This window comes from Linepithema humile, chromosome 1, assembly GCF_040581485.1.
Source record: "Linepithema humile isolate Giens D197 chromosome 1, Lhum_UNIL_v1.0, whole genome shotgun sequence".
Classification (NCBI taxonomy): Eukaryota; Metazoa; Arthropoda; class Insecta; order Hymenoptera; family Formicidae; genus Linepithema; species Linepithema humile.
The window spans coordinates 14,586,150-14,714,182 of NC_090128.1; the positions used below are offsets into that span (position 1 = coordinate 14,586,150).

At 27.4% G+C, this 128,033-nt stretch overlaps 9 protein-coding genes, 2 long non-coding RNA genes and 2 pseudogenes across 17 annotated transcripts; 6 read left to right on the forward strand and 7 right to left on the reverse strand.

Annotated features, from left to right (window-relative positions):
- The first annotated feature begins 20,717 nt into the window (after positions 1-20,717).
- LOC136997543 (A disintegrin and metalloproteinase with thrombospondin motifs 3-like) lies at positions 20,718-23,397 on the forward strand. 2 transcript variants are annotated; one of them, XM_067348462.1, is made up of 4 exons: positions 20,718-20,934; positions 21,030-21,242; positions 21,367-22,677; positions 22,736-23,397. In XM_067348462.1, exons 3-4 carry the CDS (start codon positions 22,311-22,313, stop codon positions 23,344-23,346), a joined length of 978 nt encoding a protein of 325 aa, XP_067204563.1. In that variant the 5' UTR covers positions 20,718-20,934; positions 21,030-21,242; positions 21,367-22,310; the 3' UTR covers positions 23,347-23,397. The 2 variants fall into 2 exon arrangements, with proteins under 2 accessions (XP_067204563.1, XP_067204564.1); XM_067348463.1 differs by having other exon boundaries at positions 20,718-22,677.
- A 687-nt stretch (positions 23,398-24,084) lies between these two features.
- LOC136997544 (uncharacterized) lies at positions 24,085-26,718 on the forward strand. The gene is made up of 2 exons (XR_010888256.1): positions 24,085-24,791; positions 24,879-26,718. It is a non-coding gene; the product is annotated as an uncharacterized lncRNA (long non-coding RNA).
- A 60-nt stretch (positions 26,719-26,778) lies between these two features.
- Positions 26,779-31,014, forward strand: LOC105679563 (A disintegrin and metalloproteinase with thrombospondin motifs 19-like). 4 transcript variants are annotated; one of them, XM_067348461.1, is made up of 5 exons: positions 26,779-27,613; positions 27,852-28,538; positions 28,781-29,454; positions 29,663-30,036; positions 30,096-31,014. In XM_067348461.1, exons 3-5 carry the CDS (start codon positions 29,183-29,185, stop codon positions 30,686-30,688), a joined length of 1,239 nt encoding a protein of 412 aa, XP_067204562.1. In that variant the 5' UTR covers positions 26,779-27,613; positions 27,852-28,538; positions 28,781-29,182; the 3' UTR covers positions 30,689-31,014. The 4 variants fall into 4 exon arrangements, with proteins under 4 accessions (XP_067204562.1, XP_067204560.1, XP_067204559.1 ...); XM_067348459.1 differs by having other exon boundaries at positions 26,785-27,613; positions 29,621-30,036; XM_067348458.1 differs by having other exon boundaries at positions 26,785-27,613; positions 29,621-31,014.
- Positions 31,015-51,684: 20,670 nt separating this feature from the next.
- On the reverse strand, positions 51,685-53,234 carry LOC136997504 (cytochrome b-like; annotated as a pseudogene).
- A 1,216-nt stretch (positions 53,235-54,450) lies between these two features.
- On the forward strand, positions 54,451-55,680 carry LOC136997505 (NADH-ubiquinone oxidoreductase chain 4-like). Its single transcript, XM_067348409.1, is given in 1 exon segment — positions 54,451-55,680. A coding segment is annotated over 1 exon segment (810 nt). The 5' UTR covers positions 54,451-54,589; the 3' UTR covers positions 55,400-55,680.
- Positions 55,681-56,459: 779 nt separating this feature from the next.
- LOC136997502 (NADH-ubiquinone oxidoreductase chain 5-like) lies at positions 56,460-58,764 on the forward strand (annotated as a pseudogene).
- LOC136997133 (cytochrome c oxidase subunit 3-like) lies at positions 58,265-60,344 on the reverse strand. The gene is given in 2 exon segments (XM_067347489.1): positions 58,265-60,291; positions 60,335-60,344. Coding segments are annotated over 2 exon segments (507 nt in total). The 3' UTR covers positions 58,265-59,794.
- A 169-nt stretch (positions 60,345-60,513) lies between these two features.
- On the reverse strand, positions 60,514-62,442 carry LOC136997136 (ATP synthase subunit a-like). Its single transcript, XM_067347528.1, is given in 2 exon segments — positions 60,514-61,024; positions 62,431-62,442. Coding segments are annotated over 2 exon segments (516 nt in total). The 3' UTR covers positions 60,514-60,520.
- A 9,741-nt stretch (positions 62,443-72,183) lies between these two features.
- LOC136997506 (uncharacterized) lies at positions 72,184-76,147 on the reverse strand. The gene is made up of 5 exons (XM_067348410.1): positions 75,805-76,147; positions 75,520-75,722; positions 75,335-75,433; positions 74,920-75,234; positions 72,184-72,727 (listed from the first exon to the last, which is right to left on the reverse strand). Exons 1-5 carry the CDS (start codon positions 75,912-75,914, stop codon positions 72,720-72,722), a joined length of 735 nt encoding a protein of 244 aa, XP_067204511.1. The 5' UTR covers positions 75,915-76,147; the 3' UTR covers positions 72,184-72,719.
- A 365-nt stretch (positions 76,148-76,512) lies between these two features.
- LOC136997366 (uncharacterized) lies at positions 76,513-80,742 on the reverse strand. Of its 2 annotated transcripts, none has more exons than XM_067348076.1 (4): positions 79,914-80,742; positions 78,989-79,675; positions 78,073-78,746; positions 76,513-77,864 (listed from the first exon to the last, which is right to left on the reverse strand). In XM_067348076.1, the coding sequence occupies exons 1-3, from the start codon at positions 80,585-80,587 to the stop codon at positions 78,341-78,343; spliced, it is 1,767 nt and encodes a 588-aa protein (XP_067204177.1). In that variant the 5' UTR covers positions 80,588-80,742; the 3' UTR covers positions 76,513-77,864; positions 78,073-78,340. The 2 variants fall into 2 exon arrangements, with proteins under 2 accessions (XP_067204177.1, XP_067204176.1); XM_067348075.1 differs by having other exon boundaries at positions 76,513-77,906.
- A 66-nt stretch (positions 80,743-80,808) lies between these two features.
- On the reverse strand, positions 80,809-83,442 carry LOC136997369 (uncharacterized). The gene is made up of 2 exons (XR_010888152.1): positions 82,736-83,442; positions 80,809-82,648 (listed from the first exon to the last, which is right to left on the reverse strand). It is a non-coding gene; the product is annotated as an uncharacterized lncRNA (long non-coding RNA).
- Positions 83,443-83,902: 460 nt separating this feature from the next.
- Positions 83,903-86,810, reverse strand: LOC136997368 (A disintegrin and metalloproteinase with thrombospondin motifs 3-like). Of its 2 annotated transcripts, XM_067348078.1 has the most exons (4): positions 86,594-86,810; positions 86,286-86,498; positions 84,851-86,161; positions 83,903-84,792 (listed from the first exon to the last, which is right to left on the reverse strand). In XM_067348078.1, the coding sequence occupies exons 3-4, from the start codon at positions 85,215-85,217 to the stop codon at positions 84,182-84,184; spliced, it is 978 nt and encodes a 325-aa protein (XP_067204179.1). In that variant the 5' UTR covers positions 85,218-86,161; positions 86,286-86,498; positions 86,594-86,810; the 3' UTR covers positions 83,903-84,181. The 2 variants fall into 2 exon arrangements, with proteins under 2 accessions (XP_067204179.1, XP_067204180.1); XM_067348079.1 differs by having other exon boundaries at positions 84,851-86,810.
- Positions 86,811-105,701: 18,891 nt separating this feature from the next.
- On the forward strand, positions 105,702-111,229 carry LOC136997367 (uncharacterized). The gene is made up of 2 exons (XM_067348077.1): positions 105,702-107,841; positions 109,660-111,229. The coding sequence occupies exons 1-2, from the start codon at positions 107,122-107,124 to the stop codon at positions 110,578-110,580; spliced, it is 1,641 nt and encodes a 546-aa protein (XP_067204178.1). The 5' UTR covers positions 105,702-107,121; the 3' UTR covers positions 110,581-111,229.
- Positions 111,230-128,033: the final 16,804 nt, after the last annotated feature.

Here is a 128,033-nt window from a genome sequence, read left to right on the forward strand (position 1 = left end):
AGTTATTATAGATGTAGTATTTTTTATATTTTACTTTAGTATATCAAGTTGTTGTAGATGTAGTATTTTTATATTGTACTATTAATATTTTTAATAAATGAATTTTAAAAAAATTTGTTTGAATAACGATACAAAAATTATTGTAGATAATTTTAGTCCATATGATATTTTTATAGGAATAACAGATAAAGGATTTGATTATGATTATAAAAACAATACAACAGGACTATCACATTTATTCAAACATTCCATTTTCAGACACAGAGGAGAGAACGATAATATAATATATAACGGTTCAACATGTTTCAACTTTATGACATTCTTTAGTAAGAGAAGAAACAATAGTATTACATATAATGATGTATGTAAGAATCTAATTTATAAATTCTATGACAAATTTAGTAATATCTCTTTTATATACAATTTTGATTTCGATGATAAATTAAGTAAAATAGTAGATGAATTAGAAAATAAATATTATTTTAGAAAAAGTTACGATATTGACGGAATTTCTCTATTTTTTATAAACTATGGAAAGAAATATTTAGGAGGCACGTCTATAGATCTGTCAAACGAAGAAGTTATAAAAAAAAAATTAATAAAATTATGGGAAAATATAGATCCGTCTGATATTTTAATAATATTAAAGTATAATAATGATGAAATAATAGATATTATTAATCATACATTTGGTTCAAAAAAAAAAATAAAAAAAAATCTACGTACAAAAATTCTACAAACGAAATTCAAAAAACGTTAAAGGGATATTCGTGTATACTAACTACGTGTGAAAATAATTTTAATATAAACATTAGGGTGGACAACGATAAAAAATTGTTCAAAGGACTATTCCTGTTAACTACATTTGGTACAAAAGTAAATTGCATAAATGATTATTTTTATATATCAATTAGTTTTGATAGAAATCCATTGAATATAGTTAATTATATTCTAAATGAAAATATAGAGTCAATTGTTAATAATATATTAAGTAACAACGATAGAAGAATATATATAGAGGACGTTTTTCATTTTTACAAATATGTTGATATAACTTCTCTACTAGAAGACTACTTGTACAGTGACGATTATGTAGATAAATATTCTGAATATATTTATCCGGTCATTGAAAATATTAAAGAGAATGTTTTAACATACAGGAATTTAATATAATTAATACTCCTCCTGACAATATATTAGTAAATATGATTGACTTGAATAACGACAAGGTTTTCGTCACAGAAGTTTTATTAGATATAGATTACAAAAAAGAAGAAAAGATTAATATAAAAAGAAAAAAATTTAATAATAAGGAAGAAAGAAAAACAAAAAATTACGTAGAATTTCCACAAATAATTAAAAATGTTGAAAATTACGAATTGGATTTCAACAAGACTTTAAACAACTATTGCTACTTAATATTGTTTTATGTTCACAATTCGGTTTATAATATAAAAATAAGTAATAATGTAAAGATAATAGGAGATAAGTACGAAATAAAATATATACTAAAAAGAATCAAAGGAGAAAATATTAATAACGAATACTTGTATAGAGATTTTTGTCCTTATTTTTACGAAGCTCTGTTTCAATTTTATTTGTTCGACAGGGAATGTCCAGATATCAATAGTATAGTAAAGTTATTCAAAAGAGAAAATGAATTAAGATATATTATAAAGAAAATTCAAAACGAAGAGAGTAAACGTGAGCTTATCTTGAACAGTAAGATATATAGTATAAAAACAGAATATAATTTTCTTATAACATTGACATGGACAGAAAACAAAATATTATATGGATATATGTTGAACTACTTAAAAGATAAAGGATTGATATATTCAATGAACATATACGAATCAGATGATTATGCAATGTTCTTTAATTTAACTACTGATCCAGATAGATGCGTATATGAATTAGACAGATATATATCGTCGTACGGAGATATAGACGTGCTTTATATAGTTTCTTACAAATCTAAAAATTTAGATTTTAGTAGTATTTTTTTTATTTGAGAGATATTAGTGGAAGAAAAATATTCGGAGATATCATATAATAATTTTTATATACGTTTTAGAAGTCATGGTTTGCCCATAAATAATATCACATCCATCTACTAATTGATTTAAAACTTCAACTAATATGCTAATCAATTTATCATTTTTATTTGGTTGTTTAATTTTTTTTAATTTACATACAAAATTAATACTTGTAAGATTTTTATATAATACATTATTACTCATAACATATTCTATTTTTTTTTCATTACTATCTATATTTTCAAAATTTTCTAGCATTTTGTTAATACTATTTTTTAGATAAATAGATATATACTCTATCATATCACAAGGATATGTGTTATATATTCTATATATATGCTTCATAAATTTTCTGTTGTCTACAAATATATCATTTTGCCTTAAATACTCAATAGTCCTTTCGAATCTTGTAGCATCGTCTGGAATTATAAATATATCATCAAATTTTATTTTTTTCCTTTTAAGAAATATTACATACGGATATAAAAATTCATAGTTAATTTTTTTAAAATCTTTTTTTAATTTATTTTTATCATATAATACTATGTAATTACCCGGAAGTTTTCTACCAACTCTACCTTTTCTCTGTTCAGCCATTCCATAAGTGATATTATCAACTTCTCCTCCAAAAAATCTTTTAGAAAAAAATGTTCCTGTATCGTAAACATATTGAGCATTGCACAAAGTAAGCGACGAATCCAATATATTAGTTGATAATGCTATAACGCTTTTATTATGACTTGATTCTATTTTCTTAATTATATCAGATGCAGATGGGTACACTTTACTATGAATAGGTATAAATACCAAATTTTTATCATTTTCAAATACAGATGATAAATGTTTAAACGCACTTGAAATATCAGATATCCTAGAAAAGAAAAATATTTCAGCTTTTCCTTTATCGGGTCTATGTTTAGTTATTACATCCTCGATCACATATCTATCTCCTATTATTATCTCTTTTACAGGATGTAATTTATCTCCTTCTATATGAATAAATTCAATATTTTTATTAAAATATTTATATATTCTGTCTTTATCTTCGTCTATAGTAGCACTCATAAGTATTATATTATTATATCTTTTTCTTTGATTCCTGAGGATTGTTATACATATATCAGAAAAAGTTTCGTGTTCGTGTATCTCGTCAACGAACACTGATGCCAATCTATCGTCATTCAATTTAATTGACGCAGCTATTTTATTGATACAGAAATTTAATTCGACGCTTTGAGGGTTTTTATTATAATATATAGTGTTTGAAACATTCTTAAAGTTCATAGTGACAGGACTATTTTCTATTATTATGTTACTCTCGGTTCTATAACCTAAACTTCTTAAGAAATTTTCTCTATTTGACAAAATTAAAGCCTTTCTGGGAAATATTATCATAGTTTTGTCTTTTTTGTTAAAATTATCAAGATCGACACTTGATAGATTAAAATCGTAACCTCCGAATAAAAAATTGTACCAAAAAATACTTTTGGAACTTGAGACGTTTTTCCAACTCCTGTACTTCCGGTAATTACACAATCTTTTCTATTAACCCATATATCAAAAAATCTAATCTGGTTTATAGGTTCCAAAGATTTAAGACTTATTTTTTGGAAATACTTAATATCGGAATCAAGAGGATTTACTAACTTTTGTCTAAATGTTACATCACCTTTTTTCTCTATTCCAGTTGATAAAAAACCAAATCTTATTGCAGCTTTAACTGTTCCAAAAACTTGATAAAAAGTAAGATCATTGAATACTACTTTTCTTTTTATTGATAAGTAAGAATATGCTTCGTATGAAAATATATATCTATCATCTCCTATTCTAATCGAAAGTTGATTATCTGGAATGTTATGGTATATTATATTGATATCATTCTGAGGAATACTAAAGAACGTTCCTTCTGTTATTTCATAATTTAGATAAATATAATTTCTTTGAGACACTATCACTTTTTTTAAGTAAGAATATTTTCAAAAATGTTTATATACAGGTACTATACATAATTTGAAATACTCTTTATTTCTAAATATAAAATCTTCATCAATATAACCTACTTGATGAATAGTTTCTAAATTTGGAAATAAAAAAAATTGTATACATTTCAAGTTTTCTATAATTTCTCTGTACATAGAATATTCATTTTTATCTACGTTAAATAAGCTAAAGAAATCTGTATCCATTATTTAATAAATTATTTTTTATCAATAATTTAATAATATAAATGGATATATCACCAGTATATTGGGGAAGAGGAGCTTGGGCTATTATATTCACGACAATTTATCATTATTATAAAGATTTTGATCAGTTAATGTATTATTTGGAACATTTCTATATTCCTTGTAGAGTATGTAGGGAAAACTTATCGAAAAAGAAAAATAATATTGGATTCAAATCATTTTCAGGAGCTAATAGTTTAAGAAAATTTTATATAGACATATATAATGATCATCATTCTGATAAGATAAACGAAAAAAATTTATCAAATTTAGAAGTAAAGTATATTAATAAAATATGAAAATGTTTATATTGAATTTTATACAATAATAAATGGAATCTATACAATCAATAGATCCTAAGAAAATTTATATTGAGACTCCAGGTAAATGTATGAAAAGTTTGATACAATTTTGTGTTAAATTTGATAAACAATTGGCAAAAGAAAATGAAAAGGCAGGTAAAAAATTGAAAACTACAAAGGCAAAAACAAAGGAAATAGGTTCAAAGAATTATAGTGAAAAAATTATGTGTTTATCATGTAAGAAAGAAACAATGAACAAACAACCTGTCAAGTATTATCAAAGTTTTACAGATACAGGAGCTTCTAAGTATTCACTTAAAGCAATGTGCGTAGAATGCGGAAAATGTAAGAGTAAATTTATTAAATTATCAGATCTTCCAAAAGATATGAAAAAAACAACAAAAAGTAGTAAATTATAAGAAAATATATATTGAAAAAATACGAATATTACATTAAAAATCAACATGAACGCATCTATTGAAGTATTGTCATTTAAAGAACATATAGAGAGAAATATATCTATGTATGCAGGAGATATAAGTAATAAAACAGAAATATATTACGACTTTAAAGGAGAAAATTTTAAAAGTTTTAATTTCAACGGAGCGTTAGTAAAGATATACTCTGAAATTGTTGATAATTCACTAGATCACGTATTATCATCAAATATAGATTCTAAAAAAATATATGTAAATATAAGTGACGATTTAATAACTGTTGTAAATTTTTCTGTATTAAAAGTATTTGGAGATGTAAAGTGTAAAGGGAAAATAATAGAAAATTGTTGTAGACCAAAATATATTATAGAGAAAACCTTTTCGTCTACTAAATTTAAAATAAACTCAAAAACTATAGGTATTCATGGTTTAGGAATCAAAATACTTCCAGTTTTATGTAAATATCTAGAAATAACAGTGTCAGATGGATTAGATTATTATAAGTATATAAAAGATGACGAAACATGTTTATTACAGGATATTCAATCAGCAGTGTAGAAGGAATTATTAATTATTTTTATAAGTTCGAAAAACTCATAGGATTGGATAAAATAGTTCTCTTCCATGTTAATGATTCTAAATATGAAATTTTTTCAAAGAATATTTCTCACGCCGGTATAGAGTATAATATTTTTAAAGATTTTCAGTTCTTGTATGATAAAAGTCTTACAGAAAACGAGATATTATCGAAGTTAAAATTACAGAAAAAAACAAATCTTAATATTATAAAAGCGATTTCAAACTATATGAATATTCCTATAATAATAGAAGATGGTGTTGTTGTTAAAAATTCAGAAAAGGAAAATTATGTGTTTTCACAATTGTACGTATATAATAGTTTAAATTATAAGTATTACAATTTCGATAAAATAATCAATTATATATATTACAAGATTATATTGAGTGAGTTTAAACGTCTTAAAGATATATATGATACTTTAGGAGACAAGAGAGAAAACAATTGTCAAAATATAATAAATTTATTATATAGTTTTAAAGATTATAATTGGTGTCATGTAAAATATTGTGACGGAAAACTAATAGTAAAAGCTTCAAATGTTATATATGACGATTTGATAAAATTTAAAGGATTTGGTGATAAGACAATTAAGAAGATTATAGAAATAATTGAAAACAAAACTCTTGGTTCTATAAGTAAACTAGAATCATCTGCTGGATATAAAAGTATTTTGAGTTTAAAATCAATACCCATGATAGGATCAGTAACTGCTTAAAAGTTGCTAAGTCTAGGAATTAAAAATTTTGATGATCTAAAAGTGTATATTAAAAGAAATAATAAGGTCTTAAATAATTCTCAGAAAAAAGTAATAGAAATAAGCGATAAAATAGTTAAAAATATTGGTAGAAAAGAAGTAAAAAATATTATAGAAAGAATAGATAACAATATTAAAGATATCGAATATTATTTCTTAGGATCATATGCTAGAAATGATGAATTTATATCGGATATTGATATATTAATAATCTCTGACAATAATGATGATAAAACCTTATTTTTGAAGAGTCTTAGTAGATTATACGACTTAATATATGTTATTGACGGAGCTGTAAAAAGTACTGTATTTATAAAAGTTTTCAAAAATAAGTATTTGCAAATTGATATAATTATAAAGCCTTTCACCTCAAAGTTTGAGAGTATATTATATTTTACAGGACCAAAAGAATTTAACGTGTGGATTAGAAAAATAGCAAAATTGAATGGATTTAAACTTAGTAAGTATGAACTATGTTTCGACAATAAAAAAATTAAATTAAAAAATGAGAAAGATATCTTCAAGCATTTAAAAATAAATTATATGGAACCTAGTCAGAGAAGCTTGTTTAAAATATTATAGTCTAATCGTCTTCATAACTATCTCTTATATCTTGTTGTTTATTTGATAATTTTCCTCTTTTCATTGAAAAATATATGATTATTCCTATTAAAATTATAACAATTGCAATTATAATTATAAATGTCAACATGTTAAATTGAGTTTGATGATCATCGTCGCTTTTAATCTCTTTTCTATATTGTTGTTTGATAGATTCATCATGATTTTGTTTCTTAACTCCACCGTAGAAACCATTTAATATATCTAAATCCATTTATAAGAAAAAATCTTTATTAGTTTAATTGATATTGAAAATAACTTGCAATAAATAGAAATGGGTGCTAGTGCTTCTATTCAGACTATCGTCAATGATATAGTAAATGAGATGAAAATTGAATTAAAGAATACAGCTAAGGCAGATGCAAGCGCAAAATGTTCTATTCAGTTTGGACATGTAAAATTTTCAAAATCAAAGGGATGTACGTTAAGATTACAAAATTTCTGTAGTGCTGAAGCAAAAGCGTCTATTGATTCAGTTGTAGATGCGTCGTTTAAAATTTACAACAATTTAACGAACAAAAAGAAGAAGGAGCTAAATTATTTACAATTAAGACTAACATACAAACTACGGTAAATAAAATAAGAAACGATTTTAAAACATATATAGAAAATACTTGTAGTGCAAGTACCAGAGTAGAGAACGGTATAACAGTTCAGGATTTTATTGTCGACGAATGTGTTGCCCCCGATGGACAAGTTTTGGTGTTCGAATTTTTGAACTCTGGACAGGCTAAAGCATCTTGTGGAATAAAAACTGTAATGGACATAGTAGCAACTGCGTCTACGGAAATTGCTTCGTCTCAGAAATCGTTCAATGTCAATACCATAATTTGGATATGTCTTGGAATAGGAATACCTCTTATAATAGCGTATGTGTTGTATTTATATAAAGGTATGTTCATAGTTAAATCGAAGGATAAGATAGAAATAGAGTTAGCAAAAAAAACTCTACATATATAAATCTACTAGCTTTAGCTAGGGGACTTAATAAAGTCAAGGATTAATATATTATTTAAAATATTTCAAGTTACACTGAGGAATATAATCATAGTCGATTGTTTCTACTTTATTTTTCTTTTTTAATAATTCTTCGAATTTTACATACGATTTGTCTATATATTTATTATTTAAATAGTATTTATCCAGTATATTTGTGTAAAAAATGTCATAATTTATATTGTATATTTCGTTAATTTTGAAATCTTGTTTAGGTAATTTCTTAAAATTTTTGCTTAATTTTATCAAATATGGATATTTCTCTTCGTTATTTAAATCTTTATAATAATATAATTTAATAATATTATTATTATCATCTATGAACATATTATATCTTATGTTAAGATGCAGTATATTGTTTATTATTCTTACTACAATAACATCTTTTATGTCGTTTGAAATTAAATTTAATCCAGTAATTATGGATGTATTAACATTATTTAATTTATCCATTCTTTAATTTATTTATAACGTAATTATAAAATTTCGTAAAGTCTGGATCGAAGTTTTTTACAATGTCACTAATGTTTTCTTTATCAATTAATATATCAATTACATATGATCTTTTTGAAATAGATTTTGAATGTCCTATCGTATCGGCTGTGTTACAAAGTACAACTTGTAACATTTTTTTAATATCTACCTTATTTATATTATTGTCACCAATAGAATTTATGAATTTCCACATCTCTCGTAATAATATAAGATTTGATCCATATGTTCTTATATCTTTTAATGTAATGCCTAAACTTTTTAATACATTGTAAAATTTTGATTCTCCTATAAAAACTCCGTTGATTGAAAATAAATAATCATTATCGTCTTTACAGTTATCGTACAGAACAGTTATAAATTTATATACATATTCATCAAGAATTTTACTAATTACAAATTTATGGATTATTTTTTTTTTTTTCTATAAAGATTATAAATATATTATTCTTGTCTACTGTTATATTTTTTTTTTTTAACGTTAGAATGCCAACAGTATTATTTTCATCACTATTTTTTTCTACCAGTTCTTATATAAAATTTAAATTCTAATATTATTAATAACGACATTAAAGATTCTTTAGTTAATTTATTAGAATCTGACACTTTATTATCATTAATGTACTTATTTATTACATCTTTTTTACTATCTATTCTTAAAAATGATTTAAGTTTATTATTTTTTCTGAAGTTTACATATATATCTCCATAAAAATATTGTGTTTTTCCAGTTTTGTCTTTACCGATAAATAATAAGTTGTAGTCTGCACATTTAAATTTTTGTTTTACTACTTTTACGTCAGTAATATGTTTGGGTATTTTATATTTTTTTATTATTTTATAGCAATCGTCTTTCTCTCCAACAAGTTTATCATTATCGTATAATTTTCCATCTTTGTATAAATAAAAAATTTTGTATTTCATTTCAATACAAAATAAAAATAATTTAATAGATTAACAATAAAATAAAAATTAAATTCATTTATTACTTCTCTGTTTTTCTCTAATTAGTTTCTGTCCAATATCTTGTTTCTGAACTCTTTGTTTTTTAAGTATTCGTAATATAGATGTAAAATTGCATCCTCCTTCTGTGTCGTAATACCATTCGAGGAAGTTGTTGTATGTATATGTAAATATTTCAGATACTTTGAATGTTTTTACTATTCCATTATAAACGTTAATATCAATCATTTCTAATATACTAAGTGCTATAAAGAGTAAATTCCACGCGTGTATAATTTCCTTTTGAACTCTTTTTTCTTCTTTGAACGATTGTAATGTGTAAATTTTAAGGTCTTTATTTTTTGTATATGATTTAGAATTTCCACTTTTGTCAGATGATTTAAGTTTAATATTATTATCAAATAATCTTTTATTGAGAGTTATCATATTATCTATCTTATCTAATATAGATGAAAGATCTTTAGTATTATGGATAAATCCAAAATAAATAAGACCTATGCTATGATTCCATATAATATTGTACATTTTTTTCAACTCTGTTTCTTTATATGTATCTTTTTCTAGAAAAGTTCTAAATTTAATTGCCACTCGTTTTGTAATGAATTCATCGCTTATTTCATCAAATACGTTAGCGTCATATTCTATTTTATTATATAAATTAACTTCTTTTTTATTAACTTTTTCTTTATTATTTATATCTTGCTTATTTATTTTAGTCTTCTTTTTTGCTCCTTTATCAGATATTTTAATGTCTTCGTCGCTTTGATTCTCTTCCACACTTTTAGTTTCTTCGTCACTTTTAATTTCTTCATCACTAGATTCAAGGCTTGATGATTTATCGTATCTTTCAGTTGAAACATCACTATTTTTCTTAGTTTTAGTTTTAATTTTAGTTTTAGTCTCTAACGATTCGATAATTTCATCATCATCAGATGACAAAGAAGAATTATCAGATTTCTGATTCTTTCTAGCTTTGCTCATTTTTGAGTTTTATTTGAATATAATTTTTATAAATACTTTTATTAATTTCTTATAATTTTTCAAAAAATAAATTAGATAAATACTACTATGGAAAATAACATTGGTGGACTTATAGCTAGTATAGAAGAATACATGAAAACTACATTAGAAGATGATAAACATAATTTTGATGATTTTATAAGTAAAAATAGAGGAATATTCAGCATTAATTACAGTGAAGATTTCTTTGTAAACGAGGAAGATGTCAGATTCTTGTATAGTTTAGTTTCAAAGAATATCAACAGAGAATTAATAATAGATTATTTTAATAATTCTAGAATTAAAGTTGAAAAAGAAATTTTATCAAGCACGGATGAAAGCAATTATGTAGATTTTTCCGAATTGAACTTTTTCAACTTAATATTGAAATATGGTAGGATAATTGTAAAGCCGAAAAAGATGGTTTTTTTATGGAATATCGAAAGAGAAAAGGATATAGAATTAAGCAAATTATTTAAGTCAGATGATCCGTTTGTCATAAAATATGTATCGTACTCAGAAATTAATAGATTGTTTAACAAGAATAAGGAATATTTTATTAATACAAATACGTTAGTAAACTTTGGTAACTTAAGTAGAATAGTTGGAACATCACTATCAAGCAAGTTTTTAAAGTTAAATTATATTGTACCATTTGATAAAGAATTAAAGTTTAATATATTTATATATGATAATATTAGTTTTAGTAATTTTACAATAATTATAGATAACGTAGAATTTGAATATAAAGAGATTAATATAGAAACTATTATAAATGACTTTATACATATACTCGTGAGAAAATTAAAAACAGACGAAAATTTAATATCATATTATAGATTATTTTTGATAAATATAAGACTGTCCTATTATCTACTTTATATATTGGTACATTAGGTATGACCTTTATATAGGTACGATTAGGTATAATGAAATTTTCCGAAAGATTTTGGTGTTCAGATATTAATGTCCAATTTATTTTAAACCTATATTCGTTAATAAACTTTTCTGATAGTATTTGATTTTTAGATACAATATACCAATCAATTTTATCTTTAAATTCTTTCATGAAAGTCTCTGATAACCTTTGATACTTAGATATATATTTCCACTCAACGTAATCTTTAAATCTTCTTATGAAATTTTCGGATAATATGCGGTATCTAGATATTATATTCCACGAGAATTTATCAGAAAAGCTTTCAATTATATTTGGAGATAATTTCACATATCTACACATGTATTCCCAATCCATTTTATCGTAAAATTCTAAAATTATTCTATCGGATAAGTTTATATTTCTAATTAGTTGTTTCCATGATATTTTATCATGAACTTTACATATAAAATCTTCTGATATGTTTTTTGTCTGATATTGACATAGATTATCCCAATTTAGTTCATTTCTAAATTCAAAAATAAAGTCGTTTGACAACGTTTGGTATCTAGATACTAAATCCCAACTGATATATTTTTTAAATTCCCTCATAAAGTTCTCTGACATTATCTGATATTTAGATATACATTTCCACAATACACATCCTTTAAATTCGCGTATGAAATCTTCTGATAATTTTTGATATTTAGAAATATTCTTCCAATCTATATTACTTTTAAATTTTTTTATAAAATTTTCTGATAGTTTTTGGAATTTAGATATATCTTTCCAACATATTTCGTTTTTAAATTCTTCCATGAAATTTTCTGACAATGTCTGAGATTCCGATATATACTTCCATTCAATCTTATGTACAAATTCTCTTATTATGTTTTCAGATAAACTCTGACATTTGCATAGACTATACCAATTTAATTTATTTTCGTATTTTCTTATAGTATCGTCATTTAACCTTTGGAATTGAGACACAACAGTCCATATGTGATCTGTAAAATAATGAGAAATTTCGTTTATGATATTGCTAACGTCTTGATACTTTACTGCTAAACATATATTATTTTCGTCTAAAATTAATTTTAGAGTTTTATCATTTATTTTGTTATAAATAATAACTAGTTGTATATTAAGTTCATCGATGAATTCTATAATAAATTCATCCTGTAACATTCCCGTTTGCGTAATACGGTTCCAATTGAAACTGTTTCGTTTTAATCTTATATAGTCTGTAACGCTTAATCTGAAATAATCTATACTATAAAGACTTAATAAATCTGTGTATTTTAACTTATTATATATGTTACAATATATGATATGATTGCTCATTACCTGTTCCATTTTAATATTGTTTGTTGTTATGATATTGTTACATTTGCGCATAAATATTCAAATTTAACATTTATTTATTATTGTAATGTATTTTTTCTAAAAAGATAACCATATTATTAAGGAAATTGAAATATTTTATCATTAAATTCATTAAGGAATTCTTTAGAAAATTTATTGTTAGTATAAGATATAAATGTTTTTAGATTTGCGGAAAAATCTGTAGACGTATTCATTCTCCTGGATTTAAATATACATATCCAATTAATTTTATCCTTAAATTCTCTGATAAAATCCTCTGATAATTCTTGGTATTCAGATATACAGGGTGTCTGGCAATAATCGCCCCACCGGTCATATACAGGTAGAGGAGGTCAAATCGAGTAGAAAAGTCCTTTACCATTTTTTAATTTTCATAATAAGTACTGAGTAATTAACGAAAAAAGATCGGCGAATCCGCGCGAGTAAAGCGCGCGCGGTGAGAAGGACGTCCTACTGCTACGCGATCACTAGGACACAAGGATCTAGCGTTACGCGCCGCTCGTATGTTGCCATTGTCATTTGTAGAGCGCTCCTCCCAACGCTTCATCGCGCGCCTAGTGATCGCATAGCAGTGGGATGTCCTTCTCGCTGCGCGCGCTTTACTTGCACGGATTCACCAATCTTTTTTCGTTAATTACTTAGTACTTATTACAAAAATCAAAAAATGGTAAAGGACTTTTCTACTCGATTTGACCTCCTTTACCTGTATATGGCCGGTGGGGCGATTATTGCCAGACACCCTGTATATATTTTAAAAGAACAGCGAAAGTTATTACGCAATAAAGCCCTTAAAAAACAAATGGGGCTAATTTAAAAATTTACTGGTTAATAAAAATTCTTTAATATATATTTATAAAAATGGAGAACGTGTGGAATATGGAAACGCGCATAAGCATAGCAATACATATGTTACCGTCTGCGACGAAGCAACAAATATAGGCCGTTCGAGAATCGCGCAATCGCAATCGAGACGCATCCTGGCAGATGGATTGGACACTAATAGCGAATTATTATATAACAATTAAAAATGAAATGCAAACAGGCGCACGCTTTCGATTGATTGCGCGATTGTGCGGCCGACAATAACCATAAACGAACAACGGAAACTTCGAGCCGCTTGATATAAAATAATTCAGTGCTTAACAAGCCGAAAAAAAGAAACACTAATTATATCTTCACATAAATATCCTATAATATATTCAAAACCAAAGCATTGTAACCTTCTAGAGGCAAAGAAGAAATAGAAAAGTACCTAATCTTGTATGGTTTAGTTCGACCACTGATTTGTCCGTGTGTGTTCGTTACTAAAATATGTTTCTTTAGTAAAAAAATTTTGAAAAATTTTTACCAACGTGTTTTAGATTTTCCAGTTTAATGTTCTTCAATCCTTTCTTTGTTATGCAAATTTATGTAAAAACAGATGGCAAATTGTTAATAAAGATTGAAGTTTATCTAACAAATAAAACTAAAATTGTAATTAATGAACGACAATTATTGAAATTAAATATTAGCAAAGAAATATAAGATATTTATATGTACCAGTTCTGGCCATTATATTTATAACTATTTAAAAAATTATTTTTTTTATAGTTGGAGATTGAAATATGTCTAGCCATTGAGACATTTATCTTATTACATTTTCTTTTAACAACAATTTAACAAATAAAATTTGAAAAAAATCTTTTAAGATGATGTTCCTTATATGCAAGAAACTTCTTCCACTCTCACAAAAGAGAATCTTGCTGAGAATCTTTACCTACCCACAGTCATTATCTTTGTCAATAAACTGCAATCTAACTGCCAAAGCAGAAGTTCCAAAGTTTATCGACAGCAAAAAATAAAAAAAAAATATAGAAATAATAAAAAGTTTTTAAATTCTTATATGCAAGGAACATCCGCTCTCGCGGAAAAAATCTTGCTGTTTGCCCACTCAAAGTTATGTCATTATCTTTGTTATCAATAAACTGCAAACTAATTGCCAAAGCAGAAGTTCCAAACTTTATCGACAGCAAAGAATTAAAAAAAAGAAGTAATAAAAATTTTTTAAATCCAAACTATCTGAAAATTCTAATGGAAAATCCTACCTAATAGAAATTCTACCTAACACAAAAACTTATCTATACAAAAATTCTATACCTAGGAGTTTGTAAGAAACTATAAACCGACAAAGTTTAATAAAATTGAATTCTTCGCGGAATCGTTTGGGAGTTTATCGCAGAATCATTTAGGAATTTTTCGCAAGATGCTTAGCGCAGAGCTCAGCTCAGTTACCGCTATTTGCATCTAAAATTCGAGAGGGAGTTTTTCGCAGGACGCTAGCGCAGAGCTCAGCTCAGTTTCCGCTAGTTGCGTTCGAAATTTATGTTGATAGTCGACCATTGTTCAATGATCGATCGTATCAACGTTGTTTTGAGATCTGTGCTCGACCATCATCGATGGGACCACGAATTTCGAAAGTCTATGCTCAACTATGGGATCAACAACACTAGAACTACCGACGATTAACATATACCAATTTCTATTTCTTTTTTCTTTTTTTAATAAAAAGTGATAAAGAGAAAAAGTAAATTAATCAATTTGATCATTTAACACAATGCAACAAGTCACAGAAAAAATCTCAGGAAATACAGCATTATAAATTTAAGTAATTGTTCTAAAAAAATAAACCGGTTATTTTAACCGCTTTGATAGTTCTAGTTCTGTTAAGCCATAGGACTACGGATGCATGGGTAGGCTAGGAAAGATTACGAAGAAATTGGCGTATAGCAAGAATACAAGAATAAATATATTTCAAAATTCTTAATAAAAAATGTGCTCCTTTTTTTTAATTGATAAATTGTTTCAAATATACCATAATTTATCAGTATATTTACGTTTGTGTAAAAGAATTCTTTTTTTCATTTTTAATTTATATTTGTGATACGTACATATGTATGTATTTAAAAATTTTCTCATTTTTGCTTTTCAACGCCAATTTATATATTTAACCCTGGAAATATATAAAAAGATAAACCACTTACCGTAAGGAAGGAAGAAAAAAAGTACACATTTACACAGAAAAAAAGAATTTTGCTATTGCAATAAAATAATCGTTGCTATTGCATGTTAAATATGTTAGCAATAAAATTTCGCTATTGTAACTACTTTTACAGATTATTCGATATGCAACAAATCTGTTTCGTTCGAAAAAATCGACAAATTTTAAAATGAGAAACAAGTTAAAATTTGCTGTTACAACAAAATAAGTTATTTTTAATAAATTTATTTTACTGTTGCAATGAAATTGTCGTCACTAATACAAATTTTGACAATAAGATAAAAATAAATTTTTTATTATACATATATTAGCAATATAATTTGCAGATTTAACAAAACTAATTTCGGTAAATAAAATTATTATCTATAACAAATCTCTTTGCTGTTCAAATAATAATTAACTGTAAGAAATTTTGCTACGATAGCTTATATAAAATTTACTGCGGCATCAAATACTTTTTTTCCATGTTTAACAAGTTTTTTTCTTTAATTTTATGTATAATCTTTTTTTTAAATATTTTTTTTTTCTATTTTTTCTCATATAAAAAAAATATAAATAAATATATAAACAAACATAAGTACATTATTCAGAATAAAAATATATTGGGTTATTTAGAAAATTTGATATAATTTTTATAAAAAAATTGAAAACAATTTTTATATGTTTAGAGTCATCTTTGTCTGTAATATATGCACCATTATATTCGACAACTTTTGGCCATCTTAAACAACTCGTGCATACATTATTAAATAAAGATATATAAACATATAAAAATTGTTTTCAATTCTGTCATAAAAAAATTCTACAAACTCTCTGAATAATTCAATATATTATGTTCTGATCTGTCAATCATGAAATACATTTAGGAAATATTCCAGGATTAAATATTCATTAACGCATCTAAGTCCTAGCTTATCCATTTTAAGATAATGAATCGAAGAAATAGTGTACTTTTCATAATTTTATTCAAAGTATTCTGGTGTATGATTATATTTTTAATATTATATGATTAATATTTAATATATATGGATTCAAAGGGTTATTAGGCTGATGAAAGTTGTTTCAACTTCGGGCTTAATCAAAATCAAAATTAGAAACACTTTGTTTCTTTTTAATGTACAACGCATTTTGCAGGTTACATATTTTTTAATAATTTTTATAATTATAATCTAATATAACATGTATCTTTTCTAGATATATATAATAATATTGGTAACACATAATTAAATTTAATATAAATTAACTAAAAAAATAAGTACTTCGTTCTTTTAAAAACAAATGCACGCACAACTCCAAATACTTTTAAAAAATACGAGAGAATAAAATTTTGATATAATTACTATAAGACAATAAAAATTATACGACCTGCAAAGTGTCTCGCGTCTATATATCTTCACACTATTATTCGATCCATTATCTTAATAATAGAAGACAAATTAAATTAACTCACCGATCGATGCGCAGCAGCGGAGTTGTCGTTCTGTTGATCTGCATAGTTGATCTGTAAAACACGAAATAAATCAAAATTATAGCAGCGTTCACAATATAAAATATTTGTAAAATCATAAAAAATATTGAGTACATTGAACTTTTAATTCGTTTTCTAAGCAAATATGTAATAAAAGAATTATTAAAAAAGTTTAATTATTTAAATAAAAAGTAAAAAAATATGCGAATAAATTCTAATAATGATAAAAATTAACTAATGTAAATATTTTGTCTTTCAAATATTTTAATTGTGTACAATATTTTCAACAAATAAATGAATTATTGCTTACCGTAAAGTTGCTCCGCCGGCGCCCGATGCTTCTGCTGAGCCTCCTCCTCCTCTCAGTGGTCCATCGAAGCACTCACATTGAATCTCACGCGTTCGCGGCGCATGCATTGCTCGCATGCGTACCTGAACACGAAAATCGCGCGATACTTAAAACGGCACTCCCGACATCACAGGCGAATCGAACCGAATTGTCCAAGCTGTGACGTTACGCGCGAATTCCGTCCGCGTTTCAGACGACCACATTTACCAATTGGGGCACGATTCTTTCAAAACAGAAGGCAAAGATAAGCTCGAAGAAGATGAGGTGATTAGTCATCCAATCAACCGACTAGATACAAGACATCTGAAAAGCAATCGGTAGCGTTTGACTAACTCCGGTAGCCGTCCTCGACTACCTTCGACAGTCCGGCTATCTGTACAACTAGCGCGCTGCACGTAGAACCGAAGATTGCCCTGCCGTAGTGGAGATTTTATGATTGAAACCGACCTTTCCCTCCCCCGAGCCAAGCCTAAAGTCAAAAAAAATCGTGTCCCAATATTTGTCATACAGCAAAAATGCGTTCATCTATAGATTCGCTATAACTCTCGGTAAAAGTCTATAACTCCTCTTCCTCTCAGTGGTCTATAAAGTATTTACACGCGATCGCGACGCGAATATGAAAAGCGCACGTCACTTTAAACGGCACTCCGCGTTTTATATTACTGCGAAATTACAGCGGAACAATGTTACAATAATCATACGATATTTTAGCCGACACTCCCGACGCGTATTTTGTCATATTAGAATGAAATTTAAACTCGAATATCGCTCATTGCACGGAATACGCGTTCGACACGCTGCCATGTACGCAACAGGTAATGGTAGAAAGGGGGAGGAAGGTGAAAGACTGTGAAAAGTAATAAGAATTGGGGGTAGTTGAGGGGGGGGGGGAATAACGCGCCGATACGCGAACGGTCTGCCTCGCTCAAGTCCCGCCGTGCGAATAGTAACAATTCATAGGCAAGGATTCATTCGTATAAGGTCGTGTCCAGTGATGCCAATTCGAGCTCGCTGGTACCATGGGTACCGTAGTGGAGGGGATACGCACCGTGTGCTCGCCGAGCAACACGGACATGTGACGTCAGCGATTTCGCTTGTGTGGGTATCCCCTCTTCTACGGTACCCATGGTACCAGCGAGCTCGAATTGGCATCACTGGTCGTGTCGAAGGATTTAAGTGTGATTTAGAAGTAGGGGAAAGGAATGTGCGTGCCGATACGCGTGCGAGAGAGAGAAAGCGTGGAAGTGAGGGAGAGAGGACATAGAGCACATAGGCTACAGAGCGTATGTAAACAACCCCACTAAACCTTCCTTTGCCGTGAGTGAAAGAAATTCCTAATATGATATATAATATTTTGCACATTACAAGATATTCTTTTTGCATTCAGAATTTTAATTTCGTTGAATAATTTACTATTTTATTTTTCGCCTTCTATCGTATTTTGTGTCGTATTTTTTAAATTTTGTTTGTAGATTTGTCAGCGTGATCTAATATAAAAATTAATTTTACTTGATAAAAATTCTGTGTTTTAAAGCTTTTTGAGCGCTTTTCAATTCCATATTGTAGTACAAATAAATAAATATACGAGTAAAAATTAAAGATAAATACTCACGTAAAATAAATAAATGTTACAAAATACAAAATATCGTTTTACGTGAACACTGCTGCTCGCGCAATGAATTTCGATCGAAATAAACCTTTCAAAATACGCGATGTAATCGATGTACATTCCCGATGCGTCCCGACTTACATAAGAACAAAGACTATATAGTTTTTGGTATCACACGAATACACTCGGCATTCTGTAGAAAACAACAAAGGGTAGTTGTAAAAAATAATTGTATCTCATCAAGATAGAGGGAGTAATTTCGGAGGTTAACTGTAATGAGAAAGATACAAGGATGACCAGAATTATTACTGTCGTCAGCATTATTGCCCGCCGGAAAACTACTCAATCTAAGAATAATTGTCGAGAGCTTCTTGATATGTGTGGCATAAGATTTAAGAAAAAATGAAATTGCAAACACGCATAAATCAATTTGAAATCATTTACAATTTGTTAAGCGTCAATCCTAGAGCCCGTTGAACAAGCGATGTTACGTTTTATTTTACGTAATAAATTTATTTTTTATTATAAAATACAAATTTATAAAAAAATACGTATCATTATCGACATAAAAAATAAATTCTATCAATTACATTATTATGATGGCAGAAGGAAAACAAATTAATAGTTATAAATTGACATATTTATAAAAAAGAATATAATTTTAAATAAGTGTTCCGAATTAATTTAGCATCTGTATCTATATTCGTCATTAGTACCTGTGTTTTATTCCTCATCAAGTGCGCCGTTACAGCTACGGTTAATGCAACCAAGCGCATTAGAAATTGTGCTACCGAAGTAATAAGTAAGTTCCTCTGTCATAAGAATATCGATTACTTAATGTTCAAACCTCATGAATTTTATAACAAACTATTAAAATATATATATATATATATTACTTATACAAAATATTGGTTTCTCTATATTTATAGATATTGTATTGAATTACGTATCACATGATTGGATATTTCTCAAATAATTTATTGCAAATAAAAATTATTGCTTTTATTGCACTTATGAGTGTGTCACATCGCCTGATTTGCATTACGTTAGAATGATGTTACAAGTGATTGATTTCGATATATTTGGAAACTCAATATTACTACTCAATAAATATTTTTTAACTCTTAATATTTTTTACCAACAAATTTTATTAGACAGAATAAATATATAAAAATATTCATTTTTAATAATCTCTATCGCAATATATATAATTTTATTTAATTGTTTCTTTTCTTCGTTTAATTTCCATTAATCCCAAATTTTAACGTAACTTACAAGACATTACGAATATGCATAAACGGCAATTTTATATACCAACAATAATTATCCACATTTTGAAATTAAATTATTGAAAATTAAACTTTTACGTTTCCGATCAATGTTACATATTATACATATTAGTGATAAATTACATTTTATAAACCTAGATCTTATACCGTTATCGTAAATACTACATCTAAACTTTTAAAACATAAATATGGATTTTAAAACATAAATATTTATACATATACATGTAGCAAAGAGAGAATGTGTTATAAATGTCACATGACACAAAAGATATTCCTCATACGCCAGTTCGTGTTTCATACGCGATCATATCAGATATAACGAACTCGACAGTGCAAATGCGTGTGTGTAAATTATTTAATTAATTGCTTGAAACTGAAAAACTTATAAAATAACATGTTCTTTATATCGAAATTTGTGATAATAATCTTATTAAATAAAACTTACGCACATCTCACGCGAGATATGGAAACAATATTACTGCCAACATTAAGTCCGACAGGAGTAAAGGAGGTACGTACGTTTTGCAGTTATTATTCCATTTATTACTCGATCGTCGTTATTTAAGAATTTTAAAATTTTTTTCTTAATTGTTATCTATTTTACAGATATCTATAACACTAAAAGTTTTTGGACGATTGATTCAACTGAATCTGCATGGAAGTGATAGAGTTGTACCGCCTGCGTTCGAAGGATGGAAATATAATGTTAAAAACGTTACAGAAAAATTGTTGGAATTAAACGTATCAAGTCATTGCTATTATTATCATGAAGATCATATCAGCTCTGCGGCCATCGACTTTTGTCATGAACATGGATTGGTCAGTAATATTACAAAAAAAACAAACTGTTTTAAAATTTTTATGTTTTTACTTGTATACTGCATTACTTTTCGTTTTAAATACAAATATAACATGTAAAAAAAATATATCTTCTTAAAATTAGGAAGGACTTGTTTTTTTATGGAAAACAACACAATAGAGATTCGGCCCTTGCGGAACGAGTTTACGCCTATGTGCTTAATCGACGATTTTAGAGGACAATCAAATCTTTCATTTGGCAAACCTTATGTTATCAAAAGATCACTGCAATATTTTGCTGATTCAAAACTTTACCACCGGGACATGTTTAAACTGAAGCGACGTCACGCACGCAATGCTCGACAAAATTTAACTATAGAACTGGCCGTTTTTTTCGACGAAGCAGCATATCATATGTACATGCCTATTCTGGACAATGATGAGGATAAGTTACGCAATATGATATTAGCATACGTGAACCAAATTCAAGCCTTGTTGCATCATTCAAGTTTCGGTGCTCCTGTTGATATTTCATTGGTAAAGTTGGTAATAATGGATAAACAGCTGTCAAATTTGTCTGCTTTCGACGGTGACCATAAAAAGATGATCAATTTATTTTGCGATTACGTGAATTTTTTGTATTCTGAATACGGGATTGATTCGCTTCAGTGGGACATTGGCCTTTACCTGACCGGAATAAATCTATATGAGTCAGAAAAGGAACAAAAGCATTATGGTGTTGTAGGAAGTTCTTTCTTTAATTCCTCGTGTACACAGAATTCATCGTGCGCCTTAGTAGAAATCGGTTCTACCGGTCCTTACGCAGTCTCGGGTTTTGCGACGTCTCGTATTGCTGCTCATGAGATTGGTCATCTGTAAGTGTATGTATACTTTTTTTATACAATTAGGTATATGATATTTATTAGAAGAATTTTTATATTTGTGCAATTGAAAGATAAAACTGCTCAGAGTTTTTAAAAGATTTAGTTTTTTAAAGTGTAAAACTTTTGAGTAACAACAAAGTATTAAAAATATTGCAGATAAGGCATATTTTCAAACGTAATAATTTAATTGTTCAAAAGATTAGGAATGGAACACGATAATGGCTCTATCGATTCGACGTGTCCGAATGGCAAATACATAATGTCAGATTGGCAATATCTACGGGGACAAGTAACATGGTCCGCATGTAGTCGTAACATTACGAAAAATCTGTGGAAAGAAAAACCGTGTCTTTTTGATCACACGAGACGAGAAGAGACCGATGATCCATATGTACTGGGCCATTCACGTTATCACGATTTACCTGGAAGGGAATGGACTGCCAAAGCACAATGTGAATTATTTTTACGCGACAAAGATGCAAACGTAGTCACGTTGCATGATGTATGTCAAGTCTTACAATGCGAAACGCCTGACAGAAATAGGAATTTCTTCGCGGGACCTGCGTTGGATGGTATGTCTTTTTTGTAATTAGAAACTTTAATTAAAATTTTGAACTAAATTTTTTTCAGGAACTAATTGTGCACTCGGAAAGGAATGTCGCGGCGGAGAATGCATGGCCGTTATCACACCACCATACATTTTTTCGTATTGTGAAGACGATAATTGGAGTGAATGGAAAGAAGACTCTTGTAAAAGCAATTGCTTGACGAAATCCAAAGGCGTGGTAATCAAACGACGTTTTTGCAAACATGGTATTTACAAAACGGCTAGTTGTGATGGGCCATATTACGACGTGGTTCTGTGTAATGACTCCAGCCTTTGCACTGAAGAACGCTTTACGATTGCCGAATATACTGCTCTAAAATGTACTGAACTTAGCCTAAAAATAAAAAGACAGGGCAAAGAATATTTCAAGTACGAACCGTTAAATGAGCCAGGAAAGCAGGCCTCCCATGTCGTCGAGGAACCGTGGAGAGCCTGTACCATACACTGCCTACGTGAAGAAGAAATATCTGCTAATTACAGTCTGTTTTTTTTTTATGCACCACGCCAGGAAATGCTCGACTTAAAAATCGAACCATACTTTCCAGATGGAACGTGGTGTCACGAGAAAGATGGGCAAAATTATTATTGCCGCCAGCATTATTGTCTGCCGGAAAACAATTCAATCGAAGAATAATTACCGAAAGCTTCTCGACATGTGTGGGCAAGGATCTAAGAAAAAATAAAATTGCAAAACAAAAGTAATTCAATTTAGAAATGTTTAGTATTTGTTCAGTATAAAATCTAGGATCCATTAAATTATCGTCGTTACTTTCTATTTTAAGCAATAAATCCATTTTTTGTTAGCATATAGTAAATTTATACGAGAAGAAATACGTCGAATTATCGACATGAAAAATTCCATCCAAAATCCAAATAACTTAATAGTTAGTAATTGCATAAAAAAAAAATAAATATTTGTTAGTTGACAGGGATTTGAAAAAAATATAATGATAAATCAATGCTCAGAATTAATTAAGCATCTGAATCGATTTTCGTCATTGGTACCTGCTTTCCTTCTTCGTCGGACGCGCCGTTACAGCTACAGCCAATGCATTACATGTTGCTATCGAATTAATTAGTAGATTCTTCTTCCATAAGAAGATCGACTACGTAAACTTTAAATCTCTCGTGAAAGTTAGAATATACTACTTAAATATATATGTATATTACTTAAACAAAGTGTTGCTTTCTCTATAGTTATACTTGTATATATATTTATAATTGTATTGTACAACGTATCACATGATTGGATATTTCTCAAATTATTCATTGCCAATAAAGAATCCCTTATTGCACTTATGAGCGTGTCACATTGTTAAATTTACATTACGTTAGAATGATGTTACAAATAATTGATTTCAATATATTTATTAACTGAATATTACTACTCAATATATATTTTTAACTTTTAATATTTTTTACCAACAAATTTTATTCGACAGAATAATTGTATAAAAATATTAATTCTTAACAATGTCTGTTGCAATATGTATATATTTATTTAATTGTTTCTTTTCTTTGATTTCTATTGATCCTGAATTTTAACGTAACTTACAAGATATTACGAATACGCATAAACGACAATTTTATATACCAACAATAATTATCAACATTTTGAAATCAAATTATTAAAAATTAAACTTTTACGTTTCCGATCAATGTTACATATTATACATATTAGTGATAAATTACATTTTATAAACCTACATTTTATACCGTCATCGTAAATACTACATTTAAACGTTTGGATTTAAAAACATAAATATTTATACATATACATGTAGCAAAGAGAGAATATACAATAGGTGTCACACTACACGAAAGATATTCCTCATACGCCAGTTCGGGTTTCATTCGTGATCATATCAGGTATAACGAACGCGACAGTGCTAGTGCGAGTATATAAATTATTTGATTAATAGTTTAATAGTTTGAAATTGAACGAGAACTTAAGAAAATAAAATGTTTTTTTTATTGAAATATATGATAATAATTTTACTAAATGAAACGTACGCGCAAATTACGCATGATATTGAAACAATATTACTGCCGGCATCGAATCCGACAGGCGCAATAAAGGTACGTGCGTTTTACAGTATAATTCTATTTGTTGCTCGTTATTCGAGAATTATCAAATTTCTTTTTTAATTGTCATTCAAATTACAGATACCAATAACACTGAAAGTTTTCGAACGATTGATTCAACTGAATCTGCGTAGAAGTGATCGAATTGTATCGCCTGCGTTCAAAGAACGGAAATATAATGCGAAAGGCGTGACAGAGAAATTGTTTAAATTAAACGTATCAAGTCATTGCTTTTATTATCATGAAGATCATATCAGCTCTGCGGTTATTAACTTTTGTCATGAACATGGATTGGTCCCCATGTGGGAAATGACTACCGGCGAGATAATGGCCCAGTACCGATTTCTGGTACTGAGTATTGGCGCGTTACTAGATGCCAGTACTGATGTGATACTGGAGAAATACTGGGATGATAGAATTGGGCCAAGACTCGAATTACAGTACTACTTTGGTACAGAATTCCAGTATTGCTGCAGTACCGATTTCCATTATTGTTACGGTACCGATTTCCATTATTGTTACGGTATTAAATCAGTACCGATTCTCAACATAACAGTACTAAAAATCAATACCAATCCCCAATACAGTAACAGTATTAAATATCTGTTCTGTTTTCAAATACTATTATAGTATCAAAAATCAATACTGATTCTCAATACTGTAACAATATTTAAGATCAGTATCAATTTCCAATAATTAGTATCAATTTTGTGTGCGATAATTAAATTAAATTACAGTATTATTATTAGAATTATTTATTATACACATATAAAATAAATTAATTACATTATAAAATATATCAATTAATAATTAATATAAAATATTTTATTTATTAAATAAAATATTAAAACAATCTAAAAAAATTAATTACCAAGACCTCAACGTCCATTGAAGCATCCAAAATATTAAAATCATCTAATATAGATATCGGTAATGTAAGTTCAATAATCTGTTTTAAAGCAGAAACTGGATTCATTTCATCTTGATAATAACGATGATGATGATATAGTCTTTAGTTTCTTTAAATCTTGATATTTTTTGGTGTAAAATTACTTCTTTTTCAGCATTTTCTATTCAATGTTTACCACTGGATATAGCTGTAATTATGAGTTATGAAATTGATATAATTGCAATTAAAAAATTATTTTCCATAATACAAAAAAAGAGAGAATTTGACAACTAGTAAAAATGATAAATAACAGAATTATCACTCACAATAACTGTTATTACTCCGTTTCTCGGCCAATTATTCAAGGTTCTCCTTTTTCGTAAAGAAATATAATTCTTTTTTACTAAGTTTATCCGTTTTGTTAATAATGCAATGGACTAGAATATAGTTTCACTTTCTGTCACATTAAAATATACAACGGTTATACTCTTTGACATTGCCTCCTATGATGTATACTAAGTATTCGATGTTCTTCTTTTGCCAATTTTAGTGCTAAAAAATTTACCGGCATTGTACCATTTCGGTACTGGCATTCAACGCTCTTCTTTTGCCAATTCCAGTACGGGCACAGTACCTTGAATTTACCGGCAGTATACCGTTTCGGTACTGTAATTTGACATTTCTTTTACTAATTTTTGTACAGGTATAGTACAAAAAAAACTACCGGCAATGTACCATTTCGGTACTGGCATTCAACGCTCTCCTTTTGCCAATTCCAGTACGGGCACAGTACCTTGAATTTACCGGCAGTATACCGTCTCAGTACTTGACATTTGACATTTTCTTTTACTAATTTTTGTACAGATACAGTACCGTAAATTTACCGGCAGTATACCATTTCAGTACCATTATTCAATACTGATTTAGATAATGGGTTAGTACTAAACCATTGTTATTTTAATACTGGTTTTGTACTATGCCAGTACCGAAACGTAAAACTCGTTTTTCGGTACTGGATCTGTATCTCGCCAGTATCTAATACTAGTCTGATGTATAAAATTCCCACATGGGTCAGTAATATCACATGAAAAACAAACAGTTTTTAAATTTTTATGTGATTACTTGTGACCTTTATTATTTTTCGTTTTATATACAATGACACATAAAGAATAAATATATCTTTTTAAAAGCAGGAAGGATTTGTTTTTGTGGAGAACAACACGTTAGAGATACAGCCTTTGCGGAACGATTTCATGCCTATGTGTTTAATCTACGATTTTAGAGGACAATCTAATCTTTCACTTGGCAAACCTTATGTTATTAAAAAATCAATGGAATATTTTGCTGATTCAAGTCTTTACCACTGGGACATGTTTAAACTAAAGCGACGTCACGTGCGCAATGCGCAACAAAATTTAACTGTGGAACTTGCCGTTTTCTATGACGAAGCAGCATATAATACGTCCATGTCAATTTTGAACAATGATAAGGATAAGTTACACAATATGATATTAGACTATGTAAATCGTATCCAAAATGCTTTCAGTCGTCCGAGTTTGGATGCCTTTTTCAATATTACGTTAATAAGTTTAAAATATCTGAAAGAACAGCAGTTAAATTTGCCAATTTCTGATGGCGACGCTAAAGAATTGCTCAATTCTTTTTGCACATACGTGAATTTTCTTAATCCTTCGGACGATAATGATCCGCGTCACTGGGGCATTGGCCTTTACTTAACCGGAATAAATCTTTATGAATATATTCACGTATTGCAACCGTATTACAGAACCAAAAAGAATTATGATATTAAGGGAAGAACCTACCAAGATGGCGCATGCAATCCGCTTTTATCTTGCGCAATAGTAGAATTCCGTGATTCATCTGAAATCACATCATCTCTTGAAGCTATTTATAAGATCGGAAATCTGTAAGTTTTTGTATATTAGTTTTACGTATAGAGAATAAATTACATTTTATAATAAAATTTATTTAATTGTACAATTGCACAATAAAATCAACAAGTAAACAGTCATTATTAAAAAAATTTATTCTTTAATTGTTTACCATGTTAACTATTACTAAATCATAAGATAAATACGAATATTTCAATCAAATAATGCAAAGTGAAACATATATTTAAAATTAATAATTTATCTGATCAACAGTTTAGGATTAACACAAGAGCAAAGTTCTAGCGATTCGCAAAAGTGCGTAACATGGTCTAAGAATAGTAACAAAATTGAAAAACTCTGGGAAACAAAAACGTGTCTTAGAGATCAAGCAAAAACAATGATTTCCAAACCGGAAAACATCAATAATGACAATGCGGGACAGAACTTAACCATAGAACTTGCCGTTTTTATCGACGAAGCAGCATATAATAAGTCCATGTCTATTTTGGACAATGATGAGGATAAGTTACACAATATTATATTAGCGTACGTGAATCGCATCCAGGCTGCCTTTAATCGTCCGAGTTTGGATGTTTTTATGAATATTACGTTAATACGTTTAATTATGCTGAGAGAACAGCCGTCAAATTTGCCAATTTCTGACGGCAATGCTGGCGAATTGCTCTTTTCGTTCTGCACATACGCGGATTCTCTAAATTTTCCGAACGATAATAATCCGCATCACTGGGATATTGCCCTTTACTTAACCGGAATAAAACTTTATGAAAATGTTATGGTAAAATTTAAAACGCATGACAGAGATGAGAAGAATTTTCAGATTACGGGATATACTTACTTCGATAGCGTATGTAAGCCGCTTCTCTCATGCGCGATAGCAGAATTCCGTGACAAATCTGAAGTCGAATACCCTCTTACTGCTATTAAGATGATCGGAGAGCTGTAAGTTTTTAAGAACTAGTTTTACGTATAAATTGAAAATAAATAACATTATATAATGGAATTTATTTAATTGTAGAAATGTACAATAAAATCAACAAGTAAACAATCATTTCAAAAAAATTTCATTCTTTAATTGTTTGTTATATAAACTATTAATAAACTAAAAGATATTTAAGAATATTTTAATTAAACAATGCAAAGTAATGCATATACTTAAAATTAATAATTTATCTGTTTTACAGTTTAGGATTAATACCAGAGCAAAGTTCTAGCAATTTGGAAAGGAATATAACATGGCCCGAGTATAATTGTAATGAAATGGAAACACTATGGGAAAGAAAAACATGTCTTAGGGATCAAACAAAAAGGATGAACTTTAAAAAGGAAAACATTGATAATACGCAAAAGAAATTGATCATAGAACTTGCCGTTTTTTTCGACGAAGCAGCATATCATATGTACATGCCTATTCTGGACAATGATGAGGATAAGTTACGCGATATGATACTAGCATACGTGAACCAAATTCAAGCTTTGTTGCATCATTCAAGTTTTGGTGTTCTTGTTGATATTTCATTGGTAAAGTTGGTAATAATGGATAAACAGCTATCAAATTCGTCTACTTCGACGGTAACCATACAAAGATGATCAATTCATTCTGCGATTACTTGAATTTTTTGTATCCTAAAGACGGGATTGATTCGCTTCAGTGGGACATTGGCCTTTACCTGACCGGAATAAATCTATATGAGTCAGAAAAGGAACGAAAGCATTATAGTGTTGTAGGAAGTTCTTTCGTCAATTACTCGTGTACCGAGATTTTATCGTGCGCTTTAGTAGAAATCAGTTCTACCGGTCCTAACGCAGTCTCGGGTTTTGCGACGTCTCGTGCTGCTGCTCATGAAATCGGCCATCTGTAAGTTTATGTATACTTTTTTATACAAATTAAGTATATAATATTTATTAGAAAAATTTTCATATTTGTTCAATTGTAAGATAAAACTACTCAGAGTTTTAAAGAGATATAGTTTTTTAAGGTGTAAAACTTCTTAGTAACTACAAAATATTTAAAAATATTGCAGATAAGGCATATTTTCGAAAGTAATAATTTAATTGTTCAAAAGATTAGGAATGAAACACGATAATGACTTCATCAATTCGACGTGTGCGAAAAGCAGATACATAATGACAGATTTTCAATATTTGCGGGGACAAATAACATGGTCCGAGTGTAGTCGTAACATTACAAAAAATCTCAGGAAAAGAAAACCGTGTCTTCTCGATCATACAAGACGAGAAGAGACCGAAAATCCATATGCACTGGGCCATTCGCGTTATCACGATTTGCCAGGAAGAGAATGGACCGCCAAAGAGCAATGTGAATTATTTTTACGCGACAAAGATGCAAACGTAGTCACGTTGCATGATATATGTCAAGTCTTACAATGCGAAACGCCTCGCAAAAATGAGTATTTTTTTGCCGGACCTGCGTTGGATGGTATGTCTTTTTTGTAATTAAGGAGTTCAATCTAAAGTTTTGAACTAAATTTTTTTTAGGAACACGTTGTGCACTCGAGAAAGAATGTCGCGGCGGAGAATGCGTGGCCGTTATCGAACCACCATACATTTTTCCGTATTGTGAAAACAATAATTGGAGTGAATGGAAAGAAGACTCCTGTAAAAGCAGTTGCTTGACGCAATCCAAAGACGTGGTAATCAAACGACGTTTTTGCACACATGGTACTTACAAAACGGCTAGTTGTAATGGGCCATATTACGACGTGGTTCTTTGCAATGACTCAAGACTTTGCACTGGAAAACGCAAAAGAATTACCGAATATGCTACCACCGAATACAATTTAAAGGTGAAAAAGGGAGGCGGAAAATATTTCAACTATGATCCAGAAAATGGGCCGGGATGGAAGGTCATTCATGATAAGACGAAACTGTGGATAGCCTGTACCGTATATTGCCGACGAATTGTATCTGCTGCAAAAAAGCAATATGAATATGTGGCACGCCTGGAAATGCTCGACTTAGATATCGACTCATACTTTCCAGATGGGACACGGTGTCACTACGAAGATGGCCAGAATTATTACTGCCTCCAGCATTACTGTCTACCGGAAAACTACTCAATCCAAGAATAATTGTCGAGAGCTTCTTGATATGTGTAGAGTAGGATTTAAGAAAAAATAAAATTGCAAATACGCATAAATCAATTTGAAATCATTTACAATTTGTTAAGCATCAATTCTAGAGCCCGTTGAACAAGCGATGTTACTTTTTATTTTACGTAAGAAATCTATTTTTTGTTACAAAAATCAAATTTATAAAAAATACGTAACATTATCAACATAAAAAATAAATTCTATCAATTACATTGTTATGATTGCAGAAGGAAAACAAATTAATAGTTATAAATTGACATATTTATGAAAAAAGAATATAATTTTAAATAAGTGTTCCGAATTAATTTAGCATCTGTATCTATATTCGTCATTAGTACCTGTGTTTTATTCCTCATCAAGTGCGCCGTTACAGCTACGGCTAATGCAACCAAGCGCATTAGAAGTAGCGTTATCGAATTATAAGTTGGTTGTTCTTTCATAAAAACATCGATTACTTAATGTTCAAACCTCATGAATTTTATAACGAACTATTAAAATATATACAGGGTGTCTGGCAATAATCGCCCCACCGGTCATATACAGGTAGAGGAGGTCAAATCGAGTAGAAAAGTCCTTTACCATTTTTTAATTTTCATAATAAGTACTGAGTAATTAACGAAAAAAGATCGGCGAATCCGCGCGAGTAAAGCGCGCGCGGTGAGAAGGACGTCCCACTGCTACGCCACAGTATATGTATAACCAGTAGCGTCACTTGATAGAAATAGTGTCGAAGAAATATCACAGCGCATGCGTTGCATTACTACTGACAACATGGCGTAAGTTGAGCAACACAGTAATGTGGTTATGTTTATCAAACATAGACATAAGTATTAATTTCAATTCTATTAATAAAAGACTGATAATTTTCAGTTTTAAAAAGATTTATAAAAATTTTATGTAAAATGAAACGCGTAATTGTTGGTGGTTTTATGTGTGCAATGAATGATTGCAATGAAAACTCGGGTGCAAATCGTCATTTAAGCTTTTTTCGTTTTCCATCTCATCCAGAAAAGTAAATTATTCACGACAATTTTTCATACGTACGTATAAATATTTAATTATTTCTAAAATTACAGTAATATACTATATTTCAGAGCCAAATTGTGGTTAGAAGCATGTGGTATAAAGAAGAATATCTCACCAAAAAAACTATACAATAATTATAGAGTTTGCTCAAAACATTTTGCTTCTCATATGTTTTTAAATGATTTAAAAAATCGACTTCAGCCACATGCAATTCCGAGTGCAGTTATTATTACTAATAAAAAAGATACTACTATACAGAGTGAAACCAATAGTAAATATATTTTCTATTATTAAGTATATTATTACATTTACATTTGTTTGTTGTTTATTTAATGTATTATTATTACTAAATTTTAGAAAATATTTTAATAGAAACTTCAACTAAAAATTCTACAGGAGATATAGAAACAGATATGTTTAGTGCTGTGGCCATGTGTTCAACAACCAATTTGACAGGTAGAATATTACAATCAAAAAAACAATTTAAAAAAATTTGATTAATCTAAATTTTATTAGATTTATTTCGAAGATGTTTTATTTTTATTTGTAATTTTAGATGTTGTTGTGAGCACAAATTCAACTGAAAATGTTAATATGTCAAATAATGATCATCGAACATCTAAAAATGATAAAACTACTCAGACGGAATTAAAATTATCGAACTCTAGCCCAAGGAAGGTAGCTCTTAGAAGAAAATATGATGCTGCAGAAAAAAGAGCAAAACGTGCAAAACTGAAATATAATAAGAAAGAAAAGAATATAGAAGACATTACTTTCAACGATTTCCAAAAACTTCTTTACAAATTTTATCCAGAATCGATAGCTGATTTCATGAAAACTCAAGCAGATATTCTACATAAAAAGAAAAATGGTAATAGATATACAAAAGATTTTAAAATGTTCTGTTTAAATTTATATTTTAAAGGACCCAAAGCGTATAGATTATTAAGCAAAACTTTTATTTTACCGTCAAAAAGAACACTTGAACGCACAATAGAAGGACTTATAATTTCCCCAGGATTACAAGATGTTATATTTGAAAGACTTAGGATTAAAACTGAAAATTTACATTCATTAGATAAGTATTGTTGCATAAGCATTGATACGATGTCATTAAAAGCAAGTTTATTTTATATGATTAATAGAGATATGGTAATTGGATTTCATGATACAGGTTGTACTAAAAGTTTCTTAACAGCATGCAATGCAGCGATAATCATGGTTAGAGGTTTGACAAATAAATTTAAGCAACCACTTGGTTATTTTTTTCTTCATTCAGCTATGAATGCTGATGAATTACGAATTATTATTATAGAATGTGTTACAAAGCTTCAAAACATAAATTTAAGAGTTATTGCGGAAGTCACAGATATGGGAACAGATTATCAAAAGGCAGCTAAAAAATTGGGTGTAACTGAAGAAAGTCCTTACTATATCGTTAATGAGCAACAAATATTTTACTTCTTTGATCCACCACATCTTATTAAAGCAGCTAGAAATAATTTATTAACTAACGTTATTAAATCAGGAGATAAAATTATGTCATGGCAATACATAGAAAAATTATTTGAAATAGATAAAGAAAACATAAACAGGTTAGTACCTAAACTGGCTCAGGACACACACATTTATCCCAATAATTTTCAGCGGATGAAAGTAAAATATGCTGCTCAAACCTTAAGTTTTTCTGTAGCTTCTGCTATTAATTCAATGATTTCACTTGGACATTTACCGGCATCTGCTAAAGATACATCAGAATATGTTGAAAAATTAGATGCTGCTTTTGATATTTTTAATTCATCATGTATTAATGAAAAGAAACCAAGCAGAAACGCGTTTGTAGCTTCAGAAGAACAAGTAGAATTGTTAAAATCATTACAAACATACTTCAGCAGCCTCAAAGTTTTTACAAAAGATGGCAAAGATATTACAAAAAAAGTTAATGTATTTAGATACTGGAATCAAAACATAAATAGCTTAAATAAAATGTGGGAATACTTACAGGAAATTCGTTCAGAATTTAAATTTTTATTAATGAGGCGTATCAACCAAGATATACTCGAACATACATTTGGAGATATTAGGAATTTATCGGGCAATGCATTCAACCCAACTCCAGTGCAATTTTATTACTCTTTTAGAAAATCATTTGCTACCAATCATTGTTCAGTTCAGACAGGAAATTGTACCTTAGATATTGAGGAATTGCAAACAGACATGATGACTAGAATAGCACAATTTGAACACGAATCTTTTGTACAAAATACATCACTGCAAAAGAATACATCTATTCAAATTGATGACCATGATTATCGACAAAAAGACGTTGTAGAAGATAATGCATTTTATTATATTTGTGGTTATCTTATGTCAAAGAGTTTGAAAAAACATTCCTGTGATACATGCGAGACTTTTGCCAAAGACATTGACAATTTTAATAATAATAGATATTATACATTATTTAGAGCATTTAAACCTACTGAAGAAAATATATACGGCGGATTATGCGTTCCAAACCAAATATTTGTGACCTATATAGAAAATTTAGATAACATTTTTTTTAACCATTTACGTGCACTTATTTTAAATAAATCCGTTCTTCAAACAATGATTACTTTTTTAGAAAAAGTTTTCTGTCCTCATCCATGTGCTAATTTTCCAAAAAAATATTTTCTCGCATTGTATGCCAGAGTTCGTCTTTATTTTACATTAAAATTCGCTAACAGACGTTTTAAAACTCAAGAAAGAAACAAAAAAATTATAATTTTGACTCATAAATAACTTACTATGGTTAATGTTTGTTTCTCTAAGAATTTATTTTTAGTTTAAGTTATTTATTTTCAGTTTATTATAACTTTATTAATACAATGCTAATATAATTTTTAATTATCAATTATTAAATCTAAATATCAAATTATTTTTGTTATTTAATATAATATTATTATATGTTAAAGATAAATGAAAATAGTTTAAAAATGTATAATTTTTGTTATTTTGTAAACATTATAATAGTGTTGAAAATATTAATAAAGTGTTTTATCTTTTAATTAATATTATTTTTAGGTGACTGAATTCCTGTTAAAATATTCAACACATGCTTATTAAGAAAATAAGTTATTATAATAACAAGACAGAAATAAATTAATACTTTCCGTGCTAATTAAGTACACTAAATAAATTAACAATACGCATGGCAAAATAAAATAAATTATTGTCTTTCCGTAATAAATTGCTAATTGTAACTTGCAAATGTTAAAAATATTATATATTTCTTTATTATCAATTTTTATATAGATGTATTGTAACATTTGAAAAGTTTTGTTTGTTTTCGAAAAGGATAACAAAAAAATTTGAATCATTGATCAAGAATTTATATTGTAATTTAAATTTTATACACACTTCAATTGTAAATAATCAAAATGTACATCAATTTGCTTATAAATAAAATAAAAATTATAAATTTTACCTGTTTATTATAAATACAAAAATAATTTATTATATAATACAATATATATATATTTTATATTCTTATTTATTAATTTTATTTTTCATATTTTTATATGATTACTTGCGTTACTTTAATATTATATTTGCAAATTTGCAATATTTATTTAAAAAAATATTAATTGCGAATACTTGTATAATATGAAAATAATTTTCTATAGTTGTCTTCCTTTCTCACAATTTTAATATTAGCGCGCTACTACTACCAAGAACATGGCGACGTGACATGTGACCTAGGACGCTAACATCAAAAGAACCGACACGGAGTGCCGCTACTGGTTATACATATACTGTGGCTACGCGATCACTAGGACACAAGGATCTAGCGTTACGCGCCGCTCGTATGTTGCCATTGTCATTTGTAGAGCGCTCCTCCCAACGCTTCATCGCGCGCCTAGTGATCGCATAGCAGTGGGATGTCCTTCTCACCGCGCGCGCTTTACTCGCGCGGATTCGCCGATCTTTTTTCGTTAATTACTCAGTACTTATTATGAAAATTAAACAATGGTAAAGGACTTTTCTACTCGATTTGACCTCCTCTACCTGTATATGACCGGTGGGGCGATTATTGCCAGACACCCTGTATAATCCCAATCCACTCTGTCCTCGAACTCTCGGATGAAATCCTCAGATAGTTTTTGGTATTCTGATATTAATTCCCAATCAACTTCGTCCTCGAATTCTCTGATGAAATCCTCAGATAGTTTTTGGTATACAGATATATAATCAAGATTAATCTTGTTCTTAAAATTTACAACAAAATCTTCTGATAGTTTTTGATATCTAGATATTGATTTCCAGTCAACTTTGTCACAAAATTCTCTAATGAAATTCTCCGATAGTTTTTGATGTCTAGATGTACGTTCCCAATCGACTCTGTCGTTAAATTCTCTAATGAAATTCTTCGATAGTTTTTGATGCATAGATACGAGGTTCCAATCGACTCTGTTCTCGAACTTTCTGATGAAATCCTCCGATAATTCTTGGTATTCTGATATACATTTCCAATCTACAGTATCATTAAATTCTCTGATAAAATTTTCTGATAAATTTTGGTATTTAGATGTTAGTTCCCAATCGACTCTGTCGTTAAATTCTCTGATAAAATCTTCCGATAATTTTTGGCGTTTAGATATAAACGTCCAATATACTTTATGATTAAATATATTTTCGAATTCTCTGATAAAATTTTCTGATAATGTCTGATGTTTTACTATATATGTCCAATTTACTTTATTATTAAATTTTCTAATCATATTTTCTGTAAGATTTTGATATATAGATATAAGATCCCAATCTAACTGATCTTGAAATCCTTTGATAAATTGTTCTTGTAGTTTTATATATTTAGATATATATTTCCAGTCTATTATTGTAGATATAATGTATTTTTCTATATATTTTCTTAAGTAAGGTATATTGTAAAATTCAACTATTTCTTGCATTTTTAGTTTTTCGCACATTACAATAATATGTCAAGTTTACTATCAAAAAAGTTGATTATTAAATTTAATAATTTGATATTAAAGATTATGTTGTTTTATTTTAATATCATTAACATATATTTAAAAGAATTCTCAATATACAATGGAAAATTATAACTCGATATCACTCGATGTATGTAGTTGTCTGAATTTATGATTTTATCTATTTGTTTAATAAACTCGTCGTTTGTGTTTAGAGATCTAAATTTGAAATAAAATACTAACAATCCCAAAGTAAAACATATTAAAACTAAAACAAATAATATAATAGTCATTTAAATGGATAACGTTTATTATTATTTGTCAGGAAGTTTTATAATATATATATTTTATATTATAAATTATAATCATATATTTTTAAACCAAGTTACAAATACTTTATCAGATAATTATTTGAAAATAACATCTATAGACGAGAATGTAGATATATTTAAGAATTTAATTTTTGAAAGTGTTATATATCCTAAAAGATTATATATATAATTGTTTTGATGAAATATTTTATGAAATAAAGTTTAAGTTGGATATATGTAATTATATAATGATACAAAATAACTTACTTTTAAGTTTAAACAATGGTAAGAATATAATTAAGATTATATTAAAATTGAATAATGGAATTGTACAAATACTTGATGAAAAACTTAGTGATATTCCATATCTACTAGATATGGAAAATACTATATTACTATTGTACAATTCTACAAATATTAAAAAGTTGAAACATTTAGACGATATAGATTATGTAGTTAAAGATGATATATTTAAAGAAGATAATATCGTCATTAAAAAATTACTTAAATTCAAGAGTGAAAAATATTCAGGTATTATGTATGTAACTGATTTTAAAAATAAGTACTTGTTTGAAGTTTCTAAAAACGAGATAAAGGATGTATCGTTTGGAAATGTTTACATATTTAATAGCGACATAATTGATTGTTTTAATTTAAATGATACAAGTTTATTAATAATGTTATATAGAAGAAGCAAGAAAGGCTTAAAGTATTATATATTTACAAAACAAGACGGGAGTTACATAAAATTTAAGACTATAAATGATGTTATTTCCTATTTGGATGATTATTACACTATAATAAGGGAGTCTGTATATGTAAAATAGTAAAGTTTTTGAAATTTTATAGATTTATGTATAAAAATGAACTTAATTAAGAGAAATAAGTCTGTTGAAGAATATTGTAAGATAAAATTATTTAATTCTTTAAGAAAAATATCTAATGATTTAGATATAACTAATGATAACCTAACTTCTTTTATAGATAAGTTAAATATAATTAATAATATAACAACAGAAGAATTAGTTGATTATCTATCTGGTTATTTATACGAAAAAGTACTTAATAATTACGATTATGCAGTTTTAGCATCTAGAGTTGTTTTGTTTAATATTAATAAATCTGGTTTTAAAACATTTGATGAATATGTTAACTTTTTTGTTGATATATTTAATAATGATTTTATTGATACATATAATAGATATAAGGACGATATTAACGAAATAATTTTGCATGATAAATATGTTTCTAATTATATAGGACTTAAAACATTGACATCTTATTTGTTGAAGTACAACAATAAGATAGAAAATCCTTGTTATATATGGATGAGAGTATCTATTTCTATAAATAGTAAGTATGACTCAGATATTGAAAGTATAAAGAAGACGTATAAGTCACTATTGAATGGATTTTATATACACGGATCTCCTACATTATTTAATTCTGGACTTAAAAACCAACAGTTATCTAGTTGTTATTTATTACAGATGGATGATAGTATAGATAGTATTTATGATTCTTTGAAGGACATTGCAAAGATATCTCAAGGAGCCGGTGGTGTAGGACTTGGTATAACCGGTATAAGAAACGAAGGTTCTAAGATAAGAAAGGTTGATATATCTAATGGTTGATATATCTAATGGTATAGTAGGAGTTTTAAAAAATATTAATTCAACGGTCAATTATGTAAACCAGTGCTCGGAATTAGTCTGAACATTTCAGCCGATTTCCGTGGTATACGCCTCTTTTCCTCTCCTTACCGCGCGCGCCGCAGCCGCTAGGGCCAGCGCCGCCGAGCGTTAGGAGCGACACTATCTGATTGTGAGTGGGTTCTTCTCCCTATTTATTAAAATTAAAAAAAATGTATTAAAATTTATTAAAAATAAATTTTTTATTTTTAAATTTATTAAGTGTAAATATTTCAATAGATTTTGACGTCACCCATGAGATACTAATGCTGACGCGTTTTTTTTTAAGTGGTTTCCCCCGTAGACCTATTCCACTAAAGATAAAAATAAATTCTTAATTTAAAAAAAAATATATATAAAAGAGATTTTCTTAATTAGATTTTCTTGGCCTTTTATGGGAATGAACAATTGATGCAATAATGTAGATAAAAACCACTTTTTGAAAAACGTGTCAGTATTAGTACCTCATGGGTGACATAGAAATCTATTGAAATATTTCCACTTAATAAATTTAAAAATAAAAAATTTATTTTTAATAAATTTTAATACATTTTTTTAAATTTTAATAAATAGGGAGAAGAACCCACTCATAATCAGATAGTGTCGCTCCTAACGCTCGGCGGCGCTGGCCCTAGCGGCTGCGGCGCGCGCGGTAAGAAGAGGAAAGGAGGCGTATACCACGGAAATCGGCTGAAATGTTCAGACTAATTCCGAGCACTGATGTAAACCAATCTGGTAAAAGACCAGGATCTGCTGCTGTATATTTAGAACCATGGCATCCTGATATATTAAAATTTGTAGGCGCTAAAAGATTTTTACAAAACGAGGAATTTTCAGCAAAAGATTTATTTTATGGATTATGGATTCCTGATATATTTATGAGAAGAGTTAAATCAGGAGGTAAGTGGTCGCTGTTTGATCCTAGCGTATGTAAGAACTTACACAATACACACGGAAAAGAGTTCGAGGAACTGTATGAATATTATGAAAACAAAGGTATGTATACAGATCAGATAGATCCTAGAGATTTGTGGGATAAAATTATAGATACTCAGATAGAAACTGGAGGTCCTTATATTTTATTTAAAGATACGTGTAACATACAATCTAATCAAAATAATCTTGGTACAATTAGATGTAGTAATCTTTGTGCTGAAATAATACAATATTCATCATCCAAAAGTATATCAGTTTGTAATTTAGCATCTATAAATTTGGTAAAGATGTTAAGAAATAATAAATTTGATTTTAACTTACTTAAAGAAACTGTTGAGTTGATAGTAGAAAATCTTAATAAGATTATAGATGTAAATCATTATCCGTCCGATAGTGCATTATTATCAAATCTAGAAAATAGACCTATAGGTATAGGAGTTCAAGGTTTAGCTGACTTATTTCATGAAATGAAATATTCATACGAAGACGAAGAGGCTAAATTGTTAAACAAGAATATATTCGAATCTATATATTATTATGCATTAAATAAAAGTTGTAATTTGGCTAGAAAATATAATAAAACATATAAAAATTATAGTACATCTCTTGTTTCAAAAGGATTACTTTATTTCGATTTCTATGATCTAAACGATTATAAGTTTATTAATGATTTCGATTCTCTTAGATTAAAGATTAGAAAATTTGGACTATATAATAGTTTGTTAATTGCTCAAATGCCAACAGCAACAACATCTCAGATATTAGGGAATTACGATTGTGTTGAACCTTGGATATGTAATATATACTATAAAAAAGTGCTAAATGGGAATTTTAAAATTGTTAATAGAAGAATGTATGATGATATTAAAAAAATTGGATTGTGGGATGATAACATGAAGAATAAAATATTAAATAATAACGAATCTATAAGAAATATTTTATCAATACCTGAAAATATAAGAAGAATATATAAGACAATATATGAATTGGACAGTGATGTATTAATTGATTATTATATAGACAGGGCTCTGTTTATAGATCAAAGCCAATCTATGAATATTTATATAAATAGTAATGAGGAAGATATATATAACAAAATAAATAGGTTGATATATTCAAAGCATGGAAATGTAAGTTAAAGACAGGATTATATTACTTAAGAATAGAGACAAAATATATCAAACCTAAGGAATTATGTGAATCTTGTTCATCTTAAATATAATTTTTTATTTTGTTTATTATATATTTAATATTTAATTATAATTTGAAATTTTATTGCTGTATGTAAAATGGATAAGGCAAATTGTAGACATCTTCTGTTTTACAAGACTTCAGATAATGCCTATGCTCCAGTTAAGGCATCGATGTGTTCTGCTGGATATGACTTAAGAGCGTCCTCAGATCATATTATCTATCCAATTCCAAATAAAAATGATCCTATACCGACTAATTTGAAAGTTATAATACCAAACGGATGTTATGGAAGAATTGCTTCCAGATCTGGACTGGCTTTAAAATTGTTAGATGTAGGAGGAGGCGTTGTAGACAGTGATTATAGAGGAGAGATATTTGTAATAATGTATAACTATGGAGATGCTCCGTTTGTAATAAATAAAGGAGATAAAATTGCTCAAATTATATGTGAGAAGATAGAAAATGTTGAATTATTAGAGATTACAAAAAATGAATTAGATATCAATAATACAGAAAGAGGATCAAAAGGATTTGGATCTAGTGGAATAAAATAGTAAGTTACATTCCTTTTATAAAATTTTTAATCTTAATTTTAGTATTTTTATCTTTAGAACTTAAATGTTTCGATTTTAACGATAGAATTTTTTTTTCTGGATGGTATGCGAATCCGTACATATTATGTTTATAGCTTTTAATTTCGTTTAAGAATGTCATGTTATTGTATCTTTTATATTTTATATATATGTTTTTATCATTAAATTTATATAAATTTTTATGTAATAATGACTTTCTTATACACCATTTATGATTGTGATATTCGTTATCTAACATCGTTCTGTATATATAACATCTTGAAAAAGTAACGTTTGTAAAATATTTTACGACATGTTCCATTCCGAGGCATATACATATTTTTGGTTTATTTGTTTCCATTACTAAATTTGTATATTCCCAATACTTGGATTTGTAATCAGAAAAGTTTGACTTTCCTCCTGGTAGTATATATCCTGTTATGTTGTATATATCGTCATATGATCTGAATGTGTTTTTATCGAAGCTATTATTAAGAGTTATGATTTTATCTATTTCGTTGAAGTAATTATATATATGACTTAAATCAGTATGTTCTGATTCTTTGAATACAATAAGTTCTGATTTACAAGAAAAAATTATAACTAATAAAATTAATAATTTCATTTATTATATTATAATTATAAATAGTTTTAAGATTGGAATAAATTAATATTATTAATGTTTATACAAATATTTAAAGATTAACGACTAGAAAAATGTACAATATTAATTATTTTAGAACACACATGCTCCTCCCGGTCTTCTGTGATCAAATGTTGCAGAAATTTTACCATTATCAATACTTATTCCTGTAACTGCACTATAATCTCCCCTCATATATGGTATTGATTCGTGGTAGTTATATCTTCTGTATAATTCACGATTATTTTTACTAAATTCTCTTTCGGAGAATAATAAATTTGGCTCGAGTTGATGATGAAATCTCGGAGCTTTGATAGCATCAACTATATTCATATCTTTGTTTATAATATTATTTAACACTTGAACTATTGATGATATTATTTTATGACCTCCAGCTGCTCCTAATACGTATTTGGCATTATATTTATTAGTCTTTTTGTCTAACTCACTTAAAATACTAGTTGCAATAGACGAGATAGGATATTTTCCTGGCTCTGGAAAATTATATTTAGCAGGAGGGAGATGACCGGCGTCTATCCTATTTGGAAGTGAAAAATCGCTCATTTGGTTGTTAAATATTATACCAGATTTTGAAATGATCCACGATCCAAATCTTAAATTTATTGTACTCGTTAGGGAAATAATAGCATCATTTGTTTTAATTACAATATTTGCTGTTCCAGAGTCTGGTAATAATGAAAATCTCTGATAGTAATGTTTATCGTCGTTAGATGTTTTATTATTCAATAATATTTTATTTAACGTTATTTCTTGGAATTTTTTATTTTTCATCAATCCGATTAATCCATTCATATTATTGAATCTCGGATCTCCGAAATTTGTCCTAATTGAAAATGAATACTTCAATGCTTCTATTATTACATAGTTCAATCTTTGTTTATCGGAGTTATTATTCTTTTCCATATATGATTCTAGGATACTTAAAACAAAAATAACAGATATACCTCCCCCTGGAAGATTTGTTGTTTCTAACTTGTATCTTTTTCCGTTGAAAGTATAATACTGAACCAAGGGTTTTGTAATTAATGGTTTGACTTTAAGAAAGTCGTTGTTTGTTAATATTCCGTTTTGCGAATTAACTTCATTTAATAGCATCGTTGTGTATGTTTTATTTCTGTAAAATAGTTCTCCTCCATACTTTGAAATATCTTTTAGAGTTTTTGATAAATCTTTTCTTATCCATATATCGTTATTTTGGTATACCACATTCCAGTTTTATTATTTATAAAAACATCTCTATATTTTTCTTCAATATATATATATATATATATATATATATATATATATATATATATATATATACATGTATTGATATTTCTCTAGTATATCTCCTATTACACATTCAAATCCGTTATCTGCAAGTTTTGCTATTGGATTCACTATATTTTCCCACTTTAACTTTCCATAATTATTATGCAAATGGTAATATCCCTTTAAGGCGAAAGGAACTCCAACTACTTTACCAAATATTTTATTAGAAGTTTTAAAATCAAAAGAAGATGTATTTAATTTTATAGGCGCGACTTCTCTGGAATTTATTATAAAAGTTTTATCTGTTTTTAAAAATTTTATTATTCCAAAGAATCCTCCTCCGAGTCCCATATCTTGAGGTTTTCCAACACCTTCACATAACATAGTCGAAATAGCTGCATCAATCGCGTTACCTCCCTTTTCAATTATTTCTTTTGCGTTCTCTACGCATACTCTAAAGTTACTAACTATTGCATTGTTCCCAATCTTATCATATATAGAACTATCATATTTTTTACAGCTACAAACTAATAATTCTACTAAATATAAAAAGTATAACAGTTTCATTTATTTAAAATGAAAATTTAACAAATATTGAAAATATAATGACTAGAAAATATTGCTGGAAGATGAAAACAAAATTTGTTAATTATATATACTCGAATCTACTAAATCTTAATCCATAACCTCCTCTTCTCAAATCAAATACTGGTTCTCTTATAAATTCCAGTAACAGTATTGTATGAGCTATAATCATAAATTACCACGTTATTATTTTTCATTCCATTGACTCTTTCATAATATTTATCACATAATCTATTAGTAAGATAGCATTTTTCGGCTTGTATTTCTTTATATTTATTCGAAAACAATCTAGGATTATCAATTGCGTCTTTAAATGTCATATTATTTCTAAAGATATTATACATAACGTTTAATACTCCACTTGGAATTCTATATCCACCAGTTCCTCCCATCATTAATATAGGTTTTTTGTTCTTTAACATTATTATTACTGATGAATATGATGGGGGCGAAATTCTAGATATTGATTTATTATAATAATCTGGAAAATCTTTTAGTTGATTATTTAAAATAACACCAGTTGAATTAGATATAAAATTAGATCCAAAATATCTATTTATTGTACTCGTGAAACACAAGCAGTTATATTTATCGTCTTGAATACAAATATTTGTAGTTCCATGTTTTTTTTCTTTTTCTGAAACTTTCCATTTTGGTATTTTTTTACTATATTCGTAGTATCTGTACTTTGGAACAGATTTATAAAATTCTCTCTGGATTTCGATTATATCATATTTACTATTAAATATTTTTTTTACATCTTCTAATAGAACCTTTCCGACTTCTGGATAACTAGTACTGTAAAAGTCTATAGAACTGTTCAATCTTTTGTATGAAGGTTTTGTTATTTTAGCTCTGTATCTTACAAAGTCATTTTTTTCTATTTTATTGTTATTGTTATGTAAATCTTTAATAATATCTTCTGATATTGTATTATAAAAATGATTTATTCCTTTGTTCTTAATTTTAGATAATGTATTACACAATTCTATATTTCTCATTTTACCATTTGTTCCTATTAAATGTTTAAAATTTTGGTAGTAATTTATTATTCTCAATAAATTTCTATCTGCAGGAACTCCGTTTTTACACAGTACTTCTAAATATTCTATTATTTTACGTAAGTTCATCTTTCCCCATCTTCTATGTATAGCTTGATATCGTCTTAATGCACCTGGTACACCAATTTCATAAAAGTTATTTTTTATATCAGAAAGTTTAGTTAATTTTTTTGGAGATACTTCTCTTGCGTCTACCATAAAAACTTCTCTATTCATTTTTACAATACCTGTAAATCCACCGCCTATTCCAGAATCTTGTGGGGAAACTAGTCCCTCGCACAACATTACTCCTATAGATGCATCTATGATATTCCCTCCAAGAAGTATCAGATTTCTACCTACTGATGTGCAATAAATACTGTTTGTGACTATTGAATATTGTGGAGTCCACATGTTAAACTCAGTAAGTATAGAAAATTGAAAATAAAAAATTTTCTCATTTATAAATGTATAAATTGTGCATTAAAATGTTAGCTATTTTATTTGTTGCAATAAATGTTTATTGTAATAGTACTATAGACGAATTAGATAAAGAAATGAAGCAATATTTGGAAGAAGCTTATAAACAAATAAAACCTTTAAATTATACTTATTAAGTATAATAATATTATCTTAAAGATTTAAATTATACTTATTAAGTATGATAATATTATCTTAGATTTAAATATGTATATTTTAAAGGATCTCTTTTTTTTTATAGTTTATCTCTCCATATTAGATCTGGAACAGACTTAAACTAATATAATGGTTATAAATTGAGTCCCTCTTATACAATAGATTGATTATAAATATATATCCATATAAAATTATAGTAAACTTATCACAAACATATAAAGTTAACAAAATAGAATAAAATGATTACAAATATAAGAAACCATTAAAATTATAATTAACCGATCACAAACACTGAATAAAATTACAGTGACAAAACACCTTAATTGCACAAAATCACAAAAGTAAAAAAGTAATAACAAATGTAAATTTTATGTCTTTTTAGGTAACTTCTTAATTTATTATATATAATTGTCAATTTCAATAGAGAACTCTAATGAATAACTTTGATGATTCTTTATAATTATCCAATTTACGTAATCTTTAAATTCTCTTATAAAATTCTCGGACAATACCTGATATCTTGAGATAAAGTCCCAATTAACTTTATCTGAAAATTCTCTTATTGTATCTTCTGACATACGTTGATATTTTGACGTAATCTCCCAATTTATAAAATCTTTATACTCTAATAGAAAATTTTTTGATAAATTTTGGTATTTTAGTATAACGTTTAAATTTAAATTTAATAAATGTTTCCTTATAAAATTTTCAGATAATATTTGGTTAATTTGTATACATTGCCAACATATAAGATTCAAGAATTTATCTATTATTTCTTCAGATAAACTTTGGAATTTACAAATAAGATGCCAATCAACTTTATCTTTGTATTCTATTATTATATCGTCTGGAATTTTAAAGTCGGTACACAACTGATCTAAAGATTCCTCGTCACATTTTCCAATTAAATATCTTATATGTTCTTGTTTTAAGTTAGAACTAACATGTATAATGTATTGACAGTTAAATTTACTTACGCAATAAGCAAAAACTTCATTATTTAAATCACCATTCAATGGAAAATCAAAATCAATATAGTCTTCAAACTTTTTTATAAAATCAAGTGACAGATCTTGGTTGGAAGAGATAAATTTCCAAATAACTTTGTCTTTGTACGCGCTTATAAATGATTCTGGTAATCTGTAATAAAGAGAAATATACTTCCAACAATTAGAATCAAATTTGTTTAGTATTTTTCTTATAAAAGAAATATCGTTGTTTAAAACTTGACTCTTAACTATATAAATAATCAAATCTTGAGGAATTTTATCAATTATTTCTTCAACAAAACTTTTTGATAGTTTTTGATTTTCTATTATTGATCTTAAATCTAGTTTTGTAAAATTTTTTTTTTATAAAATGATCTGGTAATGTTTGAGTTGTGGATATAGTTCTACATGGAAAGTTTTCCAAGTCCATAAATTCCATGATATGTTGTATTGGCATTTTATTATTGTTAAAATATACATCCCATTTTATGTAGTTCTTGAATTTTCTTAAGAAATTAATATCTAAATTCCTTTTTGAAATATCTTCCCAAATTACATTAGATATATTGTTTGAAATAAATTCATGATATAGTTTTTGTTTTTGAGATATACACAACCATTGTACATGTCTGATTTTATCTTTTTGTTTGTCGACATAGAAATTTAGAAAATTTTCTGATAGATCATATTTAAGTAAGATTAATCCTCTGTCATTTTCGACAAATATTTTCAAAATATCCTCGTGAATATCATCAATATAATTAAGTACAACTGGCTTATATTCTATATAATGTAGTATTGATTTTGTTATAACACTACATCCTGTTTTATATAAGTTATTAAGATCTTCAAGATTGAGAGAATTAAATATATTGAAATATATTATGTGATTTGAAAAAATTCTAATGGTATCCATTTTTTAGTACGCTTATATATTTTCAGTTATAATATAAAATTTTTTACTTTAGTTACATATTATTTATTAATTAAATAAAAAAATTTTTATTATATGTACTTTATTAAAAAAATTATCTAAAATATATACCCTCCTCATTAACGGGCTTGGGACCATCTTGAATTTTATTTAAGGCTGAGTTACTGTTTTTAGAGTCAATATTGTATTGTTATAAAGTTTATGGTTAGTTATAAAAGATAAATCAAAATATACTATTTATTTTATTATTTTACTATAATATTTATTGTACATAAACATCTCCAATATAACTTATTAGGATATATAGACTAATAACAATTACTATTTGATATAAAATTTCAGTTATAACAAATATAGTTGTAATATATTCAATATTTTACAGTTTTAAAATTTAATTATTTTACAATATATAAAATGTACGTTAACAACAACGTTGTATATATTTCTATATTTTTTATTGTTGTAATAATAACGACACTAATAGTATGGATTTTTGTTATTTACATAAATAATGATAAATTGAATAAGCAGGATGAAATAAAGATAGATAATCCTGCGGAAGGTCCTGATGGAGATAAAGGTCCTGTAGGGGATACAGGTCTTTCGGGAGACAAAGGTCCTAAAGGCGATACCGGTCCTAAAGGTAACACTGGTCCTAAAGGCGATACCGGTCCTAAAGGCGATACGGGTCCTAAAGGCGATACCGGTCCTAAAGGCGATACGGGTCCTAAAGGTGATACCGGTCCTAAAGGCGATACGGGTCCTAAAGGTGATACGGGTCCTAAAGGTGATACGGGTCCTAAAGGGGATAGTCCTAAAGGCGATACTGGTCAGAAAGGTAATTCAGGTCCTAAAGGTGACACAGGTCATGAAGGAGATACAGGACCTAAGGGAGATACTGGTAAGAAAGGCGATACAGGACCAGAAGGAGATATAGGCCCTAAAGGAGATAAAGGTTCTTTGGAACCTTTTTTATCACCTTTGGGTGATACAGGTTCTAAAGGAGATAAAGATTCGGAAGGAGATATAGGTCCCAAGGGGGATATAGGTTCTAAGGGAGATAAAGGTTCAGAAGGAGATATAGGTCCTAAAGGAGATATAGGCCCTAGTAATGAGTAGGCCCACAGTAATTTAGTTAATTATAAATAAAATTAGTGCCAGCAATTGCGGTTAAACTAATTATAAGAATGAACTTTATTTAATTTGATATAAGTTAGTAAGAATATATCAATTATTGTGATTATAGTTGAAATTTTTTAGTGAAATATAAATTGCAATTATAAATTATTATTATTTGATGAATTATATATATAAAAAATATATTAATCTTTGTAATAAATTAGGATTAGATACCCTATTATATTAGAGAATAAAAAATTAATAGATTGAAGTATTAAATGAAAATCATTAAATTTATATAATTTGGCGGTATTTTTTTTATTAGAGGAACTTGTTTATTAAATGATAATCCATGAGTAGATTTACCTAATTTAAATATTTTTATGTATTGTTGTTTAGAATTTATCATTATAGTGAGAATATTTTAAAATTTTAATTAAAGTGTAATTCAAATCAAAATGTAGAATAATTAGGATTAGATGAGTTACAGTTTAATTGTATTATTGGATCTTTTATATTAATATAATAGTGAAATTGGATTTAATAGTAAATTTATTTAAGTAAATAAATTGAAAAGTATATATATATATATATATATATATATATATAAAAAATGTGTACAAATTGCCCGTCATTTTCATTTTGAAATGAAAAAAGTCGTAACATAGTAAATGTACTGGAAAGTGTATTTAGATGGTAAAAAAATTTTAGTTTAATAATATAAAAATAATTCATTTACAATGAGGAGATTATTTAATAAAATAATAAAATTTTTTTTTGTATGTGATAGATAATTAATGTAATTTGAGTATTTAAATTTATAAATAAATAAAGTTATAATAAATTAATAAAGTTTTATAGTTAGTTAAATGAAATTAATTAATTTTATTAATAATAAATACAGTAATGTAGATAAATTTATTTTAAGTATAATAAGATTAATATAAGAAAATTTATTTTATTGTTCCTTTTGTATCAGGATTTATTAAAAATATAGTTATATATTTTATAATTATCTCGAAATTATAAGTTCTAATTTTATATGAGATTTATTGTGGTATAAATATTTTAAATATTAAGTTAGAAAAGATATTTTATTCAATTATAATGATATCTAGTTTTTATATAAATAAATTTAATTTATATAAAATTTAAAAATTTATTGGTTAATTAAAAAAATTATATTTTTAATTTTATAAAATATTTATGGGATAAGCTGTAAATAAAATTAAAATTTTATTTGTTAATTGTTTAAAAAAATATTAATAGTCTTAAAATTTGATTATTTATAATAAAAATTTAATAATTTATATTAAGATATTTTAGAGATTTATTGTTTAGAAATTTATAAAGTATATAAATATTTTTAATAATTTAAAAAAAAAAGAAATAATGATAAAATTAGTATAAATAGAATAATTTATAAAAATATATAATTGTTTAAATAATAAATAGTAATTTGGCAAATTTAATAAATTCAACTGTTTAATAAAAACATAGTTTTTTGAGAATAATATAAGATTAGTTCTGCTCAATGAAAATAATTAAATAGCTGCAGTAAATTGACTGTACAAAGGTAGCATAATAATTTGTCTTTTAATTAAAGACTGGAATGAATGAATAAATAAGATTTATACTTTCTTTTTTATAAAGTTAGAATTAGAATTTTAAGTAAAAATGCTTAAATTTATTTATGGGACGATAAGACCCTATAGAATTTTATATAAATATGATTTTAAATTTTAAGTTGTAAAAGTTATATTTATATTTTGTTGGGAGGACATTTAAATTAGTAAAACTTTAAAAAGTTAAATACATTAATTGGTAAATTTTTGATTATTAATTTTTAATTTAGAATTAATTACCTTAGGGATAACAGCGTAATATTTTTGGTGAGATCTTATTAATAAAAATGTTTGCGACCTCGATGTTGAATTAAGATTTAGTTTAAATGAAGATGTTTAAAATTCTAGTCTGTTCGACTATTAAAATCTTACATGATTTGAGTTTAGACCGACGTGAGTCAGGTCAGTTTCTATCTATAATAAAATATAATTTATGATTGTACGAAAGGACTTTGTAAATAAAATATTTTTAAATAAATTTAATAGATTGTGTAGTATAAAAAATTATTTTGGCAGATAAGTGTGATAAATTTAGAATTTATAAATATATTTTAGGAAAATATAAATAATAATTATTTGTAATTTTGTTCATTATTTAATTTTAAATATTGCTAGTCTTTTAGGATTATTGTTAATATTATTAGTAGGAGTTGCTTTTTTAACTTTGTTAGAGCGTAAATTGTTAGGGTATGTTCAATATCGAAAAGGTCCTAATAAATTAGGATTAATAGGTATTATACAACCTTTTAGTGATGCTATTAAGTTATTTAATAAGGAGTTATTTTATATTTTTAAGTCTAATCAGTATATTTATTACTTGTGTCCTATTGTAAGATTTTTAATGATATTAGTAATATGGATGGTATATCCTTTTATTACTAATATTTATTTTATAAATTATTCAATATTATTTTTAATTTTAGTAATAAAAATTAGTGGATATATTTTATTAATAATAGGGTGATCATCTAATTCTACATATTCTTTGTTGGAGGCTTTGCGATCTGTAGCTCAAACTTTATCTTATGAAGTAAGATTTATTTTTATAGTTTTAGTTTTAATGTTAATAAGAGAAAGATACTCATTATTAGATTTTAATAAGTGGCAGGTTTATATATGATATTTAATATATATATTTCCTGTTTTTGTTATGTTTTTTATTAGGGTTTTAGCTAAGTTGAATCGAAGACCTATGGATTTTATTGAAGGAGAATCTGAATTAGTTTCTGGGTTTAATATTGAATATTTTAGAGGAGGATTTGCTTTAATTTTTATAGGCGAGTATGGTATAATTATTTTTTTTAGAATGTTAATATGTTTTTTGTTTATGAGTATTAGAAGAGTTTTAATAATATTTTTGTATATTAATATATTTTGTATATTGATTATTTTTATGCGTGGTTTATTACCTCGAATGCGATATGATGAGTTGATGTATTTGTGTTGGAAAATTATTTTGCCATTAGTATTAAATTATTTAGTAATAATTTTTTCTTTTAAAATTATATTTACTTTGTTTATTTAGATTTGTAATTATGAAAAAAGTTAATAGAAAATTTTATTTCTTTATTATATTTTTAAAATATATTCTTGTTCAAGATCATTAACTTTTAAGTTAATTGAATTAATTAGTAGAATATATGTTTATCTCAATATTTGTATGATATAAACAATAATATAAAATATAGGAAGTAAGATAAAGATAAAATTTGTCTTAGGTGGACATAAGGGTATTCAATTGGTTGAGCTCCAATTCAAGTTAGTAAAATAAAAATATTAATAAAAGTTCAATATAAAAATTGGCTAAAAGGGTAAAATCCTATAGTATTTATTGAAGTAGATATTAATGGTATGATATATAAGATTATGATTGATGTAAGTAAGGCTAGTACCCCTCCTAATTTACTTGGGATTGAGCGTAGGATTGCGTAAGCAAATAGAAAATATTATTCTGGTTGAATATGAACTGGTGTAACTATTGGATTTGCAGGGATAAAATTATCCGGGTCTCTAAATATATAGGGATATTGTAAAATAATAATAGTAAAGATTAATAAAAAAATTATAAATCCAAATATATCTTTAAGAGTAAAATATGAGTTAAAAGGAATTTTATTGTAGTTTCTGTTTAATCTTAATGGGTTTGATGATCCGGTATTATGAAGAAAAAAAAGATGTAATAATACTATTATTAGGATTATAAAAGGTAAAATAAAATGAATTGAGTAAAAACGATTGAGAGTAGCGTTGTTAATGGAAAATCCTCCCCATAATCATTGAACGATTATAGTTCCAATATATGGGATTGTAGATACTAAGTTTGTAATAACTGTTGCTCCTCAAAAAGATATTTGACCTCAGGGTAATACATATCCTAAAAAAGCTGTAGCTATAGAAATAAAAAAAATAGATACTCCTACTATTCAGGTATTTTTAAGTATAAATGAATTATAGTATAATCCTCGTCCAATGTGAGTGTATATGCAGATAAAAAATATTGAGGCCCCATTAATATGAATGTTATGCATTAATCATCCATAATTTACATTTTGTATAATATGGATAATTCTGTTAAAAGCTATTAGTGTATTTGGGCAATAATGTATTGATAAGATGAATCCTCTAATGATTTGAATTCCTAAAAATATTCCTAAAAGAGACCCAAAATTTCATCAATATGAGATATTTGTTGGAGTAGGTAATTTTAAAAGAGAGTCATTTATTATGGTTATTAAATTAATTTTTTTCATATTTATTAAATAAAAGGTTTAAGATTATTTAGATATTTTTCGTAAAGATTTTGATTTTACTGATGAAATTTTAATGATTGTAAATAGACTAATTAATAAAAATATTATACATATGATTGTTAGGTTGTTATAGGGGTAAGTATAAAGATTTAAAATATTATTAAATATTTTTTCATTGATTTTATTTAATAAGTTAGTTTCTCTTGTTTGATATATTGGGTTAAAATAATAAATTTTTTTATTAATAATATTAAAAGTAAGAAATATAATATTTAATATAATAGTTAATAAAAATAATTTATTATTATTTAAAATAAAATTTATTTGTTTATTAGAAATTAATCTTGAGAAATATAGAAAAATAATTAATAAACCTCTAATTATAATTAAAAAAAGTATAATGGAGTATATGAAGTTTATTTTTCAAAGTGATATATTTAATGTTATTAAAATTCTATAAATAATAATTAGAATTATATTTATAATTGGGTGAGAGTAAATATTATTAGCTATAAATATGAGTATTAAAATTATTATAATTGTAATAAAAAAAGGAATAAAGGTAGTAGTTTTTAGCATAAATATGTTTTTAGAGGGCAGAAAATAGTTTTAAATAAAATATTAATTTTGGGGATTAGAGATATATATAAATTTATATTTTTCTGACTATAAATTTATTTAATTGATTTTTTTTTGTTTGATTTAAGTTTAGTTGTTTGAATTGGATATTATTTTTGTTTTTATAATTATATTGCGGGTATGTTTGTTAAGATGATAAATTTAAGTAGGGTTAAAATAGTTATTTATAATTAAGAAAATAATATGTGGAATGAATATGTGTTTATTATTAATTTTTGGTAATTATAAGGCATATTTTAAATTTTAATATAAATATTAGAGGTTATTTTAGATTTTTTAATTATTTGATAGCTTAAATATTATTATTATATTTTAAATTTACAAAATTTATGTTTTAAGTTAAACTATAAAGCTAAATTCATTATTTTATTTAATTATTTTTAAATAATTATTTTAATTATATTTTTTATGATGTTATAATTTATATTCATATTTTTTTATGACTTTAGTTTTATTAATTTTATTGTTTAAGTATATATTAGTTATTTTAATATTTTTAGAAGTGATGATTATTAATATTTCTATAATTATGTTTATGGTGTTTAGAATATTAAAAATTGAATTTTATTTAATTTATTATTTGGTATTTAGAGTTTGTGAGAGAGTTTTGGGGATTACTTTATTAGTTTTGGTTATTCGATATTCTGGTAATGAATTGTATTACTCTTTTAATATAAGAAAGTTTTAATTAGAATGGTTATTATTAATTTTTTTATTATGTTAAAATTTATTTTTATATTAATTTTTATGAATTTTATAATAGTTATTAATAAAAAAATTTTATTGAGTTTTTATTATAATTTATTATTTTTTATAAGATTTTTATATTTATTTATATATATAGAAATTAGGGGGATTTATATTCATTTATTAATAAATTATTTTGGGGTTGATAATTATTCTTTTTTTATAAATATTTTAAGAATATGAATTTTAAGATTAATATTTATGTGTTTAGATAAAAAGGAGTTATTAAAGATATTTTTATTTATAATTTTATTGAAAGTTTTTATTGGGTTTTTTTGTTCATTAAGATTAATAGTGTTTTATTTTTTTTTTGAGGTGAGATTAATTCCAACATTTTTTTAAATTATTTATTGAGGAATTAACCCAGAACGATTGAGTGCGGGGTTTTATTTAATAATATATACATTATCTATTTCCTTACCTTTATTGATTTATATTTTTTGATTATTTTATAGATTTAAATCTTTTAATATAAATTTAATAATATATATTATGAATAATTATTTAATAAGATTTTTTGATTATTTAATTATTTTTAGAGCTTTTTTTATTAAATTACCTATTTATCTTTTTCATGTATGATTACCTAAAGCCCATGTGGAGGCTCCTGTTTATGGTTCTATAGTATTAGCAGCTATTTTATTAAAATTAGGAACTTATGGTCTTATTCGTTTAATAATAATTTTTGTTTATAGATGTATTAATTTTAATTATTTAATTTTTAGAGTTTCTATTGTAGGGAGGTTGGTAGTGAGGCTATTATGTTTAACACAGATTGATTTAAAAAGTTTGGTGGCTTATTCTTCTGTAGTACATATAAATTTTTTATTAGCTTCTATGATAACTATAATAAAATTAGGAATTTTAAGATCTTATATTATAATAATTGGCCATGGGTTATGTTCGTCAGGTTTATTTTATATAGTTAATATTTATTATATAAAATCTCATAGACGAATTATTTTTTTAAATAAAGGAATGTTAACAATTTTACCAGTTTATTCCATTTGATGATTTTTTTTATGTTCATCTAATTTTTCTTTTCCTTTATCTTTAAATTTTATTAGTGAAGTTTTAATAATTATAACTATTGTTAGATGGAGGTTGAGAATATTTGTTTATTTGATAATTATTTGTTTTTTTAGAAGGGCATATTCTTTATATTTATTTGCGTATATTCAACATGGTAATATATATATTGAAGAAAAAATTAATTTTAGTTTAGTTAAAGGAATAATTGTTTTAATTTTACATTTATATCCTTTAGTTTTTTTATTATTAAATTTAATCATGTTTTATTAGTATTATTAATTTAAGTAGTTTAAAAATTAAAATAATAATTTGTGGGATTATAGTTATATAAAAAATAAAAATATATCTTAAATTATTATTAATATATTAGTTTATTCTTTTTATATATTTATAACGTTTGTTTTATTTTTATTAGTAAAGATATGATTATATGTTTTTGATTATATAATTATAATAGAGTGGTTAATAATTAGATATTATTCTTTGAATTTAGAATTATTTTTATTATTAGATTGGGTATCTTTATTATTTATAGGTTTTGTTTTGTTGATTTCATCAATAATTTTTTTATATATTAGGTGTTGGAATTAATTCGTAGCGTTTTTTTAGAGAGAAACAACGATTTATTCTAAGTTTAAATATAAAAATACATTACTAAAAATATTTTCCATCGCTTGCCACAACTTTTTCCCATCTTTCGGGTAAGAGACGGATACCTCGTCGAAAAAACGCTTCGTCCTTAGAGGCGATCCATGAATCAATCCAAGTTTTGCATTCTTCATAAGAAGTAAATTTCTCCGCGGACAAACCATGGGCCATCGACCGGAACAAGTGATAATCCGAAGGAGCAATATCTGGAGAATACGGCGGGTGGGTTAGGACTTCCCATTTCAGTGTTTGCAGGTACGTTTGCACTGGCTTTGCGACGTGCGGTCTAACATTGTCGTGCAGCAAAATAATTTTGTCGTGCCTTTCGCTCCATTCCGGCCGTTTCTCCTTCAATGCCCGACTCAAGCGCATCAATTGCAGTCAGTAACGATCCCCAGTGATGGTTTCATTCGGATTCAGCAGTTCGTAGTAAACCACACCCCGTTGATCCCACCAAATGCAAAGAAGAAGCTTAGATCCATGAATATTACGTTTTGGTACTGATGATGATGGTTGTCCAGGCTTAACCCATGATTTTCTGCGCTTGGGGTTATCGTAATATATCCATTTTTCATTACCAGTAACAATCCGATGTAAAAAACTTTTTCTTTTGTACCGTTGAAGCAGTAACTCGCAAGTCAAAAAACGCCTTTCAACGTCCCTCGGCTTTAATTCGTATGGAACCCAATGTCCTTCCTTTTGGATCATCCTTAACGCTTTAAGTCGTTTTCCCACTGTTGAAAAGTCAACCCCCAACGATGTGGACAACTCTTCGAGCGTTTGAGTTGAGTTCTCCTCAAGTAATGTCTCCAATTCTTTGTCTTCAAACTTTTTTGGCTGTCCAGGTCGTTCCTTGTCTTCTAAGTCGAAATCACCGCTCTTGAATCGCGCAAACCACTTCCGACACGTTTGTTCAGCTAAAGCTTGCTCACCGTAAACTTCTTCTAAAATCCTATGGCTTTCCGCAGCAGTTTTATTCATATGAAAGTAATGTAATAAAACTCCCCGCAAAAACACTTTATTTGGTATAAATTTAGACATATTTAAATAATTATAACTTGATGTTATTAACAAGTGAAAGTAAGATGGGTCGTAAAAATAACACCTAACCTAACAGCTGATTTAAGATAAATTTGCTTCTGACGATAAAAACAGAAAACTGTAGTATCCCCGCCATCTCTCGTAAAACGCTACGAATTAATTCCAACACCTAATAGAAAAATATATATAGATGGTGATAAAAATATAGATCGTTTTATATTATTAGTTTTTATATTTATTATATCTATGATTATTATGATTTTAAGTTCTAATATTTTTAGTATTTTATTTGGGTGGGATGGGTTAGGTTTAGTTTCTTATTGTTTAGTTATTTATTATCAAAATTATATGTCTTATAATTCAGGGATAGTAACTGTGTTATGTAATCGAATTGGGGATGTAGGATTATTGATATCTATTGGTTTAATAGTTATGTATGGGAGGTGGAATATGTATATATTAGATAGTAGTATTGTAATAATATTTTTGATTTTGGCCGCTATAACTAAGAGAGCTCAGATTCCTTTTTCTTCTTGGTTACCAATAGCTATAGCAGCCCCTACCCCAGTATCTGCTTTAGTTCATTCTTCTACATTAGTTACTGCTGGGGTTTACTTAATAATTCGATTTAATAATTTATTAATAAAAAGGAATTTAAATAAATTTTTATTATTTATTTCCGTTTTAACTATATTTATGGCAGGATTAATGGCTAATATTGAATTTGATTTTAAAAAAATTATTGCTCTTTCTACATTAAGTCAGTTAGGGTTAATAATAATAATTTTAAGAATGGGGTTTAGATTAATTTCATTTTATCATTTATTAACACATGCTATCTTTAAATCTTTATTATTTATGTGTGCTGGAATTATGATTCATTTAATAAATAATAATCAAGACATTTGAAATTATGGGTCATTAAATAAATTAGTTCCTTTTACTATAATAAGATTTTATATTTCTAACTTATCTTTATGTGGCTGTACATTTTTAGCTGGCTTTTATTCTAAGGATTTGATTATAGAATTGGTTTATTTGAATAATATAAATTTGTTTTTGTGTGTGTGTGTGTGTGTGTGTGTGTGTGTGTGTGTGTGTGTGTTATTTATAATTATTTTTTCTTTAACTTTAACAGTATCTTATTCATTTCGATTATTTTATTATTTATTTTTTGGAGAAATAAAATTTTATAGATATTTATTTGTAAAAGAAAATATATTTATAAATTTTTCAATAATAATTTTGATGATTTTAAGAATAATTGTTGGCAGAATAATAAATTGGTTATTTTTGTTTGATTTTTATGTGCCTTTTTTAATATTTTATATTAAAATTTTAACTTTAATTTTATGTGGATTTGGGTTAATTTTTGGAAATTTAATGTATTTAATTAATATAATTAATTTATATATTTATATATATTTTTTTAGGTCTATATAATTTTTAAATTATTTAATAATATATATTTATAAGCCTGTTTTATATATTAGAAAAAATTTTTATTTAATTGATAAAACTTGAATTGAGTATTCAAATCGTTTAATAATAATAAGTTTGATTATAAATTATATGAAATTTGGTTTAAATATTTATAAAATTTATATATTTATAGTTGTAATAGCAATATTTGTATTGTTTATTTATTTTATTTATTTAAATAGCTTAAATTTAAAGTATAATATTGAAGATATTAAGATAATATATGATGTATTTTTAAATATTTATAAATAAGATATTAATATATTATTATTTTTATATTGAAAATATAATGTTTTGATTTAAACTATATAAATAAATATTTAATAAGAGATATATAATGAATTTATTTTTCATTAGTGATTGAATTAGAAGTTCAATTTTAAATATATCTAAAATTTTATAAAATAAAGTGATTTGGTGGTTAATTGATAAAGAGACATTAGTTTAACTAGAATTAATTAAAATTCAATTAAATTATTAACAATAATTTACCTCTTTTTTGGTTTTAGTTAAAACCTTTAGATTATTAATATAATCAAAATTTTAAGTCGAAATTAAATGTAAGGTTTACTTTAAAGGTTAAGTGAAAATTATTTTAGACATATAAATTTTGTTTATAATTTTTAAATGCAATTTAAGAGTTATGGTTTAACTAATGTCCAATGAAATAATTATTTATAATTTTCAGTCTATTGATTCTTCTAAATATTCTAAATATAAACCAATAATTAAGATAATTAAAAATAAAAAAGTGGTAAAAATTACTGTTATATTTATGTAGAAGAATAAATAAATTAGGGGGATTAATAAAGTAATTTCGATATCAAAAATTAAAAAAATTAACCTGATTATAAAAAATTGAATTCTAAAAGGAATGCGAGAATTTGATAATGGGTCAAAACCACATTCAAAAGGAGAGGACTTTTCTCGATCTATAAATCTTTTTTTTGAAATTAAAAAATTAATTGATAATATTATAAGAGAAATTAAAAAAAAGAATAAAAAATATTGAAATTAATGTTAAAATTATTTATATTAATTTAATAGATTAAATTTATTAATTAGAAGTTAATTGTAATATTTATTATACTATATAAATATGTATATTTGTTAATAAAATTATTTAAGAATTATTTTTTTAAATCTTCATCAATAAATTGATACATAAAGAAACAATCAGACAACATCAACAAAGTGTCAATATCATGCTGCTGCCTCAAATCCAAAATAATGTGTAGAAGAAAAGTGAAGTAAACTTATTCGATAGAATGTAAAAAAAAGAAATATAGTTCCAATAATTACATGTAATCTGTGGAAGCCTGTAGCTACAAAAAATCTTGATCCATAAACAGAATCTGAGATTGTGAAAGGTTCTTCAATATATTCAATAAGTTGTAACGCTGAAAAGTAAATTCCTAATAAAATTGTTATTAAAAGTCTGATAATTCTTTCTTTATAATTATTATTTAATATAGCATGGTGAGATCATGTGACGGTTAATCCAGAGGAAACTAAGATGATGGTATTTAATAAAGGGATATCAAAGGGGTTAAAAGGGATGATTCCTAAAGGGGGTCATGACTGTCCGATTTCTATTGCTGGGGATAAAGATGAGTGAAAATAAGCTCAAAAAAAGGAAAAGAAGAATAAAACTTCTGAAACAATAAATAAAATTATTCCCATGCGTATACCATTATAAACTAAGGGGGTATGACACCCTTGAAGGGTTGCCTCTCGAGTCACATCTCGCCATCATTGATATATGCATAATAAAGTTCCTGGGACTGTTAATAATGTAAAATAATTTATTTTATGAAATCAGCTAATTACTATAATTAAATTATTTATTAAACTAAATGAAATAATAATAGATCAGGGTCTGATAGAGACTAGGTGGAATGGGTGATTATGTGTAACTGACATAGAAATTTAAATTTCTGTTCTATATAATGTTGTTAGGATTGAAAATACATAGGATTGAATAATTGATACTGAGATTTCTAAAGTATATAACAATAATTGAGTTAGAATTAATATTATGAGTATAAATGAATTATTGATAGATAATCCTGTGGATCCTAATAAACATAGAAGAAGATGTCCTGCAATTATATTAACAGTTAAACGAATAGCTAAAGTCAAAGGTCGAATTAATAATCTGATTGATTCAATTAAAACTATAAAAGGTATGAGAATAGTAGGGGTACCATGTGGAGTTAAATGAGCTAAAAAATCATTTAAATAGTTTATTAATTTATAAATAATTATAGATAATCATAAAGTTAATGATATTGATATACAAAATCTTATATGTCTTGAAGCTGTAAAAATATATGGAAATAAGCCTATAAAATTATTAATTAAAATAAATATAAATAATCTTATAAAAATAATAATATTTGAAAATGAGTAGGGCCCACAGTAAAACAGGCCCTAAAGGAGATAAAGGAGAGAATGGATCTCAAGGAGAATAGGGTCCTTCGGGGTATAGTAATGGAATAAATAAGACTTCGTCAATTAAATTAGATTAAAAATAATTTAATGATAATGTTTCTAAATAACGGTTATAATTCTTTGAAATAATATGAAATTTTATTATTTCTTTATAAAAGTAAGAAAATGGACTTCAAATCTTTAATTTCTAAGGAGATTAATGATAGATTTTGTTACATCAGGTATGATGAATTTGAATTGATAATGATGAAAGAAAATAATTATATTAATGCGACAAAATTATGTAAGCTAGGTAATAAAGAATTTTATAATTGGAAAAGACTTGATAAATTAAATTTAAATTTCATCTAATAAAATAATTTTTATCTTAAAAATTTATCAAAGTTTATCTGAAGAAATAATAGATAAATTCTCAAATCTTATATGTTGGCAATGTATACAAATTAACCAAATATTATCTGAAAATTTTATAAGGAAACATTTATTGAATTTAAATTTAAACGTTATACTAAAATACCAAAATTTATCAAAAAATTTTCTATTAGAGTATAAAGATTTTATAAATTAGGAGATTACGTCAAAATATCAACGTATGTCAGAAGATACAATAAGAGAATTTTCAGATAAAGTTAATTGGGACTTTATCTCAAGATATCAGGTATTGTCCGAGAATTTTATAAGAGAATTTAAAGATTACGTAAATTGGATAATTATAAAGAATCATCAAAGTTATTCATTAGAGTTCTCTATTGAAATTGACAATTATATATAATAAATTAAGAAGTTACCTAAAAAGACATAAAATTTACATTTGTTATTACTTTTTTACTTTTGTGATTTTGTGCAATTAAGGTGTTTTGTCACTGTAATTTTATTCAGTGTTTGTGATCGGTTAATTATAATTTTAATGGTTTCTTATATTTGTAATCATTTTATTCTATTTTGTTAACTTTATATGTTTGTGATAAGTTTACTATAATTTTATATGGATATATATTTATAATCAATCTATTGTATAAGAGGGACTCAATTTATAACCATTATATTAGTTTAAGTCTGTTCCAGATCTAATATGGAGAGATAAACTATAAAAAAAAAGAGATCCTTTAAAATATACATATTTAAATCTAAGATAATATTATCATACTTAATAAGTATAATTTAAATCTTTAAGATAATATTATTATACTTAATAGAAAGTATAATTTAAAGGTTTTATTTGTTTATAAGCTTCTTCCAAATATTGCTTCATTTCTTTATCTAATTCGTCTATAGTACTATTACAATAAACATTTATTGCAACAAATAAAATAGCTAACATTTTAATGCACAATTTATACATTTATAAATGAGAAAATTTTTTATTTTCAATTTTCTATACTTACTGAGTTTAACATGTGGACTCCACAATATTCAATAGTCACAAACAGTATTTATTGCACATCAGTAGGTAGAAATCTGATACTTCTTGGAGGGAATATCATAGATGCATCTATAGGAGTAATGTTGTGCGAGGGACTAGTTTCCCCACAAGATTCTGGAATAGGCGGTGGATTTACAGGTATTGTAAAAATGAATAGAGAAGTTTTTATGGTAGACGCAAGAGAAGTATCTCCAAAAAAATTAACTAAACTTTCTGATATAAAAAATAACTTTTATGAAATTGGTGTACCAGGTGCATTAAGAGGATATCAAGCTATACATAGAAGATGGGGAAAGATGAACTTACGTAAAATAATAGAATATTTAGAAGTACTGTGTAAAAACGGAGTTCCTGCAGATAGAAATTTATTGAGAATAATAAATTACTACCAAAATTTTAAACATTTAATAGGAACAAATGGTAAAATGAGAAATATAGAATTGTGTAATACATTATCTAAAATTAAGAACAAAGGAATAAATCATTTTTATAATGGACAATATCAGAAGATATTATTAAAGATTTATATAACTATGGAACTACAAATATTTGTATTCAAGACGATAAATATAACTGCTTGTGTTTCACGAGTACAATAAATAGATATTTTGGATCTAATTTTATATCTAATTCAACTGGTGTTATTTTAAATAATCAACTAAAAGATTTTCCAGATTATTATAATAAATCAATATCTAGAATTTCGCCCCCATCATATTCATCAGTAATAATAATGTTAAAGAACAAAAAACCTATATTAATGATGGGAGGAACTGGTGGATATAGAATTCCAAGTGGAGTATTAAACGTTATGTATAATATCTTTAGAAATAATATGACATTTAAAGACGCAATTGATAATCCTAGATTGTTTTCGAATAAATATAAAGAAATACAAGCCGAAAAATGCTATCTTACTAATAGATTATGTGATAAATATTATGAAAGAGTCAATGGAATGAAAAATAATAACGTGGTAATTTATGATTATAGCTCATACAATACTGTTACTGGAATTTATAAGAGAACCAGTATTTGATTTGAGAAGAGGAGGTTATGGATTAAGATTTAGTAGATTCGAGTATATATAATTAACAAATTTTGTTTTCATCTTCCAGCAATATTTTCTAGTCATTATATTTTCAATATTTGTTAAATTTTCATTTTAAATAAATGAAACTGTTATACTTTTTATATTTAGTAGAATTATTAGTTTGTAGCTGTAAAAAATATGATAGTTCTATATATGATAAGATTGGGAACAATGCAATAGTTAGTAACTTTAGAGTATGCGTAGAGAACGCAAAAGAAATAATTGAAAAGGGAGGTAACGCGATTGATGCAGCTATTTCGACTATGTTATGTGAAGGTGTTGGAAAACCTCAAGATATGGGACTCGGAGGAGGATTCTTTGGAATAATAAAATTTTTAAAAACAGATAAAACTTTTATAATAAATTCCAGAGAAGTCGCGCCTATAAAATTAAATACATCTTCTTTTGATTTTAAAACTTCTAATAAAATATTTGGTAAAGTAGTTGGAGTTCCTTTCGCCTTAAAGGGATATTACCATTTGCATAATAATTATGGAAAGTTAAAGTGGGAAAATATAGTGAATCCAATAGCAAAACTTGCAGATAACGGATTTGAATGTGTAATAGGAGATATACTAGAGAAATATCAATACATGTATATATATATATATATATATATATATATATATATATATATATATTGAAGAAAAATATAGAGATGTTTTTATAAATAATAAAACTGGAATGTGGTATACCAAAATAACGATATATGGATAAGAAAAGATTTATCAAAAACTCTAAAAGATATTTCAAAGTATGGAGGAGAACTATTTTACAGAAATAAAACATACACAACGATGCTATTAAATGAAGTTAATTCGCAAAACGGAATATTAACAAACAACGACTTTCTTAAAGTCAAACCATTAATTACAAAACCCTTGGTTCAGTATTATACTTTCAACGGAAAAAGATACAAGTTAGAAACAACAAATCTTCCAGGGGGAGGTATATCTGTTATTTTTGTTTTAAGTATCCTAGAATCATATATGGAAAAGAATAATAACTCCGATAAACAAAGATTGAACTATGTAATAATAGAAGCATTGAAGTATTCATTTTCAATTAGGACAAATTTCGGAGATCCGAGATTCAATAATATGAATGGATTAATCGGATTGATGAAAAATAAAAAATTCCAAGAAATAACGTTAAATAAAATATTATTGAATAATAAAACATCTAACGACGATAAACATTACTATCAGAGATTTTCATTATTACCAGACTCTGGAACAGCAAATATTGTAATTAAAACAAATGATGCTATTATTTCCCTAACGAGTACAATAAATTTAAGATTTGGATCGTGGATCATTTCAAAATCTGGTATAATATTTAACAACCAAATGAGCGATTTTTCACTTCCAAATAGGATAGACGCCGGTCATCTCCCTCCTGCTAAATATAATTTTCCAGAGCCAGGAAAATATCCTATCTCGTCTATTGCAACTAGTATTTTAAGTGAGTTAGACAAAAAGACTAATAAATATAATGCCAAATACGTATTAGGAGCAGCTGGAGGTCATAAAATAATATCATCAATAGTTCAAGTGTTAAATAATATTATAAACAAAGATATGAATATAGTTGATGCTATCAAAGCTCCGAGATTTCATCATCAACTCGAGCCAAATTTATTATTCTCCGAAAGAGAATTTAGTAAAAATAATCGTGAATTATACAGAAGATATAACTACCACGAATCAATACCATATATGAGGGGAGATTATAGTGCAGTTACAGGAATAAGTATTGATAATGGTAAAATTTCTGCAACATTTGATCACAGAAGACCGGGAGGAGCATGTGTGTTCTAAAATAATTAATATTGTACATTTTTCTAGTCGTTAATCTTTAAATATTTGTATAAACATTAATAATATTAATTTATTCCAATCTTAAAACTATTTATAATTATAATATAATAAATGAAATTATTAATTTTATTAGTTATAATTTTTTCTTGTAAATCAGAACTTATTGTATTCAAAGAATCAGAACATACTGATTTAAGTCATATATATAATTACTTCAACGAAATAGATAAAATCATAACTCTTAATAATAGCTTCGATAAAAACACATTCAGATCATATGACGATATATACAACATAACAGGATATATACTACCAGGAGGAAAGTCAAACTTTTCTGATTACAAATCCAAGTATTGGGAATATACAAATTTAGTAATGGAAACAAATAAACCAAAAATATGTATATGCCTCGGAATGGAACATGTCGTAAAATATTTTACAAACGTTACTTTTTCAAGATGTTATATATACAGAACGATGTTAGATAACGAATATCACAATCATAAATGGTGTATAAGAAAGTCATTATTACATAAAAATTTATATAAATTTAATGATAAAAACATATATATAAAATATAAAAGATACAATAACATGACATTCTTAAACGAAATTAAAAGCTATAAACATAATATGTACGGATTCGCATACCATCCAGAAAAAAAAATTCTATCGTTAAAATCGAAACATTTAAGTTCTAAAGATAAAAATACTAAAATTAAGATTAAAAATTTTATAAAAGGAATGTAACTTACTATTTTATTCCACTAGATCCAAATCCTTTTGATCCTCTTTCTGTATTATTGATATCTAATTCATTTTTTGTAATCTCTAATAATTCAACATTTTCTATCTTCTCACATATAATTTGAGCAATTTTATCTCCTTTATTTATTACAAACGGAGCATCTCCATAGTTATACATTATTACAAATATCTCTCCTCTATAATCACTGTCTACAACGCCTCCTCCTACATCTAACAATTTTAAAGCCAGTCCAGATCTGGAAGCAATTCTTCCATAACATCCGTTTGGTATTATAACTTTCAAATTAGTCGGTATAGGATCATTTTTATTTGGAATTGGATAGATAATATGATCTGAGGACGCTCTTAAGTCATATCCAGCAGAACACATCGATGCCTTAACTGGAGCATAGGCATTATCTGAAGTCTTGTAAAACAGAAGATGTCTACAATTTGCCTTATCCATTTTACATACAGCAATAAAATTTCAAATTATAATTAAATATTAAATATATAATAAACAAAATAAAAAATTATATTTAAGATGAACAAGATTCACATAATTCCTTAGGTTTGATATATTTTGTCTCTATTCTTAAGTAATATAATCCTGTCTTTAACTTACATTTCCATGCTTTGAATATATCAACCTATTTATTTTGTTATATATATCTTCCTCATTACTATTTATATAAATATTCATAGATTGGCTTTGATCTATAAACAGAGCCCTGTCTATATAATAATCAATTAATACATCACTGTCCAATTCATATATTGTCTTATATATTCTTCTTATATTTTCAGGTATTGATAAAATATTTCTTATAGATTCGTTATTATTTAATATTTTATTCTTCATGTTATCATCCCACAATCCAATTTTTTTAATATCATCATACATTCTTCTATTAACAATTTTAAAATTCCCATTTAGCACTTTTTTATAGTATATATTACATATCCAAGGTTCAACACAATCGTAATTCCCTAATATCTGAGATGTTGTTGCTGTTGGCATTTGAGCAATTAACAAACTATTATATAGTCCAAATTTTCTAATCTTTAATCTAAGAGAATCGAAATCATTAATAAACTTATAATCGTTTAGATCATAGAAATCGAAATAAAGTAATCCTTTTGAAACAAGAGATGTACTATAATTTTTATATGTTTTATTATATTTTCTAGCCAAATTACAACTTTTATTTAATGCATAATAATATATAGATTCGAATATATTCTTGTTTAACAATTTAGCCTCTTCGTCTTCGTATGAATATTTCATTTCATGAAATAAGTCAGCTAAACCTTGAACTCCTATACCTATAGGTCTATTTTCTAGATTTGATAATAATGCACTATCGGACGGATAATGATTTACATCTATAATCTTATTAAGATTTTCTACTATCAACTCAACAGTTTCTTTAAGTAAGTTAAAATCAAATTTATTATTTCTTAACATCTTTACCAAATTTATAGATGCTAAATTACAAACTGATATACTTTTGGATGATGAATATTGTATTATTTCAGCACAAAGATTACTACATCTAATTGTACCAAGATTATTTTGATTAGATTGTATGTTACACGTATCTTTAAATAAAATATAAGGACCTCCAGTTTCTATCTGAGTATCTATAATTTTATCCCACAAATCTCTAGGATCTATCTGATCTGTATACATACCTTTGTTTTCATAATATTCATACAGTTCCTCGAACTCTTTTCCGTGTGTATTGTGTAAGTTCTTACATACGCTAGGATCAAACAGCGACCACTTACCTCCTGATTTAACTCTTCTCATAAATATATCAGGAATCCATAATCCATAAAATAAATCTTTTGCTGAAAATTCCTCGTTTTGTAAAAATCTTTTAGCGCCTACAAATTTTAATATATCAGGATGCCATGGTTCTAAATATACAGCAGCAGATCCTGGTCTTTTACCAGATTGGTTTACATCAGTGCTCGGAATTAGTCTGAACATTTCAGCCGATTTCCGTGGTATACGCCTCCTTTCCTCTTCTTACCGCGCGCGCCGCAGCCGCTAGGGCCAGCGCCGCCGAGCGTTAGGAGCGACACTATCTGATTATGAGTGGGTTCTTCTCCCTATTTATTAAAATTTAAAAAAATGTATTAAAATTTATTAAAAATAAATTTTTTATTTTTAAATTTATTAAGTGGAAATATTTCAATAGATTTCTATGTCACCCATGAGGTACTAATACTGACACGTTTTTCAAAAAGTGGTTTTTATCTACATTATTGCATCAATTGTTCATTCCCATAAAAGGCCAAGAAAATCTAATTAAGAAAATCTCTTTTATATATATTTTTTTTTAAATTAAGAATTTATTTTTATCTTTAGTGGAATAGGTCTACGGGGGAAACCACTTAAAAAAAAACGCGTCAGCATTAGTATCTCATGGGTGACGTCAAAATCTATTGAAATATTTACACTTAATAAATTTAAAAATAAAAAATTTATTTTTAATAAATTTTAATACATTTTTTTAATTTTAATAAATAGGGAGAAGAACCCACTCACAATCAGATAGTGTCGCTCCTAACGCTCGGCGGCGCTGGCCCTAGCGGCTGCGGCGCGCGCGGTAAGGAGAGGAAAAGAGGCGTATACCACGGAAATCGGCTGAAATGTTCAGACTAATTCCGAGCACTGGTTTACATAATTGACCGTTGAATTAATATTTTTTAAAACTCCTACTATACCATTAGATATATCAACCATTAGATATATCAACCTTTCTTATCTTAGAACCTTCGTTTCTTATACCGGTTATACCAAGTCCTACACCACCGGCTCCTTGAGATATCTTTGCAATGTCCTTCAAAGAATCATAAATACTATCTATACTATCATCCATCTGTAATAAATAACAACTAGATAACTGTTGGTTTTTAAGTCCAGAATTAAATAATGTAGGAGATCCGTGTATATAAAATCCATTCAATAGTGACTTATACGTCTTCTTTATACTTTCAATATCTGAGTCATACTTACTATTTATAGAAATAGATACTCTCATCCATATATAACAAGGATTTTCTATCTTATTGTTGTACTTCAACAAATAAGATGTCAATGTTTTAAGTCCTATATAATTAGAAACATATTTATCATGCAAAATTATTTCGTTAATATCGTCCTTATATCTATTATATGTATCAATAAAATCATTATTAAATATATCAACAAAAAAGTTAACATATTCATCAAATGTTTTAAAACCAGATTTATTAATATTAAACAAAACAACTCTAGATGCTAAAACTGCATAATCGTAATTATTAAGTACTTTTTCGTATAAATAACCAGATAGATAATCAACTAATTCTTCTGTTGTTATATTATTAATTATATTTAACTTATCTATAAAAGAAGTTAGGTTATCATTAGTTATATCTAAATCATTAGATATTTTTCTTAAAGAATTAAATAATTTTATCTTACAATATTCTTCAACAGACTTATTTCTCTTAATTAAGTTCATTTTTATACATAAATCTATAAAATTTCAAAAACTTTACTATTTTACATATACAGACTCCCTTATTATAGTGTAATAATCATCCAAATAGGAAATAACATCATTTATAGTCTTAAATTTTATGTAACTCCCGTCTTGTTTTGTAAATATATAATACTTTAAGCCTTTCTTGCTTCTTCTATATAACATTATTAATAAACTTGTATCATTTAAATTAAAACAATCAATTATGTCGCTATTAAATATGTAAACATTTCCAAACGATACATCCTTTATCTCGTTTTTAGAAACTTCAAACAAGTACTTATTTTTAAAATCAGTTACATACATAATACCTGAATATTTTTCACTCTTGAATTTAAGTAATTTTTTAATGACGATATTATCTTCTTTAAATATATCATCTTTAACTACATAATCTATATCGTCTAAATGTTTCAACTTTTTAATATTTGTAGAATTGTACAATAGTAATATAGTATTTTCCATATCTAGTAGATATGGAATATCACTAAGTTTTTCATCAAGTATTTGTACAATTCCATTATTCAATTTTAATATAATCTTAATTATATTCTTACCATTGTTTAAACTTAAAAGTAAGTTATTTTGTATCATTATATAATTACATATATCCAACTTAAACTTTATTTCATAAAATATTTCATCAAAACAATTATATATATAATCTTTTAGGATATATAACACTTTCAAAAATTAAATTCTTAAATATATCTACATTCTCGTCTATAGATGTTATTTTCAAATAATTATCTGATAAAGTATTTGTAACTTGGTTTAAAAATATATGATTATAATTTATAATATAAAATATATATATTATAAAACTTCCTGACAAATAATAATAAACGTTATCCATTTAAATGACTATTATATTATTTGTTTTAGTTTTAATATGTTTTACTTTGGGATTGTTAGTATTTTATTTCAAATTTAGATCTCTAAACACAAACGACGAGTTTATTAAACAAATAGATAAAATCATAAATTCAGACAACTACATACATCGAGTGATATCGAGTTATAATTTTCCATTGTATATTGAGAATTCTTTTAAATATATGTTAATGATATTAAAATAAAACAACATAATCTTTAATATCAAATTATTAAATTTAATAATCAACTTTTTTGATAGTAAACTTGACATATTATTGTAATGTGCGAAAAACTAAAAATGCAAGAAATAGTTGAATTTTACAATATACCTTACTTAAGAAAATATATAGAAAAATACATTATATCTACAATAATAGACTGGAAATATATATCTAAATATATAAAACTACAAGAACAATTTATCAAAGGATTTCAAGATCAGTTAGATTGGGATCTTATATCTATATATCAAAATCTTACAGAAAATATGATTAGAAAATTTAATAATAAAGTAAATTGGACATATATAGTAAAACATCAGACATTATCAGAAAATTTTATCAGAGAATTCGAAAATATATTTAATCATAAAGTATATTGGACGTTTATATCTAAACGCCAAAAATTATCGGAAGATTTTATCAGAGAATTTAACGACAGAGTCGATTGGGAACTAACATCTAAATACCAAAATTTATCAGAAAATTTTATCAGAGAATTTAATGATACTGTAGATTGGAAATGTATATCAGAATACCAAGAATTATCGGAGGATTTCATCAGAAAGTTCGAGAACAGAGTCGATTGGAACCTCGTATCTATGCATCAAAAACTATCGAAGAATTTCATTAGAGAATTTAACGACAGAGTCGATTGGGAACGTACATCTAGACATCAAAAACTATCGGAGAATTTCATTAGAGAATTTTGTGACAAAGTTGACTGGAAATCAATATCTAGATATCAAAAACTATCAGAAGATTTTGTTGTAAATTTTAAGAACAAGATTAATCTTGATTATATATCTGTATACCAAAAACTATCTGAGGATTTCATCAGAGAATTCGAGGACGAAGTTGATTGGGAATTAATATCAGAATACCAAAAACTATCTGAGGATTTCATCCGAGAGTTCGAGGACAGAGTGGATTGGGATTATACAGGGTGTCTGGCAATAATCGCCCCACCGGTCATATACAGGTAGAGGAGGTCAAATCGAGTAGAAAAGTCCTTTACCATTGTTTAATTTTCATAATAAGTACTGAGTAATTAACGAAAAAAGATCGGCGAATCCGCGCGAGTAAAGCGCGCGCGGTGAGAAGGACATCCCACTGCTATGCGATCACTAGGCGCGCGATGAAGCGTTGGGAGGAGCGCTCTACAAATGACAATGGCAACATACGAGCGGCGCGTAACGCTAGATCCTTGTGTCCTAGTGATCGCGTAGCCACAGTATATGTATAACCAGTAGCGGCACTCCGTGTCGGTTCTTTTGATGTTAGCGTCCTAGGTCACATGTCACGTCGCCATGTTCTTGGTAGTAGTAGCGCGCTAATATTAAAATTGTGAGAAAGGAAGACAACTATAGAAAATTATTTTCATATTATACAAGTATTCGCAATTAATATTTTTTTAAATAAATATTGCAAATTTGCAAATATAATATTAAAGTAACGCAAGTAATCATATAAAAATATGAAAAATAAAATTAATAAATAAGAATATAAAATATATATATATTGTATTATATAATAAATTATTTTTGTATTTATAATAAACAGGTAAAATTTATAATTTTTATTTTATTTATAAGCAAATTGATGTACATTTTGATTATTTACAATTGAAGTGTGTATAAAATTTAAATTACAATATAAATTCTTGATCAATGATTCAAATTTTTTTGTTATCCTTTTCGAAAACAAACAAAACTTTTCAAATGTTACAATACATCTATATAAAAATTGATAATAAAGAAATATATAATATTTTTAACATTTGCAAGTTACAATTAGCAATTTATTACGGAAAGACAATAATTTATTTTATTTTGCCATGCGTATTGTTAATTTATTTAGTGTACTTAATTAGCACGGAAAGTATTAATTTATTTCTGTCTTGTTATTATAATAACTTATTTTCTTAATAAGCATGTGTTGAATATTTTAACAGGAATTCAGTCACCTAAAAATAATATTAATTAAAAGATAAAACACTTTATTAATATTTTCAACACTATTATAATGTTTACAAAATAACAAAAATTATACATTTTTAAACTATTTTCATTTATCTTTAACATATAATAATATTATATTAAATAACAAAAATAATTTGATATTTAGATTTAATAATTGATAATTAAAAATTATATTAGCATTGTATTAATAAAGTTATAATAAACTGAAAATAAATAACTTAAACTAAAAATAAATTCTTAGAGAAACAAACATTAACCATAGTAAGTTATTTATGAGTCAAAATTATAATTTTTTTGTTTCTTTCTTGAGTTTTAAAACGTCTGTTAGCGAATTTTAATGTAAAATAAAGACGAACTCTGGCATACAATGCGAGAAAATATTTTTTTGGAAAATTAGCACATGGATGAGGACAGAAAACTTTTTCTAAAAAAGTAATCATTGTTTGAAGAACGGATTTATTTAAAATAAGTGCACGTAAATGGTTAAAAAAAATGTTATCTAAATTTTCTATATAGGTCACAAATATTTGGTTTGGAACGCATAATCCGCCGTATATATTTTCTTCAGTAGGTTTAAATGCTCTAAATAATGTATAATATCTATTATTATTAAAATTGTCAATGTCTTTGGCAAAAGTCTCGCATGTATCACAGGAATGTTTTTTCAAACTCTTTGACATAAGATAACCACAAATATAATAAAATGCATTATCTTCTACAACGTCTTTTTGTCGATAATCATGGTCATCAATTTGAATAGATGTATTCTTTTGCAGTGATGTATTTTGTACAAAAGATTCGTGTTCAAATTGTGCTATTCTAGTCATCATGTCTGTTTGCAATTCCTCAATATCTAAGGTACAATTTCCTGTCTGAACTGAACAATGATTGGTAGCAAATGATTTTCTAAAAGAGTAATAAAATTGCACTGGAGTTGGGTTGAATGCATTGCCCGATAAATTCCTAATATCTCCAAATGTATGTTCGAGTATATCTTGGTTGATACGCCTCATTAATAAAAATTTAAATTCTGAACGAATTTCCTGTAAGTATTCCCACATTTTATTTAAGCTATTTATGTTTTGATTCCAGTATCTAAATACATTAACTTTTTTTGTAATATCTTTGCCATCTTTTGTAAAAACTTTGAGGCTGCTGAAGTATGTTTGTAATGATTTTAACAATTCTACTTGTTCTTCTGAAGCTACAAACGCGTTTCTGCTTGGTTTCTTTTCATTAATACATGATGAATTAAAAATATCAAAAGCAGCATCTAATTTTTCAACATATTCTGATGTATCTTTAGCAGATGCCGGTAAATGTCCAAGTGAAATCATTGAATTAATAGCAGAAGCTACAGAAAAACTTAAGGTTTGAGCAGCATATTTTACTTTCATCCGCTGAAAATTATTGGGATAAATGTGTGTGTCCTGAGCCAGTTTAGGTACTAACCTGTTTATGTTTTCTTTATCTATTTCAAATAATTTTTCTATGTATTGCCATGACATAATTTTATCTCCTGATTTAATAACGTTAGTTAATAAATTATTTCTAGCTGCTTTAATAAGATGTGGTGGATCAAAGAAGTAAAATATTTGTTGCTCATTAACGATATAGTAAGGACTTTCTTCAGTTACACCCAATTTTTTAGCTGCCTTTTGATAATCTGTTCCCATATCTGTGACTTCCGCAATAACTCTTAAATTTATGTTTTGAAGCTTTGTAACACATTCTATAATAATAATTCGTAATTCATCAGCATTCATAGCTGAATGAAGAAAAAAATAACCAAGTGGTTGCTTAAATTTATTTGTCAAACCTCTAACCATGATTATCGCTGCATTGCATGCTGTTAAGAAACTTTTAGTACAACCTGTATCATGAAATCCAATTACCATATCTCTATTAATCATATAAAATAAACTTGCTTTTAATGACATCGTATCAATGCTTATGCAACAATACTTATCTAATGAATGTAAATTTTCAGTTTTAATCCTAAGTCTTTCAAATATAACATCTTGTAATCCTGGGGAAATTATAAGTCCTTCTATTGTGCGTTCAAGTGTTCTTTTTGACGGTAAAATAAAAGTTTTGCTTAATAATCTATACGCTTTGGGTCCTTTAAAATATAAATTTAAACAGAACATTTTAAAATCTTTTGTATATCTATTACCATTTTTCTTTTTATGTAGAATATCTGCTTGAGTTTTCATGAAATCAGCTATCGATTCTGGATAAAATTTGTAAAGAAGTTTTTGGAAATCGTTGAAAGTAATGTCTTCTATATTCTTTTCTTTCTTATTATATTTCAGTTTTGCACGTTTTGCTCTTTTTTCTGCAGCATCACATTTTCTTCTAAGAGCTACCTTCCTTGGGCTAGAGTTCGATAATTTTAATTCCGTCTGAGTAGTTTTATCATTTTTAGATGTTCGATGATCATTATTTGACATATTAACATTTTCAGTTGAATTTGTGCTCACAACAACATCTAAAATTACAAATAAAAATAAAACATCTTCGAAATAAATCTAATAAAATTTAGATTAATCAAATTTTTTTAAATTGTTTTTTTGATTGTAATATTCTACCTGTCAAATTGGTTGTTGAACACATGGCCACAGCACTAAACATATCTGTTTCTATATCTCCTGTAGAATTTTTAGTTGAAGTTTCTATTAAAATATTTTCTAAAATTTAGTAATAATAATACATTAAATAAACAACAAACAAATGTAAATGTAATAATATACTTAATAATAGAAAATATATTTACTATTGGTTTCACTCTGTATAGTAGTATCTTTTTTATTAGTAATAATAACTGCACTCGGAATTGCATGTGGCTGAAGTCGATTTTTTAAATCATTTAAAAACATATGAGAAGCAAAATGTTTTGAGCAAACTCTATAATTATTGTATAGTTTTTTTGGTGAGATATTCTTCTTTATACCACATGCTTCTAACCACAATTTGGCTCTGAAATATAGTATATTACTGTAATTTTAGAAATAATTAAATATTTATACGTACGTATGAAAAATTGTCGTGAATAATTTACTTTTCTGGATGAGATGGAAAACGAAAAAAGCTTAAATGACGATTTGCACCCGAGTTTTCATTGCAATCATTCATTGCACACATAAAACCACCAACAATTACGCGTTTCATTTTACATAAAATTTTTATAAATCTTTTTAAAACTGAAAATTATCAGTCTTTTATTAATAGAATTGAAATTAATACTTATGTCTATGTTTGATAAACATAACCACATTACTGTGTTGCTCAACTTACGCCATGTTGTCAGTAGTAATGCAACGCATGCGCTGTGATATTTCTTCGACACTATTTCTATCAAGTGACGCTACTGGTTATACATATACTGTGGCGTAGCAGTGGGACGTCCTTCTCACCGCGCGCGCTTTACTCGCGCGGATTCGCCGATCTTTTTTCGTTAATTACTCAATTGCTTATTATGAAAATTAAAAAATGGTAAAGGACTTTTCTACTCGATTTGACCTCCTCTACCTGTATATGACCGGTGGGGCGATTATTGCCAGACACCCTGTATATATTTTAATAGTTCGTTATAAAATTCATGAGGTTTGAACATTAAGTAATCGATGTTTTTATGAAAGAACAACCAACTTATAATTCGATAACGCTACTTCTAATGCGCTTGGTTGCATTAGCCGTAGCTGTAACGGCGCACTTGATGAGGAATAAAACACAGGTACTAATGACGAATATAGATACAGATGCTAAATTAATTCGGAACACTTATTTAAAATTATATTCTTTTTTCATAAATATGTCAATTTATAACTATTAATTTGTTTTCCTTCTGCAATCATAACAATGTAATTGATAGAATTTATTTTTTATGTTGATAATGTTACGTATTTTTTATAAATTTGATTTTTGTAACAAAAAATAGATTTCTTACGTAAAATAAAAAGTAACATCGCTTGTTCAACGGGCTCTAGAATTGATGCTTAACAAATTGTAAATGATTTCAAATTGATTTATGCGTATTTGCAATTTTATTTTTTCTTAAATCCTACTCTACACATATCAAGAAGCTCTCGACAATTATTCTTGGATTGAGTAGTTTTCCGGTAGACAGTAATGCTGGAGGCAGTAATAATTCTGGCCATCTTCGTAGTGACACCGTGTCCCATCTGGAAAGTATGAGTCGATATCTAAGTCGAGCATTTCCAGGCGTGCCACATATTCATATTGCTTTTTTGCAGCAGATACAATTCGTCGGCAATATACGGTACAGGCTATCCACAGTTTCGTCTTATCATGAATGACCTTCCATCCCGGCCCATTTTCTGGATCATAGTTGAAATATTTTCCGCCTCCCTTTTTCACCTTTAAATTGTATTCGGTGGTAGCATATTCGGTAATTCTTTTGCGTTTTCCAGTGCAAAGTCTTGAGTCATTGCAAAGAACCACGTCGTAATATGGCCCATTACAACTAGCCGTTTTGTAAGTACCATGTGTGCAAAAACGTCGTTTGATTACCACGTCTTTGGATTGCGTCAAGCAACTGCTTTTACAGGAGTCTTCTTTCCATTCACTCCAATTATTGTTTTCACAATACGGAAAAATGTATGGTGGTTCGATAACGGCCACGCATTCTCCGCCGCGACATTCTTTCTCGAGTGCACAACGTGTTCCTAAAAAAAATTTAGTTCAAAACTTTAGATTGAACTCCTTAATTACAAAAAAGACATACCATCCAACGCAGGTCCGGCAAAAAAATACTCATTTTTGCGAGGCGTTTCGCATTGTAAGACTTGACATATATCATGCAACGTGACTACGTTTGCATCTTTGTCGCGTAAAAATAATTCACATTGCTCTTTGGCGGTCCATTCTCTTCCTGGCAAATCGTGATAACGCGAATGGCCCAGTGCATATGGATTTTCGGTCTCTTCTCGTCTTGTATGATCGAGAAGACACGGTTTTCTTTTCCTGAGATTTTTTGTAATGTTACGACTACACTCGGACCATGTTATTTGTCCCCGCAAATATTGAAAATCTGTCATTATGTATCTGCTTTTCGCACACGTCGAATTGATGAAGTCATTATCGTGTTTCATTCCTAATCTTTTGAACAATTAAATTATTACTTTCGAAAATATGCCTTATCTGCAATATTTTTAAATATTTTGTAGTTACTAAGAAGTTTTACACCTTAAAAAACTATATCTCTTTAAAACTCTGAGTAGTTTTATCTTACAATTGAACAAATATGAAAATTCTTCTAATAAATATTATATACTTAATTTGTATAAAAAAGTATACATAAACTTACAGATGGCCGATTTCATGAGCAGCAGCACGAGACGTCGCAAAACCCGAGACTGCGTTAGGACCGGTAGAACTGATTTCTACTAAAGCGCACGATAAAATCTCGGTACACGAGTAATTGACGAAAGAACTTCCTACAACACTATAATGCTTTCGTTCCTTTTCTGACTCATATAGATTTATTCCGGTCAGGTAAAGGCCAATGTCCCACTGAAGCGAATCAATCCCGTCTTTAGGATACAAAAAATTCAAGTAATCGCAGAATGAATTGATCATCTTTGTATGGTTACCGTCGAAGTAGACGAATTTGATAGCTGTTTATCCATTATTACCAACTTTACCAATGAAATATCAACAAGAACACCAAAACTTGAATGATGCAACAAAGCTTGAATTTGGTTCACGTATGCTAGTATCATATCGCGTAACTTATCCTCATCATTGTCCAGAATAGGCATGTACATATGATATGCTGCTTCGTCGAAAAAAACGGCAAGTTCTATGATCAATTTCTTTTGCGTATTATCAATGTTTTCCTTTTTAAAGTTCATCCTTTTTGTTTGATCCCTAAGACATGTTTTTCTTTCCCATAGTGTTTCCATTTCATTACAATTATACTCGGGCCATGTTATATTCCTTTCCAAATTGCTAGAACTTTGCTCTGGTATTAATCCTAAACTGTAAAACAGATAAATTATTAATTTTAAGTATATGCATTACTTTGCATTGTTTAATTAAAATATTCTTAAATATCTTTTAGTTTATTAATAGTTTATATAACAAACAATTAAAGAATGAAATTTTTTTGAAATGATTGTTTACTTGTTGATTTTATTGTACATTTCTACAATTAAATAAATTCCATTATATAATGTTATTTATTTTCAATTTATACGTAAAACTAGTTCTTAAAAACTTACAGCTCTCCGATCATCTTAATAGCAGTAAGAGGGTATTCGACTTCAGATTTGTCACGGAATTCTGCTATCGCGCATGAGAGAAGCGGCTTACATACGCTATCGAAGTAAGTATATCCCGTAATCTGAAAATTCTTCTCATCTCTGTCATGCGTTTTAAATTTTACCATAACATTTTCATAAAGTTTTATTCCGGTTAAGTAAAGGGCAATATCCCAGTGATGCGGATTATTATCGTTCGGAAAATTTAGAGAATCCGCGTATGTGCAGAACGAAAAGAGCAATTCGCCAGCATTGCCGTCAGAAATTGGCAAATTTGACGGCTGTTCTCTCAGCATAATTAAACGTATTAACGTAATATTCATAAAAACATCCAAACTCGGACGATTAAAGGCAGCCTGGATGCGATTCACGTACGCTAATATAATATTGTGTAACTTATCCTCATCATTGTCCAAAATAGACATGGACTTATTATATGCTGCTTCGTCGATAAAAACGGCAAGTTCTATGGTTAAGTTCTGTCCCGCATTGTCATTATTGATGTTTTCCGGTTTGGAAATCATTGTTTTTGCTTGATCTCTAAGACACGTTTTTGTTTCCCAGAGTTTTTCAATTTTGTTACTATTCTTAGACCATGTTACGCACTTTTGCGAATCGCTAGAACTTTGCTCTTGTGTTAATCCTAAACTGTTGATCAGATAAATTATTAATTTTAAATATATGTTTCACTTTGCATTATTTGATTGAAATATTCGTATTTATCTTATGATTTAGTAATAGTTAACATGGTAAACAATTAAAGAATAAATTTTTTTAATAATGACTGTTTACTTGTTGATTTTATTGTGCAATTGTACAATTAAATAAATTTTATTATAAAATGTAATTTATTCTCTATACGTAAAACTAATATACAAAAACTTACAGATTTCCGATCTTATAAATAGCTTCAAGAGATGATGTGATTTCAGATGAATCACGGAATTCTACTATTGCGCAAGATAAAAGCGGATTGCATGCGCCATCTTGGTAGGTTCTTCCCTTAATATCATAATTCTTTTTGGTTCTGTAATACGGTTGCAATACGTGAATATATTCATAAAGATTTATTCCGGTTAAGTAAAGGCCAATGCCCCAGTGACGCGGATCATTATCGTCCGAAGGATTAAGAAAATTCACGTATGTGCAAAAAGAATTGAGCAATTCTTTAGCGTCGCCATCAGAAATTGGCAAATTTAACTGCTGTTCTTTCAGATATTTTAAACTTATTAACGTAATATTGAAAAAGGCATCCAAACTCGGACGACTGAAAGCATTTTGGATACGATTTACATAGTCTAATATCATATTGTGTAACTTATCCTTATCATTGTTCAAAATTGACATGGACGTATTATATGCTGCTTCGTCATAGAAAACGGCAAGTTCCACAGTTAAATTTTGTTGCGCATTGCGCACGTGACGTCGCTTTAGTTTAAACATGTCCCAGTGGTAAAGACTTGAATCAGCAAAATATTCCATTGATTTTTTAATAACATAAGGTTTGCCAAGTGAAAGATTAGATTGTCCTCTAAAATCGTAGATTAAACACATAGGCATGAAATCGTTCCGCAAAGGCTGTATCTCTAACGTGTTGTTCTCCACAAAAACAAATCCTTCCTGCTTTTAAAAAGATATATTTATTCTTTATGTGTCATTGTATATAAAACGAAAAATAATAAAGGTCACAAGTAATCACATAAAAATTTAAAAACTGTTTGTTTTTCATGTGATATTACTGACCCATGTGGGAATTTTATACATCAGACTAGTATTAGATACTGGCGAGATACAGATCCAGTACCGAAAAACGAGTTTTACGTTTCGGTACTGGCATAGTACAAAACCAGTATTAAAATAACAATGGTTTAGTACTAACCCATTATCTAAATCAGTATTGAATAATGGTACTGAAATGGTATACTGCCGGTAAATTTACGGTACTGTATCTGTACAAAAATTAGTAAAAGAAAATGTCAAATGTCAAGTACTGAGACGGTATACTGCCGGTAAATTCAAGGTACTGTGCCCGTACTGGAATTGGCAAAAGGAGAGCGTTGAATGCCAGTACCGAAATGGTACATTGCCGGTAGTTTTTTTTGTACTATACCTGTACAAAAATTAGTAAAAGAAATGTCAAATTACAGTACCGAAACGGTATACTGCCGGTAAATTCAAGGTACTGTGCCCGTACTGGAATTGGCAAAAGAAGAGCGTTGAATGCCAGTACCGAAATGGTACAATGCCGGTAAATTTTTTAGCACTAAAATTGGCAAAAGAAGAACATCGAATACTTAGTATACATCATAGGAGGCAATGTCAAAGAGTATAACCGTTGTATATTTTAATGTGACAGAAAGTGAAACTATATTCTAGTCCATTGCATTATTAACAAAACGGATAAACTTAGTAAAAAAGAATTATATTTCTTTACGAAAAAGGAGAACCTTGAATAATTGGCCGAGAAACGGAGTAATAACAGTTATTGTGAGTGATAATTCTGTTATTTATCATTTTTACTAGTTGTCAAATTCTCTCTTTTTTTGTATTATGGAAAATAATTTTTTAATTGCAATTATATCAATTTCATAACTCATAATTACAGCTATATCCAGTGGTAAACATTGAATAGAAAATGCTGAAAAAGAAGTAATTTTACACCAAAAAATATCAAGATTTAAAGAAACTAAAGACTATATCATCATCATCGTTATTATCAAGATGAAATGAATCCAGTTTCTGCTTTAAAACAGATTATTGAACTTACATTACCGATATCTATATTAGATGATTTTAATATTTTGGATGCTTCAATGGACGTTGAGGTCTTGGTAATTAATTTTTTTAGATTGTTTTAATATTTTATTTAATAAATAAAATATTTTATATTAATTATTAATTGATATATTTTATAATGTAATTAATTTATTTTATATGTGTATAATAAATAATTCTAATAATAATACTGTAATTTAATTTAATTATCGCACACAAAATTGATACTAATTATTGGAAATTGATACTGATCTTAAATATTGTTACAGTATTGAGAATCAGTATTGATTTTTGATACTATAATAGTATTTGAAAACAGAACAGATATTTAATACTGTTACTGTATTGGGGATTGGTATTGATTTTTAGTACTGTTATGTTGAGAATCGGTACTGATTTAATACCGTAACAATAATGGAAATCGGTACCGTAACAATAATGGAAATCGGTACTGCAGCAATACTGGAATTCTGTACCAAAGTAGTACTGTAATTCGAGTCTTGGCCCAATTCTATCATCCCAGTATTTCTCCAGTATCACATCAGTACTGGCATCTAGTAACGCGCCAATACTCAGTACCAGAAATCGGTACTGGGCCATTATCTCGCCGGTAGTCATTTCCCACATGGGGACCAATCCATGTTCATGACAAAAGTTAATAACCGCAGAGCTGATATGATCTTCATGATAATAAAAGCAATGACTTGATACGTTTAATTTAAACAATTTCTCTGTCACGCCTTTCGCATTATATTTCCGTTCTTTGAACGCAGGCGATACAATTCGATCACTTCTACGCAGATTCAGTTGAATCAATCGTTCGAAAACTTTCAGTGTTATTGGTATCTGTAATTTGAATGACAATTAAAAAAGAAATTTGATAATTCTCGAATAACGAGCAACAAATAGAATTATACTGTAAAACGCACGTACCTTTATTGCGCCTGTCGGATTCGATGCCGGCAGTAATATTGTTTCAATATCATGCGTAATTTGCGCGTACGTTTCATTTAGTAAAATTATTATCATATATTTCAATAAAAAAAACATTTTATTTTCTTAAGTTCTCGTTCAATTTCAAACTATTAAACTATTAATCAAATAATTTATATACTCGCACTAGCACTGTCGCGTTCGTTATACCTGATATGATCACGAATGAAACCCGAACTGGCGTATGAGGAATATCTTTCGTGTAGTGTGACACCTATTGTATATTCTCTCTTTGCTACATGTATATGTATAAATATTTATGTTTTTAAATCCAAACGTTTAAATGTAGTATTTACGATGACGGTATAAAATGTAGGTTTATAAAATGTAATTTATCACTAATATGTATAATATGTAACATTGATCGGAAACGTAAAAGTTTAATTTTTAATAATTTGATTTCAAAATGTTGATAATTATTGTTGGTATATAAAATTGTCGTTTATGCGTATTCGTAATATCTTGTAAGTTACGTTAAAATTCAGGATCAATAGAAATCAAAGAAAAGAAACAATTAAATAAATATATACATATTGCAACAGACATTGTTAAGAATTAATATTTTTATACAATTATTCTGTCGAATAAAATTTGTTGGTAAAAAATATTAAAAGTTAAAAATATATATTGAGTAGTAATATTCAGTTAATAAATATATTGAAATCAATTATTTGTAACATCATTCTAACGTAATGTAAATTTAACAATGTGACACGCTCATAAGTGCAATAAGGGATTCTTTATTGGCAATGAATAATTTGAGAAATATCCAATCATGTGATACGTTGTACAATACAATTATAAATATATATACAAGTATAACTATAGAGAAAGCAACACTTTGTTTAAGTAATATACATATATATTTAAGTAGTATATTCTAACTTTCACGAGAGATTTAAAGTTTACGTAGTCGATCTTCTTATGGAAGAAGAATCTACTAATTAATTCGATAGCAACATGTAATGCATTGGCTGTAGCTGTAACGGCGCGTCCGACGAAGAAGGAAAGCAGGTACCAATGACGAAAATCGATTCAGATGCTTAATTAATTCTGAGCATTGATTTATCATTATATTTTTTTCAAATCCCTGTCAACTAACAAATATTTATTTTTTTTTTTATGCAATTACTAACTATTAAGTTATTTGGATTTTGGATGGAATTTTTCATGTCGATAATTCGACGTATTTCTTCTCGTATAAATTTACTATATGCTAACAAAAAATGGATTTATTGCTTAAAATAGAAAGTAACGACGATAATTTAATGGATCCTAGATTTTATACTGAACAAATACTAAACATTTCTAAATTGAATTACTTTTGTTTTGCAATTTTATTTTTTCTTAGATCCTTGCCCACACATGTCGAGAAGCTTTCGGTAATTATTCTTCGATTGAATTGTTTTCCGGCAGACAATAATGCTGGCGGCAATAATAATTTTGCCCATCTTTCTCGTGACACCACGTTCCATCTGGAAAGTATGGTTCGATTTTTAAGTCGAGCATTTCCTGGCGTGGTGCATAAAAAAAAAACAGACTGTAATTAGCAGATATTTCTTCTTCACGTAGGCAGTGTATGGTACAGGCTCTCCACGGTTCCTCGACGACATGGGAGGCCTGCTTTCCTGGCTCATTTAACGGTTCGTACTTGAAATATTCTTTGCCCTGTCTTTTTATTTTTAGGCTAAGTTCAGTACATTTTAGAGCAGTATATTCGGCAATCGTAAAGCGTTCTTCAGTGCAAAGGCTGGAGTCATTACACAGAACCACGTCGTAATATGGCCCATCACAACTAGCCGTTTTGTAAATACCATGTTTGCAAAAACGTCGTTTGATTACCACGCCTTTGGATTTCGTCAAGCAATTGCTTTTACAAGAGTCTTCTTTCCATTCACTCCAATTATCGTCTTCACAATACGAAAAAATGTATGGTGGTGTGATAACGGCCATGCATTCTCCGCCGCGACATTCCTTTCCGAGTGCACAATTAGTTCCTGAAAAAAATTTAGTTCAAAATTTTAATTAAAGTTTCTAATTACAAAAAAGACATACCATCCAACGCAGGTCCCGCGAAGAAATTCCTATTTCTGTCAGGCGTTTCGCATTGTAAGACTTGACATACATCATGCAACGTGACTACGTTTGCATCTTTGTCGCGTAAAAATAATTCACATTGTGCTTTGGCAGTCCATTCCCTTCCAGGTAAATCGTGATAACGTGAATGGCCCAGTACATATGGATCATCGGTCTCTTCTCGTCTCGTGTGATCAAAAAGACACGGTTTTTCTTTCCACAGATTTTTCGTAATGTTACGACTACATGCGGACCATGTTACTTGTCCCCGTAGATATTGCCAATCTGACATTATGTATTTGCCATTCGGACACGTCGAATCGATAGAGCCATTATCGTGTTCCATTCCTAATCTTTTGAACAATTAAATTATTACGTTTGAAAATATGCCTTATCTGCAATATTTTTAATACTTTGTTGTTACTCAAAAGTTTTACACTTTAAAAAACTAAATCTTTTAAAAACTCTGAGCAGTTTTATCTTTCAATTGCACAAATATAAAAATTCTTCTAATAAATATCATATACCTAATTGTATAAAAAAAGTATACATACACTTACAGATGACCAATCTCATGAGCAGCAATACGAGACGTCGCAAAACCCGAGACTGCGTAAGGACCGGTAGAACCGATTTCTACTAAGGCGCACGATGAATTCTGTGTACACGAGGAATTAAAGAAAGAACTTCCTACAACACCATAATGCTTTTGTTCCTTTTCTGACTCATATAGATTTATTCCGGTCAGGTAAAGGCCAATGTCCCACTGAAGCGAATCAATCCCGTATTCAGAATACAAAAAATTCACGTAATCGCAAAATGAATTGATCATCTTTTTATGGTCACCGTCGAAAGCAGACAAATTTGACAGCTGTTTATCCATTATTACCAACTTTACCAATGAAATATCAACAGGAGCACCGAAACTTGAATGATGCAACAAGGCTTGAATTTGGTTCACGTATGCTAATATCATATTGCGTAACTTATCCTCATCATTGTCCAGAATAGGCATGTACATATGATATGCTGCTTCGTCGAAAAAAACGGCCAGTTCTATAGTTAAATTTTGTCGAGCATTGCGTGCGTGACGTCGCTTCAGTTTAAACATGTCCCGGTGGTAAAGTTTTGAATCAGCAAAATATTGCAGTGATCTTTTGATAACATAAGGTTTGCCAAATGAAAGATTTGATTGTCCTCTAAAATCGTCGATTAAGCACATAGGCGTAAACTCGTTCCGCAAGGGCCGAATCTCTATTGTGTTGTTTTCCATAAAAAAACAAGTCCTTCCTAATTTTAAGAAGATATATTTTTTTTACATGTTATATTTGTATTTAAAACGAAAAGTAATGCAGTATACAAGTAAAAACATAAAAATTTTAAAACAGTTTGTTTTTTTTGTAATATTACTGACCAATCCATGTTCATGACAAAAGTCGATGGCCGCAGAGCTGATATGATCTTCATGATAATAATAGCAATGACTTGATACGTTTAATTCCAACAATTTTTCTGTAACGTTTTTAACATTATATTTCCATCCTTCGAACGCAGGCGGTACAACTCTATCACTTCCATGCAGATTCAGTTGAATCAATCGTCCAAAAACTTTTAGTGTTATAGATATCTGTAAAATAGATAACAATTAAGAAAAAAATTTTAAAATTCTTAAATAACGACGATCGAGTAATAAATGGAATAATAACTGCAAAACGTACGTACCTCCTTTACTCCTGTCGGACTTAATGTTGGCAGTAATATTGTTTCCATATCTCGCGTGAGATGTGCGTAAGTTTTATTTAATAAGATTATTATCACAAATTTCGATATAAAGAACATGTTATTTTATAAGTTTTTCAGTTTCAAGCAATTAATTAAATAATTTACACACACGCATTTGCACTGTCGAGTTCGTTATATCTGATATGATCGCGTATGAAACACGAACTGGCGTATGAGGAATATCTTTTGTGTCATGTGACATTTATAACACATTCTCTCTTTGCTACATGTATATGTATAAATATTTATGTTTTAAAATCCATATTTATGTTTTAAAAGTTTAGATGTAGTATTTACGATAACGGTATAAGATCTAGGTTTATAAAATGTAATTTATCACTAATATGTATAATATGTAACATTGATCGGAAACGTAAAAGTTTAATTTTCAATAATTTAATTTCAAAATGTGGATAATTATTGTTGGTATATAAAATTGCCGTTTATGCATATTCGTAATGTCTTGTAAGTTACGTTAAAATTTGGGATTAATGGAAATTAAACGAAGAAAAGAAACAATTAAATAAAATTATATATATTGCGATAGAGATTATTAAAAATGAATATTTTTATATATTTATTCTGTCTAATAAAATTTGTTGGTAAAAAATATTAAGAGTTAAAAAATATTTATTGAGTAGTAATATTGAGTTTCCAAATATATCGAAATCAATCACTTGTAACATCATTCTAACGTAATGCAAATCAGGCGATGTGACACACTCATAAGTGCAATAAAAGCAATAATTTTTATTTGCAATAAATTATTTGAGAAATATCCAATCATGTGATACGTAATTCAATACAATATCTATAAATATAGAGAAACCAATATTTTGTATAAGTAATATATATATATATATATTTTAATAGTTTGTTATAAAATTCATGAGGTTTGAACATTAAGTAATCGATATTCTTATGACAGAGGAACTTACTTATTACTTCGGTAGCACAATTTCTAATGCGCTTGGTTGCATTAACCGTAGCTGTAACGGCGCACTTGATGAGGAATAAAACACAGGTACTAATGACGAATATAGATACAGATGCTAAATTAATTCGGAACACTTATTTAAAATTATATTCTTTTTTATAAATATGTCAATTTATAACTATTAATTTGTTTTCCTTCTGCCATCATAATAATGTAATTGATAGAATTTATTTTTTATGTCGATAATGATACGTATTTTTTTATAAATTTGTATTTTATAATAAAAAATAAATTTATTACGTAAAATAAAACGTAACATCGCTTGTTCAACGGGCTCTAGGATTGACGCTTAACAAATTGTAAATGATTTCAAATTGATTTATGCGTGTTTGCAATTTCATTTTTTCTTAAATCTTATGCCACACATATCAAGAAGCTCTCGACAATTATTCTTAGATTGAGTAGTTTTCCGGCGGGCAATAATGCTGACGACAGTAATAATTCTGGTCATCCTTGTATCTTTCTCATTACAGTTAACCTCCGAAATTACTCCCTCTATCTTGATGAGATACAATTATTTTTTACAACTACCCTTTGTTGTTTTCTACAGAATGCCGAGTGTATTCGTGTGATACCAAAAACTATATAGTCTTTGTTCTTATGTAAGTCGGGACGCATCGGGAATGTACATCGATTACATCGCGTATTTTGAAAGGTTTATTTCGATCGAAATTCATTGCGCGAGCAGCAGTGTTCACGTAAAACGATATTTTGTATTTTGTAACATTTATTTATTTTACGTGAGTATTTATCTTTAATTTTTACTCGTATATTTATTTATTTGTACTACAATATGGAATTGAAAAGCGCTCAAAAAGCTTTAAAACACAGAATTTTTATCAAGTAAAATTAATTTTTATATTAGATCACGCTGACAAATCTACAAACAAAATTTAAAAAATACGACACAAAATACGATAGAAGGCGAAAAATAAAATAGTAAATTATTCAACGAAATTAAAATTCTGAATGCAAAAAGAATATCTTGTAATGTGCAAAATATTATATATCATATTAGGAATTTCTTTCACTCACGGCAAAGGAAGGTTTAGTGGGGTTGTTTACATACGCTCTGTAGCCTATGTGCTCTATGTCCTCTCTCCCTCACTTCCACGCTTTCTCTCTCTCGCACGCGTATCGGCACGCACATTCCTTTCCCCTACTTCTAAATCACACTTAAATCCTTCGACACGACCAGTGATGCCAATTCGAGCTCGCTGGTACCATGGGTACCGTAGAAGAGGGGATACCCACACAAGCGAAATCGCTGACGTCACATGTCCGTGTTGCTCGGCGAGCACACGGTGCGTATCCCCTCCACTACGGTACCCATGGTACCAGCGAGCTCGAATTGGCATCACTGGACACGACCTTATACGAATGAATCCTTGCCTATGAATTGTTACTATTCGCACGGCGGGACTTGAGCGAGGCAGACCGTTCGCGTATCGGCGCGTTATTCCCCCCCCCCCTCAACTACCCCCAATTCTTATTACTTTTCACAGTCTTTCACCTTCCTCCCCCTTTCTACCATTACCTGTTGCGTACATGGCAGCGTGTCGAACGCGTATTCCGTGCAATGAGCGATATTCGAGTTTAAATTTCATTCTAATATGACAAAATACGCGTCGGGAGTGTCGGCTAAAATATCGTATGATTATTGTAACATTGTTCCGCTGTAATTTCGCAGTAATATAAAACGCGGAGTGCCGTTTAAAGTGACGTGCGCTTTTCATATTCGCGTCGCGATCGCGTGTAAATACTTTATAGACCACTGAGAGGAAGAGGAGTTATAGACTTTTACCGAGAGTTATAGCGAATCTATAGATGAACGCATTTTTGCTGTATGACAAATATTGGGACACGATTTTTTTTGACTTTAGGCTTGGCTCGGGGGAGGGAAAGGTCGGTTTCAATCATAAAATCTCCACTACGGCAGGGCAATCTTCGGTTCTACGTGCAGCGCGCTAGTTGTACAGATAGCCGGACTGTCGAAGGTAGTCGAGGACGGCTACCGGAGTTAGTCAAACGCTACCGATTGCTTTTCAGATGTCTTGTATCTAGTCGGTTGATTGGATGACTAATCACCTCATCTTCTTCGAGCTTATCTTTGCCTTCTGTTTTGAGAGAATCGTGCCCCAATTGGTAAATGTGGTCGTCTGAAACGCGGACGGAATTCGCGCGTAACGTCACAGCTTGGACAATTCGGTTCGATTCGCCTGTGATGTCGGGAGTGCCGTTTTAAGTATCGCGCGATTTTCGTATTCAGGTACGCATGCGAGGAATGCATGCGCCGCGAACGCGTGAGATTCAATGTGAGTGCTTCGATGGACCACTGAGAGGAGGAGGAGGCTGAGGAGGAGCATCGGGCGCCGGCGGAGCAACTTTACGGTAAGCAATAATTCATTTATTTGTTGAAAATATTGTACATTAAAATATTTGAAAGACAAAATATTTACATTAGTTAATTTTTATCATTATTAGAATTTATTCGCATATTTTTTTACTTTTTATTTAAATAATTAAACTTTTTTAATAATTCTTTTATTACATATTTGCTTAGAAAACGAATTAAAAGTTCAATGTACTCAATATTTTTTATGATTTTACAAATATTTTATATTGTGAACGCTGCTATAATTTTGATTTATTTTGTGTTTTACAGATCAACTATGCAGATTAACAGAACGACAACTCCGCTGCTGCGCATCGATCGGTGAGTTAATTTAATTTGTCTTCTATTATTAAGATAATGGATCGAATAATAGTGTGAAGATATATAGACGCGAGACACTTTGCAGGTCGTATAATTTTTATTGTTTTATAGTAATTATATCAAAATTTTATTCTCTCGTATTTTTTAAAAGTATTTGGAGTTGTGCGTGCATTTGTTTTTATAAGAACGAAGTACTTATTTTTTTAGTTAATTTATATTAAATTTAATTATGTATTACCAATATTATTATATATATCTAGAAAAGATACATGTTATATTAGATTATAATTATAAAAATTATTAAAAAATATGTAACCTGCAAAATGCGTTGTACATTAAAAAGAAACAAAGTGTTTCTAATTTTGATTTTGATTAAGCCCGAAGTTGAAACAACTTTCATCAGCCTAATAACCCTTTGAATCCATATATATTAAATATTAATCATATAATATTAAAAATATAATCATACATCAGAATACTTTGAATAAAATTATGAAAAGTACACTATTTCTTCGATTCATTATCTTAAAATGGATAAGCTAGGACTTAGATGCGTTAATGAATATTTAATCCTGGAATATTTCCTAAATGTATTTCATGATTGACAGATCAGAACATAATATATTGAATTATTCAGAGAGTTTGTAGAATTTTTTTATGACAGAATTGAAAACAATTTTTATATGTTTATATATCTTTATTTAATAATGTATGCACAAGTTGTTTAAGATGGCCAAAAGTTGTCGAATATAATGGTGCATATATTACAGACAAAGATGACTCTAAATATATAAAAATTGTTTTCAATTTTTTTATAAAAATTATATCAAATTTTCTAAATAACCCAATATATTTTTATTCTGAATAATGTACTTATGTTTGTTTATATATTTATTTATATTTTTTTTATATGAGAAAAAATAGAAAAAAAAAATATTTAAAAAAAAGATTATACATAAAATTAAAGAAAAAAACTTGTTAAACATGGAAAAAAAGTATTTGATGCCGCAGTAAATTTTATATAAGCTATCGTAGCAAAATTTCTTACAGTTAATTATTATTTGAACAGCAAAGAGATTTGTTATAGATAATAATTTTATTTACCGAAATTAGTTTTGTTAAATCTGCAAATTATATTGCTAATATATGTATAATAAAAAATTTATTTTTATCTTATTGTCAAAATTTGTATTAGTGACGACAATTTCATTGCAACAGTAAAATAAATTTATTAAAAATAACTTATTTTGTTGTAACAGCAAATTTTAACTTGTTTCTCATTTTAAAATTTGTCGATTTTTTCGAACGAAACAGATTTGTTGCATATCGAATAATCTGTAAAAGTAGTTACAATAGCGAAATTTTATTGCTAACATATTTAACATGCAATAGCAACGATTATTTTATTGCAATAGCAAAATTCTTTTTTTCTGTGTAAATGTGTACTTTTTTTCTTCCTTCCTTACGGTAAGTGGTTTATCTTTTTATATATTTCCAGGGTTAAATATATAAATTGGCGTTGAAAAGCAAAAATGAGAAAATTTTTAAATACATACATATGTACGTATCACAAATATAAATTAAAAATGAAAAAAAGAATTCTTTTACACAAACGTAAATATACTGATAAATTATGGTATATTTGAAACAATTTATCAATTAAAAAAAAGGAGCACATTTTTTATTAAGAATTTTGAAATATATTTATTCTTGTATTCTTGCTATACGCCAATTTCTTCGTAATCTTTCCTAGCCTACCCATGCATCCGTGGTCCTATGGCTTAACAGAACTAGAACTATCAAAGCGGTTAAAATAACCGGTTTATTTTTTTAGAACAATTACTTAAATTTATAATGCTGTATTTCCTGAGATTTTTTCTGTGACTTGTTGCATTGTGTTAAATGATCAAATTGATTAATTTACTTTTTCTCTTTATCACTTTTTATTAAAAAAAGAAAAAAGAAATAGAAATTGGTATATGTTAATCGTCGGTAGTTCTAGTGTTGTTGATCCCATAGTTGAGCATAGACTTTCGAAATTCGTGGTCCCATCGATGATGATCGAGCACAGATCTCGAAACAACGTTGATACGATCGATCATTGAACAATGGTCGACTATCAACATAAATTTCGAACGCAACTAGCGGAAACAGCTGAGCTCTGCGCTAGCGTCCTGCGAAAAACTCCCTCTCGAATTTTAGATGCAAATAGCGGTAACTGAGCTGAGCTCTGCGCTAAGCATCTTGCGAAAAATTCCTAAATGATTCTGCGATAAACTTCCAAACGATTCCGCGAAGAATTCAATCTTATTAAACTTTGTCGGTTTATAGTTTCTTACGAACTCCTAGGTATAGAATTTTTTTATAGATAAGTTTTTGTGTTAGGTAGAATTTCTATTAGGTAGGATTTTCCATTAGAATTTTCAGATAGTTTGGATTTAAAAAATTTTTATCACTTTTTTTTTTTAATTCTTTGCTGTCGATAAAGTTTGGAACTTCTGCTTTGACAGTTAGTTTGCAGTTTATTGATAACAAAGATAATGACATAACTTTGGGTGGGCAAACAGCAAGATTTTTTCCGCGAGAGCGGATGTTCCTTGCATATAAGAATTTAAAAACTTTTTATTATTTCTATATTTTTTTTTTATTTTTTGCTGTCGATAAACTTTGGAACTTCTTCTTTGGCAGTTAGATTGCAGTTTATTGACAAAGATAATGACTGTGGGTAGGTAAAGATTCTCAGCAAGATTCTCTTTTGTGAGAGTGGAAGAAGTTTCTTGCATATAAGGAACATCATCTTAAAAGATTTTTTTCAAATTTTATTTGTTAAATTGTTGTTAAAAGAAAATGTAATAAGATAAATGTCTCAATGGCTAGACATATTTCAATCTCCAACTATAAAAAAAATAATTTTTTAAATAGTTATAAATATAATGGCCAGAACTGGTACATATAAATATCTTATATTTCTTTGCTAATATTTAATTTTAATAATTGTCGTTCATTAATTACAATTTTAGTTTTATTTGTTAGATAAACTTCAATCTTTATTAACAATTTGCCATCTGTTTTTACATAAATTTGCATAACAAAGAAAGGATTGAAGAACATTAAACTGGAAAATCTAAAACACGTTGGTAAAAATTTTTCAAAATTTTTTTACTAAAGAAACATATTTTAGTAACGAACACACACGGACAAATCAGTGGTCGAACTAAACCATACAAGATTAGGTACTTTTCTATTTCTTCTTTGCCTCTAGAAGGTTACAATGCTTTGGTTTTGAATATATTATAGGATATTTATGTGAAGATATAATTAGTGTTTCTTTTTTTCGGCTTGTTAAGCACTGAATTATTTTATATCAAGCGGCTCGAAGTTTCCGTTGTTCGTTTATGGTTATTGTCGGCCGCACAATCGCGCAATCAATCGAAAGCGTGCGCCTGTTTGCATTTCATTTTTAATTGTTATATAATAATTCGCTATTAGTGTCCAATCCATCTGCCAGGATGCGTCTCGATTGCGATTGCGCGATTCTCGAACGGCCTATATTTGTTGCTTCGTCGCAGACGGTAACATATGTATTGCTATGCTTATGCGCGTTTCCATATTCCACACGTTCTCCATTTTTATAAATATATATTAAAGAATTTTTATTAACCAGTAAATTTTTAAATTAGCCCCATTTGTTTTTTAAGGGCTTTATTGCGTAATAACTTTCGCTGTTCTTTTAAAATATATACAGGGTGTCTGGCAATAATCGCCCCACCGGCCATATACAGGTAGAGGAGGTCAAATTGAGTAGAAAAGTCCTTTACCATTTTTTGATTTTTGTAATAAGTACTAAGTAATTAACGAAAAAAGATTGGTGAATCCGTGCAAGTAAAGCGCGCGCAGCGAGAAGGACATCCCACTGCTATGCGATCACTAGGCGCGCGATGAAGCGTTGGGAGGAGCGCTCTACAAATGACAATGGCAACATACGAGCGGCGCGTAACGCTAGATCCTTGTGTCCTAGTGATCGCGTAGCAGTAGGACGTCCTTCTCACCGCGCGCGCTTTACTCGCGCGGATTCGCCGATCTTTTTTCGTTAATTACTCAGTACTTATTATGAAAATTAAAAAATGGTAAAGGACTTTTCTACTCGATTTGACCTCCTCTACCTGTATATGACCGGTGGGGCGATTATTGCCAGACACCCTGTATATCTGAATACCAAGAATTATCAGAGGATTTTATCAGAGAATTTAAGGATAAAATTAATTGGATATGTATATTTAAATCCAGGAGAATGAATACGTCTACAGATTTTTCCGCAAATCTAAAAACATTTATATCTTATACTAACAATAAATTTTCTAAAGAATTCCTTAATGAATTTAATGATAAAATATTTCAATTTCCTTAATAATATGGTTATCTTTTTAGAAAAAATACATTACAATAATAAATAAATGTTAAATTTGAATATTTATGCGCAAATGTAACAATATCATAACAATAAACAATATTAAAATGGAACAGGTAATGAGCAATCATATCATATATTCTAACATATATAATAAGTTAAAATACACAGATTTATTAAGTCTTTATAGTATAGATTATTTCAGATTAAGCGTTACAGACTATATAAGATTAAAACGAAACAGTTTCAATTGGAACCGTATTACGCAAACGGGAATGTTACAGGATGAATTTATTATAGAATTCATCGATGAACTTAATATACAACTAGTTATTATTTATAACAAAATGAATGATAAAACTCTAAAATTAATTTTAGACGAAAATAATATATGTTTTGCAGTAAAGTATCAAGACGTTAGCAATATCATAAACGAAATTTCTCATTATTTTACAGATCACATATGGACTGTTGTGTCTCAATTCCAAAGGTTAAATGACGATACTATAAGAAAATACGAAAATAAATTAGATTGGTATAGTCTATGCAAATGTCAGAGTTTATCTGAAAACATAATAAGAGAATTTGTACATAAGATTGAATGGAAGTATATATCGGAATCTCAGACATTGTCAGAAGATTTCATGGAAGAATTTAAAAACGAAATATGTTGGAAAGATATATCTAAATTCCAAAAACTATCAGAAAATTTTATAAAAAAATTTAAAAGTAATATAGATTGGAAGAATATTTCTAAATATCAAAAATTATCAGAAGATTTCATACGCGAATTTAAAGGATGTGTATTGTGGAAATGTATATCTAAATATCAGATAATGTCAGAGAACTTTATGAGGGAATTTAAAAAATATATCAGTTGGGATTTAGTATCTAGATACCAAACGTTGTCAAACGACTTCATTTTTGAATTTAGAAATGAACTAAATTGGGATAATCTATGCCAATATCAGACAAAAAACATATCAGAAGATTTTATATGTAAAGTTCATGATAAAATATCATGGAAACAACTAATTAGAAATATAAACTTATCCGATAGAATAATTTTAGAATTTTACGATAAAATGGATTGGGAATACATGTGTAGATATGTGAAATTATCTCCAAGTATAATTGAAAGCTTTTCTGATAAATTCTCGTGGAATATAATATCTAGATACCGCATATTATCCGAAAATTTCATAAGAAGATTTAAAGATTACGTTGAGTGGAAATATATATCTAAGTATCAAAGGTTATCAGAGACTTTCATGAAAGAATTTAAAGATAAAATTGATTGGTATATTGTATCTAAAAATCAAATACTATCAGAAAAGTTTATTAACGAATATAGGTTTAAAATAAATTGGACATTAATATCTGAACACCAAAATCTTTCGGAAAATTTCATTATACCTAATCGTATCTATATAAAGGTCATACCTAATGTACCAATATATAAAGTAGATAATAGGACAGTCTTATATTTATCAAAATTAATCTATAATATGATATTAAATTTTCGTCTGTTTTTAATTTTCTCACGCGAGTATATGTATAAAGTCATTTATAATAGTTTCTATATTAATCTCTTTATATTCAAATTCTACGTTATCTATAATTATTGTAAAATTACTAAAACTAATATTATCATATATAAATATATTAAACTTTAATTCTTTATCAAATGGTACAATATAATTTAACTTTAAAAACTTGCTTGATAGTGATGTTCCAACTATTCTACTTAAGTTACCAAAGTTCACTAACGTATTTGTATTAATAAAATATTCCTTATTCTTGTTAAACAATCTATTAATTTCTGAGTACGATACATATTTTATGACAAACGGATCATCTGACTTAAATAATTTGCTTAATTCTATATCTTTTTCCCTTTCGATATTCCATAAAAAAACCATCTTTTTCGGCTTTACAATTATCCTACCATATTTCAATATTAAGTTGAAAAAGTTCAATTCGGAAAAATCTACATAATTGCTTTCATCCGTGCTTGATAAAATTTCTTTTTCAACTTTAATTCTAGAATTATTAAAATAATCTATTATTAATTCTCTGTTGATATTCTTTGAAACTAAACTATACAAGAATCTGACATCTTCCTCGTTTACAAAGAAATCTTCACTGAAATTAATGTTGAATATTCCTCTATTTTTACTTATAAAATCATCAAAATTATGTTTATCATCTTCTAATGTAGTTTTCATGTATTCTTCTATACTAGCTATAAGTCCACCAATGTTATTTTCCATAGTAGTATTTATCTAATTTATTTTTTGAAAAATTATAAGAAATTAATAAAAGTATTTATAAAAATTATATTCAAATAAAACTCAAAAATGAGCAAAGCTAGAAAGAATCAGAAATCTGATAATTCTTCTTTGTCATCTGATGATGATGAAATTATCGAATCGTTAGAGACTAAAACTAAAATTAAAACTAAAACTAAGAAAAATAGTGATGTTTCAACTGAAAGATACGATAAATCATCAAGCCTTGAATCTAGTGATGAAGAAATTAAAAGTGACGAAGAAACTAAAAGTGTGGAAGAGAATCAAAGCGACGAAGACATTAAAATATCTGATAAAGGAGCAAAAAAGAAGACTAAAATAAATAAGCAAGATATAAATAATAAAGAAAAAGTTAATAAAAAAGAAGTTAATTTATATAATAAAATAGAATATGACGCTAACGTATTTGATGAAATAAGCGATGAATTCATTACAAAACGAGTGGCAATTAAATTTAGAACTTTTCTAGAAAAAGATACATATAAAGAAACAGAGTTGAAAAAAATGTACAATATTATATGGAATCATAGCATAGGTCTTATTTATTTTGGATTTATCCATAATACTAAAGATCTTTCATCTATATTAGATAAGATAGATAATATGATAACTCTCAATAAAAGATTATTTGATAATAATATTAAACTTAAATCATCTGACAAAAGTGGAAATTCTAAATCATATACAAAAAATAAAGACCTTAAAATTTACACATTACAATCGTTCAAAGAAGAAAAAAGAGTTCAAAAGGAAATTATACACGCGTGGAATTTACTATTTATAGCACTTAGTATATTAGAAATGATTGATATTAACGTTTATAATGGAATAGTAAAAACATTCAAAGTATCTGAAATATTTACATATACATACAACAACTTCCTCGAATGGTATTACGACACAGAAGGAGGATGCAATTTTACATCTATATTACGAATACTTAAAAAACAAAGAGTTCAGAAACAAGATATTGGACAGAAACTAATTAGAGAAAAACAGAGAAGTAATAAATGAATTTAATTTTTATTTTATTGTTAATCTATTAAATTATTTTTATTTTGTATTGAAATGAAATACAAAATTTTTTATTTATACAAAGATGGAAAATTATACAATAATGATAAACTTGTTGGAGAGAAAGACGATTGCTATAAAATAATAAAAAAATATAAAATACCCAAACATATTACTGACGTAAAAGTAGTAAAACAAAAATTTAAATGTGCAGACTACAACTTATTATTTATCGGTAAAGACAAAACTGGAAAAACACAATATTTTTATGGAGATATATATGTAAACTTCAGAAGAAATAATAAACTTAAATCATTTTTAAGAATAGATAGTAAAAAAGATATAATAAATAAGTACATTAATGATAATAAAGTGTCAGATTTTAATAAATTAACTAAAGAATCTTTAATGTCGTTATTAATAATATTAGAATTTAAATTTTATATAAGAACTGGTAGAAAAAAATACAGTGATGAAAATAATACTGTTGGCATTCTAACGTTAAAAAAAAAAAATATAACAGTAGACAAGAATAATATATTTATAATCTTTATAGGAAAAAAAAAAATAATCCATAAATTTGTAATTAGTAAAATTCTTGATGAATATGTATATAAATTTATAACTGTTCTGTACGATAACTGTAAAGACGATAATGATTATTTATTTTCAATCAACGGAGTTTTTATAGGAGAATCGAAATTTTACAATGTATTAAAAAGTTTAGGCATTACATTAAAAGATATAAGAACATATGGATCAAATCTTATATTATTACGAGAGATGTGGAAATTCATAAATTCTATTGGTGACAATAATATAAATAAGGTAGATATTAAAAAAATGTTACAAGTTGTACTTTGTAACACAGCCGATACGATAGGACATTTAAAATCTATTTCAAAAAGATCATATGTAATTGATATATTAATTGATAAAGAAAACATTAGTGACATTGTAAAAAACTTCGATCCAGACTTTACGAAATTTTATAATTACGTTATAAATAAATTAAAGAATGGATAAATTAAATAATGTTAATACATCCATAATTACTGGATTAAATTTAATTTCAAACGACATAAAAGATGTTATTGTAGTAAGAATAATAAACAATATACTGCATCTTAACAAAGGATATAATATGTTCATAGATGATAATAATAATATTATTAAATTATATTATTATAAAGATTTAAATAACGAAGAGAAATATCCATATTTGATAAAATTAAGCAAAAATTTTAAGAAATTACCTAAACAAGATTTCAAAATTAACGAAATATACAATATAAATTATGACATTTTTTACACAAATATACTGGATAAATACTATTTAAATAATAAATATATAGACAAATCGTATGTAAAATTCGAAGAATTATTAAAAAAGAAAAATAAAGTAGAAACAATCGACTATGATTATATTCCTCAGTGTAACTTGAAATATTTTAAATAATATATTAATCCTTGACTTTATTAAGTCCCCTAGCTAAAGCTAGTAGATTTATATATGTAGAGTTTTTTTTTGCTAACTCTATTTCTATCTTATCCTTCGATTTAACTATGAACATACCTTTATATAAATACAACACATACGCTATTATAAGAGGTATTCCTATTCCAAGACATATCCAAATTATGGTATTAACATTGAACGATTTCTGAGACGAAGCAATTTCCGTAGACGCAGTTGCTACTATGTCCATTACAGTTTTTATTCCACAAGATGCTTTAGCCTGTCCAGAGTTCAAAAATTCGAACACCAAAACTTGTCCATCGGGGGCAACACATTCGTCGACAATAAAATCCTGAACTGTTATACCGTTCTCTACTCTGGTACTTGCACTACAAGTATTTTCTATATATGTTTTAAAATCGTTTCTTATTTTATTTACCGTAGTTTGTATGTTAGTCTTAATTGTAAATAATTTAGCTCCTTCTTCTTTTTGTTCGTTAAATTGTTATAAATTTTAAACGACGCATCTACAACTGAATCAATAGACGCTTTTGCTTCAGCACTACAGAAATTTTGTAATCTTAACGTACATCCCTTTGATTTTGAAAATTTTACATGTCCAAACTGAATAGAACATTTTGCGCTTGCATCTGCCTTAGCTGTATTCTTTAATTCAATTTTCATCTCATTTACTATATCATTGACGATAGTCTGAATAGAAGCACTAGCACCCATTTCTATTTATTGCAAGTTATTTTCAATATCAATTAAACTAATAAAGATTTTTTCTTATAAATGGATTTAGATATATTAAATGGTTTCTACGGTGGAGTTAAGAAACAAAATCATGATGAATCTATCAAACAACAATATAGAAAAGAGATTAAAAGCGACGATGATCATCAAACTCAATTTAACATGTTGACATTTATAATTATAATTGCAATTGTTATAATTTTAATAGGAATAATCATATATTTTTCAATGAAAAGAGGAAAATTATCAAATAAACAACAAGATATAAGAGATAGTTATGAAGACGATTAGACTATAATATTTTAAACAAGCTTCTCTGACTAGGTTCCATATAATTTATTTTTAAATGCTTGAAGATATCTTTCTCATTTTTTAATTTAATTTTTTTATTGTCGAAACATAGTTCATACTTACTAAGTTTAAATCTATTCAATTTTGCTATTTTTCTAATCCACACGTTAAATTCTTTTGGTCCTGTAAAATATAATATACTCTCAAACTTTGAGGTGAAAGGCTTTATAATTATATCAATTTGCAAATACTTATTTTTGAAAACTTTTATAAATACAGTACTTTTTACAGCTCCGTCAATAACATATATTAAGTCGTATAATCTACTAAGACTCTTCAAAAATAAGGTTTTATCATCATTATTGTCAGAGATTATTAATATATCAATATCCGATATAAATTCATCATTTCTAGCATATGATCCTAAGAAATAATATTCGATATCTTTAATATTGTTATCTATTCTTTCTATAATATTTTTTACTTCTTTTCTACCAATATTTTTAACTATTTTATCGCTTATTTCTATTACTTTTTTCTGAGAATTATTTAAGACCTTATTATTTCTTTTAATATACACTTTTAGATCATCAAAATTTTTAATTCCTAGACTTAGCAACTTTTAAGCAGTTACTGATCCTATCATGGGTATTGATTTTAAACTCAAAATACTTTTATATCCAGCAGATGATTCTAGTTTACTTATAGAACCAAGAGTTTTGTTTTCAATTATTTCTATAATCTTCTTAATTGTCTTATCACCAAATCCTTTAAATTTTATCAAATCGTCATATATAACATTTGAAGCTTTTACTATTAGTTTTCCGTCACAATATTTTACATGACACCAATTATAATCTTTAAAACTATATAATAAATTTATTATATTTTGACAATTGTTTTCTCTCTTGTCTCCTAAAGTATCATATATATCTTTAAAACGTTTAAACTCACTCAATATAATCTTGTAATATATATAATTGATTATTTTATCGAAATTGTAATACTTATAATTTAAACTATTATATACGTACAATTGTGAAAACACATAATTTTCCTTTTCTGAATTTTTAACAACAACACCATCTTCTATTATTATAGGAATATTCATATAGTTTGAAATCGCTTTTATAATATTAAGATTTGTTTTTTTCTGTAATTTTAACTTCGATAATATCTCGTTTTCTGTAAGACTTTTATCATACAAGAACTGAAAATCTTTAAAAATATTATACTCTATACCGGCGTGAGAAATATTCTTTGAAAAAATTTCATATTTAGAATCATTAACATGGAAGAGAACTATTTTATCCAATCCTATGAGTTTTTCGAACTTATAAAAATAATTAATAATTCCTTCTACACTGCTGATTGAATATCCTGTAATAAACATGTTTCGTCATCTTTTATATACTTATAATAATCTAATCCATCTGACACTGTTATTTCTAGATATTTACATAAAACTGGAAGTATTTTGATTCCTAAACCATGAATACCTATAGTTTTTGAGTTTATTTTAAATTTAGTAGACGAAAAGGTTTTCTCTATAATATATTTTGGTCTACAACAATTTTCTATTATTTTCCCTTTACACTTTACATCTCCAAATACTTTTAATACAGAAAAATTTACAACAGTTATTAAATCGTCACTTATATTTACATATATTTTTTTAGAATCTATATTTGATGATAATACGTGATCTAGTGAATTATCAACAATTTCAGAGTATATCTTTACTAACGCTCCGTTGAAATTAAAACTTTTAAAATTTTCTCCTTCAAAGTCGTAATATATTTCTGTTTTATTACTTATATCTCCTGCATACATAGATATATTTCTCTCTATATGTTCTTTAAATGACAATACTTCAATAGATGCGTTCATGTTGATTTTTAATGTAATATTCGTATTTTTTCAATATATATTTTCTTATAATTTACTACTTTTTGTTGTTTTTTTCATATCTTTTGGAAGATCTGATAATTTAATAAATTTACTCTTACATTTTCCGCATTCTACGCACATTGCTTTAAGTGAATACTTAGAAGCTCCTGTATCTGTAAAACTTTGATAATACTTGACAGGTTGTTTGTTCATTGTTTCTTTCTTACATGATAAACACATAATTTTTTCACTATAATTCTTTGAACCTATTTCCTTTGTTTTTGCCTTTGTAGTTTTCAATTTTTTACCTGCCTTTTCATTTTCTTTTGCCAATTGTTTATCAAATTTAACACAAAATTGTATCAAACTTTTCATACATTTACCTGGAGTCTCAATATAAATTTTCTTAGGATCTATTGATTGTATAGATTCCATTTATTATTGTATAAAATTCAATATAAACATTTTCATATTTTATTAATATACTTTACTTCTAAATTTGATAAATTTTTTTCGTTTATCTTATCAGAATGATGATCATTATATATGTCTATATAAAATTTTCTTAAACTATTAGCTCCTGAAAATGATTTGAATCCAATATTATTTTTCTTTTTCGATAAGTTTTCCCTACATACTCTACAAGGAATATAGAAATGTTCCAAATAATACATTAACTGATCAAAATCTTTATAATAATGATAAATTGTCGTGAATATAATAGCCCAAGCTCCTCTTCCCCAATATACTGGTGATATATCCATTTATATTATTAAATTATTGATAAAAAATAATTTATTAAATAATGGATACAGATTTCTTTAGCTTATTTAACGTAGATAAAAATGAATATTCTATGTACAGAGAAATTATAGAAAACTTGAAATGTATACAATTTTTTTTATTTCCAAATTTAGAAACTATTCATCAAGTAGGTTATATTGATGAAGATTTTATATTTAGAAATAAAGAGTATTTCAAATTATGTATAGTACCTGTATATAAACATTTTTGAAAATATTCTTACTTAAAAAAAGTGATAGTGTCTCAAAGAAATTATATTTATCTAAATTATGAAATAACAGAAGGAACGTTCTTTAGTATTCCTCAGAATGATATCAATATAATATACCATAACATTCCAGATAATCAACTTTCGATTAGAATAGGAGATGATAGATATATATTTTCATACGAAGCATATTCTTACTTATCAATAAAAAGAAAAGTAGTATTCAATGATCTTACTTTTTATCAAGTTTTTGGAACAGTTAAAGCTGCAATAAGATTTGGTTTTTTATCAACTGGAATAGAGAAAAAAGGTGATGTAACATTTAGACAAAAGTTAGTAAATCCTCTTGATTCCGATATTAAGTATTTCCAAAAAATAAGTCTTAAATCTTTGGAACCTATAAACCAGATTAGATTTTTTGATATATGGGTTAATAGAAAAGATTGTGTAATTACCGGAAGTACAGGAGTTGGAAAAACGTCTCAAGTTCCAAAAGTATTTTTTTGGTACAATTTTTTATTCGGAGGTTACGATTTTAATCTATCAAGTGTCGATCTTGATAATTTTAACAAAAAAGACAAAACTATGATAATATTTCCCAGAAAGGCTTTAATTGTGTCAAATAGAGAAAATTTCTTAAGAAGTTTAGGTTATAGAACCGAGAGTAACATAATAATAGAAAATAGTCCTGTCACTATGAACTTTAAGAATGTTTCAAACACTATATATTATAATAAAAACCCTCAAAGCGTCGAATTAAATTTCTGTATCAATAAAATAGCTGCGTCAATTAAATTGAATGACGATAGATTGGCATCAGTGTTCGTTGACGAGATACACGAACACGAAACTTTTTCTGATATATGTATAACAATCCTCAGGAATCAAAGAAAAAGATATAATAATATAATACTTATGAGTGCTACTATAGACGAAGATAAAAACAGAATATATAAATATTTTAATAAAAATATTGAATTTATTCATATAGAGGGAGATAAATTACATCCTGTAAAAGAGATAATAATAGGAGATAGATATGTGATCGAGGATGTAATAACTAAACATAGACCCGATAAAGGAAAAGCTGGAATATTTTTCTTTTCTAGGATATCTGATATTTCAAGTGCGTTTAAACATTTATCATCTGTATTTGAAAATGATAAAAATTTGGTATTTATACCTATTCATAGTAAAGTGTACCCATCTGCATCTGATATAATTAAGAAAATAGAATCAAGTCATAATAAAAGCGTTATAGCATTATCAACTAATATATTGGAATCGTCGCTTACTTTGTGCAATGCTCAATATGTTTACGATACAGGAACATTTTTTTCTAAAAGATTTTTTGGAGGAGAAGTTGATAATATCACTTATGGAATGGCTGAACAGAGAAAAGGTAGAGTTGGTAGAAAACTTCCGGGTAATTACATAGTATTATATGATAAAAATAAATTAAAAAAAGATTTAAAAAAAATTAACTATGAATTTTTATATCCGTATGTAATATTTCTTAAAATGTATAAAATAAAATTTGATGATATATTTATAATTCCAGACGATGCTACAAGATTCGAAAGGACTATTGAGTATTTAAGGCAAAATGATATATTTGTAGACAACAGAAAATTTATGAAGCATATATATAGAATATATAACACATATCCTTGTGATATGATAGAGTATATATCTATTTATCTAAAAAATAGTATTAACAAAATGCTAGAAAATTTTGAAAATATAGATAGTAATGAAAAAAAAAATAGAATATGTTATGAGTAATAATGTATTATATAAAAATCTTACAAGTATTAATTTTGTATGTAAATTAAAAAAAATTAAACAACCAAATAAAAATGATAAATTGATTAGCATATTAGTTGAAGTTTTAAATCAATTAGTAGATGGATGTGATATTATTTATGGGCAAACCATGACTTCTAAAACGTATATAAAAATTATTATATGATATCTCCGAATATTTTTCTTCCACTAATATCTCTCAAATAAAAAAAATACTACTAAAATCTAAATTTTTAGATTTGTAAGAAACTATATAAAGCACGTCTATATCTCCGTACGACGATATATATCTGTCTAATTCATATACGCATCTATCTGGATCAGTAGTTAAATTAAAGAACATTGCATAATCATCTGATTCGTATATGTTCATTGAATATATCAATCCTTTATCTTTTAAGTAGTTCAACATATATCCATATAATATTTTGTTTTCTGTCCATGTCAATGTTATAAGAAAATTATATTCTGTTTTTATACTATATATCTTACTGTTCAAGATAAGCTCACGTTTACTCTCTTCGTTTTGAATTTTCTTTATAATATATCTTAATTCATTTTCTCTTTTGAATAACTTTACTATACTATTGATATCTGGACATTCCCTGTCGAACAAATAAAATTGAAACAGAGCTTCGTAAAAATAAGGACAAAAATCTCTATACAAGTATTCGTTATTAATATTTTCTCCTTTGATTCTTTTTAGTATATATTTTATTTCGTACTTATCTCCTATTATCTTTACATTATTACTTATTTTTATATTATAAACCGAATTGTGAACATAAAACAATATTAAGTAGCAATAGTTGTTTAAAGTCTTGTTGAAATCCAATTCGTAATTTTCAACATTTTTAATTATTTGTGGAAATTCTACGTAATTTTTTGTTTTTTTTTTTTCCTTATTATTAAATTTTTTTTCTTTTTATATTAATCTTTTCTTCTTTTTTGTAATCTATATCTAATAAAACTTCTGTGACGAAAACCTTGTCGTTATTCAAGTCAATCATATTTACTAATATATTGTCAGGAGGAGTATTAATTATTATATTATGTGTCTCGTTCTCGATGATATTATTGTAGTCATGCTTGTCATACCTAGTACCACAACGTTTAGCGCTTATAATTTTTTAAACTTGGCGCCTTTCCGCCATTTGGTGTCCCCCTATCCTCATATTGTTTCGTTGTGCCGAGGCATCAAGACGTGTTAGCGATCAAAATTAAGAAGATAACGTTCTTCCAGATATAATAGGATGTCAGAACGCAAAGTTAAAAAGCGAGCGAGATCCCGATCACGGGAAGATCGTCATTCTAAAAGAAAATTCGATCAACTACAACAAAAGAAAAAGAGAATTCGTGCAATACTAATATAATGGGTAAGTAAAAACATAAAGTCGCGAAAAAATCTCATCTTTCCACACGAAAGTTGAGAGGTTAAACCCACACGGTTTTACCATAGTCCATACGACTTACATAAGACGTCAATGTGATAAAGTTCAACAAGAACGTTAGTATCACAAATTGCACAATAAGTGCCATGTGTCTTTACATAGAGAATCGTTGTGATAAAGTTTCAATAAGAACGTTAGTATCACAGATTGCACAATAAGTGCCATGCGTCTGTATATAGAGATTCGTTGTGATAAAGTTTCAATAAGAACGTTAAGATCACAAATTGCACAATAAGTGCCCTATTAAAAAATCTTTCTTTCCTTTCTTTTTGTTAGAAAACGAGGAGAATAAAGAAAATAATCCGAACGTGGAGGAAATCGCAGATGTCGCAATCGGAAAGGAAGAGATAACGGAAATGGTTTCTGAACAAGAAAAAGACAGCGCCTTAAAAGTATTGGGAATGGATCCCAAGGATTCCAAATTCAAGCAGGTTAAATACCATCCAGAATTAAAAAATACATGGCTAAAATGGAAGAATGAAGGCCTTCCAGAGAAAAATAAGAAGGAGATTTTGGAATCTTACAATAGAAAAGGCGACTTATATATGGAAGCTCCTCAGTTAAATTTGGAAATAATTCCATTGCTCACAGAGGTTGCAAAAAAGAGGGACCAACATTTTACAGATACCCAAAATTGTGTTGGTACAGCCATAGCCGCCTTAGGTGCTGCAGTCTCCATGTTATTAGATCCTCCAGAAGAAGGATTAGATGAAGACATATTTACCGACTATATAAGCCATGCTGGACAGATCTTAACAGATGTCTTTCATCAACAATCAATAGCGAGAAAGTCATTCATTACACCACAATTAAACAAGAGTATTAAGCCAGTGGTGGATACAATGTTCTCAGATGATTGGCTTTATGGAGATAATCTCAAGGAAAAAACACACATTCAGGTTTCGCGAACAGGGAAACTCGAAATACCCACCTGCGGGATACCGGCAGGTGGGTATTTCGAGTCAACAACCAAGGCGTCGACAAATGAGATTCAAGACAAAACCATTCAAAACCTTTCAGGGTTCGTCCAAAACAACTCAAGCACCAAACCAATCATTGACGAAGAAATAATTCCGGTAAATAAATCAGCAGGGCGTCTTAGTTTTTTCATAGAAAGATGGAAAAGTATTACCTCAGACAGGTATATTCTAAACTGTTTAAAGGGTTATAGAATTCCATTTATAGAAACACCGATTCAGAAATCGGTCCCTAAAGAAAAGACCTTTTCTGCTAAAGAATCGGAAAAAATACAATTAAAAATTAACAAACTCCTTAAAAAAGGCGCGATTGAGAAATGTAAAGATTGTGAGGGACAGTTTCTTTCTTTCTACTTCTTGGTTCCAAAACCTGATGGTACGAATCGTTTCATTTTTAATCTTAAAAAATTAAACTACTTTATTAACCCCCCACACTTTAAATTAGAGGATATTCGATCAGCAATGAGTTTAATATCACAAGGAAGTTTTATGGGCTCTTTAGATCTTAAAGATGCATATTTTCTGGTTCCCATCTACGAGGGTCACAGAAAATTTCTTCGTTTTAAATTCAAGGGAAAAACTTTCCAGTTTTTGTGTTTACCCTTTGGATTATGCACTAGCCCGTACGTTTTTACTAAAATTATGAAACCTGTTGTCAGTAAATTGAGACTACAAGGAATAGTGTTGGTATTATACTTAGATAATTTTTTATTTATTCACAAATCAAAAATTATATGTGAAGAAAATATAAAGAAAGCAATAGATATTCTGAAATACTTAGGATTTATTATAAACTATCAAAAAAAAAAGTTTTTTAGTGTCTAATCAAAAATGTAAATATTTAGGATTTATTATTGACTCAGTCAAATTTTCTTTAAATTTGACAGATAGAAAAAAGAATCAGATAATAGAACTGATAAATGAATTTAAAAGCGGAAAAGCATATAAAATTAGAAAATTCGCTAAACTTTTAGGAGTTTTAACATCAACTTGCCCAGCTGTAGCTTACGGATTTATTCATTGCAAAAGATTAGAAAGACAAAAATTCCTAGCCTTAAAATTCAATGGCGGAAATTATGAAGGAAACATCTGGATAAATGAAGCTATGTTAGAAGAGTTACAATGGTGGAAATTAAATGCGATTATTGGAACAAACCCAATCAGAACTCAAGCTTATATGATCGAAATATTTTCTGATTCTTCCTTATCAGGTTGGGGTTGCTACTGTAATGGTTCAGAGGCCTTTGGTTTTTGGAACAAACAAGAGAAGAAAAATCATATTAATTACCTTGAATTATTAGCGGCCTTTTTTGCGGTGAAATGTTTTGCGTCACAGTTATCACAATGTGAGGTGTTACTAAGACTAGATAACACTACCGCTATTGCTTACATTAATAGAGCTGGTGGTGTACAGTATCCACATCTTAGTGAGCTTTCGAGAAAAATTTGGAAATGGTGCGAAGAAAGGAAAATATGGTTAAAAGCATCATATATTCCTTCGGCGGAAAATATAGAAGCTGACAGAGCGTCACGAAATATTAATATAGATTCTGAATGGGAACTTTCTCAGAAAGTTTTCAAACAAATAGAGAAAAAATTCGGTCCTTTTTCAATAGATTTATTTGCATCTAGATTAAATACTAAATGTAAAAAATTTTATTCTAGATTCCCGGATCCAGAAGCGCAATCAATTGACGCCTTTACTGTATCATGGGAAAAAGAGGAAAATTTTTATGCCTTTCCTCCCTTCGCACTCATTCTGAAAACATTAAGAAAAATAATTAATGATAAAGCTATAGGCACTATTGTAGTACCGTTATGGCCCACTCAACCGTGGTACCCCCTTTTTTCATCACTCCTCATTGAGCGCACTATCATATTCAAACCTAATAGTACGCTATTATTATCTCCTTACAGAGACAGGAGCCATCCATTAGGGTCCCACCTTTCATTAATGGCAGGCAGGTTATCAGGTCAGCATTCTTAAGAAAAGGATTAACAGAAGATGCGATAGATGTAATGATCGATTCTATCACAAAAACAACGCTGAGACAATACGAATGTAGCTTAAAACGCTGGTGGGAATTCGCACATTTAGAAAAAATAGACTTATTTAATGCAAAAACGACGGAAATTATCAAATTTCTAAATAATCTTTTCAAGAAAGGTGCAAGTTATAGCACTTTAAATACTACTCGTTCTACAGTTTCCTTAATCTCAATATATGATATTAATAAGGATGGTTTAATTAGTCGGTTCTTAAAAGGAGTATTTAAACAAAGACCATCTATTCCAAAATACGCTACAACATGGGATATTACTCCGGTACTTAACTACATTGAAAAATTACACCCTCTTAAAGAATTGAATTTAAGGGAAGCTGGGGAAAAGGTGGTAACACTGCTAGCCTTAACAACCGCTCAGAGGCTTCAAACTCTATCGCTAATAGATATTGATAATATAGTGAAATCGGATACAGGGTTAAATATTAAAATTACAGAACGAATAAAAACTTCTAGGCCTGGAGCTTTCCAACCAGAATTAATATTACCATTTTTTAAGGAGGAACCAGGTTTATGTGTGGCATCTGCAATCTTAGATTATATAGATTATACTAAAAAGTTAAGAAATAAAAATAACAAAAGGTTATTTATAGCAACAGTGAAACCCTTTGGTGCAATATCATCACAAACTATTGGTCATTGGATTAAAAGACTTTTAGGTAAAGCTGGAGTTGATACCAACCAGTTTACAGCGTATAGTACACGACATGCAGCAGTATCTGCGGCTTACAAGCAAGGAGTAGACATAACAGCTATAAGACGTAGTGCCGGTTGAGCACCAGGTTCACAAACCTTCTTTAAGTTTTATAATAAACCAATTCAGACTCCGAATGACCAATTTGCGCGTGCAATATTAAAAAATAAGAAGAATAATGTTAAAAAGTAAGTTCAATAAAGAAAATAAAGAATTATCACGCAAACTCTAAAAAACTACACAGTTGGAAAATTTGTGTTAAATTTAACATATATCGCATGTACCAAACGGTCCACACAAATTTTTGTGTTAATTTAACATAATACAGATATGTTAAACGGTGACACTACTATTATGTTAATATTTCAACACAAAATGAATGCAAACTTTATAGTAATTTGAAATAAATTTTATGTAAAATCAACATATTTGAAATGATAAAATTAACTGAGGAAAAATGTTATTTTTACATTTTATAAATGTAATAATTCAAACTTTTGATTAAAGTAATATGTAAAATTTACATACTTTTTGTGTTAAAATTTTATGATTTAACAAGAAAATAATGTTAATATAACATGTTATTTATGTTAAATAGTAACATAAAAAAATGTTATTTTAACATTTTAAAAATGTTTATTTTAACATTTTAAAAATGTTAAAAAATTTTGTTACAATTACATATAGGTTGTTCCAGGATCACATAAAAATTTTAATGACAGTTTCTGTGGAATATTTTAAAAGAAACATTATAATATAAAAATGTCAAGACTATATAGCACAGAAGTTTAACAATAGTCTCAAAATTTTTATATTAAAATTTTCTTTTTAAAATATTACGAAAAATCTGTCATTAAATTTTTTATCAGTGGTCCTAGAACAACCTATATGTAAGTGTAACAAAATTTTTATTTTATATAATTATGATCAGGTTTGTATAAATTACACACATATATATTAATCAATAAACTTATTTATTACTTCATAATATATTACACAATCTTACTTCATAATATTCATATATTATATAATATTATTTAATATTTCTTTAGTGCGAAAATAACATTTTGTTCATAAATTTTTATATATGACACCGTCAACATATTTATCACAAAATTATTTACAAAAAGTAGTCAGTTATAATAACTAAATCTTTTTCTACAGATTCATAAATTTCCCAATTTTTAGTATATGGTAAGTCTATTATTTTTAGTATAAATAAAACAGATGTATTTTTTACAATGTATCCTAAACATGAGGATGATATTTTTAAAGTATGCCAGCTTTCACATACAGCATATATTTCAGCATTCACAGAAAAAATGAATAAAATTTTACTGAAATTGCGCAAATCGTTAGAAAAAGATGAACATATAAATTTATTTAATTTTAAATTAGTACCTCGAAACTGTACACTTTTTCCTACATAAATATCTATTTCAGTAGAAATATGTAAACCATTCATAATAATAACATTGTAATTAGTAGAACTTAAATTTTGCCTTTTAAAATTTTTTAGTATTGGTTCAAAAGATGAAGAATCTTTATTTTTCCAAAGAGACAGCATGCATTTTTGATGACGCACGGACAATGTATACGCTATATCTTTAAAATTTTTCAATTTATTAGCTAAGTCTTTCAAATAACCATGCTTACTTTCATATCTCATTGTCCAAAAAGTTTTTGGAGGTCCCATTTTCTTAATAATCATTACATAATGAATAATTATATGATCTTTAGGTATTAAAGAAACAGAAAATTCTTTCATTAAAAGTTCATGATGCTTTTTTATAGTTATTTGTAATTCATCTAACATATTATTTGTAATATTAGGCGCTAATACAATTTTTAACATTTTTATTACTAATAAAATTACTTTCCATTTATTAAAATTTTGATCAAGTTTTGGAATTATATTTCGTAAAATTATAGGTAAATGAATAATTAAACAAAGTGTTTGTGCTGCACGTTGTCCTATTGTATTAGATTTTTTTAAACTTATAACACTAGGTAAATTACCTCTATTATGTAAACCATAGTCAAAGGCTTGTATTTTGTCATTTAAATCATGTAAACTAATAATTTTATATTTATCGCAGAAATTGAAAAATAAGTTTAAATCTCTTTGGCAAATGCCTTCTAGAAAATCATGCATTATATCAACGGTTATATTTTCGCAAGGTTTAAAATAAGCTAAATCAAATAAAGGACTTTTATTTTTAATCCCAAAAAAATTTATTGTATCACTATTTGCATAATGAAGTTGATTGAAAAGGTTAATAAAACTTTCAGACGTACGTAATAAATTATAATCAGCAGTACAAGTTTTTTGAGCATCTTCTTTATGAATTGTGCAAATCCTACAATAGTAGTTAGCATTAAATGACTCATTCATGCCAAGTAACATATTTCCACCCAAATTATCAAAAGCTAACGATACTAATGTGCCTTTCATAGAAGTATTTAAAGATTCGATAAATACTCCTTCTTTTTCTAAAATTTTAATATCATTTACGATTTTATGTAATACAGGATTTAATCCAAATTGTTTAATATCAAGATTATAGCATAAAGCTAATAAATGAATATTTTCCAAAGTCGAATTAATATAAAAAGGAAGATTATTAATAGCAAAATAAAATGCTCCAATTTTATGAACACTTGTTTTACTTCCCAAAGGGTTACAGACTTCAAATTCGTCAAAGAATAACTGAAGTTGAATTGCATTGCTATTATTTTGGAAAAAAGAATTATTTTTGTAAACATTTCCGTCAACAAAATGTGTATATACATTATTATTTATTTTTATATTACTAGTAAAATATTTTTTGATAGCTTTATTATTTAATAAAACTTTGAGTGTTTCTAATAAAGGAATATACGTAAAAGTACTAGTAATAGGAATTTGCTTGTAACATTGAGCTTTATTGTCATATCTATTATCGAATCTAATACCATGTGGCACTCGTATAGGCTGAACTATATTTCCGTTAAACAATTTATTCCGACTATATTTAGTTAACCGATTTTGGAACGAATATTTAAATTTATCTGCAAGATTTTGACGTTCGTCTAGATTTGGAAATGACACAATATTTTCAAGTACAGGAAAAATTAACTCTGATGTTGTTTCAAGAATCTTAGTTATCGTAACCTCTGGTAATCCTAATGAATACATTTCCACAACATAGTTATTTAAATATTTTTCTATATCTTTATTATCATTGTAAATAAAGTTATCATCATCTTGCTCACTTAATTCGGCATCATTATCGTTAGCTATAGATAAAAAAGTAGGATCATTATTAATATCATACGATTGTTCATAACTCGAAGATAGATTTTGTAATTGCTGACATTTTTTAAAATGTTTTCTGAATCCATTATAAGTTTTTAATACAGAAGGACAACCTGCACAACACTTTAAAAAAAGATTAGAGCCATCAAATAACATATGTCGATTACGTAAATGGTTACATATTTGTTTTATTTCAGATGTTTTATAAGTACACAAATAACATTCTAAAGACATTATAAAATAGAAAAATGTAATAATCGAGGTACTAACTTAACTGTGTAATTTATTATTAAACTTAAAATTTTATAGTTTTTTTTAAATATTTTATTAAATTGTTGAATTTTGTAGAAATTTTAAAGTATTTTCAACATCTTAAAATTATTTAATTGAGTATTCGAGCTCGAGTACTTTAAACAATTATATTTTAAGCTATTATAACATTTAAATAAAATAAAAGAACTTTCTCTTAATAAATTTAAAAAAAATAAAATTTTTCCTCATAAAAATAATACGACTGAATATTTATTGTGTTAATTCTGTTTTAAAAAAAAGAAACATATGATTGAACTAAACATGTTGCGTAGATTCTTTTCTTGTACTTTCAATTTTTGTAAAAATTTCAACAACTTTATTAGTACATTTACTAGATATTTTGTAAAAATAATGTTGTATTAACATCCAAAAATTTTGTAAATCTACGTCATATTTAATGTGAAACACATAGTGTGCTTTAAAAAGATAATCAACAGCTTTAATAATGTCTTTTGTTGGTAATAAAATCAAATTTTTATCAATTTTTAAAAAATATTGGTCAATTGCAAGTTTGTTTGGCCCAACTGCGATTAACTTTGGTTGACTTTTATTTTCATCAATATTCAGTGGTGTTGCACTCTGAGAAGAGTAAATCAAATAACGGAATACATTTTTTTAAATTGATTTAAAATATAAAATTCATAGTCAAGATATGTACCTGTATATAGATGATTAATTTTTTAATTATATTTTTTGTTTTTTCTCTTGCTGCAGACTTCTTTCCTCTAGCAGTCGGGGGTACTAATTGCGTTAGAGCAATATATGAATTTGTAACACGATCCCAATTTATAACGGATGAAATAAAAAATATAAATATTAATAATAATAAATTTAATAATTCTGATTAATAATTTTCATTAATATTTTTACCAAGTAAATCTCTGTTTTGTTTTTTGGTATTATAAACATTTAAGATATGATTAACATAGTCCGGATATGATATATTTAAAATATCTATATTTATTTGTGGAAATAATAATTCAAATTCAATATCAATCTAAAAAAACAATGTTTTAAATTATTTTTGATTATTAAAGCAATATAAATTGTTATTATTATTAAAAGTTGAATTATTGAAAAAAAGTTAATTAATAAAACTTACCAATTCAGGAATATCCAAAAATCTTGGAAATGTTTCAAAAAAATGTTCATTTAGATATAAGTATCTCCTTACTTTAAAAGTCTCTTTCACTTTTTTAATTATATTATCTTTTTGATCAATAGTCGCATACTTCATAAAATTAATTGCATCTTTAATAGCATCTGTTTCATCCACAGGTTCATTAGCTACGCAAGTATCAGTATGTTGTTTCAGTTCGTCCGATTGAGTAACTTTTTTATTTCCTTTCCTTTGTACATTAGATAATCGTGAAGCGATATATCCCTTTCCAGTTTTTGGATCATAAAAGTGCTCCTATAAACAAATAAATTAACAATATATTAATATAAATATATAAACAAATAAACATATAAACATATAAACAAATATATTAATAAAAAGTTTATTAGAATTAATAGAATATTAGAGAATATTGATATTTTGTGAGTATATCAATACTAAAAATTAATATTTATAATAATATGATATTTTTATTAATTATTATAATATTTATAATAATATGTTGCTTCAATCTTGCTTGTAATATAGAAATAATTAACGGAATACACTCACATAACCCAAATTCCCTTCTGGATTTTTTAAATTTGGAAAAACTTCAATAATTGCTTTAGCATATTTGCATTTTTCAGAACACAAGATTTGTCTACCAACTTTCTCTTTATATTGTAATAAGTTATGAACGACTAATTTTACTAATAATTTCCTATATTTACCAGGCAAGTATTTATTACTCTTATAACTTTGGAGAATTTCTTCTCCACATGATGAATTTTTAATCAATTTGTATAAGCTCTAAAAAGAACAAAGAAAACAAGAAAAACATATTAAGGATGTAAATATTAATAAAAAAATAAATTATTAAGTGAGAATAAAACTGCAGTGCAAATCAGAAAAAAATATGTACGATATCCTTTTTCTGCCTTGCACTATGTTTTTATTCTTACTGTAATAATAACGCATAATAAAACATGATACGCTTAAAATGTACATTATTTTTTTCATTTTTAAACTTGTGTCAACCGCGATGAACACAAATAATCTTTACACTTTTTTTTAAATATGTGTAAAAACGTCAATTTCCGAATATAAACATGCATACGTGAAATTACAACTAATATAAATATATTGATCTAATGCAACATTAAAATCATCTATTAAAACAATGAAAAAACTTTGTGACTGATTCCATGTATATAATATTTAAAGTTTTAACATTTTGACAGTAAGTAACAGTATAAACAATAATAAATGGGCTAATAAAAATAATAACTTCAAACAAACCTCTTTTGATATTACGTCGTTCTCAATAGGTATTACTTTAGGTTTTTTTGAACAAGATGCATGTTCTTCAGAATCCGATATAGTATGTTCTTTAATATTCGATATATCGGTAACATTTGAACATTGTTCATTAAATTCTTCATCTTTGTTTGATGTATCCAAAATGTTTAATGAAGTAGGTGTTGATGTGCGAGAATATAATGAATTTGATACCGTAGGTGTTAATGAATGAGAATCAGCTATAAAAATTATTATTTTGTATAAAAATAGTTTTAATAAATAAATCAGTATAAGTATTAAAATTTCAAAAATTTGAAAATACAATATATAAAAACTTCTTACAAATATCGAGAAAATTCGTTATTATAGGTTTGATCTTTAATATAACTCCTCGTGCACTTATTTGAACAAATTCCGTTAAAAATTGAGGATCAAGTCTGGCATCAGATACATCAGTAAAAATAAAATCCACATTATTTAACAATGGAAATATTGTTTTAGCTACAATATAACATGAATTTATAATAGTTTAGTATAATTATACTATTATTTAAATTATTTAAGAAATTGAAAAGAATAAGAAAAAAAAATTGAGAAAAAAAACCTTCTCGAACAAAATCTTCATACAAACAAGGCTCTTCCAATTTAATCCATACTTTATCATCAACATATTGTAATACGCAATATAGATATGTTTTAGTTTGTTTATCTTGGTTATGTGTGTGTAATAAATTCCATATTATTAATTATGCAGATAAAAATCTATAAATTATAAACAAATTTCAATATTGCATTCATTTCAATGTTTGCATTCAAAATCACAATAAAAAGTTTAATACTAAATATCTAGTAAATTCTGCTAAATTGCAAGAATGTAGTGTAATGAGTATCATTTGAAGGTTAAAATACATATTTAAACTCAAATTCAAAAGTCTTTCTTTTACTAATATTTTTTTATCACACTTAGAAGCTATTAAAAAGAAAAATCCGTCTATGAATTTGGACATTGGTTATATATATGCATCATATAGAATAATATTATACTATTAGCACTTACAAGGAAAGGGATCCAAGTGTCCCCCTCCGATTTTGACAAGCTTTAAATATGTTATAAAGTAGTTCAAAATAAGAGACACGTATTTTTTTTTATGTGCTTTCTCGCACGTTTAGGGTTGAAACAACCCCTACAAGCTAAAACGGTTTTTTTGGTTTTGACTGAATATCGTCAAAACTGTAAGAGGTATCAAAAAATGTTTCGAATAAAAGTTGCATGGTCTTTTATGAGCTGTATAATCGCGTAAGTCGATTTTTAAAAAAATTTATATTTTTTAATTTACCCTCACCCCTTCTTATTATTTTTTCGAATTTCAAAATTTTTGTAATGACAAAAGTTGTAGCATTTTTTACGCTGAATTCAACCATATATGATTTTATTATGTTCCGAAATCGCATCTTTTAAAAATGAGTCATCAGTATCACATTATATGCGTCGCGCTGCATGACGCATTGTTTATACCGCACTTGTGTTGTGTATAGTCGCAAAATAAATATAAAAATGACATGTTATTACATATTTGAAAAAGAACAGTTAACTAAAATTGTTGCTAAAGCATCCCTTCCACATTACACTCTTATAGATAATCGCTGCATTTCGTGCGCAGCGCGTTGTCATATACAAGTTTGCTATCAGCGCATATTACACTTTGAAGTTTTGCTTGTAGTGACCACGGGAAAGTAATTTATGAAACGAAAACAGTGAATGAATCAATTTATTCAACATATATCCACCCTGACTCCTACCCTCTTGGCCCGACTTGACTGACAATGAAATAAAATATAAAATTTTGTACAGTTTACTGTTTTTCAATAATTTTAATATACTGCGATTCTACATACTATTACATTCCACTAAATTACTATGATACTTTTAAACTATAAGGTATATAAAATGTATATCATAAGTATAATTATAATATATACAATAAATAACCTTTTATATATATATATAAGCTTATTTATATATATTATAATTATACTTATGATATACATTTTATATACCTTATAGTTTAAAAGTATCATAGTAATTTAGTGGAATGTAATAGTATGTAGAATCGCAGTATATTAAAATTATTGAAAAACAGTAAACTGTACAAAATTTTATATTTTATTTCATTGTCAGTCAAGTCGGGCCAAGAAGGTAGAGTCAGGATAGATATATGTTGAATAGATTAATTCATTCACTGTTTTCGTTTCATAAATTATTTTCCCGTGGTCACTACAAGCAAAACTTTAAAGTGTAATATGCGCTGATAGCTAACTTGCATATGACAACGCGCTGCGCACGAAATGCAGCGATTATCTATAAGAGTGTAATGTGGAAGGGATGCTTTAGCAACAATTTTAGTTAACTGTTCTTTTTCAAATATGTAATAACATGTCATTTTTATATTTATTTTGCGACTATGCACAACACAAATGCGGTATAAACAATGCGTCATGCAGCGCGACGCATATAATGTGATACTGATGACTCATTTTTAAAAGATGCGATTTTGGAACATAATAAAATCATATATGGTTGAATTTAGCGTAAAAAATGCTACAACTTTTGTCATTACAAAAATTTTGAAATTCAAAAAAATAATAAGAAGGGGTAAGGGTAAATTAAAAAATATAAATTTTTTTAAAAATCGACTTACGCGGTTATAAAGCTCATAAAAGACCATGCAACTTTTATTCGAAACATTTTTTGATACCTCTTACAGTTTTGACGATATTCAGTCAAAATCAAAAAAACCGTTTTAGCTTGTAGGGGTTGTTTCAACCCTAAACGTGCGAGAAAACACATAAAAAAAAATACGTGTCTCTTATTTTGAACTACTTTACAACATATTTAAAACTCGTCAAAATCGGAGGGGGACACTTGGGTCCCTTTCCTTGTTAGTAAATAACGTAGAATTTTAGTAAAAAAATATAATGATAATCAATAATATACGTACTTGACAAAGTAGATTTTTGACACTCAAAATAAGTCGAGATACGTTGAACACGTCGAACACGTTGAGACTGAGACACTACTGAAACACGTCAAGACACGTCAAAGTAACAGCAACAAATGACGATCTGCGTAGTAGCGCTTATTTCTGCGTTATAAGAATAAATCAACATACTTTTTGAATTTTAACAGATAAATCCTGTCACTAATAGTACGTAACATATCTATTGTGTAAAATTAAAAAATATGTGCACATTATGTTATTTTTACACTTTTTCTTAGTTGTTTTCATAATTTAACACTTGAGATCAATTAACACAACAGCAATATGTTAAATTAACATATGAATGTGTTACATATTTAACACAAAAATTTTAACCGGCATATTTTTTAACAAGAAAACAGAAATTTTCCAACTGTGTACAATAATATCATCGAGAACGAGACACATAATATAATTGAATGATCAAACGAGCCCGCCGAAGGCGGGCGAAGTTTGATCAAAATTATATGAAGTGTCTCGTTCGAAGATGATAGGTTCTCCCCCCCATAAACATTGATTCCTTACCTTAAATTAAGACCCAAAAAACATACCCACTATCATCTTCCAGTTACCTCGTGATAATCCATGCTCTTACACAAAACAATATGAGGATAGGAGGACACCAAATGGCGGAAAGGCGCCAAGTTTAAAAAATTATAAGCGCTAAACGTTGTGGTACTAGGCATAACAAGCATGACTACAATAATATCATCTTCGAACGAGACACTTCATATAATTTTGATCAAACGAGCCCGCCGAAGGCGGGCTCGTTTGATCATTCAATTAAATTCCCGTATGTTAAAACATTCTCTTTAATATTTTCAATGACCGGATAAATATATTCAGAATATTTATCTACATAATCGTCACTGTACAAGTAGTCTTCTAGTAGAGAAGTTATATCAAAATATTTGTAAAAATGAAAAACGTCCTCTATATATATTCTTTTATCGTTGTTACTTAATATATTATTAACAATTGACTCTATATTTTCATTTAGAATATAATTAACTATATTCAATGGATTTCTATCAAAACTAATTGATATATAAAAATAATCATTTATGCAATTTACTTTTATACCAAATGTAGTTAACAGGAATAGTCCTTTGAACAATTTTTTATCGTTGTCCACCCTAATGTTTATATTAAAATCATTTTCACACGTAGTTAGTATACACGAATATCCCTTTAACGTTTTTTGAATTTCGTTTGTAGAATTTTTGTACGTAGATTTTTTTTTAATTTTTTTTTTGAACCAAATGTATGATTAATAATATCTATTATTTCATCATTATTATACTTTAATATTATTAAGATATCAGACGGATCTATATTTTCCCATAATTTTATTAATTTTTTTTTTATAACTTCTTCGTTTGACAGATCTATAGACGTGCCTCCTAAATATTTCTTTCCATACTTTATAAAAAATAGAGAAATTCCGTCAATATCGTAACTTTTTCTAAAATAATATTCATTTTCTAATTCATCTACTATTTTACTTAATTTATCATCGAAATCAAAATTGTATATAAAAAGGATATTACTAAATTTGTCATAAAATTTATAAATTAGATTCTTACATACATCATTATATGTAATACTATTGTTTCTTCTCTTACTAAAGAATGTCATAAAGTTGAAACATGTTGAACCGTTATATATTATATTATCGTTCTCTCCTCTGTGTCTGAAAATGGAATGTTCGAATAAATGTGATAGTCCTGTTTTGTATTGTTTTTATAATCATAATCGAATCCTTTATCTGTTATTCCTATAAAAATATCATATGGACTAAAATTATCTACAATAATTTTTGTATCGTTATTCAAACAAATTTTTTTTAAATTCATTTATTAAAAATATTAATAGTACAATATAAAAATACTACAACTACAACAACTTGATATACTATAGTAAAATATAAAAAATACTACATCTATAATAACTGATATACCTTTCTACTTTTTGTCATTTCTAATAGTTTATTGATAGTTTCTATATTTGATTTATTTGGTCGCGGATATCCATTTAGAACATATCTTCTGAGTACAACACAAAGATGTTTAACGTCTTGGGATTTCAGTTCGAAATCTCCTCCTATATATTTTAACATGTATAAAAGTGTATTCATTTTTTCATATAACACGTCTTGATCTACATTTTCTCCAAAGCTTCCGTTGTTATTAATAAAATGATAAATCTTGTCGTGTAAAAGTTTTATATTGTGTTGTATATTATAATCATGCAGTAGATATATAGTTTTGTGTAAATATGTAATATTTTCTAAAGTAATATATTTGTTAAAATTTTCAGTATAATTTTGTTGTAATTCTATAGTATTATTATTTTCTTCAGATTCGTTCATATTCGCAATACACACATCATTATGTTTATATTTATCTATAATTAACACGCAAATAAACGAAATATCAATAATGTATAGTATAATTATATTAAATAATGAACTTGATAAAATATCAAAGATTTTTATTTTTACGATTTATAATGTAAGTAAATATTGTTACATTAGAATATTTAGACTGTATTAAATTTCAGTTTTATTATATATTATATATATACTTACAATTTTCCTTGTTAATCAATGAAATATTTAAATAATCGTGACATTCGTTATTCCAGTCATTCAACTCTCCATTATGTGTTTTACAAGTCCTTAGATGACATTCTTTATGATTACAAGTTTTTAATATCACAATGCTGGCAATATCAGGATACTGTATGTTAAAATAATCGTCAGTATAATATAGTGTATAATTACAGTAAGGTATAAATTGATTACTGTTTAACACTGTATTTATTAATTTGTTACTATTTTTTAAAAATAATTCGTTTTGATTATTTTTAGAAACGTAATCTCTAATTAGATAAAATTTAGATCTATATCTTTCATTATACATTATCATTTTATTAAAATCTATGTAATATACAGACCCGAAAGTTTTCTCATCGTAATTTCTATACAAAAGAGAGCATGTTTCGTGATTCACACAAAAATCTAAAAAATTAGATGCTTCTTTATTCAATAATACAATAGTTCCAAAATTGTCATATGACCATTGCATTTAAAATAAAAATATTAATGAAGTTAAATCTTTTCGAATATAAGTGATACATACATTGAACACAAAACTTCCAAATCAGAACACTTTTTTATATTTGAATTGGATAAATTCTTAAAGAAGTAATCTCTAGAATCTTCTCTTTCGTTTCTTACTACTGTTAGCGTATCGAATATATCCTGATAAGAAGTTATTAAATCAAAATGATAGCAGTCTAGAAGAACAAACTTGTTCGATTCGAATACATCTATCATTTCATTTATATCTATTGCGTATTTGTCTTGTGATTCCGATGTCATTGTTGGTATGTATACTTTAAATATACTATTTCCTTCATAATCCTGAGATAGTACAATTTTTATATTTACATCGTCTATCATAAAATTTAATTCTTCCGTTGATCTTTTCTTCATCTCGTCTTTAACTTTTTCTCCGTCTATTGTTGTGATTACAATTTTCCCGTTGTCGTGCAATAATTCTCTAATTTTTTTTACTATTTCACTTTTTTTGTTTTTCTTCCAACTGTAATGTATTGCCATGTTCCAATCTATACCTATATATTTTCCAATCCCCGAAGAGTTAACTGTAAATATATAATCTTTGTCATTGAAGTATGTTTTAAACAAATATAATCTAAATAATGATGATTTTGACTTCTTGACGTGTTTATTGTATCTCGATCTACATTCGTCAAGCGATAATTCACTTGGATCTGTTTCAGTCACAGAGTTAGCGTTTATGTAAAAATACCTTTGCATATCTCCTCCTCTTCCTATATCTATGGATAAATAATTATTATTTTTCCTATCATACTTGACACTTTTAACTTGAGGGGAAAACGAATTTAAAATAGTTTGTGTTTTAATAAAATTTGTTATAAAATTTAATGATATTCTTTTGCTATTATTTTCTATAAAATATTTAGTTTTATCTATATTTAAATATTCATTTGAGGTAACAGCCAAGTTATAAATTTTATTTAAATCGAAATTCTTTCCGAGTTCTTTAAATGTTTCTATTGGAGGTACTTTATTTAAAGTATGAATGTCTTCAGATTTAGTTATAACTTCATAACTATTTCCATAATAACTGTGATAAAAGAAGTTATTGGTTTTTATGCATCTAGGTATTACAAGTTTGTTGTACGCAAGTGAATATTCATAAATTAAACAGTAAGGAGTTACATAAAATTTAGGATTTAACGATTTTGTATTTTGTATTACAACGAATGATAATATTTCATCAAAATAGAAACTTTCGTTGTTTTTTATATTTATCCTCTTAAATACTTCATCTCCTGTAGACGAAAACTTTATCAAGTCTATTTCTATATATATACCATCTGACATAAGTATTAAGTTTGGTTTTATGCATGCTAATACATCTATTGTATTGTCGAGTTTGAATTTCTCATCTACAGGTTCGTTGTTGTTGTCCTTGTCCATAATTATAATTCCGTCTGTAACAAATTATACTAGAATTCCTAATAATACTTCATGGTACATAGAATTAGAGTATATTGGAAATGTAAAACATTTTGATAAAGACTTATTTAGGAAAAATCTAATAGATTGTTTTTCTCTAATTTATGGGGTTTCTAATATTTTTAACATTTTAATTTTAAAAAATAGAATGCCTAATATTTTGAAGACTAATTTCATTACGTTTAACCCTTAACCCTTTGACCTACAACCACGAGTGAGACTCGTGGTAAGGAATTTGGTCCCTAAGCAATAAGCACGAGTCTGACTCGTGGTACTTCGTTCGGACCAAATGTAAACAAGACGAGCCTGGCTCGTGGTGTGTCATTCGGGACAAACGAGAACAACAGGAGTCTTACTCGTGGCGCCGAAATATACATGTCATAAGAAGCATACATTTTGCGCAAGTTCGGGCACACGGCTGAGCAGCTGAATGGCTCGACGCGCGACCGACCTTCCTGTTTATTATGGCCCGAGCAATCGGGAGAAAGCGTATAGGTCAAGGGGTTAATCCCGACTGTTTTTTTCGGCACCTTTAATCCCGACTCATGGGTCGTTTGCGTCTTTGCGTTATTTGGATCAGTAAAAACGCTTTAAAAAATCTGAAAAAATTCATGGAGCTTCTTTCAACCTTCAACTTGAAGTCCCAATCATAATATTTCGATAAAAATTATTTTTTTATATAGTTTGTTATTAAGAAATAGAGGTACGTAAGGAAAAATCACTTGTTCACTTAAAAAATCATAACTTTAAGCCAAATGAAGATATCGACAAAAATAAAAAAAGAAATTAAAGGTAGGAGGAACACCTTTCATAAAAAAAATAGTACAAAAAATTGTATTAAAAAAAAATGCTTAATTTTTGAACCTCAAAATGGCAAAAATTTGGGTACTAAAATTGCGTGTAAAAATGATTTTAATGAATAAATTTGTTGTAAAGTGGGTAAAAATTAATAACAGAACAATGTTTTAGTGTGTGATGATACGTTTAATTGTGATAACAAGATATACAGCATGAAATGCGTATATCATATATATATATATATATATATATATATATATATATATATATATGATATACGATATATATATATATATATCGTATATATGAGTCGTCAGATCCAAAATACAGGACATTTTCCCAAGGCCGCAGAATATTCAGAACTTCTTCTGACGTTCTCGATGCCATTTTTTCAAAAAACTACATAAAAAAATTTTTTAAATTTTTTTTTGTGTATGCAGACCTTTTTTTACGATTTTTTGATGGTATTAAACGCATAAAAACGAAAAGTAGAAAAAAATTTATCTGCTGATTTGGGTAACGTAATCCCGACTCATGGGTCGTTTGCGTCCGCGGTGAGATTGTTATGCTCACTGTGACGACCTGAGGGGGACTGGCGCGCTGCTATTCCGTAGGCGGGTCCTCGGGGGGCATAACTTTTTTTAGGTACGGGATATGGCGCGTTCCGTACCCGTTTTCAAAAATTACAGCACTTTGAAATTTCGCTTGGGTCGAAAACGACCCATGAGTCGAGATTAAGGGTTAAAGATCTGCTTAAGAAAAATGAAACTAATATTTTGATAACAACAAAAGTAGACGGAAAGAAAGTAGAATTTAAAGTTAAAAACTGTATATGTTACATGATACTAAATAATATAATATATACATTGAAGACTAACATTAACAAAGACATAAAATTAGTTGGTGTCGGAGAATATGTAAAAGTAGAAAACAAAAAGGTGATATACCCGTTTTACATACACTCTATTAATAATAAAATTATGAGGAATAGACAGAAATCGTTACTATTATTTAAAGAGTTGATAAAAGATAATAGCTATAAAATTTCAAGTACAAAAGATAATAACGAATTAAAAGTAAGCAGAGATTCTTACGAATATAAACAATCTGATTTGCTTGATATCGATATAATACACAAGGACGTGTATGGACCTTAATGTACCAATTATACAATGTACCTAAGGACAAAGTTAATTGGGAATCAATATCTATGTTTAAATTATCAGAAGATTTTATCAGAGAGTTCGAGGACAGAGTGGATTGGAACCTTATATCTAAACGTCATACCTAATGTACCAATGATGATACGTAAAGTATATACATGTACCTAATCGTATTTTCATTTATCACTACACTCTTACTTTCTAAATTACATACAAAGTTATAATAATTCTCTTTTTCATCAGTATTTGACTTAACATTAATGTGAAATGTCTTGTGTAATGTGTTTCCTCCAATATTATTTGCAGATACTCCAGTATAAGATGTCTTTATAATTTTAAAATTGTTAGAGAATAATTCTTCTATTCTTTCTATTAAAAAAGACTTGCCAGTACCAGCCATTCCGTGTATAAATAAAAGCAAAGTTTCATCTTTATCTAGTTTATATTTAATATAATCAACAACTTTTTGTTGATCTTTGTTATACTCCATTATAGATTTTTATTTTCGTTATATATTTTCATTTATTCAATCATTTTGATACAATCTTTAGTATATCTTAGTTTTTTCACTTTTTTAATAAAAACATTAAGAGATTTTTTAACCAATTTCAATGGATGATTTTCGTCGAAATCTTTCCATTTTACCTCAACAGAACAATTGAGTATATTTTTTTCTTATTAAAGTCTAACGACGAAGGTTGATTCAGAAGAATATTTGCTATATTAAAGTTAGCGTTTCCAATACACGGATACTTATATTTTTCTAAAAAGTAATAGTTTCTGAAATGATTATAACCAAAATAAGGTAAATAGAAATTATATTTATTGTTTTCTATTATTCTTTCTGAAGGTCCAGCCTTTACTGTTGTATCTTTTTCAAAACCTATGTTCTTCGATACAAAATCTAATCCAAATATATATGGCTCGTATATTAAAACATCGTATTTTTTTTATTTGTAACTTCTTAGATCTTTACCTGCTATATTATACGTGTGATCCCATAAATCTACTGGAATACTAACATCTATATTTAATTCATCGATTATCTCTAGAGGAATTATTCTATATATATTTTCTTCCTTAATATAATCACCTAATATATATTTAAATTTCTTTGAAATGTTATAATTGTCCGATCTTTCTCCTCTATTAAATTCAAGTACATTAGTATGAAACCATATTTTATTATTTTTTGGGACATTTCTTATAATTATTTTACAGTAATTTAGGTTATCAAATTTATAACTAGTGTTGTTTTCAATATTAACAAAAACGGAACCTCCCGGATATTCATCTTTGAAATTTTCAAAACTCTCAGATATTCTAATTAAGTCCGGAAAAATTCTATTCCTAAAAGAAATTATATAATCCTTTTCTGTAGCATTATAGCCTGGATGAGATATAAAATACATATTATTGAATTGTGATGTCTTACAAAACCATCCTATTTCAGTAATTTTTTTGAATGTATTTGTAAAGAATTCTTCTTTAGGATTCACAGAATAATATTCGTCTCTTATATGGGAAAAGTTGTTTTCCTCTATATACTTATCTTCAATTTGATATGAAGATTGAATATTGTAGACTCTGACTAACAGTTTAACTTCTAGAATAATTTTTTCAATCAGAGAAAGTGACTCGCTAGCAAATTCTCTATCATAACTTATTATATCTGTCAATTGACCAATTTCAACTACAAACTCTACTCTGTTGTTCTTTGGAATTCTTAGTATCGAATGAGGAGGAGATTTATCGAATTGCGTGAATATAGGTATAAATAAGTCTAATTGGTTAAATATTGTATAATCTAAATGTTTACCTTTTTTGTAATTGCAGTAATCCTCTGTGTCCTACTATAGTATCGTCCTTATATACATTTGGAGAAAAATAAGAACTAAATATATCAAATCCACTCAATTTTAATATAGATTTTCCATTGATATTGATTTCAAAA

Coding starts and splice junctions, on each gene's coding strand:
- LOC136997543 (XM_067348463.1), top strand. CDS start 22,311: ATGGAACACGATAATGGCTCTATCGATTCGACGTGTCCGAATGGCAAA. Junction 22,678..22,735: donor CGCGGGACCTGCGTTGGATG/GTATGTCTTTTT, acceptor AATTTTTTTCAG/GAACTAATTGTGCACTCGGA.
- LOC105679563 (XM_067348458.1), top strand. CDS start 26,940: ATGCCTATGTGTTTAATCTACGATTTTAGAGGACAATCTAATCTTTCA. Junction 27,614..27,851: donor ATTTATAAGATCGGAAATCT/GTAAGTTTTTGT, acceptor TCTGATCAACAG/TTTAGGATTAACACAAGAGC. Junction 28,539..28,780: donor ATTAAGATGATCGGAGAGCT/GTAAGTTTTTAA, acceptor TCTGTTTTACAG/TTTAGGATTAATACCAGAGC.
- LOC136997506 (XM_067348410.1), bottom strand. CDS start 75,914: ATGAAACGCGTAATTGTTGGTGGTTTTATGTGTGCAATGAATGATTGC. Junction 75,723..75,804: donor TTTCCATCTCATCCAGAAAA/GTAAATTATTCA, acceptor ACTATATTTCAG/AGCCAAATTGTGGTTAGAAG. Junction 75,235..75,334: donor TTCAACAACCAATTTGACAG/GTAGAATATTAC, acceptor TTGTAATTTTAG/ATGTTGTTGTGAGCACAAAT.
- LOC136997366 (XM_067348076.1), bottom strand. CDS start 80,587: ATGCCTATGTGTTTAATCTACGATTTTAGAGGACAATCTAATCTTTCA. Junction 79,676..79,913: donor ATTTATAAGATCGGAAATCT/GTAAGTTTTTGT, acceptor TCTGATCAACAG/TTTAGGATTAACACAAGAGC. Junction 78,747..78,988: donor ATTAAGATGATCGGAGAGCT/GTAAGTTTTTAA, acceptor TCTGTTTTACAG/TTTAGGATTAATACCAGAGC.
- LOC136997368 (XM_067348078.1), bottom strand. CDS start 85,217: ATGGAACACGATAATGGCTCTATCGATTCGACGTGTCCGAATGGCAAA. Junction 84,793..84,850: donor CGCGGGACCTGCGTTGGATG/GTATGTCTTTTT, acceptor AATTTTTTTCAG/GAACTAATTGTGCACTCGGA.
- LOC136997367 (XM_067348077.1), top strand. CDS start 107,122: ATGGTTTCTGAACAAGAAAAAGACAGCGCCTTAAAAGTATTGGGAATG. Junction 107,842..109,659: donor TTGACGAAGAAATAATTCCG/GTAAATAAATCA, acceptor ATCTCCTTACAG/AGACAGGAGCCATCCATTAG.